This window comes from Enoplosus armatus, chromosome 5 (genome assembly GCF_043641665.1).
Source record: "Enoplosus armatus isolate fEnoArm2 chromosome 5, fEnoArm2.hap1, whole genome shotgun sequence".
NCBI lineage: Eukaryota > Metazoa > Chordata > Actinopteri > Centrarchiformes > Enoplosidae > Enoplosus > Enoplosus armatus.
In genome coordinates, this window is record NC_092184.1 from 15,059,687 (window position 1) to 15,203,865 (window position 144,179).

General features: G+C 40.7%; 8 protein-coding genes across 10 annotated transcripts; all 8 read left to right on the forward strand.

The window, feature by feature from the left end:
• The first annotated feature begins 1,082 nt into the window (after positions 1-1,082).
• LOC139285470 (uncharacterized) lies at positions 1,083-3,571 on the forward strand. The gene is made up of 8 exons (XM_070906037.1): positions 1,083-1,359; positions 1,495-1,548; positions 1,658-1,693; positions 1,805-1,921; positions 2,036-2,060; positions 2,175-2,209; positions 2,392-2,504; positions 3,309-3,571. Exons 1-8 carry the CDS (start codon positions 1,083-1,085, stop codon positions 3,438-3,440), a joined length of 789 nt encoding a protein of 262 aa, XP_070762138.1. The 3' UTR covers positions 3,441-3,571.
• Positions 3,572-5,522: 1,951 nt separating this feature from the next.
• Positions 5,523-7,339, forward strand: LOC139285471 (retinitis pigmentosa 1-like 1 protein). Its single transcript, XM_070906038.1, has 2 exons — positions 5,523-6,989; positions 7,268-7,339. Exons 1-2 carry the CDS (start codon positions 5,523-5,525, stop codon positions 7,337-7,339), a joined length of 1,539 nt encoding a protein of 512 aa, XP_070762139.1.
• Positions 7,340-9,096: 1,757 nt separating this feature from the next.
• Positions 9,097-12,538, forward strand: LOC139285733 (neurogranin-like). Of its 2 annotated transcripts, none has more exons than XM_070906371.1 (3): positions 9,097-9,227; positions 10,769-10,973; positions 12,449-12,538. In XM_070906371.1, exons 1-3 carry the CDS (start codon positions 9,213-9,215, stop codon positions 12,502-12,504), a joined length of 276 nt encoding a protein of 91 aa, XP_070762472.1. In that variant the 5' UTR covers positions 9,097-9,212; the 3' UTR covers positions 12,505-12,538. The 2 variants fall into 2 exon arrangements, with proteins under 2 accessions (XP_070762472.1, XP_070762474.1); XM_070906373.1 differs by having other exon boundaries at positions 9,213-9,227; positions 10,772-10,973.
• A 4,216-nt stretch (positions 12,539-16,754) lies between these two features.
• hepacama (hepatic and glial cell adhesion molecule a) lies at positions 16,755-23,602 on the forward strand. Its single transcript, XM_070906462.1, has 7 exons — positions 16,755-16,854; positions 19,307-19,654; positions 19,987-20,268; positions 21,858-21,948; positions 22,233-22,300; positions 22,453-22,523; positions 23,240-23,602. The coding sequence occupies exons 1-7, from the start codon at positions 16,755-16,757 to the stop codon at positions 23,600-23,602; spliced, it is 1,323 nt and encodes a 440-aa protein (XP_070762563.1).
• A 4,537-nt stretch (positions 23,603-28,139) lies between these two features.
• On the forward strand, positions 28,140-36,152 carry pde9ac (phosphodiesterase 9ac). Of its 2 annotated transcripts, none has more exons than XM_070905597.1 (18): positions 28,140-28,208; positions 29,803-29,873; positions 30,654-30,731; positions 31,039-31,082; positions 31,198-31,252; positions 31,515-31,585; positions 31,703-31,790; positions 31,908-31,989; positions 32,099-32,173; positions 32,270-32,356; positions 32,551-32,655; positions 32,864-32,946; positions 33,221-33,377; positions 33,551-33,664; positions 33,973-34,077; positions 34,237-34,365; positions 34,450-34,545; positions 36,102-36,152. In XM_070905597.1, exons 1-18 carry the CDS (start codon positions 28,140-28,142, stop codon positions 36,150-36,152), a joined length of 1,560 nt encoding a protein of 519 aa, XP_070761698.1. The 2 variants fall into 2 exon arrangements, with proteins under 2 accessions (XP_070761698.1, XP_070761699.1); XM_070905598.1 differs by having other exon boundaries at positions 31,703-31,780; positions 31,910-31,989.
• Positions 36,153-51,663: 15,511 nt separating this feature from the next.
• oafa (OAF homolog a (Drosophila)) lies at positions 51,664-65,873 on the forward strand. The gene is made up of 4 exons (XM_070905956.1): positions 51,664-52,250; positions 62,668-62,802; positions 62,941-63,121; positions 63,896-65,873. The coding sequence occupies exons 1-4, from the start codon at positions 52,020-52,022 to the stop codon at positions 64,168-64,170; spliced, it is 822 nt and encodes a 273-aa protein (XP_070762057.1). The 5' UTR covers positions 51,664-52,019; the 3' UTR covers positions 64,171-65,873.
• Positions 65,874-68,233: 2,360 nt separating this feature from the next.
• Positions 68,234-69,620, forward strand: tlcd5a (TLC domain containing 5a). The gene is made up of 2 exons (XM_070906039.1): positions 68,234-68,429; positions 69,085-69,620. The coding sequence occupies exons 1-2, from the start codon at positions 68,234-68,236 to the stop codon at positions 69,618-69,620; spliced, it is 732 nt and encodes a 243-aa protein (XP_070762140.1).
• Positions 69,621-74,473: 4,853 nt separating this feature from the next.
• On the forward strand, positions 74,474-108,660 carry arhgef12a (Rho guanine nucleotide exchange factor (GEF) 12a). Its single transcript, XM_070905297.1, has 41 exons — positions 74,474-74,591; positions 87,225-87,245; positions 88,014-88,105; positions 90,145-90,210; positions 93,101-93,199; positions 94,345-94,394; positions 94,629-94,686; positions 94,780-94,952; positions 95,270-95,347; positions 95,701-95,820; positions 96,294-96,401; positions 96,758-96,892; positions 97,030-97,131; positions 97,328-97,438; positions 97,527-97,625; positions 98,155-98,197; positions 98,520-98,625; positions 98,736-98,873; positions 98,996-99,028; positions 99,638-99,752; positions 99,843-99,948; positions 100,030-100,233; positions 100,320-100,458; positions 100,554-100,586; positions 100,699-100,850; positions 101,051-101,197; positions 101,538-101,623; positions 102,425-102,550; positions 102,834-102,948; positions 104,505-104,605; positions 104,818-104,895; positions 105,075-105,150; positions 105,280-105,447; positions 105,666-105,753; positions 105,847-105,924; positions 106,018-106,112; positions 106,255-106,458; positions 106,562-106,798; positions 106,917-107,146; positions 107,252-107,327; positions 107,438-108,660. Exons 1-41 carry the CDS (start codon positions 74,560-74,562, stop codon positions 107,446-107,448), a joined length of 4,329 nt encoding a protein of 1,442 aa, XP_070761398.1. The 5' UTR covers positions 74,474-74,559; the 3' UTR covers positions 107,449-108,660.
• The last annotated feature ends 35,519 nt before the right edge of the window (positions 108,661-144,179 follow it).

The window sequence follows — 144,179 nt, forward strand, 5'->3', positions numbered from 1 at the left end:
CTGTTTAAAGGCATGAAAGTGAGAGGCCCTCCATGGCTGAAAGTGAAACAAGAGCACGAAATGTGATTCCCTTGTGATTGCGCTAGCTGATAATGGTGTGCAATGATGTTCTGTAACTGTACCTTCCACTTCCATAATGCATGAGCTTGTGCTAAAGCTAACCTAGATATTGTCTCTGTTAGTGGATCACTTCAACTATTTATGTTACCTGTGTAATTCATTTAGGGGTTATATAGAGAATAAAATATGGGAAAGAAATGAAAAATCTGATGGATTTACTGGAACCAATTAAATTAATCCAGAGGCTAACCTTGAAAGCTTTATCACAAAAGACTGCTTTTGTCTTCAAAAGGGTGAGGATTTGAAAATAAATAATTCAGATTTAGTGGGAAATGAACCTCAAACACATCCTCTGTTCGAGCAGAGAGTAAGCTAATTTGTGAAAACCACTTTGTTGTGTGCTTCATCTTTTTTTCAAGCCAGGTGCAAAATGTATGTAAACATGCTTTGCACTAATAATGCATAAGTAAAATGTTGTTTATTTAATATGTTGGTATGTCATTTGTGTATCATCATGTTAGAGAATATTCTTTTATCCTACATTTTCAGCAGAACTTTACTTTGCAGGAAGTCAGGTGCAATAAATGGAAAGTTCTGAACTATTTTTACACAGCTCTGTTGTATACCACTTCCTGTTGCCTTACCCCAGGGTTGGAGCAAATGTGTGGGTATTTTGCATGCATTTTTCTGCAGGTGCAAGCATCACCAAACTACAAGAGCACAAGATATTTGATTGCATGTTTTGAGGCAGCACAAATCAGAAAAACAGGGGAACAGCAATGATGATCTCAGTCTACTTCACTTTGTTCTTTTTTGGGGTGACACAAGGTAAAGTATATATACAATACATATATTTGTCATTAGATTGGACTTTAGCAATTAAATGTGTCAAATACATGTGCATGTATTCAATATTAACTCATCTATTAAAAAAAAGTGCTCTGTGTTGAATGTAATATAATGTTTTTTCTGTAAAGTAAATCAAATTTCCGCTCTTTGCAGATTTCGTGAGCTGTGTTAATATGAAGATACCTATTGATTTCTTGACTGTAACGTTAGGGGAATCGCTTACATTAAACTGCACCTACAATTGCTCCATTGGATTTGTTCGTGGCTGTTGGAGTAAAGCATCAGACAACTCTGGCTGTTACGGGAAAGCCAACTTTTGCACCGTGTCTCTTCATCTATCAAATGTGTCCACGGAAGATATCAAGAAAAACTACACTTGCTACACACAACACACAGATGACACTCAACTTCCACAAAAAACAGAGCGTATTGTTTTACTGCAACTTCAAGGTGGATAAACATTATTACATGAAAGTCAATATAAGAGATACCTTGTCTTTGGCAATTCTTAAGTAAATAAATGTTACAAAGCCAGAAGCAGATTTAATTTCAATGTTTGTTTCTTTGTTTTCATTATTTTTTCAGCTTCAATAAGTGCCCCAAACTGGACAGTTACCCCAAAGACTGAAACTAAAAATGGTGAGGACCTTATATGTTCAAAAATGTATTAAAATGTCTGATATAAAATTGTAACTATTATTTTTATACATTAATTTTATCTATATATACTATGTTCTACATTTCTCAGCATCGCTTCCTGCTGAGCCAAAAGATTCAAGTGGAGGTGAGATGGCACTTTGAGGCAGTGCAGAATATGAAGTTTATTAATGTAAATAATGAAAAGTAACAGTTGCCTCTACAATCCAAGTTAATAATGTTGTTTCCATGTTAACAGGAGAATTTACTGGAATTAAGGTTTTAGCAACAGTTACTGTTGCTGTTGCCATAGTGCTTGCAGCATTGGCCCTTTACCTGTGTCTGAACCGGAGCAGACAGAGCTGGAATTGTAAAGGTGATTACAAAATGTTGACTATGAACATAAAAAAGTAACAATTTCTGAACACAAAAAGAAAATACACACATTTTCATCTCTATATCATTGTATTAATAATGTCACACATTCCAGGGGAGCCTGTTGTGTCCAGGTCAGGGTGAGTACAATTTAAGAATGACTATTTGGGTAAAAATGGGTTTAATTACCTTTAAAAATCTATGATTTTGCACAATTTGTTATCAGTTAATTTCTTTATCCATTACCATTTCAGCTCACCACTACCTCCTCACGCTGTCCTCTCACCAGGTAAATAGCTTAAAATATCTATCATCATTTGAAACTATCATCAGTTTCAAACATCATAAGAATTTTAGCAGGCCTGGCATTCATATCTGTCATGTTTCCCAGGGCCACTGTCAACACAGAGGGAAAGAGCGACTCTACAATACACACAATTACTGATATATTGAATTATTTCTTTGACCCAGATAATGAGAGTGACACTGAAGTTCCATATGCTGACATAATGATCACTGTCCGAGGCGTCAGTACACCAGAGCTCACTCAAGTCGGCTTCTTGACACCGGGAGATCAAAAAGAGGTGAGGGACGAGACTTCAGAGTCAACATGTTTGTCACTTTTATCTTACTGGATCCCAAATTCATAGGACAGCATATTCTCCTCTCTACTGTGAGCAAATCTTTGCAACCGGATATCAAGTGCATGAAGCTAAAGCTGATAAATGCCTATGTTATAGTGATCTCTTATAGTTTACTGCTGTACAGGCACAATGAATACCCAAATGAGCACTTACTTGGCGTGTTTTATAGACAGTAAGGAGCATCAGTCTACTATAGGGTTGCCTTTTTATCTTACTTGTTTATACAGTAATAATGAGTATGGAATTGTATAAACAAACACACATTCAGTTGACAGGTATTTATGTCAACTAGCATGGACTAAATATTAGAAACATCTCTCAGAATAATGCAATACAATTCCACAGCACCACAAACTAGAGCCTCTAAAATGACCAAAAACTTGAATCCATGCCTCTCTGAAACAGTTTAAAAGAAATGATTATAACCTTCATGAAGCTAGGATTTATTGCAGAGGTGGTGAATCCGATTGTATTAGTTTAGTTAGTTAGATGTGCTTGATGAATTGGCAACTGAATGGATATATTGTTATTATTGTAAGTTAGTTTACTTACTTATTGTCATTCTTTTCAACGTTGGTTTACACGTCTTCAGATTGCAAGGCTAATACGTAAACCTAATAACAAATGTTTTGTAGTAAAACAAGTAGTCACTTGGAACAAATGTGTTGCTGTCACTTTTAAATACACCACATGATACAAAATGCTTTCCCTTTAAGTATAACTTTTTCTCTGCTTGTCCTCCAGTGGTGGGGAGACGAACCAAGGTCTCACCTGCAGGCCTCACGTTCAGCTGACAGACTGCACGTCCCCCAGCCCAGAGAGATCAGCCGCAAGATGAGCACCAACTCTGAGTATGCGGTCATCACATATGCCTGACTGAGGTCGTTGCAGCCGGAAGATTATTGGGAGAAGAAAAATACACGTTTGTTTTTTGTTATACATGCTGATACACATTTTATGTAATGCTATTTTATATGTACTTATTATATTTTTTTGTTAGGTGTTGTTATGTTTGTAACGAGCCCGCATTTATATCCAATAAAGCCATTCTTTCTTGTGAGCTTTGTGACATTTGAGCCTTGTCAGTGTCCGTAGTTACAACCGTTGCCAGGAAACAGTTATTAACAAAACACAGATGCTACCAGTTGTTAGCTAACTAACTATAACATTCAAAACTAAAGGTGGATACGAATTGCAAGTAATTTCAGGTAACATATGTAGCTATAAGTAATAACTTAACGTTATCTTGCTGAATATGTAGTTAAGCAATTTAAGTGGTGTGTGACGACTAACGTTAGCTAGCTATTATATTTAACTACAAACGTTAACTTAGCGTTAGCTTAAGTTAGTGTTAGATAGCTTCTCTCCCTTTCTAGTTACGTTACACATCCATGGGAAAGTAAATTACTAAGAAAAGACTTCTCCTGGTCAGATAACCCTAGCTGTCACAGAAGTTACCGGCCCAGTGTGTCCTAAAAAAAATGTCAGTGCCTTTCTCCAACACTCACCTTCGGGTCCCGCGAGGATTTGGTACCATCCTGGAGGGGCTGGCCAGAGAAGTCCTACGAGACCAGCCTGAAGACATTCCTAAATACGCTGTACATTACTTCGACGCTCTTCTCAAGCAAAGAGAAGGTAAATGCAACTTTATATGTGGTCAAATTAGACAAATGGAATTTACTGTTGTCAAATAATTGTTTTGTTTTGGCTTATTTGCTTGTAGATAGTGGCATGGACCCGGCTGAGTGGGCTGCTAAACTGGAAGATAGATTCTACAACAACCATGCATTTAAGGCTACTGGGGTATTAAATCAGCCTACTGTATATAAGCCACGACTCTCACCATACCTATACATCTTTCCTCTGTTTATCAATGTGTCTCTGTTTATTTACCATTACACCTTTGTTGTTGTTTGTTTTTCCCAAAAAGGCTATTCCTGAAAATAAGCCTGCAACTGAGGTGGCCATTTCCAAGTGAGTCTCAACTTAATGTGCTATCAACAGCCACGTGGATCAACAGGAGAGGGAGAGGATGGGCGTGAGGGGAAAAATAACACATAGCAAAGAAGAAATGAGAATATATTAGATAGAAGATATTATATTTTTTACGTTTATTACTTAAAGGTTTACATCTGGAGTTGTTGTGTGAGGTACTCTGTAGACATGGTTGTTGTTTTTTGCCCTGATAAGGAAAAAAGTGCACAGTCTTAAGCTCATAACTGCAATTGTCATAGCCCTATCACTCAATGGCTGCATCTGCAGTGAGGTTTGGACATACATGCATTGTCCCGACCTCATGGAAGGTGTCGTTATTAAATGGTAGAAAAGAATCAGTATACTTTTGGTGAAATAATGTGTTATCAAGAATCTCTAAGGCAAAAGTACATTGTGGAATAGAGGCCTGGAATTAGCAGAGAACATCAGCTCAGCGTGCTTTCAGGTTTGAGGGTAAAAAGAAAGAGCAGGACTGAAAGACAAGAGCTACAGGAAGACAGTCGCAGGCTGCAGATGAGTGTAACAGACATTGTATTGTTTTGAATAAGCATCACTATTATCACGTACATTTTCTCCTTGTCATATTGAACATTTCTCATCTGAAGTCTTCCATTTTGATTGGTACTTTTTAGAGAAAAATCATATGAGTCCCAAACTGAAGATGAATCCAGTCATTCAGCAGAAGCCTCAAATCTTTCCACCACACAACCTTATGTCTCTGAAGAGGTTGATTTAACTGAAAGTACAGAAGAAGAAGAAGCAAAACATGATATTACAGAGAAACACATTATTTCAAACGAAAGGGGACTTTCAGAGGAATCAGTCAACAGGCTCCCAGCAGCAGATGTACAGCCAGATGAACTGAGTGGGGCAGAGGAGGAGAACGACCCAACAATAACTACATTTGATCAAGTTAACAGGGCAGCTAATGAAAAAGACAGAAGCTCTGTTCCAGACCAAGATATGTCTCAGTCTGAGGTGGAGCCCACTGACTTGTTATCTTTCAGAGGGGTTTCAAATGTAGATGTGTGTGCTCAGGAGTTAGGAACAGCAGAAGATGAGGAAGGTGATAAACAAGAGGCTGCATTTGTAGATGATGAGATTGTAGACTCAGAAGAAGAGGAAAAAACTGAAGCTGAAGAACCAGTGGAGGTCCGTCCGTACTCTGGGCTAGCGGATGTGGATGTGTGTGCTACAGAGCTCAGAGGAACAGAGAGGACAGTGGAAGGAGCCACTTCTGAAGATGATACACATGACATTGAAGAGAGAGAGAGCTCAAAAACCCAACCCAAGGAAACTGTTGTACAGTCATCATTGTCTCAACAAGAAGCTGAAGATCAGGCAGAAAAAACAAAGGAAGAGGAAGGAACAGAGGCTGGGGCTTCTTCTGTGGGAATGCATGAAAGTTTAGCTCATATAGAGGGTGGTTTAGACAGTAATGTGTTACCAAAGGAGGATTCCTTGGTTGAGATTAGCTTTGAAGATGTTCCAGAGGCTCAGCAGATTAAAGAGGAGAAACAGCCAGAGGAAGAGGATTCAGTAGAGGCCTTACAGACTAAGATATTAGAAATGCACCAGAAGGAAGAATCCAAAGGGGTTACTGCAGTGGCAACAGACCAACATATATCTGGTACACAAGACCACAATGAGCCTGAAATGGTGGGAGTTGGACAGGAAGTTAACTCTGAAGGCGAGGAAATGGAAAGTCAGCATGAGGCATTTGATATACTGAAGGAGAAGGTGGACACAAATTACTCTAATTTAAATGATAGTGACGATGATGATGAGAAGGAAGAGGGTGTTAAAAACATCAGATTATCACATCAACCCACCACCGAGGCAGACGAAGAGAACCCAGAGGATGAAACCGATCATAAACGTGAAGATAACGAGAAGAGAAGTGAAGGCGAACTTCACCAGAGAGAGTCAAACGACGAGCCTGACTTTAAAGAAGATGAGACAACAGACATGGTTGGAGGAGACAAAGAGGACATACATACAGAAGGTTACAGTGAGGTGGAGGACCACGAAATGAATGATATTGGGGCGGAAAATCATTCTTCAGAAGTAACCCAGTCAAATATATCAACTGCCGCAACGGAGGCAGAGGGTGAAACTTTAGAGGCAAGTGCACAACATCTTCCAGAGGAGAACGAGGAGAGTGAGAGAACACTTGTGGAGTCACAGCCCGAGGATACAGAGGTGGAAAACGAGGTCACATCAAAGGAGAGAACATCAGAAGCAGAGGAACTTGTAGAAGAAGGAGAGATTGATTCGGAAATGCAAGAGAAGAGTGATGCAATATGTGGAGGGGGCAGCATCAGCCCCATTCAAAGTGCAGATCGGCCAGCTGCTGACCACCAAGGAGAGGAAAGGCCACTTGGGTCTGAAAAGGACTTCACAGAACCTGAAGGAAGCAGAGGTGACAAGGTAAAGTTTGATGCTTCTTCTTAATACAGAGTATACTGAATATATCAGTAACTCACATTTTTATATGCCATAACAATATTTTATTGTTTGCAATGAGAAAACAGCCCTGATAGTTGACCATTTATGGGCATAACTTGTATGAATTATTTGAAAATAATAGAGGCTGTTGCAACCACATCTCCTCCACTTTCATCAGCAGGCTGAGGATGTATGTTCAGTTTCAGACAGAGGTGTCTTTCGCTGAGCTACAGTCTGCTCTGCTCCCATTCCTGTCCCAGGTAGCCTATATAAATAAACCCTTCAAGGACGAGTGTGAGTCCCCCCCAGACTCTCTGGCAGAAGGTGATTGAAAATATCTCCAAAATTGTTCATTTTGACGTATGGTGGTTACTCTGATAAACTTTTGAGTGTCATCATGAAGGTCATAATCAAAATCTTCTTAACTGAAATGTGCAGAGTTTGTAGTTTCAGTCTCATTTCACCATAATCTATGCCTTTTTTCATATGCGGCTGCGTTCAAGATGCTGTTTGAGGACTTTTCTCTGCCGCAAGCTCATAAAACTGTAATACTGTGGCTTTGTTAGTGCCAGATTCACTCTCCTCTTAGGAGCCACCACAGCCTCCACAGATTGAAACTTGATTCAGTAATGTGTCATCATAAAAGACAGACTGAACAATTTGTCTTGTGAATTAGGCCTTGAACATTTTACTGCTGTCACAGTTAGCCCCGTCTGATTTGTCTGGACCAACAGGGCTCCAAACACAGGGAGGGAGTGTAGGAAGGGGTACTAAGAATGTTACCATGGTAACCCCTCACCATCCGGCTCTCTCTTGGTGTCGTCATGGAATTAATAGGAGATGGTGATGCTGATAGTTGCTATGCACCATCTGTGTCAGTAATCTACCTTTAATAGCAGTTTCTAACTGACTGATTAAACAGTAAAACAGCACTTTCTGTACTTTTACGTACAGAAAGTGCTGTATACTCTTGCTTTGTGGCAGCTGAAACAAAGCTACCACAAAACTATACAATATATAGGCCATCTATTCTAACAGTGACCTAGCTGCAGTATCTCCAGATGCCTTCTGTCTTTATGTTTTGTGCCCACAATGATTCCTACATTCTAATCATTTTAGTAGAATAAATACCGTGTTAGATACACTAATGATTAGGTTAATGTGAGCAGACTAACTATATCATGATTGATTACAGTAAATGTAATTATACATTGGTTATCATTCCTGCAAACTAGCAAAGTAAATTGATTGATAAAGCAAGTCAGCTTTGAAATTTTAAAATTAGGCGTGAGGCTAACTTAACATATTGGTGAATGGTTGGTAAACCAGCAGGAGAGCGTTAATGTCAGAGATATAACTCAGATAAATGGAGGCTTTCTGTTTCTCTCCCTCTCCGTCTTGTCTCTGAGGCTGGCAGAGGAGTGTGGGCGGCCATACCAGCTGGGATCAGAGGGATGGAGAGGGCTGTTAGCTCACTCTGCCTCTAATAAATTTATAACACCTCCTAGTGTAAAACAGTCCAAGATGCTTACACTGTTTTATTTTCACACTATTAGTAGAATTTGAAAGTCAGCAATTATTGTTTTATGGCCATCTGGCTTTTACATAGTATTTCTATGTTAGTCATCTGTTTTTATTTGTGGAGTTTATTATTGTAACACTGCAACTTGTGAAGTTTAATGATGCTCAGTGCATGGTGTAGTCACTGACTTCCCAATTTATATCCGGACTGCATAGTTCATCATTTTCACTTGTGTCAAAACTTTCAAACTTCAAATCTCTGAAATAGTCTACACATTCAGCCTATTTCGGTTACTTTTCTTAAGTCTTTAGGCTGTGCTCGGTGCGTGTTGAGGTAAAGGTCTGTAACAGTAATGTGAACACAGTAGGTCAGCAGCCTTAATGAGACTGAAAAGATGGAACACATGCTGTCATGTTTGTAGGAGGTCTCTCTTTCCCTTCCTCCCTCCCTCCCTCCCTCCCTCTTTATCTCTTCCTCTCTTTCTGACTGTATGTCTCTCTCTCACTCTGTGCGTGAGCGGGTGTTACTGAACATACAGTGATTGCTAGTAAGAGCCAGTGAGGCATCTGTATTAAACCGGAGACTCATTTAAAGAGAGCTTTGCTTGGTCCATATAGAAATCGAGGCATACAAGTCATACTAGGTCAGCTCACCTAAAGACTGAAGTCATCTCTGAGTAAGACATGGACTGTCACAATGTAAGTAGAAGCTTCATATTAACTTTTTTAATAGGTTTTCTTTTCATTTTTAACCACTGATCAGTTTGGCAGGTCAATGCTGCACGTACAGTTAATGGGGTAATACGGTTTGTTAGTTACTAATGGTATTTAATAGTGTTTGGTTGCCTTCAAACTGCTTACTGCCATGTGTGTGTTGTTGTTTTTGTCGTTTTACTAGAGTGAAATATATTATGTTAAACATTTGAATAAAAATTCTATAAATGGTATATTTTTAAGAAAATTGACCACGTAAAGTCCTATTTTACACAGTATTAAAGCTATATTCATCATGAGTGGATAATATTACATGAGACTTGCATCAGAATATTTCAAATCAATTTGAGTCAGATCAAGTCTAAGGACCTTGAGGTAATAAAAACAATAAGAAAAGGTGTGTAGCCAGCAAAATCCAGTGCATCAGTCCTGCATCTCTGCTGCTGCAAAAGAGCTGGATTCTGGCTGCTCAGTGAGCAGTCAGACAGAGAGGCTAATGAATGCTGGCTGAACAGGTGGGTGGTCACACTCCTACACTGGAGGGGTTTCACTGGAGACATGATGCACTGCTTCACCAAGGTAGTGGGATGACAGTGGGCTCATTCTGTGGGCTGCCTTTGTGTGAAATGTCAGTCTGTTTCCATAAGCAAAGCACGGGGTGTAGCCGATATGTGTTCGCAACAGAATTTGAATTGGTGTTTACATAACTCGTCGACAGCCTTGGCACTCTTCCACTGACACTTCATGACAAGCCAGAATTTCTCTTCCACCCACCCCATGTTTCCTTTGGGACACTGGATGCTGTACTTTCAGTCACTGAATGAGCTGCTGGCGTTGACTACAGCAGCATTTTCGCTGGGTCACCCTTTTCGGCCCCAGGTTGCAGAGCAAGAAGTTATTTTTTTTCCTTGAAATACATTTTTAGCCTAACAATTGTTTTAACCATACCATAGTTTACATGAAATAAGAATAATTAGTTACAAATCGATTATCAAACATGAAGCAGTCTTTTTACACCAACCTTGTTTCTTACCAGAAAAAGCAGATTGTTTTATTTTGTGTAATGAACAAGGATCAATAATCTTATACTTATTGACCGCAGCTCAGTTTGGGAATCCACGTGTGGGAAATGTGCAGTTTTATGGCTTTTCCTTGGTAAAAAAACACAGCAGACTGATAATTCATTACAAAATAGTCTGATTCAGACATGTTTTTTCCAGCAGTGTGTTATACAGTATATGACAAGAGGAGAAGGGGAGAGAAAAAAGGAGGCAATGTGGGTTATTGACCTCCTGAGAGCCTCATTGAAGTCATGTAATGAGGGTGAGCCACTCGGCAACAAGCACACATTCCTTGCTGTCTAAAAGATGGTGTTGTAGCGTAGGCCTATATAGTTAACAAAATATGGTGGGGCAATCTGTTGAGGATTAGATTCTCTCGCCAATGTTCCAGGAAAAAAACAGCATCGTATGATCATGTAATATGCTACCCTTCTGCAATAAACTACTACTTTTTGATCCTCTCAGCAGGAGGACTGCAGCCGGCCCCAGGAGGAGGAGGACATCATGGACATCCCCCTGGATGACCCCGAGGCCAACAGGGCTGCTGCCAAGATCCAGGCTGGCTTCCGTGGCCACATGACCCGTAAGAAGATGAAGCCGGAGGACAAAGCAGAAGGGGAGGAGGTGAGCAGCACTGGGGATGTGCTCAACGGCAGCCAGGGGGACACAGGTCAGTTGTGTAGGACCATGGGGTAAGCCTAGGTCACATAATGCTGTCAAAGAGGGCATTATGGCGAGTGACTGTAAGGATTGTAACAGAGGCTCCCATCTGGAGCTGTAAGTACAGTAGGTAACCAAAGGTAAGTGATGGAGTTACAGTGGAAGTTTCTTATTTGAGTTTAAACAGTCTTGTGAGACTTGGAGGTAAAGCAAAAGAAAAAGATTCTATATACTGTGAGCAAGCACATGTCAAGCATGCAATTAAATACGTTAGCATAGTTTGATGTTTTTAAGGATGTTCTGCTTGTTGTAGGTTGAGCATTAGTCTTCTTTGGTTCTACAGGTGTCCCATTTTAAGATGTGAGAGGGAACATTTTGTGACCTTTTCTCAGAGCCGAAACACAATGTAGGAACATGAACTGATTTACCATTTTACATGCTAGGAAAAGAAACCATTAAAAGCTATACATAATTAAATACACCTATTAGAGCCCCTTATGGGTTATCCCAAGTGTGATTAATGCAGTACATAACTGACTCATTTAATTACCCCATAGCGTCTCCTGCAACACATGATTGAATCTTCCAATTATATCTTGGGGTTATAAATGAATCTGCTTGTAGATGTGCTGTTACATCGCTAGAGAGGAAAGATGTTTGCCAGAGTTCAGTTTAGCTGGAAAATGTCAAGTTACATTCTCAAAATGGTAAACATGTTTTCCTATTTTTTTCATACAACTGTGGACGAGGAAATGGTTTTGAAACTCAGTTATTAGTCCAAAAGTGTTTTTGCTGCATAAAGAAAAGTCATCATGGTATAAAATGGTATGAAATGTAACTTTACATCATATTTAAATTTACATCAGACATTCACTTAAATCAGAACATGTTAACCAGATCTTCTTTTGAGAAATAAGACAAGGTTTTAAATTCACAGCCCTTAAAATTTCACCTTTCCCTATAAGAAAAGCAGGGGGGGATGCGGCTGACACAAGGGATTCTCGTCAATGATTCTTCTTAACCCAGTTGCTGGCTGCGTTGCATCCTCATGCAGGAGATGTATTTATAGCTCCAGGTGCATTAGGTACAGTATATGCTTCAGAGGGCCAAGCAGAATTAATGGACCTGTCAGACTGGAACAGAGCATTACAAGCACCTCCCGTTGGGGGACACCCCCGTTTTCACAAAAGAATTGGGTTTTTGAGGTCATCAGGCAAGTACTCAGCATTGCAAAATACATTCAAACTTAGTAAACAGACATTTGCATCATGGAAAGTTTCACCTCCTTTGAAAAAGAATTATCCTTAAGTAGTCAATACCAAGTTTTCTTCAAGTGTGTTTTTATAATAGATCCACCCACAAGTAACCTCGCAGTTTGTGGCTATGTATTGGAGCCTTTAACCTTGGCGACAAGAGTGTATAAAGAAAAACGTTCTTTTCAGCCTCTGCAGTGCTTAACTACGCCTTGCCTATTTCTGTTTTTAGAGACAGGAGGATCGGGGGCAGTAGAGGGAGACGACACATCTGTGCCAGAGCAGTGACGCCCCTGTCCTGACCTGGATGAAGAGAAAGAGGGGAAGAAAGGTAGCGAGAGATGGCTGGCGTAAGCTGGCTGGGCTGGCTTTCAGGCACACCTTTTTACCCCAGGAGTCATTTTCTTTTTCAACAAAAATTAGCAGTAGAAAATGAACCGACAGTTTTGAGGGTGTGTTGTGTGAATTTTGTGAACTTTAACACTCCGTCTCTGCTTCTCCAGCAGTACGAATGTCTTTGACCCAGAATTTGCAACTCACTGCATGTACTTGTGAAACTTCTGGTAGTGTGCTAGTTTTTAGATGATGATCTGTGAATGTGAAAATGAATGTCCTCTAAATGCTAAACAGGGCTTATTTTGGATGGATCAGTTCATACCATCTGTGTATAAACCTTGTATGCATCAGCATTTGACTTTGCGTAATTAGTGGCTTCAATTATTTGTTATTTTGCATTGTTTTTTCTGACGTGCTTGTATCTTGACTATTATTTACCTTTTTGACTTGCTTACAAAAATGATTAAAACATCAAATATATCAAAAGAGAAGTAGCTATGTATGTTCTATTTATTCTAAGTTACTTCATTCAGATTGCAATTGCCTTGGTTTTCTTTTTGATCACATGATAAGTAAGTTCTCTTCTCACCTTTTCAGGCATTTTCTATAAATCTGATCTTCCAGAACAGTAAGCATGCAGTAATTACACTTTTTGTTTTCCAGATGCATTTGGTACAGCTTTACCTTATGAGACATTCGTTCAATATGCTCTGTTGTTGTGTTAGTGGGTTTGACTTGTTTGACTTGTTAAATCAGGTGTGTGAAATCCCATTGTCAGAGTTTGCAGAGCCTTCATGCTTTAAAACGAACTGAATAGTACATTGCTGAACTTTGCTGTAGAGTCATGACATTACGCTAATAAATCCACCTTAAATATACGGTGAAATGTCTGTTTTAAACTTCATTAATTCAAGTTAAGTATGTTTGTTTCAAACAGAACCTTTTATGGCAGCTGTCACCTCCCATTTCTATTCTTCACTTGAATGGTAAAGTTGAGGGGTTTTTTTACAGCAGCCAAAGCTGCTCATTTTTCTTTTGTCACTGCAACATAAGCAGGGCTGCTAATTGGAGAGAGCACTTTCCATGAAGCTGAAACAATGTTTTGTCTCCTGTGTGGCGCTCTTGTATAAGGAAGCTCATGAATAATTCATCACATTAAACTGCATTTCTCATATTTACAACTACCAGTTACACTCCACAAATTAATTTAGTTTTTACCAAAATTAATAAAGGCTATTAGATAGGGCCATTTAAATAATTACATTGTACTCAGTTACAGAGCGTGGATGCATTAAGCTATAAAATGTTTTCATCCTATCAAGAGGTGCATTGTCATAAACACCTACCCCACTGAATAATGTGTGTACCTGTTGGGTATTTTGCAATACATGGCCCACCTTTATTGCAATAAGACTGTTCACGAAGGAATAACCTAATTTTTGCTTCATTTGCCCAGGCAGTCTTGTTCACTTTATGAGAAACAGGCTAGAGCATCTTCAGTCTCCCAGTGCTCCCACTCAGCCCACCTACACACATCTGAGCCATACAGCACTCTGCACAAACTCAAACTGCACATGCATTCTCACACAGGAAAAACACAACCCATACTTTAGTACACAGATCCCACACAAGTCACTCATTCTCACTGTCGTGCACACACACACACTCACACACACGGGTTGCTGGCTGTGTCACCAGCTGCAGAGATAGGACAGCCATCATGAGTCTTGCTCTCTGTGGTTTTGCAAAGCCAGAGAGCAAAGCACTTCCTTCTCAGGCTGACATTCCTCCTCCGCCACGCTCTCATAAATATCCTCTATGGGTTTTATATGGACCTATTCTCTCTTTTCTCCTACTCAGTCCCAGAGGTGCCATGGCCACGTTCTCCTGTCTCTTTAATGACTGTGGGTGAACAATCAATAATCTGCACACCTCCAAACATAGAAAAACACCCACTTGGTGCTGTAGATTGAATTCTGAGAGTAGGGGAAAAGACAGGTTTTCAAAAAAGAAAAAAAAAAGTGAAAAGTGTTTTGGTTAGGGTCTTAATAGATCCTCATGTGAGTCATGTAAAGCACATAAATACAAACTTTCCAAACTGAAGCAGAGATTAATAGCCCTGTCCCTTCCTTTTACAACTTGTTAAGCTGGATGTGGACTATCTTAGGAGTAGATCATATGAAAGATCTGCTTGGTTGGTTTGTTCTCTTTCTCGGATAGCTTGTCAGTGAGAAAAGAAAAATCTTTGTGGTCTCCTGGGTGATAATTAGAGATGAAAAAGCCAGGACAAACAGCAGGGGGCGCAATTATCTGCTTACCAGTGGTTATACCACTGGCCTCGCCATCTTAGAAGATGCAGTATCTTTAATACTAAGTAGGTTACACAACTTAGCAGTAATGAAGGGATGTAAATGAGTGGCCTTTATTGCCACAGCTGCATATACAACTAATGGATCAAAGATGTGAAAAATAAAGATGTGATCGTAAAGACACACTTTGTCACATCTGTATGCCTGAGTCACGCAGGATGACATCAGTTTTGTTGTGGGCTAAACGTGACAATGGTTTCTGTCACTGCACATGCACCCAAACTGACTGAGACACACACAGTGCTGTGTCTGTGCTCCCTCTCTCTTCCTCTATTGACTGGAAAGAGTCTCCCTTGATTTAGAGTGTTTTAGAAGATGAGAGGAAGAGGGAGGTGCTGCTTTTAGCGAGGCCAGAGGTGGAGGGGAGAGGTTCGGCTTTGATGGCCGACTACACGGGAGTCTGAGGCCTGGGAGAGTGGTGGTGAACAGCAGCTGGGCCCACATTCCTGGTGCTTTCTATAAACCATGCCTTCCTCCTCTGCATAAAACCTCCCTTTGTTGTCAAACAAAATGCTCTAAAAAGCTCTAAACAAAAGACTGCTTACCAGAAAGTGGGAGAGATTACTTATAATGCAACTGACTCATCAATGCATACAAGCTAATGCCTTAATCTCCAAAACACAGTCAAATGACTGATGTAACATATGGGCAATTTTACACAAGGCCTCATGTCTGATTTAATAAAAAGTGACAGGCCAGCTTACAAGACGCTCATTGGTAGACAGGAGAAAGGTCCAAAGCACTAAAATCCTTGTTCTCAGATGTTGTTTTTTTTTGTTGTCAGGCTTCCTGTCTTTTTCCTGAAGAGTACCTGGTGTTTCCCTTTTGTTTTACTTACACCTTTTGACAGATTTGTTTTTTCACATGCATATTGGATATTTAAATGACAGGAGAAAAAGAAAATGAGCAAACAACTTTAACATCAATACATGGCCAACACAGTTGTTGGCAGCTTCTCTTAAAGCATTGCCTCCTCCAACGGTCCATCAGTTCACTGCCTTCATGTAGCTTCTGCACCACCTAGAGTACAAAGCAGGTACAAACACTTTCTTTTTATTTTGTTTTCTTTATTTGTTGCTCATCAGTATGACGCTCTCAGTCAGGTACAGTACCAGGGATCATGTACCTGAACGGTACCGTGGAAAAATGCTCCAAGGCTTTGTGTGTTTTGTGAATGGGTCAGCAGCAGGGTTGGTTGCCAAGTGACAAATTGTGAGTTTATTGTGAGGCTCCAGTCCAGAGAGGAGTTTGCACAATGTGACAAAAGTGGGCCAGTGAGGGGGGAAGTGAGTTGTTTTTCAAACTCGGACATTTCAGAGCTTTAAGTGGGCTCCTCTTAGAGCGGCTGTTTTGGCTGAAGTACAGTAGTTCTTCCCAGCAGGAATTCTTGTAAAGTAGCTCAACTTGATATTGATATCAAATCTTTAATGGTTTACTTAGAGTGTAAAAAAAAAAGACAGCTCTTATTTTCTTTTTACAGGAATCTTTGACAAATAACAGACACTTTAAGATAAATAACCCGCCTAAAAAAGCAAACACTATTTTCTTTGAGCTCCTTTCTGAAAGGGCAATGTGGAGTGGAAGAGAGAAGCTCATCTACACTATGTCTCTGTCTCTCTCTCTCACACACACACACACACACACACACACACACAGTTGGCTGTTGTTGGTTGTGACTGGGGTGCTGTGAGGAGAGTGGGGCTCAGTGTGACCAGGCAGAGGCCAGTGTTGCAGGCAGGCAGTGGAGAGACAGAGTGTTGAGCCACAGAGACGTGCCCAGGGTGGTTAAACCATGCTCACTAAGTGGGAGAAAGACTCTGCCCAGGACACAAGATGAAGGTGGAGAGGAAGACCTCCTCTACAGGCGACAGTTTTACAGACATTCCTCCACTACTGACGCTCTTCGGCCTCCTCCTCCTCCTTCTCTTCACAGGTAAGTCCAAACATTTGTTAGTGCCATCCAGAGATTAGAGGATGAAGAATCACCCTGAGATTGTGGTGTCTTTCAGATGACGACAAAACAACTGGATTTATCTTTAATTGTGAAATTCCGACTGATTATTAACAAGCAAAGAGAAACCTGACTGGGGCCATTATCATTTCAATTAACATCCTTTTACAGTGTTTTACAGTCTTTGGGTTATTTTATTTATGTTAATTCTTTGTCAGATCAAAACTCAAATTCTTACTCTTTTTGAAGTGAAGTTAATCCAGGTTAAGTTAGTCGCAGATGTTTTTTCTTGTCCTTGTGTTCCTCGGGCTAGCGGCACAATGGATTCGTTCATGGGTGGTGGGGTCTGTACTGGGCCCCCATCACCAGCTCAAAGGAGCCTGGAATGGCCATTGTAGGTGTGTAAGAAGGGGATGTGTAGGTTAAGTGTGACGATATCAGGTTTTTTAGAGAGCCGGTGAATAGGGCAGGGCCTGCTTTTATTTTTTGAGTGTGGGAAGCTTTAGATGACTTCATTTGAGGGGTAAAGTGATGTCAAAAGTTTAGTAAGAGGTGAATTTGGTTAAAAAACATGTGATTTAATTTCATGACCGTACCATGGGCCCAGTTTACCCAATCAGGCCAGTTTTGGTAGAATCACTGGATCCTGTGTCAATCTCCAACTTCACCAGTGACAAAGAGTTTCTCTCTCCCTCTCTCTCTCTTTCTCTCCCTCTCTAACCCTCTCTCACTCTTTTTCGAGGGAAGAAACTAGTTCCAACAATCATGCCCTTTGTTTTATTGCCTTGGCAACCTCTGTCAGGCGGACCAAATGGTTACCACGGTAATGAGGCGATGCCCTGCTAACTGCCTCACTGCAAAGAATGGTGAACAGTGCAGACTCTCTCTCTCCTCCCTCTCTTCTAGGTTGATCTTTCCATCACTGAGGCCTAACAGTAGGATGCCCCTCACAGGCATGAAGCCAATGTTTAGACCTCCATGTGTCCAGCTACAGCTGAGTTATAGGAACCTCCGCTGCGAACATAATAGCTTTGCTGTGTTTGGTTTCCAAGACAGGGGTCTTCTATAAAGGATGAAATGTGGTTCACACTGTAATACCTTATCCCTATATCCCTGTGGGAGGTGGAGGATAATTTGGGAACACAAATCAAAATTAGTGTGTTACTTGTTCACTCTAGGGGTCATGAGGAATTCCTGGGGGACGTTTCTGAGAAACAGATTAGTGATCAAGACGTGATTAGACATCATGGGCCAGAGTAAGAGCAACATATTTGCATGTGTAGCTTACAGTAAACGGACTAATGGCTGTTTTAAGGCAAAAATGCATTGAATTTCTATTCATCAAGTCTGCAACCAAGAAAAAATATCTTGAACAAAGAATTTTATTGTGTTTTATTGCTTACATTCAAAATGAGTGCATTTCTTTGAGTTGGATCCATGAAAACACAATATATACCTATGAAATCAATTGTTTCATTCAAATTGTTTGTGAAAAGTCATTTTCACTCAATCTAAACTATTCAAAGTCAGTGGGATAGAATAATATAGAATATATAACTGTGTCTCATATTGTAGCACAAAGTTCTTCAGCAGTGGTGGGAAAAGTACTGGAAAAGCAGTGTTGGCATTATGGGAAAATATTAAAAATTTTCTGTTTCAACTCCCAACAAAGTGTGGGCAATGGCAGCCTCTGCACAATTAGGTTGAATACAAGTATTCATTTTGAATTAGATTTCAAAATTAGATACTTTGATTACGCAGAGTCTTGCTTACACATTTGCTGTTTAAAGCCCTGTTGCATCTTTGCATTGTGTTGTTAACGTAGTGATCATAACCTGTGGAATAAAAATCACCAATTAGAAATTAAATGAAATGTACTAGAATATAACATTATGGATGCATCAACATGTAAGATGCATTTTAACGTTTTATAGTTAAAACCAATGATGCAAATGAACAAGCGGCTACGGGAATCAAATAAATGGAGAAACAAGAAGTATATATTCATACACAGTCTGACAGTGATGGAAACTAGTAAGTCTCACAAATAGGAATATTCAAGTAATATGAAAGTACCTTAATACTGTACTCACACTGTGCCTGTGTAGATGTACTTGTATTAAATGTACTGCACTGTTATTGTATAGGGTCATTGTATCCATGCCCCTTTGCGGCTCTGATTTTTATGCCTGCTCTTGTAGTAATAGTAGTAATTAGTGTTGCAGTAATTAGTGTGTTTTTGCATGAGCCCTCTATTATTTCAATGTGTGTGAATAGTTGATTCCTCTGATCTCTGCTCACTGGCAGAGCATCAAAGGCTGCGAAGAGACTGTTCTTTGTTTATTCTGTGTCCCCAAACAACCCCGTGCTATCCTTAGTATTCACCTGTTCCTCCGTCCAAGACCTCACCACAGTCTCTTTGCGTTTTTTCCAGGTGAGGTGTCAGGGGTGAATGTGACCAGCCAAACCCAGGTGGTGAGGGGCACGGTGGGCAGAGAGGCCCTCTTGTCAGTCAGCTACTCCAGCAGCAGCTCCGACAAGCCTGTGATCAAGTGGCAGCTAAAGAGGGACAAAGAGAAACCCATCACTGTCGTGCAGTCCATAGGAACAGACATAATAGGGAACCTGAGGCCAGAGTACCGCAACCGCATCCTGGTGTTTGAGAATGGGTCACTGCTGCTTCACAACCTGCAGCTGTCAGACGAAGGGGCGTACGAAGTGGAGATCTCCATCACGGACGACACCTTCACTGGAGAGCGCTACATCAAGCTCACTGTGGATGGTGTGTGGAATTACTTTCCTTTTAAAGAGCCGCGCTCTCTCATATTTCAAAGCATCTGAGCAATCAGAGCAAGACACTGAAGAGGAGTTATGAGCTAAAAGAAAATCAATATTGGTTGAAAATACATTATCTCGCCCTAGACAGTGTAATTGTAATACTGGAGTTTAGTTTTGTCAGAACATGATACAGAGTGATTCACAGTGTTGGTGGTGTTCTTTTTAACACACTGAACGATAACAACTTCCAGAGCTATGGGATTCAACTCATCAGTTGTTCTTATGTAACTAGAGGTCAACCGCCCTCTCATGTCTTTGTCCTGTCCTCCTCCTCAGTGCCTGTGTCCAAACCTTACGTCCAGATGATGGCCTCGTCTGTCCTCGAGTACAGCGAGCACTTTAACCTCCACTGTTCCCACGATAACGGCACAAAGCCCGTCTACGGATGGCTGAAGGGAGGCAAGGTGCTGACCAATGACTCACGTCTGCTGCTTTCACATGACCAAAAGGTGCTGACCATCTTGCGCGTGCTGATGTCAGATGATGACATTTACGCCTGCACACTGGAGAATCCCATCAGCAGCATGAAGAGCATACCTGTCAAGCTCACTGTCTACAGTAGGTGGCATGTTACACCGGTAGGATCTCAAGTTATACAAGTTTACACTAAGGATGAAGAGGTGATGGTATAGTAACAGATGGGTTTCTAGCAGAGATGGAAGAAGTTTTCAGATCCTTTACTTAAGTAAAAGTAACAATACCACAGTGTAAAAATACTTCACTACAAGTAAATGTTCTGCTTTCAAGATTTTACCTAAGTAAATGTACAGAGGTATTATCAGCAAAATGTTCTTTAGGTGTCAAATGTGAAAGTACTCTTATGCAGAATGACTCTGTTCAGTGTTGTTCTACAGTATATTATAATATTAGATCATTATTACCTGTGCAATAATGTGTAAGCAGAATTTTAATGTTGTAGCTGCTTGGTGGATTTAATGTAAACTATTTTACATACGGTTGGGAAGTTGAATCTATAAAAATGCATCATATTTAATGAGATGATAATATGTTTTGTCTCAATCTGCGAACTAACTTGTAAGTATAGTGGTCACATAAATACAGTGGAGTGAAAAGTACAATATTACAATAAGTATAAAGTAGCATAAAATAGAAATTGTGAAAGTACCTCAAAATTGTACTTAATTACTTGAGTAAATGTACATTCCAGTGCTGGTTTCTAGGTCTAATAAATTTGAAGAATCTAATTATGAAAACTGTACATGTTTTAGCTCATTGTTCAACAACCATCCATTTTCAGTAGCTAGCAGGAGCAATTATCATCTCATGCTGACCCCATACACAAGCATGCCTGCCGCTCTAACAATGTTGTTTACAACAAGTGCAAATCCAGGCTGAGTGCAGCAGAGTTGGCCCACAGCGGCTGTTACTGGGCGCCAGTATAGAGCCACATGTCAGGCTGAGAGAGAGAGAGAGAGAGGGAGAGAGAGAGAGAGAGAGAGGGAGAGAGAGAGAGAGAGAGAGAGAGAGAGAGGGAGAGAGAGAGAGGGAGAGGCAGTCTAATCCAATGAATGGACAGTTATTTATGAGGAGGGGGCCGAAAAAGAAGTCAGTTGGGGAGGACGCTTTGCCTCAGTGGACCTCAGTAATCCCGACTTCATTATTGCTGTACTGTGATGTGCTGCATGAAGAGACAGCTACAGGCCCTCAAACTGCTCTCTATTCCCTCTTGCATGCGTAGCAGCATGGCACAAAGTCTCAAAGTGACTACCCTAATGTGTTACTTCACTGCACCTCATTCATGCCAGCATACTCAAAAGACTTGGCAAGCAATGTGAAAAAGACAATAAAAATCTAATTTTCTGCATGCTCCATATCCTGGCCATGTTTCCTTATGAGCTTACAGTCTGAAAGAAGAAAGGATGTTCCAAATTAACAAATGTTCCCTTGAAGACACAACTAATCCTGAAAACTTTACTTTTCCACCGTCAAAGAGAAAAATAGGAATAGATTGATGGAGGTTTTGCATGCAATATATCTGTAAAGCAGGTCAAGCTTTGAAGTTACATGTGAAGCAAAGGTACAAGTCAGTGGTTCAGAGTGAGGGAAATTGCATTGCCCTGCTTTTATAGACACAAACTTTTCTTTCTTTCTTTCTTTGTGTTCTTGTCTGTATCACTCTGGTTTAGGACGGAGCTCGCTATACATCATCCTGTCCACCGGTGGCATATTCCTCCTAATCACCCTGGTGACAGTGTGCGCCTGTTGGAAACCATCCAAGTGAGAGCTACTCTTTCTTCTCGCTCCTCTTCTCTCTCTTCTCTCTCTCTCTCTCTCCCTCTCTCTTTCTTCCTCTCTCTCCCCCTCTCTCTCTCCCCTTCTCTCTCACTGGCTTTGATATTGCACTTGAGGATGTGACCAGAATCTAAAGTAGCTCGACGGAGTCACCATACTCTGAACATTTGGTGAAAAAGCAATAAACACAGTGACCTGTAGCTTGTATGAGCTCCCATTTAGCAGCAAGGTTTGGAAGTGTTTTAAGCTGTTTATTTTTCCTGCTGTAGAAAGAAGCATCGACCTGTCCCCCAAAGAGCTCCCATATATGTGGAGCAGAGTGAAAATGGCCATGATGGTGAGCAACGGTTACATTAGATCATCTTAAAATGTGTTCAACACCTTTATATTTTGTATTATTTCGTAATTAATCTTTAAAACATATCACATTACTAACAATACTAAAAGAAATATTATATGAATAGATATTATATACTATATCTTTTGCAGTTGATGTTGTTCCCAAACCAACTACACTTGGTCGAAGGAGTCCCATGCCTCTTTATGTTCTCAATGAAGATGTAAGTCACTCATTTATTTCCAACATTTCCATTTAGCATCTATGTGAGCCATTGACAGCTTTACAATGACACAAGACTAACAGTCTATACGTCCATGCTAGCACCTATGCTAACATGCTGATGTTTAGTAGGTATAATTTACATCATGTTCACCATGTTAGTTTAGCATGTTACCAGCTAACATTCGCTAAACACACACACTGAACACAAAGTACAACTGTGACAGATGAGAATGTCATTAGTTTTGGAAGTAATTAGGCATGAACAAAAGTTTTGCAAACATTTACATTTTGACCAGATGATGGTGCTAAATGAAAAGTTAAACAATCATTGAAGTTGTTGCAATTCATCCTGAGAGGGAACACGAATGTCTGTACCAAATTTCATGGCAATCCACCCAATGGTTGTTTAGATATTTCACTATAAACGACAAATGTCAACCTGCTGGTAGTGCTACAGGTAAACGATAGGATTCATCCTCTGGGCACCATGAATGTCTGTACAAAATGTCATGGTTGTTGTTGTTGATATTTCAGTCTGGACCATAGTGGTGGACGGACCAACATTGCCATCCATAGAGCCATGCTGCTATCATGGATAAAAACATGCCCCAGTTGATGTTTTGGTACAAATTATAGCTTCATTAAAATGAGGATCTCAGATAAAACACCACAGCTGATAGTGATTGTAACACATGCATCTCCATCTTGGTTCAGGAGACTCTGGAGCGTTTGGAAGAATGCTCTGGCAATGCTGTCAGCCAATCAGAAATGAGCATTCCTGCTACCTACGCTCCAGTCCTTCCGCCCGCCTCCAACAGAACTGAGCGGCCCATCTGGTCTGCCCCACGCAGATACCCCCGCAGCCCCTCACCACTGGCACAGCCTCTCCCACAACCCCTTCCAGGTCCTCCCCTACGCCCTGTTCGCTCTCCTGCTCACTCCCCCGGTTCATCTCCACGCAGTTTCAGCCCGATAAGAAAAGTCCGTCCTCCAGTGGGCATCCCAACCAGCCACCTGCCTGTAGAGGCAGAGTGTCTAGACCCTTGTGATCAGACTCACTGTCCATCACAGCAGTGACAACGGCCTGGATGTATGTTTTCATTCTGTGATATGTAAAGTACATGTATAGTTTGTTGCATCCTGCTACGAGGATCATGGATTTGATGCACTAGGATAAGAGATGAGTTCACTTTCAGCTAACTCTTTGTCTTTATATTCCACTATTTATCACCTATTTCCCTGTGGTTATGCAAAATATTTCTCTATACTCTAAAAAGTATATATTCTGTCCACCAGCATGTACTATATCACGTATATGATGCTGAGACAGTAAAGAATTTCCAGCTCTGGTATATATTTTGCTTCTTGAGGAATTATGAATATTACTGGGAACTTTTGATAAGTACCTGTACATATGTAAGTTAATAGTTTTGGGTCGGGTGTTTTGTTTTGTTTTGTTTTTTTTATTTTATTTTTTTCTTTTAATCAATTAAACCACAAAGTGTATTCTTGTTCAACATTAGGTCATCATATAACCTAAGGAAATAAAAACAGTTCAAATAGTTTGTAGATTGTCATTAATTTGGTAACATTCTCCACCACAACCCTGCTAAAAAAAAAACATTAATTTTAGGTTATTACGCTCTAGTGAAATTTGATTACTTTATTGCATTGTTGTCAGTGTCTCACAGACCATACAGCAAAGTAATACCAAGTAGAAATGCTTTACCTACTTTTTTCTTGCCACGGAGCTGTGGTCTGCAGTATGGTTGTAATTCCTTTCTGGTCCATTAGGTGTCGCCCACACATTTCTTCAAATATTGTATTTCGATGCACACTTGAGTTCCAAAGAGAAAGATTTACTTATAAATTCATTTTTTATTTAAGTTTTTTTTTTTTACTTTCTTTAAAATGTGAAGTGTAGCCGTTGACATTTTGTCACAACTGTTTTGCCCTTTCGCTTTAAAGACGGTATCCACAAGCAACTGGTTGACTCATGACGTGCCTCTGACTCTTGACATTCAAAGGTAAGTGAGGATCAAGCTGTGCTTGAACCTACAGTTGTATCTAAAAATAATAATGAATATAGAAACTGTGAGCTAATTAACTTCAAGAGGCTTTAGGTCAATGTTGATGTGGTTGATCAGTTTATATTTTCTGATTTTAATAATGTCCATGCAATAATTTAGACTACAGTTGATTTTCCATAAATAGACTCTTCTTGATTATGGACAATGGACAGAACAAATGGCTTTACAATATATGGCAATCCTTGTATATCCTTGTATAAGAGTAATAATTTATTGGTATGGAGTTTTTATCATCAGTATACTGTTTCCTTTTTTATCCTACTGACGCACACTGAGAGGAAGCATGGAATAAAAAGACCTAAAAGATTAAAGACTAAAGGATGTGCTGAACTGTATTCAGTTGTAAAAGCTTGTGACACACTCACACACACACACACACACACACACACACACACACACACTCACACAAAGTGGCCCGGTCCATCACTATTATCAGGATAATGTGTTCTCCCTTCAGACGTCCAGCTGGACGTCTTTTGTCATGAAAATCTGCATTATTTCATTTATTGCTTTTATCCTGAAATGTATCTTCCATTACTGAAGGTGTGATGAGTCTTGCGGTTACATAAGCAAATCAGATCCGCCTGTTTTGATCTGGGCTTTGCGGTCTTTGTTCTATTTGAGACACAATTTATTCCTTGGCACACAGACTCATGAATACACATACAGCATCATGAACACAGACGAGCAGGCACACCAACATGTGCATAATCACTTGTGGCTTACAGTAAGTGGAAAATTAAATGTCCTTCGATAATGAAAGTGGGCCATTCTTTTTGGGCTTGGAAATTGCTTTTAATCTATTTTGATAACACACTTTTATTGGTCACACAGTCTGTCCCATCGTGCTCCACCTCTCCTCCAGCGTGGCAGAGGAGCTTGGAAGCAAAGGCACTAATTAGACTCTGGGGAGCAGATCACATTTGTGCGCATGCAGTTCGTGTGTGTGTGTGTGTGTGTGTGTGTGTGTGTGGGGAGTAGGTGTCTTGTGAGTGGAACTGAGGTGATGTATGATGCTCTCCATCTCTAATTAATTACCTCCTCCTCCTGCCTGGTCGAGTCTTCTCACTAATGTCCTTGTTCACACCAGCCTGTTGATGTGAAATTCCCAGTAGACGAGGGTGACTTTATTGTTGGAGGGCTTTTATCCAACCTTTTTTTGTGTCTAGGCCAGGACCTGCAGTAGTCCATAACAGGTAGTCTCGTTGCAGAGCACTGACTTTGGTCTTTATTTAGGTCAATGGACAAAAGAAATAGAGAATAGAATCCTACCAGCTCTTGGTGGCAAGTGGAAGTTGCTTGACATCTTCTCTGACCCACAATATAACTCTTAATATTTACTGAATATTATATGTTATGTGCTCAATTTACTTAATATTGTCATTCTGTTTGTCCACATTACAAAGCTACTGTTGCTACTACTGTCTACACGTATTGCATGTCTGTTGCAACATCACATTTACTGCATTTCTGTACTGAAGTACAATTTCAAGTTAGTTGTACCTGAGTATTTCAATTTTAGGCTACTTTATACTTAAACTCCACTACATGCTTCTTACACAGTGATGCATCCATATTACAGATTAATTATTGTAATAAATAGTAATATATCAGTTACAGGACAGGACAGTTCTGCATAACAAGTACTTTTTCTTCTGATACTTGAAATACATTTTGAGAATACTAATGCACTCTATTTAAGTAGGATTTTGAATGCAGGTCTTTTACTTGCAGTGGAGTATTTTTATATAAATGTTTTGGTACTTTGACTTCCACCACTGCTGTTGTGGAAGAGGGGTCACTCCGCTGTTTCTCCCTTTTTTCTCCTTAACATATATTTTATATATATATTAAAGTTTTCCTCATCCAAATTGAGGGTCTAAAGATAAACAACACTGTATGTGTATATTTGAGATTTTGGGCAATAACAGTAAACATGATGTGAAATTAAATGCATCAACACAAGCCTGACCTTTAGCAAATGTTTTACATGGTCTGAAGTATTTTACAAAATGTTACCAGTTTATTTTGCTATATAATTATTTTATCCTCCACTTGATCAGTTGTAAATTGTTGCTAAAAATAAAATGCACTTTGAAATGTTCTCAAGTGCTCTACTGAACTCATCTGACCAAACCATCTGCTAGACCTGTTCTCAACAATGAAGTGGATGAGTGGACCGGGGAGGGTAACACACACACACACACACACACACAAACACACACACACACACACACACACACACACACACACACACATTGAAAATAGAAAAAAAAACACAAATGCATATCAAATGAACATAACACACATATGTACATACAAATGCAGCACTTGTACAGCTCAGTGGCTGACAGAAAGTACAAAGCCACACTTGAAATTAGGGCCCCCCTTGGTTAGAAGTGGAGTCCCCCAGATAAGATATAATTTTCCATGCACCGTTGAGTGCTCTAATCAGTGTTTCGGAAGAGCACTGCATGCCCTTTAGGCTAATAATAATTGCAATCAGGTATGTGTGTCTGTGTAGTAAACAATTTATGTTCAGTATTTGATAAAGCAATGTGTTTTTTATCCCTGTGATATACAGTGAATCAGACTATGCAGACAAGACATTTGCACAGGTGAAAGACCTGCACCACTCAAGACATTAGGGTTGTCTTTTCTTTTTTCCTCCATAGTAACAGTCCCCCAGCAACCAGTGAGAGTGCCAGTTATATTCATAGTACTCCAAGCCCCTCCGGCTCCCTCACACATACCCTTCCTCACCTTCTCCATCACTCACATCCTCTCTCTCTCTCTCTCTCTCTCTCTCTCTCTCTCTCTCTCTCTCTCTCTTCACCTCTAGCTCTCCCTTTGCGTATGTGCGGTTGTATTTGAGCGTGTCTGCATGTGAGTCAGCTGCATCCTCAGCACCTGGGATCTCCAGTCTCCACAGGGGAAGCGGCATTGCTGACACCGTGAGTTTAACAGATCGGCTTTTGCTTTTCGTCAATTAATTTGATTTTTTTTAACTGTACTATCTGTGTATAATTATGTTTTCTGATTTATTGAAAGTGAGTGTTTTACCATCCAATAGCATTGTGGAAACTGGCTGTATATTATGGAAAATAACACATGAAAATGGCCAGTTTAGTTATCATGTTTTACACATTTACATTTACCATGGTAATGTTTTGTATTTGTATTTCTTGATGTTTTTATCAGTTCTTTTCTTCTTTTTAACTTGAGATTGGCAACAGCAAAAACTTGAAAATGATGTAATTTCACACTTGTTGACAGTTAAACTGAGCATGCTCACCTGATGCTGATGTTTTATTCTCTCCTTGTGTCATGATTCATTGCTTTTATCAGGCATTAGTCTAAACTCAGCTGTATCTGCATGAATGTACTGAGTGTGTGTTCTCCCCTTTTTTGTTTCTGTAGTGGCTCCTTGTGAAAAGACCCTTGTTGTCAGCTCTTCAGGTTTGCGGATCAGGGCTCCGAGCCAGAATCTCTGCGGGTGTGAAAGAGAGGAGAGGGAGGTCAACATGGGCTCCAGCTCCTCCTCATATGCCCCCAAAACCATTTACCTGGATGTGGATGGGAAAGTGCAAAAGGTGGGTCCAATTCCAGTGGATCTTTTTTACCATTTACATTGTAAAAATCTGTTCAGTGTCCCCGATTTATTAGAAATGTACTGTGAATAAACATTAAGCTTTTTTTATTTTTTTGCCAGCAAACTGTGCCATATACTGTAAATATGATTGGCAATAAACGGAAGCACATACAGATTTAATATTTTCAATGGCTCAAAAAATGTTAAAGGTTGTTGCAAAATTGTATCTCCAGTATAAGAAAATTGTGGATTAGGTATCTAACTGTAGACAAAATCAATTAAGTCGTTTTGGCATCACAAACATTTGAAAATATGTTTAAAATCATCACAGTTCGGGCTCATCCAGTAAATTAAAATTCGTATTGATTGCTTTCATTTTAAGACATTAAGGTTTAATGATGGGTTTAATTATAAAACCAACCTTAATAAACTTTAACTATGGCAATTAAATAATTCCATTTTTTAATTCACCTTCTTGGCACTTGGAAGGTATCCCCAGCAGACTAACCTCACCTGAGGAGGAGCTATAATTAGAAGGTGATGCAGTGCAGTTTGGCTTACAGGTGTTACTGACAGAACCAAACACCTGCTGCTAACAGCTTACACACCAGCAATCATTTCTGCTGCCTTACAGTTCTGCTGCATATGAGCGAAAATGTGAATTTACATCTATTTCTTTCCTCACGCTTAAGTTTCCAGAAGCAGAAATTAAGCTATTAATCAGTGGTGATACAGGAAAGACAAAATGTGAATAACACTGACTTCTTTCAGCTTTTTAATCATAACAGCAGCAGAGCAACAGCTCAGTGATCATTTTAAACAGTCGTGACAAATGGTTCAAGGCTTGGGTTTCATGTTTCAGCGTTCCAAACATACTGAGGTGCAGATAAATGCAACACTGATCTGGTGATGTAGAGTGCTTCAAGTAGAGAGCTGGCGATGACACATGTCTGTTCAAGAGCCCCGAGCCCTCGGCCTGAGGCTGAATGTATGTCTGCTACACCTGCTCACCTCAAGATGTAAGATCACAGTTTTTGCACGCGGTATATGCACCCACGCAGTACTCTCTATACATGTACTGTACTCAGGATTGTGGCTTGGCTGATTGCATGACAGGCGTGGATAATGTTGCTATCTTCACAAGCTCCATGAACTCCAGCTGTCCTTTTCATTCTCTCATCGGCCTCTCTGCTGACTTGACCGTATTCAACCATAAAAGCGAACCGACCCTTACTTTACATTCCCATGTGGCTCGGTTGTCTAAAGAACACATGAAATTTGACACGCTGTCCTACGCTGTCAGAACACTGAGGCCTTATATCAAAACCAGAGCAGCTGTTTGTGTGCAGGTGTGCCTTTGGAAACCATGTAGACACAGATTGCTCTGTGTTGGATCTGAGGGCCACAGAAGAGGTTTTCTCACAAACATGTGACATGATAATAATTAATACTACCACTTCTGTGTGACCATATTCCCAATTACCAATTCATTCAATGTAAATCCGCAGCCTCCTGCCATCATTTCCATCATATGTGTATGAATTAAATTAAATGTGGATTAAGAAACCAATAAAAGAAGTGTGTTTACATCACAGGTGGTGTTCAGTCGGCACTGCAGCCCGTGTGACATCAAGGAGCTTCTGTGTTCCTCATCTAACATTCCCAGGTGTATTGTTTTGTTTCTCCATTTGTTTGCTTTTTTTATTTATTCACTTTATCACTTCCCATTTGTGTCTCTGGGCATAACTGAAAACTGCTCTTAACAATTAAAAAGTATCACATAAAGCTGCGCAAAAGTATCATACAACGCAGCAAGGTTATCATGCAGTACAGCAGCCAATGACATACAACAAACACTTGCACGTAATAATCAGACAGACAGGCTGCATTAGCCATGCACATCAAAGCAGATAATGAGAAATGAGAAAAGCAAGAAGAAGTCGTCATCTGACTTTAGTTCTGTTCTGCTTTTATTGAGGAAAATAAACTTTTTATAGACAGTTGGCTCTCTTCCCTCTTTCTTTCAGCAAGCCAAAGTCTTTCTGACTCTACTTTATAATATAGGAGATAATATATTCTATAGTTACATGAAACAATACGACAACAAATATTTCTCAAGATTATTTTTTGGGGCATTTTGCCTTTAATTGATAGTGATAGAGAAGAAAGGTGGGAGATAGAGAGAGAGGGGGTGACATGCAGCAAAGGGCCCTGGGCTGGAATCAAATCCCTTTGTAAAAGGGACACCTGCTCTACCAGGTGAGCTACAGGGCACCCAAAACCATTGTTTTTGTTGTAGATAATTTCTGTTTAACTCTAATATGATATTTAACAAAATAGTCCAAATATCTAAATTCTCAAAAGACTTTATAGTTTGAGAAATAGTGTAAAACTAATGAGTGTATTTCTACTTTTCACACTTTTCCTCTCGTCCTCTCCCTTGCAGGAACACTGCCATCATGATGGTGGACCCAGAAGGTGCCCTGGTCTCCATAGATCCCACCATGCCCACCAACTCTCCAAAGTAAGATACCAACACTATGATATTGTATTTGTATAAAAATCGAATAATTACATTTCACAGGCTTTTTTTTCCTTCTTTTTTTTTCTTTTTTTACAAATTGTGATTGAGATTTTATTTGTTACCTTTGAAATTGTAGCTGACAAAACAATCTTACGCCAAGGTTCTTTTAGTAGCTGCTCCAGAGCCTTCAACCATATCTACTCAACAGCTACTAAATTAACCTTGGGGTGACATTCTTCTGTCAATATAAAGACATTGCTGATGTCAAGAAATAGGAATAATAACTGCCCTTTTGACTTCCTCACAGCTCCTTGTACAAAGTTGTCCCTCTGTCTACTGGTCAACTTGGAGGTAAACTGTCAATCAGAATCTTTATTATCCTTCACTGTACTGCTGTGAATGTAATGAGCTTGAAAACCACGTTGCTGTTCACACTGATTTATCAGGAGTGTGTTTATGTCTGCAGAGAAGGAGGACATGTTTCAGAACGTGTTGTCCCAGGTGGCTGAGCAGTTCAGCAGGTACCGCCTCAGTTGTTTATGTTATGTTATGGCTGAGGCCTGCCCTTCCCCACCCTCACACATACCTCACACACATACCTGACACCAGTGGTTTTCAATGATCATACATGCTACAACCCATAGAGGTTAGAGATTAAATCAGACAACAGGTTCTTTCACCTTTGTCACTTATTTTGTAGGCCCCATTCCAGTTACATTTTGTCATTATGACCAATGAACCATGTGAAATAAATGTCATTCTTGTCATTCACTTTCCTCTCAGAGCCTTTCGCATCAACGAGTTGAAGACTGAGGTCACCAACAGGCTAGCAATGCTGGAGAAGAGAGTGGAACGTAAGTGGTACATTTTACTGCACGTAGTTCAAACAGAAATAGTCCCCTTAGAAAATCCCTTTCTGATGCAATACAACTTGAAGCCAAACCGTGATACTTCCTGTCATCTTGTTTCAGTGGAGGGCTTGAAGGTGGTGGAGATTGAGAAGTGTAAAAATGATCTGAAGAAGCTACGGGATGAGATGACTTCAAGAGGTGGTGGCAGGTGAAATGAAGAATAAAGTTAGACATTAGACACCAGATATCAACAGAAACCAAATCATGTAAAATTGATGTCAAATAAACCTATAATCTTTTTGGACTTCTTTCCTTTTAAATTCAGAGTAAACTGTCCATGCAAGTACAACTTCTCAGACGATGGGAAGAAGGTCACTCCTAGACGAGATGTCCCCAATTACCCAAAGGTATGTCCACTGGGGCTAATATCTTCATTACTATTAGACAAGGCTAACTCTCTGGACCTCTGCAGCATCTTTTGGAGTTCTGATGGCCTTGTTTATTTGGCATACACAGTACACACTGTCTCAGGAGACTGTTGAGGCGCTCAAGAAGCCAACATTCGATGTCTGGCACTGGGAACACAATGAGGTTTGTTGATATTGCCTCTCCATAACTCAGTTAGCTATTCCATGTTATCCAAGTGACTGATGTCTGAATGTCTTTTCTCTTCCTTTGTGGCTGCAGATGCTAAGTTGTTTGGAGTATATGTACCATGACTTGGGACTGGTGAAGGAATTCAACATGAACCCCATCACACTCAAACGCTGGCTGGTAAAGTTAAAGGACATCTGAACATGAGGATATACTGTACACTGCAAAGCACATGGTGCAGATTTCAAACATGCCTTTAATTGAGAGTAGCATCAGCGCTCTGACATAGATTACACAATACTTATCAAAGGCCGGAAATACTTGATTTAAGATTCTGCCATCAGTCACTTAATGAATAATTCTCTGCCTTCCAGCTGGCAATTCAGGAGAACTACCGTAACAACCCTTTCCACAACTTTCGTCACTGCTTCTGCGTTAGTCAGATGATGTACGGCATGATTCACCTCTGCAACCTACAGGTATGGCGTGTGTTTGTGGGTATGTGTGTGTTCATGCATGTCAAGGGTATTATTCAAGTGAATTATCAACCATTTAACATGCATCTTTACAAAATAATGTCTGTCGCAAAAACCCACCATTTCTTACAAGATATGTTTAAGGATGCCAACTAAAAAATGTCAAGACTGAACATTTGTAGTAACACCTTTCATTTACACTGTTGTCCAGGAGAAGCTGACTCTCACAGATATGGGAATCCTAATGACAGCTGCAGTGTGTCATGACCTGGACCACCCTGGCTACAACAACACGTAAGACTCACTATTCTGTCTGTAGGGGTGTTGACATGTAGAGCAATGCAGATGCCCATTGACCCCAGTATGTTTTGACATCCTCAACACACCACTGTTGTCAATGAACTGTGAAAGTAGTTCAGCTCGGAGAGAGTTCAGGTATGAAAACACGCCGATTCAGATCATCATGTTGTTTTTGAAGTTTCGAGCAGACATGGACCTCTCTTATCAGGGAAGCTTCATGGGAATATACTGCCAGTCCATCCATTCACCTGTGTCATCCATCCATCAGGTACCAAATCAATGCCCGCACAGAGCTGGCAGTGCGCTACAACGATATATCTCCGCTGGAGAACCATCACTGTGCTGTAGCCTTCCAGATCATTTCTCTTCCTGAGTGCAACATTTTTGCAAATGTGGACCCTGAGGCATTCAAACAGATCCGACAGGTGAGATGTGACAGTGAAACTCGCACTAGTCTATTTATGGCAAGCATGCTGAGTTTTATCTTAATCCTATACAGTCTTGTCACATATTTACGTATCAAACTGAAGACGATTTTTTAATCTTAGGACTTAAATGTCAGCAAACATCTCAAGCTGTTTCGCTCTTATATTTCCAGGCAATTATCACCCTCATTCTGGCCACCGACATGGCCAGACACGGGGAGATACTGGATTCCTTTAAACAAAAAGTGGACAACTTTGACTTCACCAACGAGGAGCATGTGACATGTGTATGTATTCATTATGCCTTACTAGATCACGTTGCATCTCCACCTGACATCAGCTGTTTACCGTACTGTACATGCAAGATGTGACCTCAACACAAGCAGACCTTTATCTGTTGAGTGTGCTGTAATCTGCAGAAGCCGAATGGATTGTATTAGCGTAATTGGGAAAGCAGTCACATCAACACAGTAGATGGTCTTCGACATGGTTGTGTGTGTTGATGATGAATAGGCTTCTTTATTCTGTGTTTTTGTGTCCGGGGGGGTGGGTGTTGCGTGGATGTTTGTACATGTGCGTGTGTTTGTGTTTCCAGCTGAAGATGGTTTTGATCAAGTGCTGTGATATTTCCAACGAAGTGAGGCCAACTGAGGTAGCCGAGCCATGGGTGGACTGCCTATTGGAGGAGTACTTCATGCAGGTGACCTCAACCAAAGCTTTCGCATCACTCGGAAATCCATTATCTAAATCTATCATGTCAACTCAGATGAAGGAAAAAGCGCACTGTGAGCACTAGCTACTCATGATAACTTAAGTTCACTACATCAATTGACAATACTTCCACTTGTGTGCTTCCCAGAGCGACAGGGAGAAGTCTGAGGGTCTCCCCGTGGCTCCCTTCATGGACAGAGATAAAGTCACCAAGCCCACCGCTCAGATCGGATTCATCAAGTTTGTCCTCATCCCAATGTTTGAGACGGTCATGAAGGTAGGGCAATGTGTGTACAGATGTGTCCCTTTACAAATACACACACTGATTAACAGTTAATGATCTTACTGTGGTGTCCAGCAGCTGTTCCCTCAGATTGAGGAGATCATGGTTCAACCTTTGAGAGACTCTCGTGACCACTATGAGGAGTTGAAACAGATTGATGATGCCATGACAGAGGTAGAACCTATTCTATTCTATTCTATCTATCTATCTATCTATCTATCTATCTATCTATCAGTCAAGCTTTGTTCAGAACCAAACATTGTTATGTTAAACCCTGTTAAACTATTTTCAAAAGATGACAGACTAAATCACCTGTTTCTAGTCACCTGACACTCTGTAACATACCACCAGTTTATGTTCACATAGACACATGCCATCCCAATGTTCACACATGCATACTCTACATACACTTTCACTTTCACTTACACTTTACCAGCCAGCTTCTGTGGCTGTTACTGTAATTGTCTGGACATTTAAAGCTGTCAATAGTTTGTAGCACTAGGGAGAGTTGAACTTTGCTGAGAGTTAGGTGAGAGTATCGATGCCACTCTCATATCTGTCTGTTACATATAAGACTACAGCCAGCCGCTGGTTAGCTTAGCTTAGCACAAAAACTGGAAACAGGGGGAAACAGCTAACCTAAAACCAACATGTAAAAAGGATGGGCTATGTGCCAGATTATTTCTTGGCATTGACTAGTTGCAGGCAGGTCGAATCAAGTCAACTTTATTTACATAGCCCAAAATTACAAATCACAAATGTGACTCAAACCCTTTACAATCTGTACAGCATGTGACGCCCTCTGTCCTTAGACTCCTAAAGCCACCAGCAGAGACTCCAGGAAGTTACTGGTCCTAGCCAAGAAATAGTAAACATGTCGTAATAAACAACATAAGAAATAAGTTTTAAATAAAATTCTTACTTTTTGGTTGTAGAGATATTTACGGAAGCCGAGAAGTCCATCCTTGCAATCATTTTGTCAAGTCATGTCGAGATCACAAGTTAATTACTTTGTTATCTCGAGATAACGAGATAATCAACCTGTTACCCGAGAAAACAAAAGGTTGTTTCCTTTTATTAGACTACTTATAATGTTAATCAGGCAGAAATTGCATTGTGTCTTTCTGTTGGAGATAACATTCAGATCAGTTTCTGTCATTTCATTTCAAGAGAAGGCTACAAGATCAATTAATCCATTATCACGAAAAAATTAGCTTTGTTATTAGCCGTTCTCAGCTTCCGTAGAATCACAATTATAATCGTAGATCACAATTATCTCAATATCAGAATATTATTGTTATTTTTTGTCATACAATCATACAGTGACAAGTTCAAATTGTGACCTCAGGGGATGCAGTGAAAAAGACTGGGAATGTGACCAGTTTGAGCAAAAGTGACACTTGATGTCGCTGTGCCTGTGTGGACATATTAAATAAAATTTAGTTTGGAGCACACTGCCAGTTTAGCCTTGAATCAGAGTGTAAGGGGTTAAAACAGCAGCAGTGATACAGGTTGTTGTTGTGAGAAGGAGGCATCTAGAGAGCAAATGCAAGTCAATCTGCACAGTGTAATTTAAGCTTTCCACCTGGAGCTACCAAACACTACAAATTATCAGTAATGCAATTTGTTTCACATGGGTGGGGTCACACACACACATACATGGGCACACATGCATACACACACCCATCCAACCACTTGCTAACATAAAGGTGTGTCTTTTGTTCAATGAGGCACAGAAGAAAAAAACTGAAAATATGTCATTAGGCGGGAAGAAGAAGTAAGCTCTGCAGTGAGTGAGTGCAGTGGTATCTGTGTAAGTAAAAGCAACTGACTCCTTGGTTGTGCTTTAGTGATTAGTGTTAGTGTCATGAGTGAACTCTGTCTCTGCCTCTCTCTCTCCACAGCAACTCTCCTCTGTACTGAACTCTATTTACAAAAGCCAGACCTTTATGAATGTGCAGCACTTTCATCACTTTGGATTCGCCTTTTAAGTTCTAACACCAAGGAGTTCATATCAATTTTTCTCACAAAAAGGAAAACCAACGGGGTAATCCCGTTCAGTCTGCTCAAGCTAAATTGGTTCAGCGTGAGGAATTCTTGGCAAGTGTGAGGGTCTCGGCTGAATAGAAGTGAAACAGCCTGCAAAGAAAACAGGAAGAAAGAAACAAAGAAATTCAAAAGGAAGAAAGGCCAGAACATTGTTACAGTTAATATAGAGACAAAATCAAGTAAAAATATTTAGAGTTTTGACATTTGAGCGCTTTTTGTTTTATACAAAATCATGCCAGAATATGACTTTTGCTGTTGTCACGGCTGAAAACAAAGTGGTGAAATTGTCGCTCATTTGTTTTCCTCTCAAACACCATGTTACCATTTTTATTTTACCACGACAAGATACAACATTTTCTGCACATGAATTTAAACTGTAACCTCTTCTCCGTCATTTTACATTGAACTTTTACCCAGAAATAGAATGAAGTTGCCACTGGACTCTTGAGTAAGTTTTGACTTCCCACATACAGAAGCCAATTCTCACTCACAGCTCTCACGGCAACTTCAGTCCAACAGCCTTTATCTGTGGTGGACGATAACCACCCAAATGTTTGGCGGTCAGGCATGGTTTGTGCTGATTTAGGCACAGCTCTCAGTCAGTGAGTTAGTCTTAGTTTGAGCTTTCCTCTTTAACATCCTACTGTTTCTCTCTGCCTAATCCAAGATCTTATTTTATTGCAGGGGTCTTCTTTTGTGATCAAATTACGGAAAGACTTTAAAAAACTCGACTGAGGCCTCAGTGAAGACGTTCTGCGCTGCGTTCTGAGGGTGACAGATGGATCAGGAGGGAGAGAAAAGAGACTACTTGGCTACATACTGACCTAAACTTAGGCGTCAAGGTGGCATATCTTGAACTTTGACTTAGACTTTTGCGCTGGATGTAACAGAGAGGGACTTGGTGACCTCTCTGTATATTTATGGGCTTCATGTTGTTCTCCCTACATTTTTAATTTCATAGTGCCTCAAGAGTTTGAAGGACCAGTTTCTCCAAATACATAACATCACTTAAAACCTTTTATTTTGAATATACAATGGCTGCAGAATAGGCCTCGTGGACCAAAGGTTCAGGAAAATATTTCCCACAAACAGTAAATGATCATTTCTTTCCAGTAGAAAAATAAAATGCACCAAATTGGGTTGTTTTCACCTCACTGTAGCAACACATTTTTGATTGATATTGAGTGTTTTCCAATGAATAATGCAGCTTTGCACCGTTACTTTTTTGTTCACACGCAGCGAGCACTTGATTAAACCATAAATACCATATAGGGGCATATGTTATCCGGGGTGTTACACAATTTGTCCTGTGAAAAAAGTTTTCATATCTCACAATACATGTAAAACTGTGCTTTGTATGTCTGGTCATCTGTCGCACCCTGTGAGTCTTTATGTATAAACGTCAGACAACACACATTTAAGAGTGTCTTCTATCTATGTTTCCACAGTGACTCAACTCCAGTCACTTAATGTAATAGAACAGATTTAAAAAAACAAATGTTGACCAAGGTTTCTGAGAGAAAAGTTACAAACACACTTGGATAATTTAAAGTGGGAAAATATGGAAAATGAAAACTGACCTGCTGAATGTGGACTTCAATAACATTCAATAATAATGAAAATATCTGTTGTTATTATTATATTATTACATATGTTGTCATAATAATTATAATATATATATATATGCTAATACAACTAATGGACATAAATTAACCCATCATTAGTGCTTTGTATATCTCCACATGACTTGTTACACATTATCTTCATCAGCAGATGGAGTTTGCTCAGTTGCTATGGAGATGGTTCTGTTTCCATGCCAGCTCAGTGGCTGTTATGATTTCATCCATTGCACTTTCAGGACTTTTCATCCGTTTTGAAATGCTCATAACAGCTACTGAGCTCGCTCATCAACAGATCCATTTCCATTGCAACTAAGTGAATTATAGTCGCTGGTGAAGATCATGTGATACCAAAGATCCATAAAAGTCTGGTAAATGAACCCAGAGTTGGGATTGTTTTGTCACATCACTGTTGATTACTGACACATACTGTCAATGCACAGAGATCAAAACACACCTTACGACTATAGGATTCAGCTAATAAAATCATCTTTTTATGTAAAAGTAAGCACTAAGTCAACCTAATTGAAAATCTTGATAATTGTTCCCACCTACTGTCGAACACTAAAAACATGAAAATGATTTTAAACAAGTTAACACTTCATGTCAATGGAAGATGTGTTTGTACCTCCGTATGCCTGAAAATGATTTCTGTTGTTTCACATAACAGTCAAACTTTGACAACAGACCGATGTTTGACTTGACCCCATGTTTGAGGCTGCTTGATCTTTACATCATGAATTGTTGTGCAGATATTCCAGCTATACTTGCCATCATTCTGAATGAGATTTTATTGCCACATTTTAGACTTGAGGGCTAGAAGACGTGTTGAAATATGACTAGTTATCCAGTTGTGTACCACCCAAAGGTGCCACTTATCTCAGAACGCACCACACCCCTTTCTCATTCTACAGCTTCCCTTTGAGTCATATCAGATCTGAGTGGTTTTCCTCCAGCTACTCCACAGTGTTTTTATTACTGTGTTTTCTTTTTGCAATATGTTGCCAATTACTCCAGAGCGATTTATCACCTCAGCTGTTGGCCTCACACACACACTCACCGAATAACACCTACAAAGCTCTGATGAAATCATATTAATAATACAGAGTAACGCACAGTATGAATCACCAAAGGCTCTATTGCATCTTTTTGTTTAGGTTTGTTTGTGCATTCCAAAATCAAGAGGGAGAATTAATAAACTTCAGTTTCACTCCTCAAGTCTGTAGCTTTCATCTGATGAATCTCACTGTGTATTCACATGTTCATGGTCTGATGGGTTCTTTTTGATTGATCTGATATTATGTGTGCATGCTACTGCAATCCTTCTTGTAAGATGATCTTCTCAAAGCAATAAAAAATAAAAACAGTGGACCGCATGTTGCAGTTGAGATGAGAGAAAGTGAGTAAACATTTTTGAGTGCAAGTGTTGTTTGAAAGAATAATTAGAGTAATTACCCGTCTCCTTCTCCACATAGCGTGACAGAGCGTATTGACATTAACCTGCAGGAATGCTCTGATTAAACAACATGCTGTCTTATCGTTGAAGGCTACTGCGCAGCACTCTGCTGCATGGGCAGTGATTGAAGCACTGCAACTCATAAATAAAAGGAGTTTCTTAGTGACAACTGCTCACTAACACAACTGCTTTTGTCATATCTTACTGCCTTGCTTGTTAATGAGAACTAAATGCAGAAGGTTTGTTAACATGCTTAATTCTATCTTCTCTGTAAGTGAGTGACAGCATGGTGGAGTGTTTCTTTTGAGTGCCTCCAGCGCTCAACATCTCTTCACATTTCAGTTCATACATCAAAAGACGAATCGCTCAGGTTGAGCATCCACCCAGCCGAGACTGTCAGATGTCTTCATGAGCGCGACGCTAATTAAAGTAACTGATATCTGAAACCCTGCAGTCGTTCCCTTCGCCTTGAGGCTGGGTGTCACGTCATGTTATACTGCCACAATACTTCAATGGGCCTGTTTGTTGATGTGAAAGTGAATACTGTATCTATTACAAAAGCACCTTGATGGTGGTTAAATGAGCAAGTGTTAATTGTGTCTTTCACTGGGCTTGCATGATATTGGACCTTAGCATGCAAAGGAAGGTGTGGCACTTTTACAGTGAAATTTGATCATCCTCACATTTTGTTGCTATCAGACGAGCCAGTTGCTAGTGCCACACATTGACATTATACTGTCACTTTCATTGGCTTATAGGAGACATAATGGCCACCCGTTTCGAATGTTATCACTCGATTGAATGGGCATCATAGACATGGGTTAGAAGGGGCCAGCAACACCTACTAGTAGGTTCAGAAGGCCGTTGTCATCTATTCACATGGTCGATCACCGATACGAATACGTGAAGACTTAAGATCTAATGGCTGCAAACCATCTGCCAAGGAAGCTCGTAGCAGTTCTTTGATGTTCCTTAAAGATCTGCTGGGTACTCCAGTGATTTAGTATTGCACTTCCATAATGTTGGGAGACTCCCAGGTCAGATCCATTTGGGTCTGTATTTGACCCTACCACTTGGGGTTGACAAAGTTAGGAATGTTACAATCCTACACATGGTGGCTTTAATTTTCATTATTTGTTAGAGTTGCATGGTGTTTGTTTGATTTAATGAATTATTAATACTGACAGTCTTTTGCAAATCCATGCACCCTTATTACTGCCTGTCATTTGCAGAGATGCACGTTCATTCACAACTGTGCAGCTACCACCCACAGCTTTTACTGATCTCCAAAACATGGATCACAGATCTGCACTGGTGGTCCAACAAATCCTGATTCTGAGCCAGGAGAAAGTTTAAAATACTTTGAGAAACCAAAAAGTAATGTGATCCAACTTAAGTCTGTCTATCTAGATTTATCGCAGCTTATCAGTTAAAAAGCTTGTGAGAAAGACGTATACAGGAATGTTGATCAAAACTGATAAAATATTCCTTTTGCAAAGCAGCACAAAGAGGAAAGAAAAAGCCTCCACTGTCTGTGTGTCTGCAGTGTTATTGCCCTGTGAATGTGCAATGAGCCTGTTTCGACTTGACCACAGTAAAGGCAGTCACATCTTAATGGGAATAGAAATGGATAATGCTAAATGCAAACTCTTTCTCTTGTTTGTTCTATCATTCAAAAGGCATCTTGGAACCATCTTTGAAAAGCTCTTTTACCTTCAAGTGTGTTCTGCAAAGTTATCATTAAAAGAGATGGATTTACAGGTGTAGTAAAGACTTTTGGCTATCACTAAGGAAAATGTCATTTTCTATTTCCTCCTTTCATCCCATTTTTTTCTCCTTTTCTTACTCAATACTTTCCCAGGTCACAACGCAACTGTGGAGAATTCCTCACAGCATGCGATCTGCCAGGGGTTAAGGTAAAAGAGCACAGTGTGTGTGTGTGTGTATGCTGGGGGGGGTGTTTCCAAAATTGCAGTCTTGCAGCAGGAAGCCGTGGATGATCCATGGCCTAGTTTCATGGGAAACTGAGTAAAATGCAAAACACATGGCGAGGAATAAATTCTGAGTTTAGTACTACCTAGCGGTTTTATTACCTTACTGTCCATTAATCTGTTCTTCATTATGCACTTCCAGCTTGTCTGGCAGTTTTTACAGTAATCTGAATGCGTAAGCTGTAGGATTCTCTGCCAAGTCAATGTAAACACATGCGACTCTCGTTTATCTTCAGTCAGACCACAGATTACACTGTGGCGTTGGTCAGGGGAATGAGTCAGCCACACAGGCTTTTCTCTCGCTGACCAGACAACAGCGAAGCCCAGACCTGTTTCATGTGAGCAAACACGCACATGCTGACAAAGCCATGTTTGTGGGAGAGGCAGTTAAATCATGATGGGATGTCTCATTCCCCTTGACTCCCACATTCAAGAATGCCCAGTTCCTTGTTGGAGCGCTGGACTGCTAGATTTACTGAAGACAGTTACATCCCTGACAAGAATGGCAAGAAGTCAAAGGTCAGAAGCCAGAGTTAACCCTAAATTCTGGTCCTGCATTTTTGTGTCAGCGAACAAAGAGCAGTGTCAGATGGTGTAAATCTGGGCACCAAAACAAAATTGTTTTTCTCTTCTTTCTCTCTTAGAAAAAAACATCCACTGTGGCAGACACTCTGCAAATAACTGTCTCTTTATCTCCCCTCTTACTTAAAATATCCTTGTCGATGTTTTTGGTCTAGTTATAAGAATAAGCCAATCAGAAAACTCACAAGTTGGGTTAACAGCTACTTTTTTACAAGGTAGGAAGACCTCACTCACTCTGCCACAGGGCTCTGAGACACCTGCGCTACAAACTGATAAAACAGGTCTTAAACTTAATGTTTCCATGAAGTGCTATCAGCAGAATATGTCTCATTTAGGGGAGACATGGAAAGCTCACTACACTTTTGAAAAATAGTCAATTCACTGCTACGCCATAATACAGTATTTCAAAATATTTTCAATATGTAAGTTTAGGTTTGTATGACGGAATTGGTCTCATTCTTTAAAGATGTGGGATTTCCATTGTAAATAAATATTGTTTACAATCAGCATTTCTCACCTGAACACACTGTGCTCATCCTTCAGGTAAAAGAATATGTTGAATGCATTTCCTACCTCATAAAAACTTTTTATGAGGTGGCTTTTTAATGTTTTGAACTTTTTTTTCCCAATGGCTGACTTCTTCTTGTACTGTCACTGGTACATTGCTTTCATTATGACACATGACGGCAACCACCGCTCTTCATCATGCATCAGACAGTGTATGACATCACCTTCCTGTCCCTCGTTGTGCATGTGCTGGTGAAACACAAGCTACAAACAACATGGGGACATGCTCGTGAAGCTCATCATGCTCATACAGCGCTAACAGTGAACAAATGAGTACCTTTCATCTGACTGAAGACATTTCTTTATACAATGTATTTTGTATTGCAGTGGTCTGCTTTCCCAAGATGTGTCATGACCAGTTTACTCAGCGACTATCGTCATCCATCATAATATCACATATCACCACCACTCCATGCAGGTCCCTGCAGTGTTTAGCTATCAAAGACAACATTGGCTTAAGTAAATATTGAACGATCTGATTTCCAAAGAGCTGCGCACATAGAGACTATCTCAGCTCAAGTATCCATTTCCTGAATACCAGCATCGTTTAGTTTGTATCCTTGGCTTTCTCAGCAGCCTCATGCAGGCCGGACCCCTACGTTAGTTACTTCTGCTATCTAAGCCCGCATGTTCAATTTGTCTGTGTTTTCTCTGAAATGTGTTGTTTTTGGTCAGTGTTATGTAAGAAGCTGACCTTTATGTGTTACAATTCATGGTTGCAAAGGTTATTCATGCTCTGTCAACAAAATAGACATAAAATATCCTAATTTTTATCAACCTATAATTTTCTATAACTTTCTGTCTGAGGTGGTGTTGCAATGAATTAGTTTAGATATATATTGCATGCTTATTTATTTTGTTTGTAGGGAAATAAGAACAGATTGCAGCTAACTGGTGAGAGGCAAATACTAGAAGCAGGCAAACAACAAAAATTGGGAAATAGAAAGATATTTGTTTTCCACAAGCTGTCAAGGCCATTGTGAAACTTTGGGACATATTTTCTTAGACTTTAACGCTGTACAACAAAATACCTCAAAATATTACAGTTACAGTCCCTGTGATTGTAACATTTTGTATGTCTTGAAACAGGAGCAATTATTTTACATTTGCTATTTACAGTGTTGTGTTTCTTTAGTTTAATCAAACGCTGCACACATGAAAACAAAAGCGTCACTGTCATAAAGGCCTTAATGTTTCCCCTCATTTACAATTTACAGCCTTCCCAAAACAGACATTTTACTGGTTTGCTGTTTCTCTGGGGGGGCGTGGGGGGGGCAGTTAAATTAATAGTTCCCCCAGTCAAACAGAGCACCAGAGGACCAGAAATGAAAGATGTGGATTCAACAGCAACATCAGATCAAGGAGGTAAAAATATTGTAAATAATCACAATTATGTTGATCATTTAATACTCTCACGGAGCGCTGATTGGCTAGGATTTGTATTTTTATTCATCTGACTCTTTTGTTTCAGACACATTTACTACGTCAAGAGAGAAGCCGAGTCTGGCAGCTGACAGTTGGAAATGCTAATCCCAGCGCATGAAAGAGGTCTGACAGTTTTCTGAGGGAGAGGCCCGCACCAGTTTGTTTACAGCGTGATAATCTGGAGCAGGCATCTTGATTGTGTGCTGGCAGAACATCAGCAGCCGTGCCGTGACTTCTGGGCCACATGGCAATTACACTGGCCTCTTATCTGTATGAATAGCAGGCCTAATGACAGATGGACATATGGAGTATGGTTACAAAGAAAGTCCACCAGTAATCCAGTGTGTGTAATAGCATGGGGCTGGAGGTTTAAATCATTATTAAAAAGATGATTTTTTGAGCTTTCCATTTTTATAAAAGCAGTGAAAACTGCTCTTTGATATTGTTCCCAAATATACTCTCCTTATTGAAAGGCACAGGGTACAATTCTCGCTTTGGAAATAACTGTACTGGTGGTCAATCCTTTTTTAATGGGCACAACAACACAAACCTGGAAGATGAACTTTACTTAAACTTGCAATAACTCATTTTTTGGCCACTTGGGGGCAGCAAAAACAAACTGTAAATATAACACTGACATATTATCACCTTTCACGCTGATATGGCAAACTTGTTAGCAAACAGTTGCTTATACATCCAGCAGATATGAGCAACAATAGCATTCATTTGGAGTCATCTTTCTGGCCATTTGACGAACGTAAGTTCATACTGACTTTCCATTTAGCTCTGTTTTGTTCTCCACCCTCTACTGCAGGGATTATCTGGCTGCTAAATGCTCCACTATGTTCACCAGCTTGTTGCTAACTTTGTCTGTCTGCCATGTGGTGCAAGGCAGGTAGCGTGAACTTGGTTTTTAGAGCTTCTTCGCTGGATGCAACTGCATGCTGTGACCGACAGCAACGCTATGAGTGCAGTGAGAACTGAGGGGAACTACCTTAGTAAACACTTACTCAGCAGTCAAATGCTCTCGTTTCTGTTGGCATTAGTTTTCTCTCAGTTTATGTTGGACAGTTTCAAGCCCATGTTGTGTCATGTTGGCAGTCAGAATTCCCTTTGCACTGTTGTTCACAAAAGACTCAGTGTCACTCACAGCCCACGTTGTAACTGTAATTCTGCTGGTTAGCAGCTCAAACTGGCTGCCTCTTTCTGTAACGTTTTGCCCTTTCTTCTCCCCAATTTGGAAGAACCAATTCCCCTGAACAGAGGTCGTTTTCATTGCTAACCTGTCCACTGATGCCCTGTGGAGGTTGTAGACAGCCATGTGGCTCCTTCAATACACATGAAGGCACTCCTTCTCACCTGAGAGCAAGGAGCTTCACCGGGAGGTTGGAATAAACAAACACTATCAACTAATCTTGAAAATATGAACTTATTGCATGCAGGGAAACGATGCTCTACCTTTTGTGGACAAGGCCTTGAGCAAGTAAGTGATACTGGCTCAGTATTTGTGTGATATTTGCATGATAATTGTGTTGGATGTCCCCCTCCACTTCTGGACAATGGTGGGATCACTCAAGGTTGTAACCTGTGACAACAGAATAGATACTAGTTAGTTAACAGTACAAATTCTTTGTAACTTTGTATCAGTACGTACTGTACTGGTACACCCTCAATACAAGAAACGACACTGCAAATTATTAAAAGTTATGCTGTATGTTGCGGGCCATAATCTAAAGGGTTATCCACCATTTTGAATTTTACTAGAGCTCTATTGAGTTCAATGGTTGACACACTGTTTTTTTAAGTAATTTCTTACTTGACAGAACATATATGACAGGACCTAAACATTGTATGTAAGGTAACATTGGTTCGTGTTTCAGGGGCATACATACAGTGAACATACTGTACACATACTGTCTTGTATATAAAAGGAGGTTTAATTGCTAGGGAAACTGTGTTTAGTGATTCACCTCTGAATGACTCTCAGCAACCTTATTAAATGCCCCCCACTGAGAATCATTTCTACTTTAACCCCAGCCGGCCAAGAGTTTGATTAATTAAATACCGAGGAGATCTTCCCTGTATCCTGAACAGATGTTTTTGAGTCATGTGCTTCCTCAGAACCAAGACTTTAATCAACACCATCTGATGAAGAGTTTGCTGGAGATTCTTGGCCAAGTATCATCTACCTTGAAGCTCCACATTTCCCCACCAACAACACACTCAGGCTATAGCTTTAATTTCCATTAAGGGGTCTTAAAGATGGATATATTCATGTTTGTAAAAAGGACATTAAAGTTTGCCAGATGTGTACACACATGAAGCATGAAACGGGCTTCTTGTGTTCTATAATTACCATGCATGCACACGGTAGATGCTCAAAGTATTTGTACATGAATTTTCTAGAAAGAAAAAGAGAGGTAGCTCCACCTCAGCGATTAGATCATAACAGCTTTGACCTCCCATAATGGGGAAAGATAAATGATACGTTCCTACACATGTGTTTAAAGTGGGATTGTCTTTCATCTCCTGCTGGGACGCTGCCAGGAAAGATTCTCACTGTGGGGTGTAATGCTCCGAGCTATGAGCCCAAACATGTTTATTTATTTTTACAATTCAAAAGACCTTTTTTTCCCTTCTGTATCTCCTACTCTCTCTCTCTCTGTCTCTGTCATTAACTTTATGGGAATTTCCATGGAATTCTTTTGTAATATAAGCAATTGTGTGGGATGGGGAGCCATTTGTGGGGGTGTGATGCTTTTCTTGGAGCGGCAGGGGTTAAATGATCCCTCCTCTTATTTATTATTGTTATATTATTGTTATAATTGTTATTATTATGTTATTTCACCATGTTTTTCCTTTGAACTGTGCCCCTGCTAGTGATGACACGGGAACATCTGGATGCCACTCTCGCAGTGAGTAAAACTAAATGATGTAGAATCACTAAACAGCACCCAAACATTTGTGTACTTGAGATTATGTAACATGATGATCAACCAATAAAACAAATTAACTTGCTGGCAACTCTCTTCTCTTCAATTTCAGTCTGTTTTTTTTATCCTCGGTGCTGGAATAGGACATGACATGTTCCCAGTCTCCAGTGATGGAGGAAGTATTCAAAGGCCTTACTTCAGTAAAACTGGCAATGTAAATATACCATTACAAGCAAAATTCCTTAAAATGTAAAAGTAAAAGTGCTCATAATGCAGAAAAATAGTGAGTGAGTGTTACAATAGTATATATTATAGGGCTATTATTTATACTGCATTAAGGTGTAAGTAGCATTTAGTTGGTCGAGGTGGAGCTAGTGTTAACTATTTTCTCCATAGTACTGTTGGTGAGTTTAATCTGTAACAGTGCATCATATTTGTTATATGTAAAATCTTAATCTGTAAAGTAACTAGTAACCAAACCCGTTAAGTAATTATGGTGGAGTAAAAAGTTCAATATTTACCTCTGAAATGTAGTGGAGTAAAAGTATGAAGTAATAATAATAATAATAATAATAACTTTATTTATATAGCACAGAGTTACAAAGTGCTGTACATACATAAAACAGAGCAAAGCAATGAAAGACATGGGAAAAAAGAGACAAAGTGTCAGTTAGCAAAGTAAGTATTACAATTACAAATGTGAATGTAAAAACAATCAAATGAATAAAACAAACAGACAAAAAATAAATTAATAAGTAAAGACAAAAATAAAAGAATCATGAATTAAAAGCAGCATTTTAAATGGGGCATCGATTCAGCCAACCTGATCTCAGGGCGCTTTAAAGTCTAATGTACAGTCACCTTTAGTTTTTAGTTGTAGTACAAGTACCTCCAGTTTGTACTTAAGTACAGTACTGGAGAAAAAGCTCTTAGTTACATTCCACCACTGCCACTCTCTTATTTCTTGTAAAAGCAGTCTTAAAACATTTCCTTTTTCTGTTTTGTTTCAATAACGTGCATCCTTTGTAATAATAATACTATTGTTACTGTTAGGATTATCTTTATGCTCTTCTTAAACTTAATGTAAAGCACACTAAGTTTTCAGCAGCAACTGTTCTCTTCCCTACTCTCTTTTCCTCCATGCGAGCCTGTGCTCCAAAAGGGTTACTGTGGCCCCAGAGCCCCTCATGTGTAAGGGGATATATCTCCTCGGTCAGCCTGCTGCAGGGAGCTCACCCCCCAACACACTGTAGGCAAAGCAGTTAGAGGGAAGAAAAGAAGGGGAGCAAAGATATGAAAATATCATCAGAGGACTGGAGAGCAGCTTGATTTCAGCTCCCGAAATCCTAATGTAAATAATGTACACATTCTCAAAGAGCACACACACACACACACACACACACACATACACACACAAACACTTCTGGCATCTGTCTGGAGGAGGGATCAACTAGATCAACCACAGAGCTTGGCTCTCCCCCACTGGCTGTCCTCGTTCTGCAGTGCTACAGAGGTGAAACAGCATCTGCTTGTTGGTTTTGGAGGCTTTCTGATTACCTCTGAATACTTTGTTCAAGCAAACCATTATGGAGGAAAATATTACGCCTTTTCAGGGAGTATTAGGGGTATTACTGCTTGGCTGCATGTGATGGCGATCAACCCACAATACAAATATTGTCTTTCTGTATCTGGAGTTTTCAATCCCTTCTATGAAAGCAACGTGCTCCAGTTGGGGAACATGCTCTTAATCATTTATTTAAAACACGACAAGCCTGATGAGATGCAGAAGAGTCAGGCTTTTTGTTAAGTTCACTGGCAAAAATTGCTGTTTTTGTGAAAAGCTCCATCTGGGTGGCACAAATCCCCTGTCCAACGCAACTGTTCTAAGCCACCTTTGTGCAAGTCCACGCACATGCACACACATAAACACACACACGACTGGAATGCAGTATTAGCGCCCGGGCTGTAGTCAAAGCTGAATACCTCACAAATAAGCACAGTTGTCCCCCATCAAAGAAACACTTCACATTTCAAACAGTAAAAGTGGAAGTGCATGTGTGTGTTTGCAGCAGTCGAGGGCTATTTTACAAACGTGTCACCCAGTGGTATGAGTTAAATATTTTATCCAACATTGTTGTTTTTCATGAATATTCTAATTTAATGCTGCTTTCTAATTCCACATGGTTTGCCTCCTTGAATATTACATAATCGGATGGCATTCTTGACTGTGTTTATTTTGATTAATTATTAGAGTAGGCTGATGTTTTACAGAGATGGAGCCACAATTGTTGTCCTCTGTAAGACAATCTAAATGGATAAAACAGACATAAAATACATATAAGTCTTTATCTACACTTTCAGTTCATTGCTTTTTTTAAGGAGTCAACGCATCACCTTCAACAACGTAAGTTGGTGCAGGAGGATGTCAAGATTACGTGTGTTCAGATAAGGAAACTTCTGCAGCTGTGTTGTTAAGACTGAAAAGGCAAACACATAGAAAGTCCACAGAAGACTGACCAGACAAGACAGAGGTGGTGTCTGTTTCACAGGTTTTTGCCTTTAGGAATGCAAACAGCTTCTCTGCGTTAGGGTTAGAGAATATTCCAGTACATATGAGCATTGCAAAATTGGGATGAAGACGGCACATAGGGAAATCAAGTGAACAGTGAAAGGAATAGGATTACATTTAAATGATGTTCTATCATCACTTAATGATGAGTAAGTGTAAAGCTGACGACATGATCCTCAGGGTGTTTGTATGATTTTCACTTTCTCCTCCTCTCAACACTCACTAAACAGGTTTTTCTCTTCTTTGGCCCACTTTGGTTTTATAAAAGTCCCGTGAGGTAAGACACTGACGTGGTTAACCATACACGTCCGTAATTACTGCAGGAAAACGCAATTGCCAGTTAATCATAAACACCCTCTGTACACTGTAGCTTGTGTCTGTCTTTGCTATCTGTCCTGAGTCACTGCAGGCCAACAGCCTGCACTTTGGACTGCTGCGCGTGTGTGTGTACGTGTGTGTAAAGTGAAGCAAGTGCAACAAGCAAGCACATGATTTTGAGCGAAGCTTCAAAAGAGTTGTTGCTCCTGATTATAAGATTGAACTGTGGAGTTAGATTTACATGTTTGCTGACAGTGTAGGAGGTATTAAATTGTTGACTTTGGAGAATCACATCCCATCACCTTTTCTTGGCCCAAACTTCAGTCTGCAGCTATTTCAGCGCTCTAACTAAGATGAAGCCTGAGAATACTTCAGATCTAACCTCCATCACAAAGGGGTGTGTTTGCCTGACCTCCAGTCTATCAGGGTCCTGGGCCCAGTTTGGTTTGCCAGGCCCAGCTAACAATGTTTGCTCTGCTTTATAGCCTCTCTGTTTGTTTTCCCCTTCACTGGAGCGACCACCTCTTGGTCTCAGCAGCACTCAAGTCCTGCCACATTTGGGGGTCACCAGCCTGGGGCTCGGCCCACCCAGAATTCAGTGCGTCAGGCGATAGAGATAACACAACTGCTCAGGTGGTATATGGAGGGATGTCACCCTCCCTTTTGCAACACACAGACAACACACAGTGGTAATCTACCATTTAATGTGGCTCTGAGATCTTCCTTCAGATAGGCAGCTCTTCCCTGTTTGGCAGCCCTCACCTCAGCTCTCCCTTGAGGACATCATAAAATTATATAACATACGTCAGGAGAATAAAGGAGTTACTGTGTTTTTTCCTTTTAGCTGGAACCTGTGAATCAACCATATGTTGTCATCAAGGGTAATAATTACCTGATGGATTTATTTCAGGTGGTATCGCAACCGAGTTCATAAATAAAAAGTAAGTCAGAGAGATTATATTAGATAAACAACTGAAAAACAAAAGAAAGTGCGCTCACAAAAAATGTAATTGTTCTTTATCTTAAATTTGTTTTTACAACTTTTGTTCTTAAAACTGGTTATTAGCCTGTAGGAGTTTTAATTAATGGAATATCCTACATCTTCCCTCATTAGGCTGTAGGCGGTAGACTGTAGTGTTGATTTTCACAGTAATAGTCTCAATTTCACACATATGTGATGCACATAAGCCACAATAATGTTTGATATGCCAAGAAGATGTATTAAAAGAATGTATCCAATCATCAGATGACATAGTTCAACAAATGTATGACATAAATTGATTGTATTTATCATATCATATATGTTGTAAACGTATATCTACTGTAAGATAAAAATCTTTAATGGTCTAAATGATTTCCAAAGTTATGTGTGTGTACCCTAACCCTTTCTTTTTGATCACCACCATCTGCAGGTTACATTATGCCCAGTCATTTATTTATCCCTAAATCCACAAAGCTATGATTTACAAATCCTAACAACACCTTTGTTAAAATTGTTGGGGGTGGTGGGGGGGTGTTATTAGTTCAGCCTTCTTGCTGGAGTGCAGGAGGATCACATGAGGCCTTTAGGGGGATGGGCAGAGTTTCCAGAGGGTGGTATGGCTTTAAGAGTTTACTACCATCACTGCACTCACTCACTCACACTCACACACAACAGAAAGTTTGGAGGCCAGGCGAGCAGTGGGATACCGACGGATAGGAAGTGACGGAGTGACAGAGAGAGAGAGAGAGAGAGAGAGAGAGAGAGAGAAGACGGGAGTATCAACACAAAGCAGAATGAGAAGCAACGTGCGATCATCGGACTGCTGGCTGTAGCGCGGGGCGAAACTGAAATGCGCATGATCTTATCAACAACGCCGGAGCGAGAGACTTTCAATGGAAGTGAACTAGGCTGCCAGGAGTGAGAAGCAGAGATTTTAGTGAGGGGGTTGTCGTCTGATTTCCATGACCGTGCTTGTAATTCTGGAAAGTGCTGGCGCACACTGGGACCGTATGGGACTAAACTACAACTAAACTTTGAATATGAAGGAAAAGACTTTACGCAAAATCCAAGAAACCAGTTAGGGGATATGAACGCAGATCTTCGGATTTCGCCTCGGTTTTTTTCCTCTGTCGGCTTCAGTTTTGCGTCTTTTGGGGATGTTTGCGAGTTGCGTCTCTGCGGCTTCAGTTCGGATACTGACCCGTCTCTGCGCCCTGGTGCTGGTCGTCGCTGTGGGACTCGGCTCGGAGCTGCGGGTCCGGGTCCGGCTCTCTGACGGACTGGTGACCGAGGAGGTGTTGGAGGCGGACAGCGAGAGAGACACGATATCGCTCGAATTCAAGCAGGGAGACGGGACACTCATCACTTTTGTGGCGGACTTCAAACAGGTGAGAGGTGGTCCTGTTTACCTCCGAAACTGAACGATGTTGAGCCTTGAGGGGACGTCTCTCCCCACCCCGCCTGACACCCTGGTGATATTAGAGTTAGAAGATGCTCTTAGAAAGTCTCAAATTACTGCATAACTGAACCAGAACTTGTTGCGACTGAGCCCACTTCTTGGGTCCCAAAATGAAGGCTGGGCCCCATCAGTGCTCCTTGAGTGGTCTCCACTAAGTGAAACCATTAATTGGGTCTTAAATAGTGTATTTAATCAAAGTTAAAATTTAAGTTAAAAGCCTTTCTTGGTCATCTTTAAATTTAGTCCAATTAAATCCAGTATGACCCTATTCCTTGTGTTACTGTGAGACCTCCTGCAGATCTCTCAGGGACTGTTAGTGGTCCCCAGCCTTTACTTTGGCAACCACTGATTTAATTTAAATCAATTAATAATTTCATCTAATTGAGGCTCCCAGGACAACATTTGAGTAAACAAGGGCGTGTGTATGTTTCACATGACCAGAAACTCCTGCTCTAACAACTCCAAGCCATGTCCCTGTAGGAGCGAGGTCTATAGCCCCAAAACAAGGTGTGACAGATCGGAGTACATGTCCTATTCCTTGATACATTTTTACCACTTTTTCAGTTTTGGCTTATCTCATGAGATCCGCCCCAAATCTACATCCCACCAAGGATGAAATCAAGTAACCACAATGTCCTCCTAGGTCAATCTGAGTGGTCGCCTCTAGGCTCACAAGTCAGAGGCTTCAAAGAAAAACATCCCAAAAGCTGAAATCCCCTGGAGCAGACACTGTAACGCGCACATAAAGTTAAGTAGGAAATGTAGTTCCACTCATCTTTTTCCATCTCAGCGGGGGTTTAACAGAGGTCAAGACAGCTGCTGCTCCTTAGATGTGGATGTCCACATCCTAGTGGCTTTAAAGCCCCTGCACAGCCGATTGATCATGAGCTGCCATATTTAGCATTCTTCTAAAAGTAGACGAGCAGATCAAGTGTCCCTCCCTGACCGGCACTCCATCCATGATTTTTTTTGGAAAGATGACACTGTTTCACATTTGACAATGACTACTCAGAGACACATTAATGTCAGTCCTGGAAGGAAAACTGCAACTGCTGTGCATTAAGTTGGGATGGCGGGGGGGGGGGTGGACTCAGAGAGGCGCACAGAGCAAAGGCATGTGTCTGTGATGGTTGCTGTCACACAGAAGCTGACAGGCTGGCGAGATGTGAAGGGGGAGATTTACCAGGATTAAGTGGGCATGTCTGACCTTTTTGATCTGCACGTCTGGTTCACTAACCAAAACAGCTAATTTAGAGTTGAAAGAGAAGAGGCCGTCACCCCCAATCACTGGTGACAAACCAATATAAAGAGACATACACTGATCTGTGAGCAGGGAGACTTCGCTCGGTTGTGCGGGCGCCCCGCGTTGCTGCGTCCCTTCATGCACACACACACATGCACATATGGTTTTGTTTATTTGAATAAAGCCAATAGAACCTCTTAGATCACTTTACTTTTCCGCTGCCTGATTTATCTGCTCCAGTTGTAGGTCGGCCTCCATGACCCCCCTCCCCTCCTCCTCCCCTCTTTCTGTGTCTCTTTCTCCCTCTGTCCCCCTCTCTGTCTCTTGCTCACTTCTTCCAGCTCTCTCCTCATTTCTCCTGCATGTGGTTTTCATTCAGCTCTTGTGCAGTATCTCCAAGATTTATGGAAAGTTGGATGAGCTGTCACTTGCAGCTGCCATGAATATACAGTCCAGATGAACGCGTGTGGGAAGAAGAGTGTTTTTACAGGGATGTTAAACACTGGAGATTTATAATGAACAACACAGCCAAAGGTGCATGGCCACAGTACAGGTTAAAGCACTCTTTGGAAGAATTATTCCTGTTACTCATCATTGAGTGAATGTAATTGGTCAAACAAGCATTTCTCTTTAATCTGAGGATTTTTTCTGCCCAATTAGAAAATTTGATTCATCCACGAAGGATCAGATCTTTGCTATAAATAGGACAATTTCAAAAGAACTCGCTCTTTTCTGCTCTGTGAATACGTGGCAAAGATGAGATGGTAAATGTTATAGCCATTAGACGCTGGCGGAGTGGTCTGCTGGATGTGAGAAGGAAGTTTAGTCAACCTTGTCCAAGCAATGAATCACTGTGAGAATCAGCCGTGCTGTGATTTCAGAAGGGTTGCGTTTGCTCCGGAGGCATGTGGACATATGGAAAAGATGATGTGGTTTAGCTTGCTCATGACACCTCTGTGTAAATCTAAACATGTAGATAACATCGTCTATGAAGTATCGTTTTTTTATAAAATACAGACATCATGGGAGGAAGTTGATCATCCAGTGTTTATTCTGTGATTTAATTTGTAGGTTGCTTAACTTGCTCAGTAGAGGGACGTTATGTTAAAAATATCATTCCTGTCTGGTATCACAGTGAAGTATTTACATGTGAATCTACTCTAAATGATGTAAAATTGCAGTAATCTGTCTGCAGTTCAGTAACATCCTGATGACATTGTATAATTTTGCAATACGAGTCAGACCTGTTGTGCTGTTGTAGCCTTGAATTGACAATTCCTCTTAAATCATTTGTGAGTTGCCGATTCGAATACAGCGGTGCTTCTTTTTTTTTTTTCCTTCAGCAACCACTGCAACAATTTATGGTCCAACACAGCCTCAGACCTTGAGTTGAACATAAACCATGTCTTGGAGTTTAATCCGAGGGAAATGTCTCACATATTTGAGAGGCTGTTTTTGGGTCTTTCCAGATGTAGAAACTTTGTCAGAGAAGCTAATCAGTTTGTACTCCGCGTGTCTCTCTTTCTTGTCCAACCAGTGGGTTTGATCAATGCAGGAATGTGAGTGACTTCACAGGCCCCTCGGCTGAGTTAGCACTCGAAGAAGGTTTCATTTCTGGGATGCAATGGTGCACATCCTTGTACATCTATAGTTACAGGCACCTTGGCTCTATAATAAAACATTTGAGAGGACATTTTTTTTAATCAGTTGTGATTTATTTAGAGAAAAATATGCCAATAAACATTTGGCCACGCTAATGCAGAATAATTTGAAAAGGATGTTTAAATTTGGAAAGACTTCCACCCACACTAGTGTTTTCAGATCAGAACAGTCTGCTGTCCTCACAGAAATGCCAAAATAGTGGCTTAAACGTTGCTTCTTGGGGATGCATAAGCCCCTTAAGTCATTAGCTTTATAAGTCAAGACTGAAGTTTTCAGTAAGCTTCATTATCGCCACCCATAATACAACATCAAACCATTTCAAGTGAACCACTTTGGAGAGCATTTTTCTGGGCTGGAAAGTTTCAAATCAGCGTAGATCATGATAGAGTGTCATGATTGACCCCTCGCTGTGCTGATGAGTTAAGGGAGCTACAGATGTTGGAGGCCACTTGACACTCACTCACTCACACGATCATGTTAAATGGGTCTGGATCTTGTAAACAATGGCACCGTGGTGAGAATGAGTTGGCTGCTTTATAGAGTGTCGTTTCATTTCGGCCTTTATAAACCGGATCGTGTTTCAGCCAGGGGCAGCTTTGCCCTCAGGTCAGTTCACTCTAGTGTATATTCTGATTGTCTTCAAAGCACAGAGGCTTTATGAATACGCCCAACAGTAAGCTTACTGTAAGAATGAATTGGAGAGTCTTCACACACCCTCGTGTGCTATGCCAAAAACAGAATGAGAGTCGGGGGTGGGGAGGCAGGTTTTGTGCCCTCTCTTTGGGATATACATTATAGTATCTGTGATCCATTTTGGCAGAAGCCCATTCCTACTTCTCTCACAGCCACATACTGTATCGCCCATTAACATTTCTCTAATGGATTTGGACTGTGGCCTTTATTAGCTGTTAACTCTCTTCTCTGTGTGGGAGGCTTGCTGGCAATCCATTTTGTTCTTCTTTTTTTTGGTTGTGGGAAATGCCGATCTTTGCCAAATGAAGCAACTGCCGGTTGTTTTGTACTGTACGTCACCACATTTTATGCCTTGCTGTTTTGTTTTTCTTCTTTTTTTCTTTTGGCCGCCACACCTTGCCTCTCACTCAACCCTGAAACACCATCCCACTTTGTCACTTGCACAAACTTGTAAAGAGTTTTTTTTTTTTTTCTTTTTACAGGTAAGTGTCACCTGTTCCCGGAAATGTTGTTGCATCAGACAATGTGAGTTTTCCTCTGTGCTATTGTGAAAGGCCATGACGAGTCATCATCCGTGTGATAAAATGAGTTGAAATCAACCAGAAATAGACAGTTTTTCTTCCTTAACCCCAGTGAATGCTCTGATATTCAAGCTTTTGTTTACGTTGAGCGGTACCTTAGAAGACCTCTACTCCTGCTCAGTTTCCCTTTTCATGCTATTGCTCCTTTCCATGTGGGAGAGATAAACTCCGCAGATAAGCTACTGCAAAGCAAAACAAGATGTGTGATTTAGGGGAACTGCACCACTCTCAGTTGTCTAGAAAGTTTTCATCATTACTTTTTCGACATGTTACTTGGAATGTGATTACATTAAGGCCCTGTTATGTTGCTCTGCAGGGAAACAACTAGCACAGATTACATTTACACAGTGTGCGCAGGCAGTGGCCCTTTTCAAAGATGAACCCATACACTTAAGTCTTTCTCCGAGCCACCCTTTGTTCCCCGCTGACTCTGAATCCCAGGAAAATAGCTTCCTCTGTGGCCTTGTTGTGGCCCTTCAAGGCCCCACATGGGCCCCCTTTGGCCTCTCGTGGCCTCTCTGCCCCTGTTGATGTCTTTATTCTCTATCCTCCTCCCACCAGCAGACCAGATGTTCGTCTGTAATGCTGCTGATAAAGAAAAAGCTTCCCATTCCCACCGAATAGAGAAGACATAGCAGAGAGAGACAGCTATCATCCACATTTTTCCAATGATCAGGGACAGTGGACTGCAGGGTGTGTAACAGCCTTTGAAGGACAACGCGACAGTAGTTGTGGCTTGCACTCTGCATAGTTGTGATCATTTCTAACTACCTCAGAGGTTTTAAGATTGCAGTTGGCAAGAAAAAAGCTAACAAAGGGTTTACTCTGCCAAAGCTTCTGTCCTGAAATGTCCTTTTGTCAGATTCATGGCTGTGTCCTGTTTGCTAGCTGGGCCTGCTTAGTTTCAAACTCATTTAGTTTGACTTCACTATGACCTTTGTGACAGTTCAGTCAGCTCTAGTGCTGAAGTTATAAGGGTACACACCTGTGGAGGTATTACATCACCCCTTTTTCTTGTCAAATAAACTGCTCTTGTGTCACGTTTCCAGCCATAAAACACAGTTTCTATTGTCAAAGTTCTGAAAAAGAGGATGGAAGATGAAAATAACAGTTTTTAAAAAAAACTACTGTAGAAACTAGCATCAAGATTCATAAAAGCAAAAATAAATGGCGTCTAGAAACCTTTTTTTTAACTGAGATGACACACTGCTTATATTCAAACTGTTAAAAAAACTGTTATATAAAATATAAGAATTTAATTTTGGTGTTTTAAATTCGGGTTGTTTAAGGATATTTGCATATAAGAAAAAAGACACCATTATTCAAATATCTGCCTTTATAAACATTACTAATGATATATAGTTTAAATTATACCATTATTTTTAAATGCTTTGTCATTAAATAGTTGTTTGTGTGTCCCCTGCAACAGGATATGAAAGCGGAGGGACAACAGTCAGAAGCTGAATGGGACTGTAGCCATCTCTATTGTTTATGCCTTATCTATCTGCCTCATTTCCTTCCCTGTTAGCACCCACTGTTTGTCTCCTACTCATTTCCTGTCTCCATAAACAGTTTGGGTGTCTAGATAATTGTATCCAGATTCTGTGTGAATGAATAGTTCCCTCATTGTGGCCTGCACACATTTTGCACAGGTTTGAGTACTTTTAAAGATTAAATTGGAGGCTGTTGGTGGAATTTGTGTGGCTACATTTATGAGTTCATGTGTACCTCTTAAATATTAACTTTCCAGCAGTTGGAAAAGTAACTTACCTTCCATTGTTGTCAGGAGAACAGCCAAGGGGAACACCTTTCTTTCCATGGCCTCCAGTGTTTATATTGTCCATTGGTTCGCTCTTTGGACAGCCAGGTGTGACCAGCCCCAAATGTGACTCCGCATTCCTGCCTTTGGAGCCTATGTAATTAGTTTCAACTCAAGCATTTCTCAGCACAGCGGCTTTTCTCCCGCTCCTTTTGTCTGTGTGAGTCTGTCTCACCCTCTCTCCCTCTGTCTCCCAACGTGATCTTTAATCCCTGCCTACACCTGTGCTTTTTGACTGGGCTCCCCTCATGCAACAAGGCAAATATCCTCCCCATCACCAAGCACGGTAAATCCATATGTTGTCTTTTAAGGGGAGTCGGAGCCATTTCGGTAGGTTGGGGGAATCCTAAAAGTAAATACAGCATGTCATCACTTATGTTTCTACAAATACAGGCCAAAAGGGATGAACTGGAAGCCTGTATGGTGCTGAAACTGTGAGCTTTTTTTTTTATTAGATCTGTAGATTTGTGCTTCTCTGCAAGCTCAGTAGCTGTTGACTGGGCTGTGGAAACTTTCTGGTTCCTTCTCTAATGGCTTGATTGAAAAAATAATTTCAGACAAACTCAAATACCCACACAGACACCACAGCGATCCCAAATGAGTCATCAGAGCGTGGCTGACCAGCAGTCCTCCCCAGCCAGCCATCAGCCTTATCAACAGACAGGGTCTTAGAGGGGATTGGAAAACAGGAAGAACCTCAACCACAGGGGATAGCCACTGACACACTGTTTGTGTTTGTGTGTGTCTGTGTGTGCCTGCATTTGTGTGTGTGTTTGCATGTCCATCCATGCATGCAAGTGTGAGTTGGCACAGTTAGTATGGTCTTGCAGTAGTGAGTTCAACTGCTCTTAGCTACAGAACCCCCATGGAAAATAACCGTATTTTTCTTTCGGTTTAGGGCTTCACACAGCTCTCATTTTCACCGTATATATATCTGTGAAGAGAATGTATTTGGCTAGCTGGGTTACAACTACAGTGACGGAGAATGTTCACTGTAAATGGCACCCTTTGAGGGTCTGAATCGGCTTTTGTGCACCTCTTAAATAACCTGGCCCACCAAAGGTAACCACCAATGAAACAGCCTCCCCAGGTCTTAGTATGACCCACTAGTCAGGTTGCATGAATACAGACTTGTGTTTGGCTGCTGGCCAGTGGTAGTTTGTCTGCAAATGGACTAAGTTCAGGGTGTCAGGGAGCAATGCTTAGGAATCTGTACTCTGTGGATTATTTATAGCCATGCTGACATTTACACTGCTCTGGCCGGGAAAAACTCAAGGCTACTCTGTCCTTTGATTATGGTATTACCCGTCGTTTTCAAGATGGGGAAATGCCACTCTTTTAATTCTTAATGTCCATACCTGCTGATTTTCTCTAAATGTTGGTCTGCAAACCTTTCATTTTCTGTAGGTCTGTGGAAATGCACTTTTAGGGGGTGACTCATTTTCCTGATATAGGCCTCACTCCTTTAAGGAGCAGTTGTGAAATAGAGTGGCCTTACTCTTCATTTTCATGCTCTAGCAGGCCCAGTTGACTGTGATGTCCTACACTCGAATCAGTGTTTTTCTATTCAGATATAGCCCCAGCATGAACTTTGTCTACTGTTTTGTAATCTGGGATGTTTGAGCAGCAGTTGACTTGATGAAGCAGGTTCTGCCACAACAGGAAACCGTATGCTACCCCCTATTGCTATCCCACAGGAGCTTGACACTTGCCTCCATCATATTTGTCTGATCTTCTGTCAAAGTCAGACTGTACCAGTATCTTCCCCCATCAGCAGTTTGCATAATTCCCTAACTTAAAAAGAACACCACCTACACACTTGGCAGATTTTAAAAGAGGTAGCTGTTGTTTGATCAGCTCAGTGCTGCCTCTCTCCTGGTGTGTGAATACTGCCTGTCATCAGAACAACAGGTGTAAGACCTCCTTTAATCATACCACTGCACATTTCATTCTTTCGCTGCATTTTCTTTTATCATACTTTGTCTGCACAAACGAGTAAGAGTGTGCATGTGCCAGTGCTGGCTGCAGGCAGGCAGAAGGGAGTCTAGTCTTGTCCAAACAAACAGTTGAATCCAACAGCTTCTGTCTGGATGGAGATGTGGAGATGATGTCATTGTTATTACTCCTTTTGCTTTTAGAAGCCATGCTGATTATTATCTCAGCAGCACCCCAAACCACTAAGATAGCACCACTGGTTTGTTATTGCCATTTAAAGGCCACGATTAAACTTAATTTAAAAAAATCTCTACTTTTATAGTGTCTTTTTATTCAGTGCTACCGGTATGATTAAATTAATTGTTTGATTTCTTCGGACAGAGCCAGGCCAGCTGTTTCCCCCTGTTTCCAATCTTAATGCTAAGCTTTGCTAATCGACTGCTGGTTGTAGCTTCATATTTAGCATACACGAGAGTGGTATCCATTTTCTCATCTAACTCTCCACAAGAAAGCAAATAAGTGCATTTCCAAGCATGTCAAGCTATTCCCCCAAGATTTTCTACTGTGTGCAGATGATGTCAACAGAAGACATTGCTGCAGTAAGCAATGCTACTCTCCCTTTGCCCTTTTTGGCCTCAATCCAAATGCAGGGCAGTAGAAGTAGACAATCATTAATCTGGACAGATAATGACACAAGAGGAAGAGGAGGAGGAGATCTCAGCGTCTACACTTTACCATTGAGTAAGTTCCAAAGAAGCAGAGTTGGTGGAGCTGCCCTGCTTCTTCTCTGTAATTACCCAGAGAGCCCTGGGGCAAATCTGTGGCTGACACGAATGCCTCCCCCCCCCCCCCCCCCCCCCTCTCTCTCTCTCTCTCTCTCTCTCTCTCTCTCTCTCTCTCTCTCTCTCTCTCTCTCTCTCTCTCTCTCTCGCTCTCTCTCTGCCAACACATGTACACACACAGTGTCCCAGCGTAGCACCATGTGTCTGCAATATGGGAGGTCTTCAAGTCGTGGTCTCTGCGTCTCCCGACACTTGAGGGGAAATGGCACTCTTGCCCGTCTCTCTGTCGGCATTGTACTCCCTCTTCCTTACATCTCACTCTGTTCAGTGTGATAAATTCGTGCCTCCTCTCGCCTTGACATTCTCTTTAATCACTCAGACTTTGTTCTTTTTGTAAAAAAAAAACAAAAAAAACAATAAAACAGTACTGTGTTATTATCACAGTAATGGAACATCTGAGGTTGATTTTGATTTTCTGTGTTTCGACAGTCCTTTGAGTCCATGTTTCCATACAACACTGAGCGGCTCATGGAGACATGTGAGGGATAAACATGAGGTTAATTTCACATAAAGCCTGTGAATCAATATTTGCTCAGTAATTTGCTTTCCAAAGGTCAAATAGTATCGCATGATTGTCTTGTGTAATTCCCATGCTTGTATTGTACGCCTGCCAGAAACTCTTTTCACAGACAAAAGTGGTTCTTAAAGTGAGGAACCAGTGATCATTCAAAGTAGTCTATAAAGAACTACACAGCGTAAACACTTCTAAGGCAGGTTGCATTGCTTTCCTGCCAGTGTGTACACTTTTGCATCCAGGAAGTGGGACCAAAGAGCTTAAGGGGAACTCAATGGGGTTATCTCTGGACTGTTTATCTGTCCCAGGGAGTGAAAGCCTTGACACTGCTACTCCTCTGCAGCCTGTTTGCTTCAGACGGGTGTGTGAAAAGCGGAGGAGGGGTGTTTGGGACTGTGTGTGTCTGTCTTGAAGCTGAAGCCGGGTGGGGAGGGGGTTATCTGATGAATAGGAAGACAGGTCTGCTGCTCTGCTTTCCCTGCTGCTGGAGCTTCCCATCATGCTTTGCATGCCCTCTCACAGAACTCTTTATGGCCTTGCGTTTGGCGCCAGATCTCTCACACACTTGCCAACAGCAACAAGTTTTTTTTGTGAATTCTCCACTATCACCATTTTCCTACTTCTACAGTTCCACATAAAACAGCGTGTTAAAATGTTCCTGACTTTTACGGCATGTGAGGATAAGTTGTCATGAAACAGGCCCAAAGCTTTAATTTGACAGTACAAATAACCAGAGCATGACTGGAGCAACATTGCGCAGGCCTACAGACAATAAAAAGTATCAACAAAGTGTCAGATGAGGCTCTATGGGTGTAGTGAACATAAACCCCTCTTTACTTTAAGCAGACAGTTGTTTGAACATCTTTGAACTCCACATATTGAATTACTTTGAGTGTCTGGAAAAGTACTACATCAAGTACCGAAATGGAAAGAATATTTGTTCTAATCTGTACGAACATAAACGGCAAGTTATTATAACCTTGCCTCATGCACCACTTCAATGTCTTCTGGGGATCGTCTGTTTATCCGTTCATCTCTCATCCCTTGTGTCTTGCAGGATGTGAAGATATTCCGAGCACTGATCCTGGGCGAGCTGGAACGAGGGCAGAACCAGTACCAGGCCCTGTGCTTCATCTCTCGCCTCAGCCGCAATGAGATCATCCCCAGCGAGTCAATGGCCCGTCTCAGACAGGTATGACACGACAGATCAAGGCGCCAAGCAGCATTTATATGGTGTATCGCATTACGTAACATTTTCAGATCCGAAAAATTAAACGTTTCTATTGCTCACAGCATCTGAGAAAAGTGATCATTTGTGTTGTCTGCTCAGAAAAATCCTCAGGCCATTCGCTTGGCAGAGGAGCGGAGAGGACTGGAGCAGCTGACGATGAGCGCAGCGGTTAATCTAAGTCGGGCCTCACAGCTCAGCTCCCACATTCACAACATGTGCAGCGAGGCCCAGGAGGCCATCTACACCAGGGAGGCCGATGTCAAACACTGGCTGGACAAAGGTCAGTGGTCGTCTTATCTTTGTTTGTCATTGAGTTCTGTTGGTGGTTTGAGCCAAATGTCTGTCCTTCTCCTATCTCTTTCTTTTCTCCATACACTCTATCTCTGTACTGACACTTTTTATCTCCCCAACACTCTCTATCTTCCCTGTTTCTATCTCCTAAACACCTCTGTCCACTTCAAGTTTGTAATATTATTCCAAGTATTATCTCCGGCTTCTTGTTGATAAGGCTCTATTACTGTTCCTGCTATCTATGTTTACCTTCCCCTTTATCTCTTTAGATTCCTGATAAATACTTCATTTTTTACCTTGAAAAATATCGTGTGACATTATCGTGCAATCCTCTCACTTACCTAGATTGAGAACATGTCATTATTTCTATTTATGTTTAAAGGCCTTTTTGCAGTGGGATCCAATATCTTTATAGTAATGAAGTCCAAATTATCCAGGCTGAGGAGAATCCATATGACAGCACTATTGTCCACTGACAGCACTGTTATAGAGGAAACAATGTTGATGGTCATGGTTCACCAAGCACTCCGCACCATTATCAGCGGAGGGAATCACAGTAGCATCTCCTTTGCATAACAAAGCTCCTCTTTTACTGCAGCATCTCCCCTCGTTTCAGCCACTTTGTTCACCCTCTCCAGTTCAATACAGTATTTAATTGAGTGAAAGCAGAAAGAGAATGATTCACACAACAACGTGATAACTTGCTTTTGTTTTCAATAGCACAAGCTCTGATAATAAAGTCCCTCTCCTGTCTGTGTTATAGGAGTGGATGGCTCCATATTTGAGGTCCTGCCCCAAACAACAGAGGCGCCCAGCTTCCAGGCCTGTCACTCTACTAAGGACTTGTGGCAGCCCTGTCTCTGCACATACAGCCTGCGTCTGGAGTGGTACCCATGTCTGCTGAAGTACTGCCGCAGCCGGGACACCACGGGCAAAGGCTCAAACTACAAGTGTGGCATAAAAAGCTGCAGCAAGGGCTACCATTTCACGTACTATGTTCCCCAAAAACAGCTCTGCCTATGGGACGAGGAGACCTAGCATTTTGTTCTGGATGGTTAAGAAAAGAGAAATACTTTTTTTTTCCCCCAGCCAAGCCAATGCTTCTCCACCCATGCTATTCAAAGTAAACACAGTAACACTGGACCTCAGTTTATATGATGTTAAGTGAAGCTGTCTCAGGTGGGGAGCGGTGAGATCCAGATGTTTCAAGAAATGAATTCAGGTTCCAAATGAGACCAAAACCTTTAAAAGGAGAGATGCAGCGTCATTGTATGAGGACCCACTAACTTTCAGCCTTTTCTGGGAAAATGACATATCGTTGTCAGCTATAATGTGACTTTGCCAAGAAGCTGTCACTTTTGTGCCTTTTTTTTTTATTGGGAGAAAATATTGGAGCAGATGACAGATGCCAACAACAATAACCTCTCAAACAAGCTACAGTATGCACAAAGCTGGACAGTGCATTTCTAGTCAATTAAACACCAGCAGAGGAACAATGGATTCCCACTCTAATCATACAAAAATAATCTTCCATTCTATTGAAGGAAATTTTGGATGGTGGATGTATTGTTCTTTTAGAGCTCTGTGAAAAACAGTTTATAGCCAGCGAAACGCCTGTTTACAACAATGTAAGCTGGCTCAAATGCTGGCTTTATTTATTTTGGTTGCAAAGTGAAATTATGGAGGACTATTTTTGTATCTTTTTGTTAAAAATAACCTCATCAGTTTTCTTTCCTTTTTTGTATTAAACAAGCTCTTAAAGTCACAAGTCTAAACCACAAATCTTCAGTCACAAGAAGAATTCAAACACATTTCAGAGTATTTTAACCTCTTAGGTTTTGTTTCTGTAGTTTCTAAGCTCATTCATACGTCATGCTACTTTGTTGCCGGGTTGTACAGAGAGTGTGGATAAACAGGCATATTATCTTATTTAATAGGACCGTTTTAGTTCTGTTTTGCCCCATCATTTCCCTTGGGGGGGACACTTCATGCTCACCAATCACAGTCACAGTTTGTTTAAAAGTCTCAAATAAACCAAAGTCAAAGGAAATACTGTCAAAAGAAGGGTGTAACGTTTCAACTTCAAGAAACAGGCTCTTCAGTATGGTGTTTTTCCATGTTAGGGTTCACTAAAACTGCAGTGTAGCCTTTTTAATTATCTATACTGCCATCTTCTGGTTAAACAGTGTTTCAGTTTCTTATGTTTCCTGTTGTATCCCAATGCTAGATTTCTGGTTTTTGGTTTCTGGTGTTTTGTGTGTTCATGTCAGCAGTTAAATGTTTATAATTTATGCATCTTATACCCCTTACAGTACCATTTACATGCGTAATTCAAGGAGCACTTCTTGAACTTGTGGGACCAAATTTAATTTTGTGTGTCTGTTCATTAAAGCAGCAGGTTGAAGTATAATTTTGGTTTGTCTTACCTCCATCTTCATTTCAGTCTTTACTGCCATATCAGATGTTAATTTTGTGTTTTGTGTGTTGGTATGTCCGGCTAACTAAAGAACCAAATGAGTGAAACATTTCTATTGGTGGCCTTTTCTGGTGATCAAGTGCCTTAACATTTCCTCTGATATCTTTGCTATGTAATTGTAGATTAAGTTTGTAAACATATTTTTTCTATGAAAGAGTTTTGAATATGCTGTAAAAAGTTGCCATAAGGAGAAAATGAAGCAATTAGGTAATGAACCATTTAAGAGTTGTGTTTTACATGAATTGTTTCAATAAAGTCTTTCTTTGCACTGCATATACAATTGTAAGTAATTCTTTTAATAATTGCAAGTATTTGGGGGACATTTTATTCTTTTATTGTACACTATACAGTTGAGAGCTGACAGGAAATAAGGAAAAAGCAAGAGAAGGAGTAACATTTGACAAAGGTCCCAGGCTGCCCCCCTAATATCCAATCCTATGTCAAGCACAGGTACAGCTGAAGGGCTTGGACTGAAAGCCTTGCTTGTGGACATTTCGGCAGGGTTTCCCACTAGAGTTTCAACCCAGGTCACGCAGGTAAGATGTTCTCTGCAAGTATAAAACTACTGTGCAGCCCCTTGTTACACATGTTAGAATATTAGTAGTATTATTACTATGTTTTTCTTCCATTTTGTCCCCCTGCTGGAGGAAAACGTGTTTGTAATTCCTGCTATTGGCCACAAGGTGTCGCCACTCTTCAAAAAACTATGAGGCAATCTCCCATCGCTTTGGGAAGACATCAAGAAGGATGGAGTCATGCTTCTTCTGTTAAATATTTGATAAACCTGCAGTAATCTCTGTATAACTACGGTATAGTATGGGTTAATACAACCAGGGCACAGTTCTACTAGCTAGTTTCTACATTTGCATGGTCAGCGAATAATAAGGTGGAAGGGAAATGAAGGGATGCTGAGGGAGGCTGTTGTTTCCACCGGCGGAGCTCACGTAAAGGACAACAAACAGCAGCCACTGTGTCTGCAAACACACATTTTACTGTCTCCTCCAGAAACATATCTTCACAGGACACAAAACACCCAGGATGTAAGCGAAGAGACAGCCACATGTGCACCATTAAGGTAACGATTAATTTTACTGCGTTTGTGAAGGCGTCACAATCCCATAGGAAAAAACGCTTTGTTAGCCCTTTAGCTTGCTACCGGTTAGTTTGCTATCTGAGCCCGCTAACTTGGTAGTTAGCCGGTGTGAGGGCATCTTCTTAAATGAGGGATAAACTCTGGCCCTCTTTGCCCTTTCAGTTTATGAACTAGGAACTCGTTAACGTAGTTTAGTAAGAGAATAAACATGAACGCTAACATGAATCCAGCTAGTTGCCAACTGCTTTTCCGGTGTTCCTCTTACAGGTTTCCATGGGAACGTAATTAAAGCGTTATATATGTAGCTACACCTGCCGTTTTGTGCATCTCAGAAACCTAAAAAATACTTGTTTATAAATAACTTTATTAACCAGGAAAGGTTAAAACATCTCTTTAACAGGAGTCTCCTGGCCCAGGATAGCAACACCAGAGTTTTAAAGAAAAACATAAAATCTAAAATATATCTGTTGTATGTGTATTTTGGAAATGTACCCAACCTGAGTGGTCCAGCCACTTGTTGTTAGCTTCAATTGTATGCATAATACCTTGTTTGTGTTAAATGCTATTCATAGTTTTTCAGTAATTTTAGTTATATTTCTTTTCATATTTTTTGACTTTGCACGTACAGATCTTATGTTGAATTTGGATCTGTGTCTTTTGTAGGTTGTTTATGACAGAATAAAACCAAACCAAACTTAACCACCATATATTCTCTTATTCAAAACAGGACTAGTATCTCACCTATCCATTGCAGCGGTTTAACATCACAGGTGAATCAATACATTGATTAGTCGATCAACAGATCAACTATTTTGATTAATAATTTGTTCAAGCAAAGTTCTAAACATTCACAGTTTCAAGCCTCTCCAATGTGAAAATCTTCTTGATGTATGATAGTAAATCTTTGGATTTGTAGTTTACACCTTATTTTGAAAAGGCACCCAATTTGAGTTGTATCCCTGCAGCTGTTTATTTTGCTGTGCATCACAACCAAGACACCAACACCAAAACATTTTGGATTGATTTTTAGTGTTTTGAAAGATCACGTCTGAAAGAATCTTTCTCTCTCATGAGAACTGTCTTAGGCCCAGCACCCAGTAACCTCTCATCTAGTTTTGAAACTAGCTTGAAGTCTTTGAGACTCAAGTGTACATCTTGTTCCAGTCCAGTGAGTGTGGGCCTGTGCATCTGCATGGTCTCACCTCCTAGTACAAACGTCACAGCCGAAGAAGAGACGTCCCCCTCACCCCACCAGACCCTCAGCCGGCCAACTATAGTGCTATTATAGTTCAAGCAAAGGCTAATTGTTGGTCATTTACAAAGGATTGCACAGTCCAAGTCTTTGGACGGTAATGCTGTCTCTTTCTACTGTAAGAGATATTACAGACCAAGATGTGTCTCTGTGCATTTTTCTCTTTCTGTGTAATGTGATTCAAAGTTGGCTTAATGACTGCTGACAGGCAAGTTTTTGAAAGAAACTGTAAGTTGGTTTTAACTGTTTTTCTTGCTTGTTTTTGTCTGTAGAAGAGAAGATGGCACTGCTTGTGGTTTGTGCGCTCCTGTGCCTGTCCTGTTGGGCCTCTCTCTACTTCGTCTTGTGTAATGTTAACGGGTCCAGGAGCTACGAGTGGAACTGTCGCCTTGTCACCCTGGTACACGGCATCCTGGCAGTCTGCGTCACGGCATACATCGGCTACGTGGATGGACCCTGGCCTTTCACTCATCCAGGTAGGGTTCTTACCCTTTGTGGATTCAAATGATCACAAAACAATGAGGGCTGTCGCAATGATACAAAGATATTAAGTAAACAGACTGAGGCTTCAGTCTTTCATGCTACTTCAGTAACAATGTCATGTAAATATGGAAACATTGCTTTAGGGCTGCAACTAACAAATTATTTTCATTTTCAATTATTTTCTTGATTAATTGGTTAGTTGCTCAATGTTGTCAAAATCCAAAGATATACAGTTAACTCACAAAGAACAAGCAACAAAGAAAAAGCAATACATCATCACAACTGCAGTGCTGGAACAAGGTGATATTTGGCATTTTAGCTTGAAAAATGACTTAAATGACTTAACAAATAATTTAGTCTTGATTGACTAATCATTCAGCAATACATTGCTTAGCATGTTGTTGAAAATTAATGTTGAAACAGTGCACAGTATTATTCTAACTACCAGCTGGTACAATTTTGAAGTGAGAATAAACCCTTCAGAAGTGAAAAATCATTTGCGCAAGTTCTTAATCAGAAGTTTGTTTCTACATGTTGATATTACACAATGATATGCTCCTGTCACAGTAATAACTGTGTTTTATCTCTGTGATTGTTTTAGCTTGTATTTAAAACTAAGAACTCTCTGTTGCTGTTTGTGGATGCCAGGTACCAAGAACACTCCTCTGCAGATGAGTGCCATGGTGCTGAGCCTGGGCTACTTTATTTTTGATATGGCCTGGTGTGTATACTTCCGCACAGAGGGACCCGTTATGCTGGCCCACCACACCATGAGCATCCTGGGAATCCTATTGACCCTGTGGTTGGGGGAGTCTGGCATCGAGGGCTGCGCGGTACTCTTTGGCAGTGAAATAACTAACCCCCTTCTGCAGGCACGCTGGTTCCTCAAACAGACGGGACATTACAGGACGCTGCTGGGGAACGTTGTGGACGTCCTGTTTGTGCTGCTGTTTGTGGTGATGCGAATCTTTGTGGGAGGCACAATGCTGTACTGTGAGCTGATCTCCCCAAGACCCAGATTCTTTATCAAGTGTGGGGGAGTGGCCATGTACGCTCTGTCCTGGGTGTTTATGGTGGACATTGTTCGATTTGCCATTAGGAAGAGCAAGAGCTGGCACAAACAGCAGAGAGACCAACAAGAGACAGTGGCAGCTAATGGCTGTGAGGGGAAGAAGAAGGACTGATCGTGCTTCTCTAAAGGAAATCAATTTTCACTTTATGTCTATGTTTTTCACTTTGGACTCGCAAAGGAAAAGTACAAAGAAAATCAACTTTTTGTATGTTAAACTGAAATTTACAAAGGGATATTTCAAAGACATACTTTTTTAGAAATATCCTGTGCCATCTATGTGTAACTTCCAACACCTGCAGATGAACACGTCAGATTATTGTGTAAAATGTGCAGTTAACAAACAACACAGATGTAGTTTATGTCACTGAAAACCAAAGCACTTTCTATAAACACATGAACAGATGTTGCTTTCAGTTGCAGTGAACTGTGGCCTAGTCATATGTGGTGGTGGTGGTGGTGGTGTTGCTCCAAAGGAAAGCTCAGTGTTGGGAAGGAAACTGTTTACATGGAATGCCTGTGGTCCTTGTGAAACATTTTTAGTCATATCAAAAAGTTTGGATTGGTTTCCTTGTAATCCTGGGTTGTTGTTTTTTTTTTGCCGTACGTGAAACTTTGAGCAGATGTGAAAGGTGTACTCAGGGAGATGAAGTCATACCGGAAAGTTGGAGTGAATTCCAGAGAAATGTGTGTGATCACTTTGTTTAATGTAGTTCATAGTAATTCTTCTAAGCTTTTGTCTGCTGTCTGAAATCCTATTCCAGACCCTGCCCAAAAAACATTTATTTCACTTCCCCACATGCACATGGAGAGGAACCTCCCAATTACATGGCTCTACACTCGTGATGCTATTTGATTATTTATGTAAACTATAAAAATCTTCAAATGTTTGGTGATATGTTGTCAGAATTTGTACTTTATATGGTATTTTAACTTATTTGAAGTGTCTCATTTCGCCAACTGTGTGAATATAGACCTGCATGTCGAAAGATCTGCACTCTGTTCTCATAGCTCCCAATTCATTTAATTTAATAGAGTCATGTTTCAGTCTCACAGAAATCTTGACAGGCTAGACTTGACAATTCAGTTAAATTTACTGTGAGCTGTCAGTGTGCTGTGCAGTGTGCTGATCTTTTGTCCGACCTCTGCATCAGTTAAGCTTTTTTGAGATGTACATGCTCAACACTCTGTTTGTCTTAATCTTTGAGGACAACCACATGCTACTGTCAGGACCAACCAGGTAGGCTCTGACTTGGGACAGGATGACGCAGGAGCATCTTTTGTTTCTAGCCACTAAAAGTTCTACATTTAGTCTTTACACAAGTCAGTGACACATACACAACTAGGGCTGGGCAATAGTTATCATTTATCAACTTTCAGTAAAATCATAATGAGTTGATATCATATTGGGTTCAAAAATTCAAATTCAAAACATACTAACATACAAAAAAAGTATAGATGTATAGTAATAGAGTTTTGTCTAATTTTGTTAATATTTTGCCTACATTTGCCATAATGTGATCATAATTGTCAGAAAAATATTAATCTTTATGATGTGATATTGATTTCAATCATATTGTCCCAACAGAACACACAAGTGCATCACGGGAAGAAAGCAGGTGACTTGTTACGTGTAGAGATTATTATGATTTAGTCCACTCTATGACTGGATTTGAAGTTAGCAAACTACCAGCTTTCATCTTTGTGCTCAGACTTTATGTCAGTGTTCTTATAATTATGGCCATATCTTGTTTGTTGTTGTAGTGCAAATGTATTCCTGCAGTAATGCACTAAAACACCTGGCATCCCTTTATTTTCCTATTTCTTTTTAATTGAAAGTTGATGTGCTGCTCTCATACAAGGACTGTTTACCTGGCTGCCACTGTTAAGATACATGTGAGCATCACCATTATATCCAAGAGAGTAAAAAAATCTAACTGGTGTGTGCCTTAGTTATCTGAATGTACTTTTCCTAATTTTTTGTTTGGTTTTTGTCTTGTGATGTACTGTAAACCCTCCAACATAAGTGTAGGAGTAATGAAGGACCATTTTCAGTTTGGGATTTCATGATTTGCCTTTGTAATCTCTTTGTGAAGTGAAATAAAGATATGATAGATTGTTTGTATGCTTTTTAATACATTTTAAACAACAAAATGTCAATAAAACTAAAGGCCAAGCTGCATTTGCATCATTAAATGCCACAGATACTTGTATCTGTTATTGGAATGAGACTGAAGTTACCTAAACTGTCCACATGGTGGTGTCATATCAACTATATATGAATGATCAGTGAGGAAACATTAGGACAGTCATTTGGTGTGACACATTAAACTATTAGTTAAACAAAAGTGGATAGTTTTAGTTTTTGTAGTTGTCCTTTTTTAATTCAACAGTTTTAAATAATTTAATATGGTGTATGATACTGTATGTAATACCCAGTGTATTTGTATTGTAGTATTGTACAGTATGTTGTCAGCTGCCAGAGACGTAAATAATGAAATAGGACAACAATGCACAACTCAATAAATATAATCATATACAGTGTATTACTTAATACATTTGGTATGCTAAATATGTGACAAACAAAATAGATCGAGAGAAAGTAAAGAAGAATAATTGCACATATGTACATGTAGAAAAACGTGACGTTGTGATCTTAAGTGCATTTTCTTTTCTCATTTTGGTTAAATTACAAAAACGCACATGTACAGTAATTAAAAAACTTAAGTCAATGAATATTGATTAATTGCTTTGCATAGATTGCTCTGAATATGGATCTCGGTCTTGAAATGTTATCTACATGGACTCTGCTGTAGTTTGCAGATGAATTTTAAACTAAACAAAAACAAAGACATGAATGAAAGCCTCCAGATAGACTTATGTATCTTTTGCATTTTCTGTCTCTTACACTCTATCACTCACAGACACACACACACATACTTGTGTCTCATGTCTTGACTCATGTCTTTCAAGATTTCTCTACAGATGAGTTAGGGAAGTTTCATCAGAAAAGGAGTGTCTTTTTGTGGATGCTGAACAAAAGACTGGACTGTAAGCTGTAAATAATGAACATAATGAGTGTTCTCCAAGTCCCAGACCAACCACAGACAGGCAGAGAGCCACGAAAACCATGAAATAACCATACAGCATACAAACATAATCATCAAGTTAATCAACCACCTAAAGGAAAGTGCCTCCTACTGGTTTCCCTGCCATGGAAAAGCAAACAATCCAGCAATATCTTTCTATGCAAGGCTGTAGCTAATGATTATTTTAATTTCTCTAATAATTCATAATTCACTAATAGTCTAACATACAACTATGCAGGCCTATGTTAGGGCTGCAACTAACAATTATTTTCATCATCGATTAATCTGCCTATTACTTTCTCGTTTGGTCTTTAAAATGTCAACAAAAGCTGATAACTGTTTTGTCGATCAATTGACTTATAAATCGACTAATCGTTGTAGGTCTGATATATACCATGTAAATGTCAGACTCTTTTTATTCATACCCTTTACATTGGACACTATAAAAATGAATATTATCTTACTAATACTAGTAGTAGTAGCAGTAGGCTAGTGGTATAGTTGTTGTTATTTTCGTGTTATTTTGCATTTTTATTATGCTGAAACAAAATGAGTTTTCCCATCTCCCGGCGGAAGTGGTTAGTGGAAGCGCTAGTGGACTCCAACAGCTAGCTGGCTAGGGCGTTGCTAGCGGCAGAAAGTGGGATTTTTGTGGTACCTTTCCGCAAGTTGTATTCTTGTACAAATAACGGCTTGCGTCGGGAAAAAACGGCGTTTAGTGTTCGCTAAAAGTTTTAATCGCCTCAGTGGTTTTTCGTCGTTGTTTACAGAGGACTGGTGTTACTTTCTGTCCCGTTAGCTGGCCACATAGCTAGCCTGCTCTCATCCACGGGAATTCTGCCGAGAAACGACTGAATTCTGGAAACATGGAGTCAAGGAACGTCGCGCTGTGCTAACCGACTTCACTGGATTTTCTTTCCTCAAGGAGACTTTTTGAAGGACATAACACGGAGACACATCGCAAGCCAGTCAACATTCATGCCGTGTTGTATATATATTTTTCAGTCGTTGGCCGGCTCATTGTTGTGAACGGGAGTTTGCTTAGTTTGCACTCGAAACAAGAGCATACGAAGCAAAGTTTTTTTTGCTGAAAGAGCTCGTCTGTTTTGTTAGCTGGTAGCTGGCGAGATTCAGCAGCCAGCTTGCCGTGAGAAAAGATTTTCAATAACAAATGTGTTTTTTTAAATCGACTATCTAACCAATTTTGTTTTTGAATCCGACGTCTTACACCGGTAAAACATTAGCTGCGGTTGTTTTGCTAGTGTGTAACACGGGTCGCTTAAACTCGGTATTGAGCGATTCTCATGGTCACGGGAGAGACGTCCCCACAGCCACAGACAGGCATTTCTGGGAGCAGGGAATACCAAATGGGACTGGAGGAATTTCCAGCATCTTCAAAGATCATTTAGGAACCGAGGCCATTCAGCCGAGCAGGGGTGGTGGCAGACGGACTACATCGCTGGGCCAAGGTGTCTGTTACATTGGAATACAGATTGTTTACACATTTCATATCGGCGGAAAACTGGGATGTGAATGCAACGGATTCATACAAGGAGTTCATACATGCACGACAACTTGTGCCAGCTGGCGCAGTATATTTATTGTTGTTGCCAAAATATTCTTTACTGTCGGAGGAGGATATCATCTGACTGTACAGCTAATACGACAGAGGCCCCGATTAATTTTTGAGGTCTGCACTGTAGATCCCTTCCTGCTATTACATTTTGACAAGGAGTATTGGTTAAGAGATAGCGTATAGGCAGTGTTTTTGTTTCCTCTAGTGTTTGGACGTGCCACGCAACAGCCCAACAGTGTCCTACAATTAATTTATTCTCAACACCATTCTCAAAATCCTTGCCTACTAAACACGAATGCCAGAGAAGGACGCGCCAGGAAATCGCCTCATCACACTCTGGAAAATGTTAATAGGATATAATTTGCTGCAAATCTAGAACCGGAAGCCCAATGAGTGACACACAGTCCAGCTTCACTGACAGGTACAGTATACAACAATCTCTCATTTCTATTGATGCACTGTCTGCACTGCACATGCACAGATCGAGTGTTTAGAGCAATAAAACATAACGTTTTGTTAAAGTTTATTGATTTGGTTATGATGATATTAATCTGAAACACAACCCACAGTTGGGTGAAAATATGTGTTACATGCTCCGCGGAAAGCACTTCTTTGTGGTGATGTGCTCAGTAATAACTGTGTTATACAATCTAATTACTAAGGAAGGACATCAGATCCTGATGGAAACTCTGCTGATCTCAGCATGGGTAATGCAGTTCTGTGCAGACCGTAAAGTACTACTTGTCCAAGGAGTGAGAAGGCCTGCCTCTGTTTGTGTGCCAGGGACCAGTCGTCTCTGATCCCTGTACACCTTTCAACATCACTATTACCTCTAATCCTTTAAAGCTAACCTTCTCCTATACCTATTAAAACTATCTCTGGATTTAGACAAAACCTTAGCTCTGTCAAGTAATCACCTTATCTAAAGGCATCTGTCAACTTGAACATAAAGATCGGACGCTGTTGTTAAGACCAGTGGGCTAAATCATGTGTAATGGCCTGAGGAACACACTAAATGGTAAGAGAAGGATTGGGCTATACCATCCTAATCCACTCTGATATAAATTGTCAATATTATGTTATTGCATCATTGCAAGAATGAATTCCCCTATGTTTTTTGTATCTGGAGAATAGAGAGGTTTCTTTTCTCACTGTGATGCACTCTGGCAGTGAAACAGAGAAGTGAATCTGTTGCATTACGTCAAGAACTTCCCACCTGAATCCCACATACCTGCATGGAGAGCAGGCCAATACAGAGGAATGTGGTCGGTAGATTCAGAGCACAAGGAAGCTTCATTGCACAGGTTGGGATCTGAAATATCCTCATGGCTAGGGCATGAGCTAGGGGCTAAAGCCCAACCCCATTTTACATGACCCCCTCCCCCACTGCTATGATGGCCCCAGTGGCTGGCACAAACTGCTATTGTAGTGCTGTTTATTGTGTGTGTATTTTTTTTTTTATAGTATAAAATACTATAAAAAGTATACAACACTGTGCATGGCACTATTGACTAAACTGACCATCACATCTCAGATTTACTGCCGCATGTGAAGGCTTGACACAGCGCTACACAAATTTGTCTATTCACCTCCCCTGTAGTCAAAGTATGTGGGTTTGTTTATTTGTTTGTGTTGGTTTCATAAGGTCTGTGTCCTAATTGTTACTCTACCAGTGGAACAAGATGCAGGCCGTTTTGTTAATGCAAAACAAAAAAAAACGCAAAGCAGTGTGACAGCAGTCTGTAGACCATGCATGCAACTAGCTCTGTACCTCTGTTGCACAAAAATTAGAGTTGGCCTGAGATCTCTATTATTATTTAGACCGCAGCAGTTTTTGAGGATGTTTTCCACAGTGGTTGATGATAATGACTTTATTGATTAATGCTGTTGTCTGTCTCTCCCGCTCTCCTTAAGTACGTCTGTATTTCCCTGCCCCTGCTTTCTCTCCCTCTATGTGTGGTGTTATGCATTTTGTTTTCGCTCTGTTGACTATGGTGGGAGTGTGCATCCAACATCTATTGGGGATGGGCCGCCAGCCGATGGGTCAGTTTAGTGTGCTGTTAGCTCTTTGTCATAGAGTTCTGCTGATCTCCACGTTTTTCCCACCCCCCTATCCCCCCTCCTGAGGCCCTCCCGGGAAGTGGTGCTGGTGACATCACTAATAGTAAACAATAGCTTTCAGTGGGAGCAAGCTGGCTGTCTGCTGTACGCTCCTCTCCAGGTCCGTCAGTGTAGTCAGGTACATTCAGGGAGTCTGGTTGGAGGTTACCCTGCTGGAGGAAAAGTGTTAAGTTATGTCTGTGACTAGTTAATGGTAATAGAGTTGCACCTAACAAGTTTGTCATCGATTGATTCATTATCACTGATTCTAACGTAATTGTTGATTATGTGATTGGTTGGGTGATTACTCATTTAGTCAATATACTGACAATTATATTGCCAAAATGCCCATCACAAAAAAGGTGACATCTTCAGTTTGTTTTGTTCGGCCGACAGCCTAAAAACCTAAGAGTATTCAATATACAATAAAATGAAACAGAGAAAAGCAACACATGAAAATCTGCAACCAGCGCGCAGGGGGTCCCCACTTATTCTGTTTGAGTAAATTTGCCTTCACGTTATCCATCCGTGGTCTTACATGTGGCAATCTAATTTTACTGAAACATTACGGCCTATAGGCTACTCTTCTTCAGTTAAACAAAGTAAATCACCTTGAGATCTTTGCAAGCAATAAGCTGTTAAGACAGGCTGAACAGCTCTCCGACGCCATTTGAAAAGGAGTCCGATGGCGTCGGATGAAGGACGCCTCCGCTTGCAATAACATAACTATGCTATTACATGATCAGGGTGCACAACTGCACACACAGTTGGTCTAGATCTCAAATATTTAATTGTCATTTAGTCACTGCCATGTTTTGTGAAAGACAAGAACGTGCATAACATGGCCCAACTGCAACTGCCAGTTGCTATTCGCGCACACTTTGAATTTCGCTTTACAGGTTAATTATTTACCAAGTTGAATTCTCAAGGAGGCAGACTATTAAATTAGCTAAATAGAATGACAAAATGGACGATAGACTCGTCCAGTCGCCCAACCCTAATATAAACTGACTAATAAAATAATTATGTGAACACCAACTGATAATAACACAGCACTGGAGTTGATATTATTTTCACTGCAGTGGAATTTGTTTCCCCATGATAAATGTTTTCATGAGTAGTTCTGACAGCTCGGCCTGCTTGTATGTGTCTCCTGTATTTGGCATCTCTCCCTGATAACGCAGTATGCTTCTACTCCATCTAGTCAGCACTGATACTAGGGAAGCTGTGTCAGCTGCTCTGAACTGTGCATTAAAATGAGTGTCCAGAAGTCATTTAAAGCTTTGATCAGAAGTGCAAAGGCACAGGCTCAGCATGCAGCACTCAATATGTTTCCTGCAACTGAAAGCATAAGATAAAACATTTGCATGTTGCAAAAAAAAACCTCCGTTGCAGCCATAGTTCATTGCCTAGAGATTCTTAATACTTTATAATCTGCCCTATCCCACGGCTATGGAAAGAGAGTGATTTTCCCCAAAGGCAGTGATGTTTCAAGATTGTGAAGGAATTCACTTTTTCTCCCTTAAATTCAAGTCAAAAGCAGAGACAAAATCCTCTGAATAATTTCTAAACATACCTTCACCATAGTTATGTAGGCCCTTCTTTTTCATTCAAATCTTTGTCACAGCAAGCTCTTGTCAGCCGAAATATCACCAGGTCATTGCCAGCCAATGCATTTTGATTATTTAAAATTATTATTTTAAAATTGGAGGTGGTATCTCAATTTAACAGTAAAGAGTAAAATTAGAGAGTAAAAACTATAATTTAATATATTTGCTGCTTAGATATGTTTTAATTTAAATAATCAAGAGCCTCTGTAGTCAAACAATACATTTTACCCAGAAGAAAACCTTTACCGAACACCTCATCCGTAAAACAAATGCCACCCTAAGCAGATCTTCTTTACCGTATGGTGGTATACGAAAATACCAAAGAGGAACACTTGTGTAACACAGCAGCTCTGAGATAAATCCTATCTTTAGAAAGAGAATCATATTGATAATTGGTTCAGATTGTGTCAGAGAGGTGTTGATTCAATTCCATGGTTGTGGTTTGTGATGGCGCTGCGCTATACTGAAAGGTGTTCCTAGTACTTTCTTCTCAATGGGTAAAATGTTAGCGCATAGTTGTCAGTTTGATGGCGAACTGGAACTTTTTTTTTCTGCCATCACTACAACCACCCACTTACGCATTCGGGCATAGCCTAAGTCACGAGTTAAAAGGGAAACTAGTTGATCCATAACACTGGTACTTGGACTCCTTTATAATAATCATAATCATCCTGTGTTCTGTCTTAGGTCAGACCTGACACATTTACCCCATCTTCTTAGTAATGTGAATTAGGCCAGTAAAGGCCCGTATTTTATCTTACTATGTTGTGAATTCACCTTGTGCCACCCTGGAGTTATTCTACGGCTGCAATTACATTTGTCAGTGATGCATTTAACACATTTAACGCTTTGGAAATTGTTATTGATGACATAGTCATATTTTGGTGAAGATGGGCAACTTTATATTCTCTATGCAGCACAACTGCTGCAGTATTTAAGCGTTTTCCCTATGGTTGTGAGTAAACCTGAGCTCCATTTTTAAGTTCAAACCTAATAACTACTGAAAGTCAACGCCGAATGACTGGTACAATTCTTGGTTTTGTTTCTTTATAGAATGTAAATGAGGACCTTAGGAAGACTCTGATCACACCTGGATGTCACTTTGGCAGGCACACACCAACTCTCACCATACTCATTCATTCTTGCCAGGTCCCATTTCACTCTTTTTCACACACACACTCTCAATCGCATCCATCTTTTATTCCATTCTTTCCTCCAATCAGTCCTTTTCTCCCATCATGACCACATTTTTATTATGCCTTAAGGTCTGGAGTATTTTATTTACTGTTGCATCAAACTTGCCTTCACCAATTAGCCAAGTACAAATGAAAAGTGGACAGGTGGAAATGGTTAGCTTATTCTGTGGTTTAGCCCGGGTCCTTTGTGTGTTTGAGGGTATTAATAGTTTGTCTTTAGTTATCTTAGTCAAGTCAAGCTTGGCCGAAAGGAAAGAAATGTAAAAAGGGAGGGCGATGGCAGATAGGAAAAGAAATGGGTGATGCCCCAGGGGTAGTGATGTTGGAATGGATTGTGGGCATTAACTGGGGCTCTTGAGTGCTGGGGGAGTTGGGGGTCTATCACCCAGCTCTATGATGTTGATGCTTGTGGACACCCTCTACAATCCTTCCCTGTTAGCCAAGAAAGCTTCAGGGCCCAAACATTACTTTCACTTCACAAAAGACACGATCACTACAATAGAGAAAAAGGGGACAATGGTAGAGAGCTGTCATGCCCAAGTGTCATGTCCTCACATGTCCATGTAAGGGTTTTGTAGCAATGAACTAGGCTAGTGCCTTTAGGCTAACTGTGGCACTTGTGAAGCCATGATATTCTGCAGACTGCACAGTGGCCCCAATCTTAGATTTCTTGCTATTTAAATTTATTTCACGCTACATTGCTTATGTAAATACGCACAATACACGATTTTTCGTTTTGTTGAAGTGCACATGTATGTCTGCTCAATCGCCTGATATACGAGGAAATAGATGGTTCACATTAAAAAGCAGCATCTCTGCTGTAGTTGATTGGATGTGATTTATGTGGCTTGTTGAGACTCTGCTTCACTAGGTCTCAGAATGGGGATGCTCTAATTGAATGTTACCTCTTTGTGTCAGGAGAGGCTGTAGTGTAGAGAGAGAGAGAGCAGCAACCTGCTGCTGCTCTGTGATTAATCTTACACTGCCTGTTTCTGCTGATTCAGGGGTGACTAGACAGACTAACACACACCTACTGTTTCTCTACAAGAACCAGTGTCAGAGCACAGGATCTGATTTACTTCAGATCGCTTTGATAGCAGAAAGCCAGGATAGGAAGAAGAAAATTGAGGAAGAGAAAGTGCTATAAGAATCTTTGGTTAAGATATTCTTGTCCTAATATTTCCCTTAGTGATGAATCACTCAGTATCATCTTGGATTCACCAAGCTAGTTTTTTTTAGTAAGTAATGACTAATAGATGGAACATTTTATAGCTTTGGAGAGAATGAGGTGTGCTTTTACTACAGGTTGCATCAGCTTAAATGTCTTTTATAGGTCTGCCATTAATAAATCTTTCAGATCATTGCAAGATACCAAATCATACACAAAGTCTGTCATCCCTGGAAGACACTTAAACATACCCTTTAGTGTAGTGCTAAAGTTAACAGCTAAATTGATCAATAGGACACTCTTGTCCTGTAATACTTAAGTAATTTACTCAGTTCAAAGAAGTTACACATGGATTAGAAAAGTTCTCAGGTTTTGTTGCAAGGCTCTCGATCAGCAGCAGTGTGAACAGTGTAGCACCTTGAACCACCTCTTTTCCTTCCCCAGTTCTAGAGGACAGCAGACAGCATAGCGTGAAGAAATGTCTATCCCCCGGCCCTCATGTCAGGAATCCTGATGAGGTTTATTGGGGCAGAAAGGGCACTGTTTTCCCCCTGAGGCTGTAGCTTGAGCTCCAGAACTATTGCTCTTGTCTCTCTAACACACAGCACACCTCTCTCCCTTTCTCTGTCTGTCTCATACACTCACTTAATGCTCTCTATCTTTAAATCAATACTTCAATATACATCAGTGGTACACTGCTATGGTCACATGTTGAGTGACATCAGTGTATTAGACCAAATTGTAATACAGAAGTGGTTTGAAGACGTAGTATCACTGTGTGGGTGTAGACTACTTCTTTCTCAGTGGCAGGGAGTGGAAAGCAGTGACGTCATGCTGGCTGTGTATTTGTGTGTGCACCCACATTGTGTGACTCAGGTATATAGATTAGATAACAAGCAGTGTGTGTGTGTGTGTTCTCTCCCCTTGGCAGGCTGCAGGCATGAATCAGGCCGTTCAAGAGACTGTATCATTACACCATTGAGATAGAATCACAGAGCAGTTTTAAAGAGGTGGCATGAATGGCTGGCTGGCTGGAAAGGACATATTGCCAGTTCCATACGGTACTTGGCAAGCCTAGTGGCATGACTCGGCACAAAAAAACAGCTGAGGACATTGTGCTGTCACACTGTTACACTCTAGTTGTACCAAGTTTTCCGGTCTAATCTAACGTCTGAGGATGTTTTGCAGTGTGTAAACCAGGTTATGTTGTATGGAATGGAACACACTTCAGTCAGATCTCCGCAGCCTGCAGGCAACTCCCAAAACTGTCCAATCCTCTCCCAGTTTTAGACAGGCCCCACCTCTCCCAGCCCCAACAACACCTGTGCTGTGGGCTGTGTTGCTCTGCTTCTGGTAGCAGACTCCAGATTACTGCAGCAACTCCATATAGCACAAGTTACAACAGCAGCATTGTCTGACAGGAAAAGGTCAGGGTCAAGCTTACTTTATCAAGTGTCCACCTACTTTGTTTTGTAACTTGGGTACCTCGGCTGTATCCTTCCTCCTAACTCTTATTCTCATGATTAGTTTGACGTTTCTGTTTTTGTGTTGGCTTGTTTTAAACATTGAATGAAATGCTTATAATTAAACACAAAGTTAAACTTTATTAATCTGTTTATATCTGCTTTTACTGACGCTAAGAGGAACTGAGAATAACTTGAAGTGCTTCCTCTGAATCTTGCATGAGTTGTACTAGTTCCTTATTGTTCACTGTTTTCCTTCCTCTTCAGTGTGGGAGATCCTTTCACAGAAATGGCTGTGTGTCAGAGTCCTGCTCCTTCAGGGCTGTTTGTCCCTCCCTCCTTCTCTACTTTTTCTCTCTCTCCATGGTCTGGTCTGGTCCCAGCCTCTCTTGCTGCCACTGTTGCTGCAGTTGGCCTAGGTCTGCCACAGTTTTCCATCAAAACACCAAACCTCAATGGAGCATTCAAGCCCAGGCCCGCTCCAGTGCTGCCCCTCCCTCCCATCCCACCCTTTTCTGACTCTGCCTTCTTTCTCCCTTTCTCACTCCCTGCAAATTTAACGGCCCCGTCCAGAAAGAGGTCCTAGCTCAGACTTGAAGACTTTTTTTTAGCTGGATCTCAGGAATTGAATGAGCTGAGGAAAAATTATTATTCTGTAGGTTTAGAGTCTAGTTTCTCAAATCTACATATCATCTCTAGTCTAAAAATGGGTGACTTGAATCCACACTAGTAGAGCAGCTGCAATTGTTAGTGTTACACTAGTAGAAAGATTTACAATGTCCAGGTTTGTTTTGGTTTTTTATGTATTACCAAGAAAACATTTTTTAAAGTGCTACAGCAGGGCAAAGCTTCAATAGACTGTTTATTAATCTAGCTTGACTCAGTCATTTAGGCCTATAAATACTACCTTGCAGAGTGGTATTAATGATTAAATCACATGCTTGGGGAGGTTAAATTTTATTACCACTACTGTTCACATTGTATCTCACAATATAAGTGTCTACTTTCTGAGAGCAGTAGCACACATTCACAATTGAGAAGCTGGAATCAAATATCTTTTGGCATTTTTGCTTAAAAATTAAAATGATTACACAGAACATTAATCACCAACTATTTTGATTGATTAATTTTCGGTCAATCCCTTAGTCAATCAATCAACTAATAGCTCTATTATTTCCTCATTTATCGTATAAGTCATTTATTGTTGTGAGTGAGTTGAGTGTATAGTAGAGCGTTTAAAGTATCATTAGGACACAGAACAATAAACCACTGTTGTCTACTGAACAGAGAATTCACCACTCATGTGGAGCCATTGTGGTAGTTCACTAGAGATATACTGTGAAGTTATGTGAGCTATGACTGTGTGTCTGTGATACTTTTCAGTGAAAACTCAAGAGAAACGTTGCCCTGATAGTGAGACTTTTTTAAAATGACCATTCAGCTTTGCAGTGACTGTAGCCTGTATCCATCAAGATACAGGGCTATTGTAACAAACATGTCCTTTTCAGAAATATAGTATTCTGCTATGGAGGCATGTATGACTTATTACAAACCTCAGCGACAAGCCAGAGCTAAGGTAAAATAATGGAGCCTGTTAAGCTATTTAACTGCCCGCATAACTATGACAGTTACTTATTTTGGACAGTAAATCTGGGGTTAGGGTTGAGAGTGCATGCTGTCTTTAACATGTATTGCTCAAGTAACGAAGTTAAATGCATCAGAATAAAAACTGACACGTCAGGGTGAGGCCAACAGGTCTTTTACTTGCTCCTATTACATGTTTACTGGCCTATCACAAATGAAAAATAACTTTTCTTTTCAGAACATTAATATGTATTTTAGAGTTTAAGACGACAAAAATTATTAATCACGTTTAATCTAAAGTAATATGTTGAAAGTTTTCACACTCTTTAGTATTTATTTATAATCAACATGTTTTAACTTTGCAATGTGTTTCTTTCCAATCTCTATGTTTGCCATGAAATTCAGAAGGGCAGGACAGTGCAAAGCAATGTAAACATGGAAACACAATGGATGTAGTAATTGTGCTCTATTCTTTTTGAATTATCAGCATGACTTAACATGTCAACTTTTACAAGCCGACTATAAGTGTGTATTTTTTGCACTTGTAACAGAGGAGAAGGCAAAACAGAACAGGGATTCATGAGGCTTGTAACTCTTTCCGTTTATTTGTATTGCCACTACATAAATCAGGCATGATGACTTTAGTTGTCAGTTTGCTGCTTTGCTAACATACAGGACTAGGTGCTGCAGAGTCTTGTTGTAGGGACTGAGTTTGTGGTACTTGTCGGTGCCTTATTTGTACATTTCTCATTTTTCAACTAAAGGACACTTTTGCTTCCACATTGAAAGTAACTCCTTTTTTTTTTTATTTCACTTCGTCATTTCAAAATAGCTGTTACCATTTCTGTCTCAGACTACCCTCGCTGTAGCTCTGAGGAGGCATTCGATTTGATTGGGTAGAGAGAGCACAACAGAGAGGAGGTTTGTCAGTGGAGACTTATTGTTGAATAACTAAATGTAATAGTAAAACATTGTGTGTGTGTGTGTGTGTGTAATTATGAGGACAATACATACTCTACTGTGTATAGGGACACAGTTTAATTAAATGTTACAACTATCGCTACAAAGATGGATTACGTCAGGTAGCAGCTCCCTGTATACAAACTATATATCGAACTATATTGTTTGTCAGTTAATTTTGTTTTGATTGCGTAGTTTTGACAGTTCTTTGTTGATCCAATATGTCTGTAATTACTATGCAGTTTTTGAATCCCTTGGCTTCTTTGGAGTTCTGTTCAGTTTCATATATTGCTTTAAAAAGCTTTCATATCACATAACTGATTGCCAGGCAAAGTTTACATTCAACAGTTCTGGCCTGCAGTGACCCTCTCTCTCTACTTTTCTTTGCCTCCTAAGTTGTGATGAAGTTTCTGCATCTTTTTCATACAGGTTTGACCGTCTCACAATCAGTACTGCTGTGTTGTGTAGTTACACTGTGATGCTGGTGGGTCATCAAAATCATCAAAATCAATATGACAGCAGTACTCTCATCCACCCAGGCGGAAAGCTGTCCTTTGAGAGAGAGTTTTTATTTTATCCTTTTCTTTTATGTTAACGTAATTTGGTTGCCAGGGGCAACAAGGGAACTTATACGGTCAGGCCCTTGAGTGGTATGTTTGTATGTTTTCACCAACTTCTACCAGAGGCCTGGCAGTTTCAGGACAGGATATTTTTGGTTTGCCATTTAGAATTGCTACCTTTTTATTTAAGAAATGTCACAGTATTTTTATTATAATGCTGAAACTCATACTGTGTTTGATATCCTTGGACCTCACACAACAGCAAGCCCTATCACTTTAAGTACATGTATTTGTATGCAAAATAATTTCTTAATCCTGGCTTTTCACTTTCGTACACCCTTCAGTCTCAGTAATGTTGTTTTTCTCTCTGTTCCCTTGTTTCTGTCCCGTGCTGCGATCTCTCTTCATGACCTCTCCTAAGCCATTAAATGTGTCTCAGGCAGCTCATTTCATGGTCCCATGGTTTTATTTGGGATGTAGATATAATTCAAACAAAATTCCTTTTCACTTCTCTTTCAACTGTTTTAACATGTACAAAACACTATTGAAACATTTGGTAGGGGTGCAGCATTATTTCTGAAAGCATGATTCATAATTCCAGTTCAGCATAGACATTACAGACAGCCTGATGCATCATCCAGCCCCTTAAAACTTGGTTTGCCGGTCACGTTTTCATTTGTTCCTGTATAATCAACCAAAAACAACATCTGCCTACTCACATTTGCCATCCCTGTGCTTGTACGTACGCTTGTCCCAGTTCAGTGTGTGTGTGTGTGTGTGTGTGTATGTGTTTTTATGTGCTGACTTTTCCATCTCTCCAATTCAGAGGTTTCTTAGGGAGTGGGCTACTTAAAGCTAGTTTTTTTTCTGCTGGAGGCTCTGGAACTTATTACAGTTTGAGGCATTTTCATAAACGGGCCATTCAGCTGCCCCTGCATGGCTCTGAATGGGACACACTGTCGCCAGGAGAAAGAGAGTTAATGTGGGCTAGTTAGCCATGAGACCTCCGTATTACGGAAGACTAGTGTTATGAAATGTGTAGTTATTCATATTACTGTTTTGTAGTAAACTACATTGTGCATTTAGATTTTACCAAAGTTTTTAAAGCATTTTACAAAGCATACTGCATGGAGGCTTATTTTGAGTGTTTTCAGTGTCAAACCTTACTGGAAATGAACTGGTGTCCCGCCTAGCAAAGATGTCCTGAATAAAGAGATGCGGGCTTGACAATAAAGTATAAAAAGGTATTGGTTTTCATGGGGTTATTTCCTAGCTTGGACATCAATCTTTTCCAAGCTTTCCACTTCATCACAATAAAAAACTGAATCTAAATTTAGGCTTTATGGTAACTATGCAACAATATAACTTTTAACCCAGTTGAAGTGGTTTTTCTTACTACGTGAAGAAGAATGGCAAAACATGGCCCCCTCTGTCAGAAAATGAGCTATGCCCCGCAGCTCATGTCGAGGGGCTGAGGGGCCACACAGATAATTGGCACAAACTTCATGGGTGCTCAGGAGATTTTTCTGTCTGTGGGAAGTGTATTACAGATAAAATATGTGATTAATATTTCCTTTTAAATAGCTTTGGAATAGATTATCTTGGGGTTCCCCAATGCCTTACAGGGAACCTAGAACACGAAAGGGGATTTTGCCCATTTTAACATGTGACTTATGTCTTTATCCTTCATGGAGTACTGGAGTTGGTTCTTGTATAAGAATAGTCAGGTTTTGTTAGACGCCTACTCCCACAGATGCCAATTTGCACTCTTTGTAGAATTGATTTGAACTTTTTGTCTATGAAGATGTCACTCTGAGCTGCCTTTTATGTCCATAAGGCTGTATCCTAAAGATGAAATCAAACACCTACTGTGAGAATTAACAGTGCAGTATCTCCTTAGTCTAAGACTGCCAAACAGTAAGTCAGTAGACAAATCTCTAACTTCCTGGAAAACATCACCTTTTCCAACATGGTGCTGACAGCATCCCTAAATTATTTCATCACACTGTGGTAGGAATCAGTCTCAGGTGGCAGTAATCAGTCTCAGGGCAAGCTGCCTAGAAGGAAACAGGCCATGGATGCGATTCGGATATGATTATTACAGTCAGGTCGTGATGTCTGTGAGGAACTAAATCACAGCGCACACACACACATTTACACACAGCTGAGATCAGAGAGCCAGACGACATTTGACCTGGAAAAGGCTTTAATCTGCAGCTGAAGAACTCTGATGTTTGATCAGGATTATCATGTTTACTGCTATATGGGTCTCAGTAGAAGCCGTCAGCTTGGCATCTTGTTTTTCAGCCTCCATACAGCCATAAACAGCTCAGCTTTTGTTGACTTTGTTACATTAAGAGTCTGCCAGGTCATTTCTGTGAGATACTGATGGTCATTCTGTTTTATTTTGCAGGTTTCCCAAGAAAGCAAACAGGTAAGAATCTTTATTATCTCATATTATATTGCAAAGATATATGCATGCTTATGGGTAGGTAACACTGTGGCCACATGCACACCAATGGTTTACATGCACAGAGCTCCAGATGAGGGAAATGAGGCAGCTTTTACTAGCCCTCGTATGCTGCAACACAGAAGTCTTCACAGAATTTGGACCAAACATACCCCCCCCCCCCCCCCCCAAACCCATGTACACACACAGAGTGAGGGACAAAGGGGTCCCTCTTCTAAGGGCGGCCCATCACTGCCTTTCACTGTGAACAGAACAGTGGCCTTTCACAGTTGGGGCCAGTATAGGCAGAGGCAGCCATACATAGCCTCCCGAGGTTCAAGTCGGAGTCTGGCCTTGTAGCACCTCCTCTGAGGAGCGTCCTTTCTCTGGCCTTGCTCCCTGGGCGCTCAGCAGAGCGGCTCCACATCCTCTCTGGCTACCACATTATACAGTAGACACTCTCAGCATGAGGAGGTCCTCTTGCCACATTATTCTCAATGCTGAAGTGAACAATTGTTGGTTCTGTGTGCTAGTGTAACTTCTCCTTAGCCTTCACTTGCCCGTAGCTTGTGCATATACAGGGAAGTAGTACAGAAAGACACAATGACACTGCCTGTAAAAAATGCTACTTAAAAAAGACCAAAGTGTTGTATGTGACAGCACATACTGGATAACTGCCAACGTTTTGCACTGTTTAGCCACTTGTTTTTTGGTGGGATTACCTGTTTCTCATGGGTGTCCCTCTTTCTCCAGAACCAGCAGCATTCTCAGTAGAGACCACCCCCCGGACAAGAAACCCAAAAGTGACAAAACCTCACTTCCCTCCAATGAATTTGACCCCACAGGTAGCTTCCCACTTTTGGTTTCGTTCTCATACGCCTGTTCTGTTTTTCTTATTCACTCTCTTTCTTTTATTCTCTGTCACATACTCTTACATACTTTTTTCCCCATCCTGTCCCTCTATCTCTGTATGCATCACTTTATCTGACTGCCTTGTACTTTTCTGTCTGTCGCTCTCACCCTTTTTTCTCTCTCTCCCTCTAACACACACACACACACACACACACACACATACACACATACACACACACACACACACACACACACACACACACAGAAACACAGTCTCATAAAACAATTGTGATGGTTTGCTCGATGCACAAGGCATGCTGGGATGGTGAAAGGTGGTGTGTGTATCTTGCTCTATGCTTTGTGCTCTCTTTGAAAACTTAACTTTTGTTTTACTTGTGTGGTCTGATCTGAGATAATTGTTTGGGTCTTATCACTGGAGCCTAACAACTTATTTTGAACAAGAGTTGGAATTGTCTCTCTTTTTGAGTTAATTCAGCTAATGGACAGTATAATATGTCTTTATTACACTGCATTATACCAACAGTTTGGCAGAAGCTTATGTTGTGTTACATGTTTTAAGCTGATAAGCGCACAAAGGTTTGGTTATAGGACTCTGCAGCTGCATGTTTAATGTCCACAAGGTTCTTGTAGTTTTACATTAATCAGTGCACTGTGGGTTTTGACTGCTCAAAGTGGTTGGGTGGTCTCAATGTGTACTTGAAGGGCACAAAAGCCACTAAGCCTGTTATGCACTGCAGTTTCAAGTTTATTGCAGGGTGAGATTGTTAGGCTTCAGAAACAGACTAGTTTGATATGGTGACACTCCCTGTGGTATTTGTCAGCAATTGGGGCAGTATGATTTGAGATATGGCTGAAGCCTCTGTATTCAAAATAAAACCGAAAATCCTCTGACCACATGGTTATGGCTTATCTCTGTATGATGCAACAAAACATAGACACGATGTGTTCTCTCAGTGGTTACACAAGACATGCACTTTGTTGCCTGTCTGTGTATAGTGCCACACTAAAATCTTTTTCCATGTATTTCTCTGATGGTTTGGTCCATATTTGGAATGATGCAGTGATTGAAGTTGCCACAGACAAGCAAATTATTCTTTATTTAATTGAAACCTACATCTTTAGGTCATCCTTAGATTATTGTTTCTCGACATAATTCATATTTGAATTGACCCTTTGCCTGCATGTCGTTAGTCTATATTTCTGTTCATCCCTTTTAGTTATCTGCAAGTTGCATGAACTCTTTAACAATCTTTTCCCAGATGTTCTTCTAGTTGCTCCTTTTCTGTCATAATTTCAAAGTAGTTTGGGTTTATTAGGGATGGGCAGGAGTAGTCAGACACTCTGGTAATGGATGTTAACACTGGCTCATGAGATTCACATGTTTAATAATATGTGCAGTAAATACGTTATGTATTATCTTTAAAGGCTTAAAGTATACTGGACAAAAAGGCTACTTATTTCGATTTATTGGACCAAGACCTGTTCCTCCTGTAACTTTGTTTTGGATTTATTTTTATCATCAGCTCCTTTGCCACAACTTGTAAAACCACCTTCTGGTGTGCATTGAGTATAATTGCAATGTCAGCAGCCGTGCTTCATCGTACTATAATTGATTGCAATTTGAGGATACAGGAGTCCTAATATGAAGGCTCAGAAAATGGGCCCCCTGTCATTAAAGTCACAATGAATTGGTAGAGTGACACCTATAGGAGTGGAGGTATTTTAAAAAGAGTTCTTTCAACAAAGACCAAGCCAGTTTTTTTAGTGACTGCACTCCTGCCTATCCAAACCATTATGTTTTATTAAACTACCTATTTGTTCATTTAATTTTTCTTCTCCCATGATTGTTTCTCCCTCATGATTTTCTCTTTCCTGTTTTGTGTTTCCTTTCCTTGTGTTGGTTCTTGTTTTGTGTGTGTGTGTGTGTGTGTGTGTGTGTGTGTGTGTGTGTGTGCTGCTGTGCTGTCTGCGCTGTCTGCGCTGTGGTCTGCGTGGTGGGGGCTGTGAGCAGAAGCTCTGGTGGTGCAGAAGAGTGGCAGCAGCAGTGTGCTAGCAGAGGGGAAGCCTGAGTCCTGTGGTAAGATGCTCCTGCTGGAATGGCTGGTGTGACAGCTGCATCTATACATCCTGCAGATCCTGGTGTGAAGTTGCCACTAGATGTTTGTTTTAAGCAGAGTGATGACAAAAGAGTTTCATTTATTTTATTTATTTTTAATCATTAGAATATTTGACTGCATGGTCAGAGGAATGGCCCTCTGAGTTGGGCGCAGACTCAATTTTACCTGCTTTGCAAACATAACGGTTAAATTCATGCTTAAGAAAAATCAATACACAATTTATATTAGATGACGTTGCTGAAGCCAGCAGGAAGCATACTTTCCCATGGCTATGTGTATTCGACCTTCCTGTTTCCAATCACCGGGTTTTTGGTCTGTGTACTTGTTGTTGATCAGAACAACTGGCTCAGTGATTACTTTGCCAGGTTGTGAGATATTTGGCTTTTAATAATTTCAAAAGAAAACCACTTAAGGAAAGTTCTAGGCTAGAGCTAAATACACCACTTGCATCTCAACCCATTTTTAGTAACTTTTTCCACAGTGAATAATGGTCACCATTGGAATTCATTGTTGAAGGCCTTAGCAGCTGTGTACTACTTAAAAGATGAGTTTTGGATTACGAGGATGCAGTTACACAGTTTACATTAAACCATAATCCCACACTTGAGACAGGTCCTAATATTGATGTAAATTTTCAGTTAAGTGATCATCTAAATGTGATTTAGAAATTAAGCTCACACAAAAGATAATATTTACATGCTTACAAGGACTTACTTTCACTTAGAGTAAAGCCAAGCACTGAACAAAGGGTTTAGTGACGTGTTTTCAAAATCCACATGTTAGCAGGGTCATTATGGAGCCTCATTGGCCCTGTGGTGTGAGAGTGTCGTCATAACCCTGTTGCACTGCTCTCTCTTGCTTCTTACGTCATCAGGACACCTTTTCACAATTTCTTTAGACGGAGACAGCATTTCTGTCTTTAGAAGGAGATAGAAATTGTCAAGTAATTTAAGATTTCCAATAAACTGACTTCCAGTGGGTGCCTGACCTCACATGCAGTGAATTGACAAAACAAATTCTCAAGGCAGCTGTCAGAAATGCCAGTTTATGCTGATGTCCAGTCTCTGTCTAGGACACAGTTTATGAAGATTATCCACTACTATCAAATTCAACAAAGTATAGATGTGTACTTTCTGTTTGAATCAGTAATCTCCATTGTGTCTGGTCTTGCACCAATTTAAAATGGAAGAAATTCACTAATGAAAAGCCTTCATCACAGAGCAGCATCTGATTACTCAGACTTTTAGATTTAAGAAAAGTAGTCTGACCTTTATATGTGGTATTCTAATGACTTAGGTTCCTTCTTTTTGTGATTGTGTGGCTAAAGGTACGCTGTCAGTATTAAAGGTCAGTTTATTCTGTAGAGTACATTTTCTTGTGTTTCAGCAAAGGGTGCCGATTACGGCTCAGTTAAACCTCTGAATAATACATTAGCTTAGATGGATTAACCTGATCAGTGATCATGTCAGCACTCCCACTCCTCAGGGTTTGTAAAAACCAACCAAAGATCTCTAAAATACTGTCAAGCATAGAGCGCAGGCAAAAGATGAACATCTAGAGGCAAATTCACACCAGCTCTTTAAACCATATGGCTTCATCTATTTCCTTGACACCCCTGCCCTTTCCCCATTTCCCTCCCCCCTGCTCCATCAGCTTGACCTAACCCATGCCCCTCCCCTAACCTCTGTCCATGTATTAGCTCCTGTTCCTTCTACTCTACAACCCCCACCCCACCACTGCCCTTATCGATTGACTCTCCTCTCTGGTTGATGCTGTACTGACCAGGAAATCTCAGACACAACAAGAAACCCGTTCACGGGTCACCTCACTCAGTTGGGGTTACTTATAAAATCTGCTCTATAGAGATGTTTTCAGAAAGCTTGTTAGTATTGGAAAATCAACTCACTTCTCATGATAACATGAGATGACATTTTTTTCTCTATTTGAGCATTATGCATTCTTTGCATTGTGTTTTCTTTAGTGTGTACTGTCCTGTCAGTCTAGTCAGTGTCAGCCAGACATTAGATAAGCTCTAATCTCTTCTTGCTAATGAAACGCTGCATACAAAAACCTGAAAAGTAACATTCCTCCTTCTGGCCTGTGAGACTACAACCAAATGCGTCTGGGGTGTCAGATCTGTTTCAAACATCAGAAGGACTATAAAAAGTATTTACATTTACAAGAGGATTTATTATTATTTTTTGTTGTCTTGTCACCAAATGAGGTAGTAGGTAGTAAAACACTTTCTTTACTGTATATGCCTAGATTATAGGATGTTATCATGTTATCCTGGAGATGTGCTATGTTAAAGAATAGTTTCACATTTTTCTTAAAACAACCCACATGCCCATATGTACTGTACATTGAAGGCATTATTGGTCACTGTAATTGTTCCTCTTGTCCATGCTGCCTGCAAAGATATCCCTTCTTTCATGGTCAGTATGTAGTGAATACAGAGATCAATCATTTATAATGTACATGCAGTTATGTGAGTATTGTTTTAAGATACTTTGATACTTGATAGACTTTGAAATCTGTGAACCTATCCATCCCATCATCCTACCATTCCCTTATCCTTTGGCAAAACCCAATTGCCCCACACATACCAGGACTCACTCAAAAAATCAAGTGTAAAAAGCAACATACACTTCATCAACCGCAAAATGTATTCATGTTTCAACTTATTTGAAATATCTGCTTAACAATTTAGGATATGGTTTAGTTTTATTTTTCAGAAAGTTTGTAGTTGATGCACTGGCTTCTGTCAGTTAAGTACATTTCCTTTAGTGGCTTCCTGGTCCTTTTTAAAGACACTGTTATGTCTCTATGTCATGTCTGTTTCACTTGCAGGTCTGGTCCAGCGATGTGTGATCATCCAGAAAGATGAAAATGGCTTTGGGCTCACTGTCAGTGGTGACAACCCAGTGTTTGTGCAGCTTGTCAAAGAAGGTAAAGTGGAGTCTCAAACTTACACAGAAGAAGAGAAAGACTTCTGGTCTCAGCAATTGTAATAGAGATGTTGGCTCCTTTTTCATGCACTGACATCAAACTGTCATGGTAGTTTGCTCTGAGCTCACAGATATGAGGGGTAATTGGGTAACCACCACCACTCTTGCACTTACTTAGAGATGTGGAGCCATTGACTGTGTGTTTCCTCCTCAGTAGTTTCATAGTAGCTGCAGCTTCTGGATACTGATGTGGTCCCCTGCAGTCTTTCACTGTCTGCAGAGGATGATGTGAGCTGTTATCACGTCACAGAAAACATTACACGCTCTGTACAGTAGTGGAGAGAGATAGAAGAGGAAGGAACTGATCAAGGAGTTTTGTGCACTGTCATTAGTGCTTGGCAGCGTTTAACTATCCATGTATGGCTCCCCATTTGTGCTTTTGTTACTGACTCAACACAAAGAGCAGTCTACTTAGTTTCATCTGAATAATTTATACAACTTATTTTTTATTTTATTGTGAACTGAGACTGAGTAGTATCTTGTTGCAGGTTTTCCTTAAATTAAGTCTAATTAAGCTTTTGCTCATCAGCCTGCTGTGGTAAAACTTTTTGTTGCTCTGAAATTCTGAAATTCTAATAATTTACTGACAAATCATATAGTCACAAGTTATCAGTCATTCCTGTCCCTCTATTTTTAGCCCAACTGATCAGACAACGGTATGTCCTTAGTTCAGCGACACAAGTTAATATTTCTATACTAATACACAATTGAAGACTCAAAAATGCACATCATAAGTATATAAATACTTCAGCTGTATGCTGCCGACTATAGAGTCAGAAGTGGATCTCATAATAAATAACCTGTCTCGTGCCTAAATCCCTTTGTTTGGGGTGGAGCAGTGAAACAGGTCCTTCTCGTAATGTAACCACTGTTATGGTCTTTCAAAATAGCACTCAAATAGTCACTTTGCAACATCCGGTCTGTCAAGGCTGTATGTTGTATTCATTGTGCTGAAATATCAACAATTGCACCATGAAGCTGTATTTCTTTCGTGTTTTCCCGCCATCCTTTTCATTCTTCCATTTGTTCCATTTCTATCATCACCTCTTCTCTTGCTTTAACGCTCTTTTCCTCTGTGTTTGTCAGATGGGGCTGCAATGCGGGCAGGTGTTCAGACAGGAGACAGGATCATCAAGGTATTGTGCTCATCTGCCTCCATGTCTTTAAACTGCTCTCGTCATTGTTTTCTTGTCCAAGGCCAATAAAGAGGCTGTAGGCTGCCACCTTCTGGTCAGTCAGTATTCCTACTCTCTTTATGCTGTGTCTGAGAATGAGATGTAAAATTGTAAAGCTGGGCCTATAATGGGATGTTTTGGACTTGGTATCTGTTTTTATCATAGTCTCATCATAGTACCATTGTTGTCTTCCAGGTTAACGGGACCCTTGTTACACATTCTAATCACATTGAGGTGGTGAAGCTTATCAAATGTGAGTTCCTCTGTCTGTGCTCAAGCAAAAGCCACATTTTAATGATGAACCTTCAATTAAAACTGACATTTTGCTGCGATTTTTCCTTTCTAGCGGGGTCCTATGTGGCCCTCACAGTGTTGGGGCGTCCTCCAGGGCTCGCCCAGATCCCTTTGTCTGAAGCAGAGTCTGAAATGTTGGGCGTTAGTATTTCCTCTCCAAACTCCCCAGCAACAGAACGCCCCTACAGTCCTCAGGACCGCCTCTCCTCCACTCAACCACCATGGGTACTAAAGACCAGATCAGTTACTTCTGTTGCCCTCTTGGCTCCTATTCCTTGCATTCCTTCTTCATCCTCATTCCTCATCATCCAGGGGATTTCCACCTGGGTTATCTATGTCTTTCTCCTCCTTCTAAATGTGAAGGAGGTGGTGGCTATATCTCGTCCTTTCTTAGAAATGTGTATGCTTCAATATTTGTTAAATGTATGTGAATTACTGATACTATTATTATCTAATATTTACTTGAATGCTTCTCACCTGTGGTCTCATGCACAGCTCCTCCCTATGCTTTTTCAACTGCCCTTTTCGTTTTTTCACCACAGGATGAGAATAGCAGTATCTGCAACCAGAAGGTTGACATCTTGCAAAAGATGCTCTCAAGAGAGCAGCAGGAGCTGCAGGTTAGCAGAACACACATCACTTCCACTTACTGTCTTCTCTCTATTGTAACACTGTTTTCCTCGGTAGATGTTGGCATTGTATCTAAACCCTGTTAAGGATTGTGTTATTTTCTGTATTGGAAATGAAAGGATCAGCTCTAATTCATCTTTAAATAGAATATCACTTAGGATAGGAGGCTGGTACTATGTGTGCACTTGACAAGACTGCTGTTTTTCATGCAGCGATTTTGAGACACCCCACGCTTCATACCAGAGTCAACATATGACATGTTTTACTTGCCTGATTGTATACAAATAACAGGATACAACTAATGCTGATTCCTTGTTTTGATTTCACACCTCCTGCTGTACAGGCCATGAAGGAGGAGTACAGCAGGAACCCCTCCCCCAAACTACTGAAAGACATCCAGGAAGCTAAGAAACACATTCCTCAGCTGCAGGGTCAGCTCTTCAGGGCCACTGGGGCAACACAGGTAAAGCAAATAACCCCCCTCTAACTAACTAACTACCCCCATGTACTTGCATACAGAAAAGGGTATCTAGGGACACTGATCTACCAGCAATAACCAAACAACCTTTGTATAATTTTGTTTAGTGCGTTTAGGGATCGCTTCAGACAAACAATAATCCTAATCTTATCAGAGGATTAGGCTTTGTCTGTGGGAAGCCACTCTTTTGTGTCTGTGTGACAGCTTATTTTATATACCTCACTCACTGAACCTTGTGTTATGTATGTCAACATGTTAGGCTGCCCTCTCAATTTTATATTTTATGAGATTACACTCTTGAAATACTCATTAATTCATACATATATTAATACCAATGTAGCCTGTTAGGTTGTTCTTAGCTCTTGTCTGTGTTTCATTCTGGACTGTGTGAATCTTGTTGTTATATAATAAGGTTGTTCATAATTAGTAACTAATCTTGTGTTTGCATGAATCCGTAGGAGGCTGCTCCAGGTGGTGATGCAGGTGATGGTAGCATGTTTGAGACAGAGCACACTCCCGCCTCCAAGGGAGACAACAGTACAGACCTGTCCTGGAGCAGCACTCCTGTAAGTTGTCATCTATCAGCTCTGCTAACCAACACAATTTAAATTTCTCTGTGAACTTCATATTAAGCCTTGATTCCAAGGCTGGATAAGCTCTAGGACAATAGATTCATGGCATCATGCTCAATTAAATGAATCGTCTTAATTAGCCCTGCTTGGCTTGGGCTACTTTAGATCTCGACAACACCAGTGCAGGCACAAGAACTGTATGTATTGGTTCTGCATCAAACTACTGTTGATCATGTATGATAACTAATGAAATAAATTCTTTGGCAACAGTTGTTGAGTTTTTGGGGGATTCCTTTTTTAAAATGGAGATTGATTTGATAATGTAATGTTTCGTTCCATCCTACCTACAGATATCTCGCGTATTTGGGCCTGGATCTCCAGAGAGCCTGTGCCCAAGAGAGTCATCCTACCCCAGCCCAAAGAGCACACCCAGGAACAGCTTGAACTCCTGCCACTCTCCAGAGGTAGAGGACACCACTGACCTGGTAGCTATACTCTTTGTAAATTCTGCCCCTGAAATGTGCTTATTCACTCCCTTTCGTGGTGTAAACTTAGAAAAGAGTGCATTTTTGAAGTGTGTTTTATTGGAGAATTTTACAATGTACCACTGTCTTTTCCCCAGGACTCTCTGTCCCCTACCAGAGTCAGCAGTCCCTCTTCCTCCCGCCTCGTCTCACAAATCATTGGAGCTGAGGATGACTATTTTGATTCAGACCAGGAGCAGGTATTTTACCACAGGGCCATCTTGACATCCATGTCAATCATGATATCACTAAACACAGCTGTCACGTTCAAAATATTTGAATTTGATAATTATAAACATTTCTTTGTAAGCAAGGTCTAAATGATATCATTCATACTCATGTCACATGTGAAGTCTGCACAGATGACAAGACTGCAAATTGTGATGTTTGTTTCAGACAAATGGCCAGTGTAACAACTTTAACAGCATTGAGCAGCTCAAGTCTCGCCCTGCCCACCTCGCAGCCTTCCTTCACCACGTCATCTCTCAGTTTGACCCTGCCCCTGTGGTAAGACCCTCTTCCCTAACACCTTTTATGTATTCATTTCCTGTTTCCCTGTTTTCTTTTTCAATTAATTCTAATCTTATATCCACAGCTGTGCTACCTCTATGCTGACCTCTACAAGCAGACCAACTCCAAAGAGACCAGACGGGTGTTCATGGACCTCCACACCTTTTTCATTGACCGGGGAGCAGTAAGTACAGTTTTTTTTCCCCACAGTGAAATATGGCCAACACTACAGGTCAGACTCATCCAATGTTCATCTGTCTGTCTGTCACACAAGATGCACAGAGTATGTTACTGATTTTTTACAAAAAATGGTAAAATTTTGCATGTCCCCACACTTCCAGAGCATTTTCAAATGCCTAAACATTTGTTGTTGTTTAGTCTTTAAATCTTGTCAATAAATCTAAAACACCATGAGATTTTTGACAAAACATCCACATGACCAAAAAACTCATTTTCATAGTTAACACCAAATTGCATAGGACAGTCACATTTAGAGGTTGGAATAAGGTCATACATTACACAAATTGGCTCTTACATCATTCATAAGTGATGACATGTGATTATGAGTGCCTTGATTTATGATCTTCACTCACATTGACATTTAATATCATTTGAAAGTGTTTGGGGGACTTGAGTGTATTCACTTATTTCTTTTTTGTTCCAATTTGAAGTTGATTTGTTTCGTTTTTTTCTTCTTCTTTTTTCTTTTACAGAATTTGAAAGTTACTGTTCCTGAATCCATCTCTGCTGATCTCGGTAAGAATTTCATGCTGTGCTTTTGCTTCATTTGGTTGTCTGCCTAATGTAATTTTGAGTAGGGGATTTTCTTTTTGTTACGGTCACCTTTTTGGCTCACTGTAACCATTTGCCCATCCTCATTATACACTCCCTGTAAGTTGATCATTTACTCAGCCATGCACACTCTCTACTAAGGTGTTAAGAAATCAAATGGTCTGATGGTTTGGAAAGTATTGCTTAACCTCAACAGTGCATATTTCGTGTGCCCTTGCCACAATCATAATCATACAAACCACTTGGAGTACAGTATATGAGAGTGTGTATGTGCATGTGTTTGCAGACCGGCGGCGGACAGAACTGATCCCAGAGGAAATAAACAGACAACATGTTCAAACGCTGCAGGACTCTCTGCTCCCTGACATCCAGAAGAACCTTGAGGATTTCAGGTAAACTTGTCAACTCTGAATTTGGTTATTTCGTACATCGAGCAAGTGAAAAAACCTAAGTTATGTTATCAACCTAACCACGCTATGACTTGATATGTTGGTACATGTAGGCAGAAGCGCAGTATGGGCCTAACGGTGGCAGAAGTAGAGTTGGCCAGACTCGACCAAGAGAGAGTCAGAGATCGTGTCACTTTGGAGCGAGAGCGCTCCTATGCTGAAAACATCGTCGCCAAGATAGAGGATATCCTGTAAGTAGGACATGTGTCATATACAGACATTCGCTGCTCAGATGCACAAATACTCACAATCTCATGTTTCTAAACATTATTAGCCGCTCAGACTCAGTTTTTCTTCTTTGTGTTATTTATAGGTTAACTACTCAGACCGCAGAGGAAGAGAAATGGTAAGCAAACTTATATTGTGGAGCATTTGGTTGATTGATATGAAGGGTATTTCTCATAAGCATATGATGGGGATCAGTTAGGGCTTCAAGGGCTCTCATGGCCCCTCGAACCATCTGTGTATTTGTTGCATTTATAGTCTGTGATGTGTCTCTAATGATAATATAATTACCGTGTCACAGCTTATTTTAGACTTTTTTTTACTCCTTTAAATTAATTATAGTACTAAATTATTATCTGTCATTGGTAGTCATTTTTAAACTTTGATGTTTCGACTAAGAACATATAACATATTGGTGTCATCCAAGCCCCGCTCTACACCCCCCACACTTTACAAATGAAGCACTCGGGCAGTCTCTTAAAGATAACATGTAATTTATGCAGTATGTTTATATTAAATAATTCAAAAGTGTGACTGATTGAAACAGTCTTGTTTGAAATGCCATATGGTCGCAGCACAGCCCAGATGGTTTGTGTAGAAATTGTATGAGAAGGACTGGTATGACATATGGTACGAGTCACAATATGGACGCTTGTTCTCTTCAATTTTAGCGTTCTGTTGTTGTTTTATTGGTTTGAATTCAGGCGTTGTCACTTTTGTTTTCATTTAGCACTACAATGCAGTATGTCATCTATACATACATGAAGCACCTTGGTGTGAGGGTCAAGGAACCTCGCAGTCTGGAGTCCAAACGGGTCAGGATCAACTTTCTTCCCAAGATCAAGGTACTTTATGTTACTCTTTACGCTTTGGTCCTTCTCTCTCTCTCCCTTTGTCATCTACCTGACACTTCCCTTGTTTTTTATAAAATACAGAAAAGCATCAAGACAGAAAAGGAAGGAGAAGAGAAGGTGAAGAAACCCAGATTTCCCAGTATCCTTGGACCTCAGCGTCGCCCCAGCCGCATTGAAGCAGCATCAGGTGAGTTAGGACTTTTGAATAAGCCAAAATTATGACACTACTTCGAAAGCTTTTTCAAATCTACACCGCTTTTCTCTTCAGTGGGTAAAGCCTTGGATGGTCGCCCCCGGCCTCAGAAACAGTTGTCTCAGCCCACACTGGGGGCAAGTGAGCACATAGAAGGTGGACGTCTAAGAGGCAGCCAATCGAGCGAGGGCTCTGAACTCATACACTCCATGTCTGTCAACACCTCATCCCCAAACAGCGGCACCTATAGCTCAGACACTAGCCGAGACACTGACATGGGTGAGCCACTGAACAACTGAATTAACCATCAGTAGAAGAAAAAGACAGACAAAGCGTTCATTTCTAACTCATAACTTGTCTCTCAGGTGGGACTCCGACCTCAGGCCCCTCCAGGCTGAGTGACGGCCTTCAGTCCGACCCTCTGGATGGGTTGCCGTACCCTGCTTCGCATTTTGACCTTTACAGCCTGGACCAACTGCAAGAGGATGACAGAGAAAGCGACAGGTGCATTTACAGTCACAGTTGCAGTAACACTTTAGCTTACTTACATAGAGAAAATGTATTTTTAACATAAATATCTCTGTTAATATTTTTTATAGAGCTCACGAGGGAACACCAAAGGCCATAAGAAGGTGAGGATACCTGATCATTTTGACTTTTCTAACAAAAAAATAAATAAGGGGTGATATGCAGTGGTAAGTTTTTATTAACCAGACGAAAAGCTAACTTTCTGTCTTGCCCTAGGCTTGAGGGACTGGGCGCTGCTGATGTCCAGAGTGAGGACGACCAGGGAACAGACTCTGAGCATGACCCCCCGAACTGGCAGCAGCTGGTGGGACGAGAGGTCCTAGCGGGTCTCAGGCCTCAGGAAATCAAGAGACAGGAAGTCATCAATGGTGAGCACATGGCTTACCACTTCACATAATATTACAATTCATTGTGTTCACAGTGAGTAGACAGGAGAAGAGAGAGAGATGTGCAGCAGCAGAGCATTTTTTGGGATCCAACCCAAGTTGCTGTCAAATGTACAGTACATCATGTTGAGCCGCGCAAATGATCTGCCATCTTGAATTAACATCTCACATTGTGTCTGCAGAGCTGTTTTACACGGAGCGTGCACATGTGCGGATGCTGAGAGTTTTGGACCACGTTTTCTACCAGAAGCTCTCCAAAGAGGCCATCCTTCCTCCTGCTGACATCAAGAATATCTTTACCAACCTGGAGGAGATTCTACAGCTGCATGGTACACACACACACACACACACACACATAAAACACGCACATCCTGAAATCAATCAAAAGTTCTTAATCCATGCACGACTGCTCTAGAAGGCACTAAGACGCAGTGAAAACAACCTCCGAAGTGAGGCAGTGAGAATTAAGATTAAAGTAAACTAAACTACAACAGAAGGAAAAAATATAGAACTTAAACTGTGTATACACTCAGCACCCTCACATTATCATGTTGTATTCATCATCTTTGTTATTTTATGCACACACACACACACACACACACACACACACACACACACACACACACACACACACTGAGTGCCCATTGGTGTCTCTCCTTTGAATTTCAGTTTCAATACTGGAGCAAATGGCAGCCGTTCGGAAGAGAAATGAGTCGTCAGTAATTGATCAGATAGGAGACGACTTGCTCTCCTGGGTGAGTACAATTCTCAGGCTGAAATTGTATTTCCTCTTTCAAACATTTTCTTAGATTGAATCAATTTCAAGATGACTGATGCGGTTGGAAAAAAAAAACGTATTGTGCGTGAAGAAATTGAACTGTTGCCCGAAATTGCTTTATAGTGAGAGAAAAAAATGTTGATGTTGGCTTGAGATTTCTTTCCTCAGCCTCAATTCTGTTAATTTTGACAAGTCGTATGAACATGGAAATGGTTATGTACAGTTTATATATGCTATATATAGCTAAGGGGTTATTTGCAGTTATTTCACACTAAACATTAAATCCTTAAATCCTACACCAAAATCCTGAAAGACAAAACCTTAAACATGCCACAAAAGACTCTGCCCTCCTCAGTAACAAGAAATGTAATCAAAGTGGAAGCAAGCGAGTGAAATAGAAGCCTTTTCCTCAGTAAATGGTTATGTCAGACAGTGCCCTAGATTTGGCTGACATCTCCGCATCTTGATATCATGTGTGATACATTAGATGAGAGGTAGCCACATATCAGCTGGCAGCCTTGTCTAAAATGTCTCTATGGGGGATAAGTAGGGTAAACGGTCCCCTGAGGGTCTGAGCATTGATCTAGTCTACATTTAAACTTAAGCTGTCTCTGCTACTAGGACTTAAGCCTGGCCCCCTTCTGGGAGTTAGTGCTCATCGTAGTGGTTAAATACTAGACATTTCTATGGCAAGTACCCCTGACCCAGATCAACCGAGTGACTGATCGCCGTCTCTGTCCGTCTCTGCTCTGTCCCGTCTTGGGTTGGGTGGTTACAGTTCAGTGGTGGAGAGGAGGAGAAGATCAAGCAGGCGGTGGGGACGTTCTGCAGTAACCAGCCTTTTGCTCTGGAGATAATCAAGACCAAGCAGAAGAAAGACTCGCGGTTTACTTCGTTCATCCAGGTACTGACATTATGCTCACATATTGCAGACAAATTGTTACTCAACAGAAATAACATTTTATTGAACATTCGTAATGTGCAGAATGTGTCATACTGAGGAGTTAAACGAACAAGATGTAAATCTGTTTGATTCAGGGAATTCAACTAAAATGTCACATCTCTGAATAAAAACCTGCATTTAGTGTTGCTCAATCACCATTTATACTTCCTACAAGATGTGTTTTGGCTGTTTGGTGACCACTGAAGTTCACCCAACCTCTATATATTTTTTTATTGCTTTACAGGAGGCAGAGAGTAATAGACAGTGTCGCCGACTGCAGCTTAAGGACATCATTCCTGTAGAGATGCAGCGGCTCACCAAGTACCCCCTGCTACTAGAGAACATCGCCAAGTACACAGGTGCTGTATTGTTGCCTTACCCATCAGAGTTCCTTCACAACAGTTGGCAGTGATTTGTTCATGATGTAATCAGCTTATGTGCGCAAATTACTCCACGTACTAACTGTGTGTGTGTGTGTGTGTGTGTGTGTGTGTGTGTGTGTGGTCGTAGTGATTCAAAACAAAATGTTTGAATAAACCAAAAATGGGGCAAGTAGATATTTGTTGTATTGAATGATAATAGAATGATTCATTATAACGATTATTTTCATTTTCCGTTTGTGATGATCTGATCTTTTTTTTTTTTTGGTTAATCAATAAATTATTTGTTCTATTAAATATCAGAGTCTGAAAATTCCCATCACAAATTTCTAGAGCTTCAAATGTCCCAAAGAAGAATGGGAAAGCCAGCAAATCTTCACATTTGAGAAGTTGAAAGCAGTGAATTTTGGGCATTTCTGTTTTTTAAAAAAAAGACGTCGCTGCAGCTTTATAATAAAATATAGTGGCAAAATGACACTTGATATGATTAAATCATACAATGAAGCACCTGCCAGCCACTTGTTCTGGCTTTGGACATACATGAAACCTCTACGATGTCAACATGCCGGCAGGAAGAGCCACAGGACAGATTTGTGCATTCATACAAACCACTTACAGTTCATGCAGGTACAAAAACTGATCCCTCTCCTGCCGTCTTAGTCTGACACTTCAAAGTCTGTTTCACTCAGTCACGAATACTTCAGTTATTGACTTACAGTCAATCACTGACTTTGTCACAGGGAGAGACATTGTGAGAGACAGTTTCAAACCACTATTAATTCTCTCCTCAGTTCATCACACTGGCTGGATACCTCAATAGCTTTGCTGCACCAGTAAAGGTTTATAACATATCTGGTCTGATAGTTGTCGTTGTCATCTAGACAAGAAATGAATTCTTGCTCTAAGTTTGGCTGCACTGCTGCAACACCCTGCATGTGACCTCCATGAGTTCAATTATACATCCAGCCTTTCCCCCCTGTGATCCTCAAATCAATTAGATCCTATGAGGCAATTAATTCAAATATGGAAATTAATTTACTCCTGTTGAGAGTAACCATAGAAACACGTAATACTGGGATAATACCTACTTTGCATTTTATAATCTGAGTGTAATATAATACAATAGATAAAAATGGAAATCAACTCATAAGATAGAAGAAAGTGGATAAAAATGCAGCAAATGAAGTCTTAAGCAAGGTTCTGCGTGGCATCATGCCAACCATTAGTGAATTACAGACAAATGGAGAGATTATCATTTTAATGGTCCTGGAGGGGTAGTGCACATTTTGGGAAATGTCTCACCCATTATTTGGTCCATCATTTTAGTCTTGGCTGGGGTTTTGGTCTCACACAGAGAGAACGCGCTAACGATAAAGTATAACCAGCTATTATGGGATCATAATGCCCCCCTGCTTTATCATAATTTTTAAGAACGATGGTGTGTTAATGGACAGAGGAAATATCAATTTGCCGGACAGCCCCCCTGCAGAACTTAGGAGGCCTTACTTCTTATTTGATGTCATAATATCTTTCAGACAACGCAGTGGAGAAGGACAAAGTGAAGCAGGCGGCAGACTGCTGTAGAAAGATCCTCAATCACGTCAACCAGGCTGTGAAGGAATCTGAGGACAAGCAGGTGTGATGTTTTTTAAAATCTCCTTTCCATTTTATGCCATCCCCTAGACTTTTCTCCTCCTCTCTTTCAGCCTCATCTTAAGTCCTTTCTTTCTCCCTGCTCTACCACAATTTATTTTCTACCTCCTTTGCTCCCCAGGCAGTGGCTTCCATTTAAAGAGCGCTTACTTATCCCTTTTCCTCTGTCTCCATTTCTCTCCGTCCTTCCTCTAGAGGTTGGAGGACTATCAGAGAAGATTGGACCTCTCGTCTCTAAAGCAGACAGACAACCCCATGATCCTGGAGCTAAAGGTGAGATATCTACACGACCCTTTTAGCTTCAGCTAAAGCATGCTCACTTGTTGTACACCCACATACGCTGTTTGAAATATCTGCTGGATAGAAAGGTAGTGCTGTGTGGGAATGGCTGCCTAGACCAGTAGCAAGTACTTACAAGCTTTAAATGTTTTTTCCCGTTCTGCCTCCATTAGAACTTGGATCTAACCAAGAGAACAATGGTGCACGAGGGGCCGCTGTCATGGAAAGTGAACAAGGACAAGACTATTGGTTTGTAATCAGCACATTATAAGAGTTTGATTGTTATTTAAGCTTTAATATTGCTTCCAAAAACTCCAGTAGACCATCGCTCATGTTTGACAGGTAAAGACAAATATCTTCTCTCTCGTCTCCTTTCAGAGTTGTATACACTCCTCCTGGAGGACATCCTGGTTCTGCTACAGAAACAAGACGAGCGTCTGATCCTGAAGTGTCACAGTAAAAACCTGGCAGGCACCGCAGATACCAAACATATCTTCAGCCCCATCATCAAGCTCAACACTGTGCTGGTGCGCTCTGTGGCCACAGGTCAGTTAACACCCAATCTCTTGTCTGTTTATCTCTTCTACATTTTACAAAAATAGCAGAACAAATCAGGATCAGATCAAAACAAACGAACAAAAGAACCCCTCACGATACAACATCCAGGTATACGACCCAGGATAAGGTTATCAGGCTTCATGCATGTAGGGCAGAATTGAGATTAATCTCACCCCAAACCTTCTGTCCACACCCTCTCCTGCCAGACAACAAGTCCTTCTTCGTCCTATCCATGTCAGAAAACGGAGCCCAGATCTATGAGCTGATGGCGCCCACAGTCTCCGATCAGAGAACGTAAGTCCATATACCTTTTGATTGATTCATAAAATGCTCATTAAGTTAATTGTATTGTTAAATGGGCTAATAAACTTTTTTTCCGTGTACAAGGTGGCAGCGTCTAATCACTCAGAGAGCCGATGCCATGAAAGTCAAACCTCACAGCGTCATACCGTTACCTCAGACTGAGTATGTTGCTTTATCGTCTTTATTATTTGATCTGATCAGATGGGTCTCAGAGTTTGAGCTTGTCACTAACATAAGATGTTGCTTGTGCGGCAGTGGGGAGAGAGACGGCGTGGAGATCATTACAGCAGGTGTTTCCAGGCTGAGTAGAGACGCAGACCGCACATCCACCGGCAGCACCCAGTCCACAGGTAACTGGAGCCACTCACTTCCTCTGTTATTCTTAGAAACAAATTTTCTACCATATTAATTCAAATATTCTATCCTAATCAACTGTCGATAATCAGTTGATTGATTAGTGTCGATAATCCCTCTCTAATTACACCCCCTCAGATAAAGAGAGCAGTCCATCCTCCAGAAGTGTGATGCAGAGTTCTCTGCCAGGTAATAATCCGTTTGAGGGAGTAAAGGCAGAGGAAGAGGAGGAGGAGGAAGGATTTGTGGACCCAGAGCTTCCTTACCAAGTGGCTGAGGATGGCAAAGAAGGAGACTCATTTAACATGTTTCCCTCCAGAGCAGACGAAGCACTGAAAACCTGTAAGCACACAGAACAGATGGCTCAAAATCAAGTGCTGCATATGCAGATGTTGTATGTACATTTTTATACATCATTAACCCTTAACCCTCACCTGTCCCTCAGTGGCAGCATTAAAGCAGGTGTTGGTGACACAGCTGATGTCCCAGGAGGCTGCGGAGCAAAACAAGCGCTCCACAGGGGCCCGTCTCCTCAGGACCACCTCTCTGCGGACCCCCGTAGACAACCGTGCACGGGTGATGGTCCACAATGGCTCAGACAAGAACAGCTCCCAGACAGAAGACCCGACTCAGGACCTGGGCTCTGGGGACACGGGCTTCTTTGATTCTCCTGAAGATTATGGTGAGCCTGGGAAGTCTGAACAATGAATTTAAAAGGTGCAGCTTGCCCAGTGCTCTTCCCTGGTGCCGATGTATTTTTCATGGTAGTAGTTCTAAATGGCTCGTTTTGATTCTCTCAGCAGGATATTTAGTCCTGGAGGGTTACGGTGGTCCAGGGGAGAGCAGCACAGATGATGACATCTTGGCATCAACCACAGGCAAGCAGCTGCGCACCTCACAAGGCTGTGCTGCCGACTCTGGCATCAACTTGAGGTTCTCTTCAACGTCACAGGCCGGCAGCCTCTCCTCTTTCAGCAGACAGGTCTTGTCTCACCTTAGAAACCTTCAGGCCAACCTCAACTATCTGAAGGTAACAGTCATTGAGCTCACAAACAAATAAAAATAGCACAATATTTGCACATTGTGGTCATTTCTATTGCCTGATCTGACTGTGCGTTATTTGTTTCTCTTGCAGGAGGTTGAAGCCAAGTACAATAATCTAATACGCCAAAGGCCAGAGAGGTCAGCAGCAGACACAGATGGAAACAAAGGTATCTCAATTCACGTTCAGTGTCAACATATGAATCACTAGACCTTAATATATGAATCACTTCCTTTATGTGTCCTTTTTCTGATCCTACACCTCAATTCTTTCCCCCAGATAAGAGATAGTGGAAGTCCGTGCCTCTGCTTTTGGCTCTGGTCCCAAAGAGGAAGTACCGACTTGTAGTCTGTTCCTACTTCTTGTGTCCTGGACTTTCTGGACATCCTATAAGCTTGTCCTCTCACTGCTGAGCCCCCTTTCTTCTATTGCCGTCGCCCACGGTTGCCACAGAGAATGAGAGACTTGAGTGTGAGCAGGAACGTTTGAAGGGAGGAGTCATCTTTGTGATGCCGCGCCTCCCCCCTCCGTCAGCACAAGGCAATCAGGGAAGTGGGATCGCCCCAAAACCTCACCCCTCTACCATCTAACACCCATTTTCCCCGGAACTCCCTGCAAGAAAGAGAACTTATACCAAAATGTACAAAGATGTGTGTTTAGAATATATATATATGAAACACAAAACAAGAAAAGGAAAATTTTAAGATAATGTATTAAGATTTTTTTTATCCCAAGATGTATTTATTTTCTTTCCTTTCATTTTTTTTTTTAAAGTGTTTCCCACATTGCTTGCATGCTTTTGGCCATGGTGTTACCTTTTTGGCTGCTTTTCCTGCTTCAGTCATAAATGGTTAGTGTGAGTGTTGAGTGCACGCTAGCATACGAGCACGCTAGCCTAGCGTACCCTGGTGAAATGGCAGGAATGTATTCAGACTGATAGAGGCCAGAGTTGCACTGGTGATGGATAGATCCCATTGTGTTACAAACTCTGGAAAGTCTAGAATTTCAGATGATTCTAGGTGTGGTGTTAACTAGAATGAAGAGTCTGTAGGCTCTGATCTGGTCCTGTTGCATTTCTGTGCTGCCTCCTTCCTCCTCCTCACTGTGAGGGGTGTTTTGCCTCTCGTCTGCTCCTCTTCTCCTTTGCGTGTGATTCGCCCCCCTTCTTTTCCCTGTGAACACTTATGGGTGTCATCCTTCTCCTCTCCCTCATAGCCCAGTGGCTTTCATGCTTATTTATCCCCTCCCACTCTCTATATGTCATGCTTCCTCATCTGCCTTTGGGTGTCTTGCCCCCCCCCTACAAGGAGCGGTCATGCTCTTTCTGTATCAGCTCCTGACAGAAATGCTGCTTCTCTCTGCTGCTGTTGGCGATGCTGATCTGACTGCCTGATATTCTAATAATGTCATGAAGTTCAACATATACTGTACAATGATCAAGTTGGAAGGTTATGTAAAACTTTAATAAATAAATGGTGCCATGACACATTCAAAAAGGAAAACCTTGCCTGTTTTTGTTTTTTTTTATTAATATATATTTTTGAGTGTCATGAAAAGATGTAAAAGGACCACATTGTCAGGCTGCTACACTGACGGTACTTATTGAATGACAGTTTCTGTAATGGAGGAATGATTGACGATCATTTTTTCACTTAAAGGCTTATTAGAAAGATCAAGGACACCTGAGCATTAGTCATGATGGATCAGCCAAGTGACAACGAAACATTCGGTTATGCTATTAATCTCTAAACTTTAAATAACCAAGCCGTCAGATCAGAACTGCAGGCTGCTCACCCCATTTTTTCTCCTGGTTGAATTATAGTTCCTGTTAAAGAGAATCGTTGACATTTGTCAGTATATTTAAACCCACTATGTCCACTGGTCTTAATATATCTGTACTACATGTGCCGACCTCTTGTCCTTACGCTTGTCAGATGGTGTAAATTGTTCAGACGTCAGTATGTCATCATGTGCTTGTTATATTCCCCGATGATGGAATGTCACCTCCATTCATCTTAAAGTAAGATTTTCTCTTTCTGTGCAACATGATTCTCCATGTTCCTGGGGTTTTAATCTCTCCTAATGTAATCACATTTTACTGTGCGTCATATCCTAATCATAATTCATTAATTTAGCTAAAAATAACTTGACTCAATGCTTCATATTTAAACTTGCAGTAAGTGATATTTTTAGCCACTTTGGAGCAGCAGGAAGCAAGCTGAGAACACAACTATCACTGTTTAAGTTTAGGCGGCAACCTTGTTAGAAAACAGTTGCCTATTTAACATCTAGCAGACGCAGCAACATTATCATTCGTTTGGTGTTCTGTTTCTGGCCACCTGGCAAATAAAAGTTTAGCGTTAAAAGCTTTTACTGTCCTTTTAGCTCTTTTTATTTTGTCTCCATCAACGTTAACTATGAGGGGAACATCTGTTTCTGTTCACCAGCTAGCTAGCAGTTAGTATGCTGTTTGGTGCTCTGCACAGTATCAGAGCTTTTTCGCTGAAAACAGCTGCCAACTGCCACCACAAACCATGCTATGATTAAAAATATTGATTATGTGATCATAATTAGTATTTAAAGTCTCCTACGATAACTTTTTACTTAAGTCCTAATTCATTAATGTATCTAAAATTAACTCAGTTACTAAATATTGACCTTTTTAACAATGTTTTATATTTTAGTGAATTTTAAGTGTTTAACATAGTTTCAGAACTTGCTTTTTCTTTGTGCCCACAGTTCAACTCCAATTCCATGAAAGTATACTGTGTAAGTGAATGAGCTAGCTATTTAATAGTGTGCAGGAGCATTTTGACTTGCATTGCAGCTGGCAGGGATTCGGGGTTTGAACTTTGGACATTTGAAAGATGACCTCTTGTCTGTGGGAAAACCGAAAGTGAATGACACCTGAAATGTTAAGCATGTTCTCGCCTGAAGCCATTCTAAAAATTGAAAACGGGGTTGAAAATGTGGACATTTTGGAGCATTTTAATTTGACCCCTCATAGTTAAACGTCAAGAATTTCGCTTTTGACCTTAACAGAATGAAGTGCTTTTTGTAGACATTTGGCAGCACTAAATGTCAGGAGGGTCAGTATTTTTAAAGGACCCATCAGGGAGGTTTGATCAAGGACACCAGAGGAGGTGATGATCATTACCAGCAGGTGGCAAACTTTCCCCATTAAACATCAAGTCAAGAAGACCCACCCTGAAACCTGCAGTGACATCAGAGTTTTAAATAACCCAGGGTACCTATTGATTTTCCGGATGCATTTGACTCTAGTGTCTGACAAATAAATGGAGTAAGAAATGTACCCAGCTTGCCTCCCTAATGAGACAAAGCCTTGATCAGGAGGATCCCACAGAGGGCTGTGCGGCATTTATTGTGACTTTGTCGGGGTTTGCTGCTACCTATATTAGTGGAGTCAACATCAGTGTTATGCCTGGCAGTGATTTTTGCTTGGTGTGTCTGAATGGAAAGCAGGAGGACACCTCACAGTCTGAATGACATGTTCCCTCTTTTTCTCTCTCCGTCACCCTGACTGTAGGCATGCTGCAGTGAAACGGGGAGAGGAGAGGGAGGATGTGTTATGAGGAGACAATGAAGAAGCCAGACTAGGTATGCATGGGAAAATGGTAAGGAAGAGGATGGAAAGACGATAAATTAAGAGTAATAGAGGGGAAGGGGCAGAGTGTGATAAAGACACGGGAGATGAAGAGAGGACAAGAGGGAGAAGAGAGGGGACGATAATTGATTGTCTCATTTCTCCACATGCACCTGTCACCGAGCTAATTGGAGTGGCGAAGACAAAGAGGAGAGAGGTGTCAGTCACATCTGAGCCTTTCAGGAGGGCAGTTCGTGTCAAGCTCCGATGAGACAAGCCGTTCTTCTCCTCCTCCTCCTCCTCCTCTTCCCCCTCCCCCCGTCAGCTATGCAACAGTGCCGTGAGTCAGGCTGGAAAATGAAGCTTTATCCTTCTGGAGGAATCCGAAATTGGTCCCGTGCACAAGCAAAAGCCAAAGACCTGCAATTGTTGTTGGGTTTTTTTTTATTTCACCCACCAGGCCTTTCAAGTCGTGTCATCCTTTTAAATATAGTATAAAAACTGAACCGAAAACATTCACCCACATGTTTTCAGAGACTGATTTGCATAGATTTTGGATACATATTCAAGGCTGAAAATCAAGTTCAGGATTTGATTTGTTTACCTGATGCTGGAGGACTGTTGCAGATGATTATGGTGGAGCGCATCGTTTTGGTTGTTGCCATGGGGCTTAATTCCAAGATAAGGATGCTTGACTAAATAACTCACCTGTGACAGGAAACAAGGAGAATTGTTCCCCAGACTGCTTTGCAATCATCAAACTCTGAACATCAGTGCATATAAGTGAACTGAAGTTCCTAAACACACGTGCACATACACTGTATATGTGTCCTGTAGGAGTTTCTCATCAATATGCTAATGCATCTACAAGTGCATCTATTACCATTCTGATGTTTCAGGTGTTACATATTTACACAGCAGCTTGTCTGCCTGCAGCCACTGTTCATCTGCATCACTGTATGGAACTGAATCAAACTCTATTGTTGCTGCATGACTGGCTGCTACAGCCGGTGTTGTCACATGGAGAAGTATCCAGTGCCACTACTCATGTTCAAACTTGACGTTTCCACTCTGCAAATCATGCACAGAATGGGCCTCATTCTCTATTCTGCGCGCTTCATTTTTTTTCGGGGTTTGGTGGAGTGCGCTGTTCATCAATATTCATCCGTGTTTGCAGTGGGATGCTCCCACGCAGCCTTCCTGAGCTGCTCTTCTTACCAATATATATGGTCAATCAGCGGTGTGATCTGCAAGACTGCGAGAGGTCACACGTAAGATCAGTCAAGAAAATAATTGGTTGTATTCCTCCAGTACTTCTGCGCGGCTTTAGCAGAGTCACAGTGGGGTTGTTTTCCTGTGCAATAAATCACTGTCTAGTTGCATGCTGCTCATCAAAGACTATTATATTCAAACTGTGGAGGAAATAAATAAAGACGGAAATAACGTGGACTCCTCCTAAAAAGTTGGATTAAAGTAAATCAGCTATTCAGTGATTTATGGCTGTGGTTATTGTCTTTTTTTTGGGGGGGGGGGGGTTTGTAACAGCTTGTCACACTAGAAAAATTAGTTCACTCTTCTCTCCCCTCTGTAGGCTTTCAAATGTTTATTTTTATTGTAAATATTTACATTTAAGAAGAATTTTTGCCTGTTTGTAATCAGACTGTACTGCCAAATACATGTCATACTGAATCAAGGATGTTTGATGATTCCTTGTTATACGGTCACCTCAATTATAACCTGTGTCCCAAATGGGAACCCCTGACCTTATGGGAATGATTTTCATGCTGCACTTCTCCCCCCTCCATCGAGCAGAAGCCAATATCTGATGGATTGGAGTGAAGATCAATGTGCTCTCCACAGTCTGATTAATCCATAGCCTCTCTGGAGTAATCATTGTCCCAAGCACAACCAAGAGCCAGACGAAACGCGGTGAGGATGCATTAAGCCGATGCTGAGAGATGATGAACTGACTCCTTCAAATGGGCGGAATATGCTAAAATGTGTGCTGCTGAAAGCACAGAGTCACGTATGCCATCCAACAAAAAGGATACCTGAACCTATTCAGTTGCTGTTGCTGTGGGACACTTTATAATCAACCTATCCAATAATGAATAGGAACCTGTGGCATGGCTTGGCTTGGCGTTAACCCTGTCTAATTACCACACCGCACTTTGATGGAGTATCTGGGTAAAAAGCTCCAGGCGGGCCAGCTGGCATTGTGCTCCCCGGGTTCAGTCTGCTGTGAAAGAGAAACCAGAGAAAGCGCCGCACAGGCGTTGAGCTGTTGAGCTGTGACCTGGGACCGAGCTGAGCGTAGCTCAGAGCCGCAGCAGAAATCGATGGCAGTTTTGGCAGGCATGCGTCTGCTGATTTTGGTGACCAACACTGGCAAGATACACAGCTGCTGCTGCTGCTGCTTCTGTCCTGCCAGGTTGGTTGGACAGAGAGTGGCTGTCTGGTTTCGTGTCCAGTGCAAACATGCAAACGACGAGGAAAAAAAGAAGAAAAATTAAGTCAGAAATGAAAACAAAGTGAGATGTTTGAGGCTTAAGTGGGTTGCTCACATATGGCTTGATGTCAGCTGCTCTGTGTTGTCCCCTGGGCATGTGATGGGTCCTCAGTTGCATTAAATGACAGCGATGGATGGAGACTGCCTCGCTCCTCCTGATGCTGGATTTGGTTGAGAGGAGAAATTGATTAGCTAGTTAACATCCATAATATATGGCTGCCACCATCAAGACACATATGGAAGAAGAGTAATTCAAAACAGAACCCAACACAGTGGAATACATCTTTCATTTAACCATTAAAGGAGTAGTTCAACATTTATTCCCTTCCATGCTGAGACTTAGTTGAGAAGATCAATCACTCTCATGTTTGTAAATGTGTAGCTGGAGCGAGCAGCAAGTTAGCTTAGCTTAGCATAAAGACTAGAAACTGCTAGCCTGGCTCTGTCTACAGGTCACAAAATCCGCCTAACAGCACCTCTAAAGCTCACTAATTATCACCTCTTTAGATGTTGCAGTAACATGGTATGCACCTTAACTATCAGAATCAGAGTCAGAATCAGAAATACTTTATTGATCCCCGGGGGGCGCCCTTGAATTGTTGTTTTTACACTTGCAATGGTTTTTGTATGGATCAAACAAACAAGATGTAACATGTTGGTTGGTGAGCTTTAGAGATGCTAGTACACAGATTTTGTTACCTTTGGACGGAGCCAGGCCGTTTCCCCTGTTTCCAGTCTTTGTGCTAAACTAACCTAACCAGCTGCTGGCTCCAGCTGGACAAATGTGAGAGTGTTATCAATCTCCTCATCTAACTCTCAGCAACAAAATGTCAAACTATCCCCATTAAAATATGATTATGATGGTTTGAAGAGCCACACATGCTGTATAATATGAAACCTGATCTCACTTAGTTGCCTAGGGCACCTTGTACAACCACCGAGAGAGACATACACACATCCCAGTACAGTTTTAAGGAGCAGTTGATATATAACAGCTCGCATGGGATTAAAAAACATACCTGATGAAGATCCACGGCTGAAAGATTATATAATTGTTACATAATTCTGACAGTATTGAAAGCAGTGTGTGGCCCCATCCCTTTTTTTAATTCCTCCTAGTACAATATCCTGAGTCACTAAGCGTGAGTCATCCAGGAATCATGAGTCTTCCTTTCATGCATGGAGCGTGTAGAGCTTCCTTAACTGTGTGATCATTCTTAGTGAGCATGTACAGTAAAAATAGGCTTTTGCAGTATTCTTTAAAGCCCACATCCATAATTACAACATGCTGTCCTCTTACGAGTCGCTGATGCCCAGCCGCTGGCTCGGCTTATGTATTAAGCATGAGCATGAATTTTACATGAGCTTTGAAGCTGAACAGGTTTGTTTTACATTGACAGTATTTGTAAACAGTGAATTTAAAAAAAGAAAAAAAGGCTTCAATCTTGAAATGTAAGGGAGCAAAAAGTATATCCAGAATCTAATTTCTCAGGCAAAATTAGTTCAGCAAGGATGTTTCAAACAATGTTGTGCGTCCAGAGAGCTTCATCTGATCACAAAGTAATCCCATCTCTCTTACTCTGGTTGTCTTTCAGCTTTCAAAATAAATAAAAACAATTATCATGAACGCTGCTCACTCTCACTTTTTCAAAATAAAACTAGTGTTACAAAAAGTGATGAAACATTTGGCAGTTACATAAGATTTATCAATCATAGTTCATTTCAAGACGAGACTTGAGTGCCTGGTGCATTTGAGCTGTTGCAGCAGTGTGTCTGGTGTCCAGGGAGGGTTAGTGTCACCCCGCTTAGCTTTCATAGCTGCAGCTGCATCTCAGTATTAGATAAAGAGCGGTAATGCACACCTGTCTGAAAGTCCTGAATGGATGCTGAGAGACCAAGCTGGGGTCAGGTGATTTAATCTACCTGACATGCTCCTGCAGAGTGCTGATCAATAATGCTCCAATGCTAATGTCAACTTCAGGAAGGAATGAATCCACTTGAAGAAAGAAAAAGCCAAGAGTGAGCAAAGACGGAAAGCGAGTAACAATAAAACCTGACTGGAATTGAAAATGACTCTTTTGTTCGGTCGTCTGTTGCTATTCTCTCCACAGGCTGGAGGCCCAAAACTAGTCATTTGGAACAAGAGCGTCTCCTGCCGTCCGCTTTAACTCATCTGACAGCATCCTGCTGGCTTTTGAAAAGGGCACGAATTCAGTGGACGCTAATAATCCCTGGTAAGGCCTGAAGGTGAGCTGTCTCTCAAGACCTACTGGAGCAGAAGTTCACTTAGGGGTTCTGCAGAGAACGACTCCAGTCAAGGGCCCTGCTAATCCTGCTAAACTGGTTCACAAGGGCACTGTTTGGCGCAGGGGGGAAGTAATGGAAGGGCACCTATTAAGTGGTGACCCACAGAGAGCCTTCTACTTCCCTATATTAACATCTTCACCTTGAAAATTGGATAAAGGGTGCTTCTGCCTCTCAAAACAGTTTTTACAGCATATGGGCTTTTGTCAATTGTTAAGGTATTTTGACCTATCGAAATAATACTCTTCACTTCCTTCTTCTCTTTCCAAGCGAGAGCACCTGTTCTTGAGAGACAGTTTATTTAGGTAATAGCTGATCTGGAATGGTCTTTTCATTTCCCCCTGTTTATAGAGGTCATGCACTGACTGAGTCCCAGTGTGCCAGTGGCTATGATGTAGTTGACTGATTACAAAAATACACTCTGCCAATGTATAGTCAATTCTGGAGGGAGGTGAAATTGTGATCTGTGCTATTTAACCCCTAATGAAGTCAAGACTGGTGATTGACACCCAGAGCAGATTACTCCTTAGCTGTGGGAAATGAAGATAAGAGAGTGTGTGTGTGTGTGTGTGTGTGTGTGTGTGTGTGTGTGTGTTAGCCTGCAGGTGAATCTTCCCAAATTCAAACTGACTTTCTTTATTTGGGGTCAAAGACACACATACTTGAGTCATACGCCGACGGATGATTTATTCCTGAAAGGGCGGCTAAGGCGATGCATGCTACGTCTTACAGAAGGTGAACAGGAATGTGCACGATTCAATGGCTGCACTATTTTTTCCCAGAGATCAGTGTTTGATCTTTCTTATTCACAAGAACAGTTCTGAGAGTTTTTGTGTTTGCATACCAACTCAAGTACAGCCTCCTACTTGCCAGCCAGATGCCTCGCAAGCAGTGATTTGAGTCCTTCCTCAAACTATTACTGTCGCTTAAATGCTCCCACCTGTCCTCATTACTCATTTCTCCTGCCTTGGAATGAGTAGGAGAAACACTTAACTGCCCATTCTCTTTAGCTGAGTGCAATATAGCTCTACTGTGTGCCTTGGATAACGGTTTGCTACGAGTGACGAAATTGTCCAAACAAAGCACGTAATGCTGGGTTTCCCCATCAGGCACTCATCATGCTCAACGGCAGTTTTTTCGACATACAGCCACATCCACTGTAGCACATGCAATTCAGATCCAGGCGGCATCTAATTGAGTGATTGATTTCCAAACTGTCACATACAGTGTTTGGGTTGGCCTAGCTGCAACAGCAACATGAAAAAATAGTTCTTGCTTTGCTTCTCCAAATTCATGTCGCTCTACTCTTCTTCAGAGCTTCAGTCCTTATTACCCACCCTCTCTCCTTTTCTCTCATCCCTCATGTTATGTCTTCCCATCTCTGTCTGGCCACTGAAACAAAGCCAGAGCCATTAGCCCGCTGTCGGTCTGAGGGAGGACGGGGATCTATCCTGTTAGCCGATGCAAAATGAACGGCAGCACTTGGTCACACAATGCACAATACTGGAAGACCTTTGGGGATGCAAGGTGACGAGGTAGAGGCAGACAAAGAGAGTGTGTTGATGCCATGCCACACAACCTGACACATCGACACAGCAGTGCTGCACCAGTGCAGCAGTGGTCTGATTCATAGCTAATGAATATTTACCATCCGGCCATGCCGCATGTGAAACGGCTCCGGCTCACAGGGGAACCACAGGGAAGGTGTTGAACCACTAGTGGCTGAAAGTTGTAAATCAATCTCTAACACAAGCAGCTGTCAAGGTGAAGGGTTTACTCTCCATGCACGTGTGGACATGCATTGATGCGTATTGAGGGCTTTACATATATGTACATATAATTATGTGTGTGTGTCCATATGTATGTGGCATCAGATACATGTTGACTTTTATCCCTAATGGGCTCTGACAAGGTTCAGTGTGATTGAAAGCTGATCTGCCATCTGTGTTGTACAGTGCTACTTTTGCTTCAATCTCCATTATCGTTTGATCATACACCGAGATAATAATATAATAAACATGACATTTCACGTATTAACCCACTCATCTCTCCGGCAGCTGGAATGTAATCCCCTAGAAGTGGCTGTTCAATGTGTGCTGTGAATCTATATGTGAGTGTGGCACTTGCATTTCAGAATTGACATTTATTTGCACCAAAAAGGGTGGCAACTTTACAAACGGTATTAAAGCCTCTGAAAACATGGTTTCACATCAGTATTTCTCTACATCATTAAACATTCGTTACTAAATGTGCAACAGTCAGAGAAAAACATAGTTAGTTATTATTAGTTTACCAGTCAAAAACTCGTCTGCGTCATCAGGATTGTGTAGGTGTGTTTTGATCACACTGGCATAGCGCCATGAGCAAACAACCCCTCGACTGTCGTCACAGTTTGATTCAAATCTTTCTATGTCCTGATTGGTGCACAGACAAGTGTGACATCACTTTTTTTTCGACACAAAAGAGTATGGACAAAATGAAATCGAACTTTGGCAGAAAGTTGCGTGCATATTCATGACCCCGTCACTCACAGTAAAAAGCTAATTGGAGAATATTAAGAATAATTGGAGACCAGATTTACTCACGGTGACGAGTGATCTTTGATTCTGGTTTGCAAAGTTCAGCAGAGAGTTCACACCAGTCCTCTCGTAGAAAAGGAACCTCTCAGGTTGACAAGTGAATAAGGGAGTCAATGCCAAAACAGCTGTCGATGGAATAATGCTTTGAATGCTAATGAGGGAAATTGCTGACAATCCATGTTCTGATTTGTCAGTGAATCTTATTCCCTGTTGGTGCACCTTGCCAACCTCCTTCAATCAATAAGCCAGCAGGGATGCACCCACTCTCTGACTTCAGCATAAACGTGTCATCCATTGTGAGTTGCACCACGCACCCTTGCTCGCATCATAGTGAGGTCACTGTACCCTTGTCCTGCCATTTCAGCATCAGCAGCCTTATTCACATCCACCCCGCCCACGCATCGCTGTAGCTCATTGGGGATTTAAGACTTTGTCAATAGTACCTATTGCAGTGTCAGTGTGCTGCCTAATTACAAATTGGCTCTCGCTCAAATATGGTTTGTTTCCAGTCAGACGTGGTCGTGCAAACATAAATTAAGGCATACAGGGTTCACTCTTACTGATGGCAGACTCTCAGATGGTATGGCTTGATTGCAACACATTTACAAACCATCTATTTTTGTATGGCTGATCTTCCCATCTTGCCTCCTTGACCTGTTCCACAGTCCGACTGCAACTCAGTACTAGATGGCACTCAGTAAAGCATACACTGTGCTGTGCTTTGCTGTGCCCCAGCAAGTGCCATGCAGCTGTCAACGTGCCAGTTCCACAAGTCAGATTTTCAGCCACAGTTAAGAATTTTTTTTTCCATGCTCCATTAACAACCTATTTCACATCAGGCGATGCACACTTCTATGACTGTGCCTGAAATGGAACGTCAGATATGCCCGTTCATATTCCAGGTACTCTTAAGCTGCAACACTGCACAGCAAATCAGTGCTGTTCAGTGGTTACTTGGACAGCCCATCCACCACTGCACTGAGCTTTGGAAAAATTGACAGTACATTTATGTCTTCACTGTTTCAATAATGTAGGAATTGTTTCTTCTCACATCTGCTGATAGGGAGTGTGTGTAATGGTGTGAATATGTTCACAGGGTGTGTGATTGATTCAAGATATCCTGCTATCAGACAAACAAACACACAGAGCTAAATATTTAAATAAAGCATGGTCCTTTTAGCTGTTGAATATAGTGTTAAGGAATGCGCTTGGACCCCTGAGACCACCACACCACACACACACCATAAAAGAACAAACACCTGGTGAAATGAAACATCCTCAAAAGATTATGAACAAGCTTTTGCAAAATGTACTTTTGGTACAATTTGTTCACAGAGCAACTGGAGGGAGGAACTTCTATACATCAAGTAGTTGTGTAGACACACATTGCACTCAAAGGTAGAAAAGTTTTGTTTGGTATATTTGCACTTTTGGCATGCTATTCTGAGTGTTACAATTTAAATCTAATTCTGTATAAGCTACAACTTCACAGACACTTCATCAGCACTGGATTTGAAACCAATCAATTGTTATTAACACTAATGCATTTGATTTACAAAGAATTCTTTCTAACAGGGTTTTTAGTCATTAATAGAGACCATGAAAGAAAAGACGCAATACAAAAACAATATTAAAGTAAAAGGCAACCTTTTGTTTTCAGTGCAGTCCGAGGAAATTCAGCCCAAAGACGACAGGCTGACTCAGGTTCAAAGGTCTGAAATGTAGTGGGACCAGACCAAGCCATGCATTATAAGTGATCAATAATGTAATTAAATCAGTTCTGACAGCATGTGGATTTTACGGTTCAAAACGTACATCTGCTCACTTTCAGCTCCTTCTTTCAAAAGCGTTTGATTAGATGGGCAGCTCTCGAAAGGGCCTCCAGTTATATTTTTATGCATATTTTTGTTAACAATTCAACTTGTGTCTTGTAATTATTTTGTCATTTGTGGGAAACATCATGTGACTATTTCTTCTGTAAAACATACAATAACTCAGTTCTTATAACTTAAAACAACTTGGTTTTCAGCTTTACTTATTAAATTTACTTCTACTTAGGGACTGTATGGAAGTTATTAAGGGGGGATCAGAAAAGGGGAAGGATTGTGTAGTTTTTTGTTTTTGCTGAAGGGAAGATAGTTTGGGAAAAATTGGGAGAGCAGGGGAGGGTCTTTTAACTGTTTCTCATCCCGGTTTTATTTCATTATTTTCTTGTGAGATTTGTTGTAATTTGTCAGTTACATCAAAAACTTGCCTTTTATGTGCATCGCAAGTCATAAAGGTGTGTTTGACCACAATCCTGTCATCATTTTAGCAATTGGTGGCAGTGTGAAAATTATTGTACATATTACATATGTTAATGTGTTATTTTTCTCTCTATCAAGGGGAGGTCCAAATACTTTTTTTAATGCTGGGGAGGGTAATTTTCATACAGTCCCTTAAGCAACATTTCTTAGAAACTTAAAGGGGAACTCCACCAATGTTTCACATCAGTATCTGTTCACAGGTCTCTGGGAGTACCACATATAAAAAAAAGTTGTAGAAAGTATTTTGTGGCTCCAAAGTCAGCTGTGCAAAGTCTCATAAATTGCCTCAAGTGATGTAACATGAATCAGTTGGGGATGAAGACTACAGGTTTGGAAACAAAAACATTTGGGGGGTGTGGTGTTAAAAAGAAGTGAGCTTACCAGACCTCTGTAGCCCTCTCCTCATCTTTGGTTGAGGCTAACGGGTTATGGCTACATTAGCCACTACTAGCATAACACACCCAAATCTCTGACTGAAATGTCACTGATTTGCTGTGCAGTGTTGCAGCTTAAGAGTGCCTGGAATATGAACGGGCAAATCTGATGTTCCATTTCAGGCACAGTCATAGAAGTGTGCATCGCCTGATGTGAAATAGGTTGTTAATGGAGCATGGCAAAAAAAAATCTTGTGGCTGAAAATCTGACTTGTGGAACTGGCACACTGACAGCTGCATTGTGGGTGATGTGGGCAGCAGGTTTTGACGAAGAAAAAAATGCATGGAATAAACAAAGATATGTTTCTGCTGCATCTGTACATCTCTGAAGCACTTAGTGACTCCTCCTCCTTATTACTGAGTGACAGCATGCCAAATCTTAAACCTGCGATTTCATTTTGTGTCAGCAGAGACAAACTCCTCATATGCCACATAATGATAAAAATAATAATAATAATAATATAGTGATTTAGCCAATAAGTGTGGAGAATAGCAAATACCCAAATACATATGCAGCATGGCTTTGTTTGTCCCAGGGGGCTTATGAAACATTTATATAAATACTCGGCCTGCTAGACACAAGTATCCCAATACATTTTCATTCTGGCTGCATATAATGGAATGCTGATGATGGTACCACCTCATTGGGTCCCTCTTGATGCATGGTGATTTCATTTTTTATCAATAATGGATCATAAATTACTCAACACATAGCTGACGGTATGGTATGCAAATTGCATTAGTGATAATGCACTTCAGGATATGGCAAATCTGCTACTGCATTTGTGCATATTGCAGTATAAGTCATTCTTTCTCTGTTATTCCTGGGGCTGATATATTTAAACATGCCTGTGGATACGTTGCTACTGCAGGTGATTTCTATAAGGAATAAAGTCCTTGTGTTGTTGTGATCCAAAAGCAATGCAACAAGAAAACACCCCCAGTCTGCTATCAAGGGAAAATCATCCCTCAACTCTTCAGTATCTCTCTGCAGCCCTTCCACTGTAATGACACAGTGTGGTATGATTGGTGGGTGCATTGAGGGTGGGGTGGTGGACTGGGGTGAAAATGTCAAGATATTATTCTGTCCCCTCACAGCTCTCACGAGCTGTTACATCAACCTTCACCTTTTACTGAAGTGTTTGATGCTTAAACAGACATTTAAGTCCTCTGCTGCTGAGCGTGTGATTCATCTGTGTGTCACAGCATGGACATCCCTCTCTAGCTGCAGCTCACCAGCATCTCTCCCACTGCACAATGAGCTGGTGGCCTCCCCTGGAGTTTTGATGAGGGCAGGAAATGTGTGAAAGAAATGCTTAACCGAAAACCAGTCAAAGGGCAAGACGGAGCAGCAATATGACCTTATTGTTCACTCATTCAATCCCCACAGATCTTGACAGATGTAAAAGTGCAAAGGCTGTTTGTTGATTGCCGATAAGGTCAGTAGGAACTCCTCTGTAGGGGTTGTATTGTACTTTTGTTCAGGAGGGAGAACACCTTGTTGCTGCTCTGCCTGTGCCCTCCAAATGTTGCTGCTGCACTGCCAGTGGATTGGATTAAAGATATTGAAAAATGTGTTTACATTTTAACCTGCCTGGGGTGCAGTAAACAGGTAGGAACACATTTATTTATAGCAAGTTGCATCAAAGTGATGTGCTTTACATTTCACAATTCATCTTTTTATTTGGGTGATTTTAATGCCACATTTTTTTTACCACTACTGAACCTTCCAGTGTACAGCCACATTAAGGATGGACTTATTCCCGTTAAAATGTCCGTTTTTCTTTCATGTCAGATGAGCTTTTCCGTCGCTTGGATTGCCTGCTTCCACACGTTAAAGAAACACATCTCTGAGAAGCTCCGGACTTCTCAACGCTCCTATAAATGCACCAAGAGTCCGGAGCGTCTTCCTTTTCACGTCTGGTCAGCCGCGGTGTGAGGAAGGCACCACAAAAAAAAAATCCCCTCTGACTGTGAGTGTGTGCGCGCAAGAGGAAGGGACGAGACTTCGCCTGCACCTTCAGTCTGCTCTGCATCTTTCCACCGGACCGCAGTGGATTCAGCCGACCGTACGGGACTACATCCACAGCACAAGATGTGAAGGAGGTGTTTGGCTCAGCGCAGAGCGTGTTTCACAGGTCCGTTTGTTTGGAGGGGCACAGCACGAAGCGAAATCACTGCCACTGGCTTTTTCTTTGCGCTCTCCCCTCACTGGTAAGTGGGGTGCAGGATACGCAGCAGCACCGGCACCGCTAGAAGAAGCCTAATAGATAGACCTTCCAGTTCAGTAGGCCTATCACATTTCAAGGCAACGCAAGTGGAGAAGACTAAACAGGGGAAATAAAACTCTCCGCCGGTGTGAAAAGGACTGCTTTTCTTCGGGGGATAAAGTGAGGAGGGATATTTTTCCAACTATTTGGGATGTGGATGTTTTTTATTTACCGGCCGCGCTAATGCCCCATAAAACAGAAACTGCTTTGGTCATCTAAAGATCACATTTGACTGGACTGCTGTTGATCTTATCGGTAACGCGTTTAATCTGCCCATCTATCTGCCCAGCGAGTCTCGAGCGGCGGAGGGAGGCGCGGAACAAGATCCAGAGAACTACACAGGAGGGAATTGAGTTACACTGCAATTACGCTTTTCTTGCAAAACGACGTATTTCTGCGGGCAGCGGACACACACACACACACACACACACACACACACACATAAAACCCTGAGCCAAACTAACTGAGAATTTATTTTAAACCTGGACAAGAGGGAGCACACAAGATAACCAGGTAAGGCAATTAAGTTTTTAAAGTCAAAATGTGCATTACAGAGCATCAAATGCAAAACAGGAAGAATGCGTTAAAGGTTTAATGCCAATTTGATAAAGGTATAAGCTGCGTCAATGACTGACTAACCCTTTGTAATAGCAGGCTATTATTGGTCTATAATAGGCTGCTTCATTGTGCAGCAGAAGTTGAGACATTGATTCTCCATCATATGGTCGTAAATGAAATGATGTTTTAACCTGATCGGATTCTGACTCCAAATACTCCATCAGCCAGATTCCTCTCTGTGCACATTCATCCAGGTTCTGTGTGCCAGTCGCGTCGGTAAAGTCCTGCTGTAGCCTAATTGTTGCATGTTGGGCTGAATGGAAACAGCAGTGATGGGAGACCACGGATCAGAGTCTCAATGAGGGCTCACAGACCGTTAATTGGTAGGAGGCAGAGACCGAGGACGTTTCAGTCGTGACGGATCATAGGACGGTTCACTGTGATAAAGTATACACTTTAAGTGGAGCGATACAGATCAAGCGTAAATTCATGAAGGGGGTGATCGATTGCCGCTGTGTTTAAGTGTTGATTTAACGCTCCTTTCAGAGAGCTTGGAGTTTGGACTTTAACTCATAAGATGTTTTGTTTTATTTAAAGGAAACAAAGAAGGGATGATTGAACGTGATGTTGTAATGAGATTTAGTGAGAGTGGATGGTGGGGGAAACAAATGATCCCATTTTTTGGCACCACCTTGTGGTTCAATTTAGTTCCTCTCGTGGCATCCACAGGTTCTGCTGCTCTTTCCTTTGTAGCAGTGTAATGGAAAACCCTTTTTCGTTTATCGTCTCGAATAATTGATGTACTGTGAAGTGCCGCAGTGGTAAATTAAAATGAAGGTAGCTTTTGGCAGGCAGTAAATGGTTATAACCACAAATAAAAACGGAAACTATATTTTACCCAAATGCTTCTGTCCATTAAAGAGTTCATCTGCATAAAACTTCACAACTTTATAGCCTAATATAAATTAACAACAAATAACACCCCAAACTATTTTCTGTTTTCCAAATACAAATGTATGATGTTTTTATTTGGGTTTCCTCTGCACCCCTGGTTAAATGTTATTCCCACTGAGCAATATTTGATAAAATTTAGTCTTTTCTTGTGTAAAATAAATTGTCATCTGCTTATTCCCCATTTTCCAGCGAAATAGTTACAAAGAACTTTACTGGCAACTGCATGGTAACCACCTGTTTGTGCGACACTGGTGCCAGCTGATGCTAGCATTTCTGCAAGCTCAAGTACTTTGTGTTGATCCCAAAATGAATAAATGCTGCATCCATAAACACAAACTGCTTGGCTGGCTGTCTAGTTATAAGTCAGATATTTGCTCTCCAGAATCAATTTCATGTTCATAAGTTTATCTGCAGCTTGGCAATTCAAGTTCACACAGCATTTGATGCCAAGTGCTACAGCTGATGCCTCAAAGGAACACTTAAAGTTTGACAGCTCAGTAATTGGGAATGGTGATAATCTTGGATTGCCTATGCGCAATTATGAATTGGGTGCACATCAACAATTTATTGTCCTGCAAATACAGTTCTAGCAGAGCTTTTGTTCCAAAACAGAGAGAATTTTGGAAGCCAGAAAAACAGCATGTGGGGATTAGTCATTAGGATGATCAAATTAAGAATAATTCAGTGTTATAGGACAATCATTTAAACAAATTACAGATTTGTGCTGCCAGATAAAATAAAAAGCTCTTCGATCTAGTAGATCTGAGATGGCAACTGAGAGTATATCTCTATGACAACTGACCAGTAAATTGACCTTGAGTTAAGATTTTTTTTATGACACTACTATTTCCAAGGCCTTTACACTCTACATGTATAAGAGTCCATTTTGTCTTTTTATGCATTAGCTAACATGGAGCAAATAAAGGCAGCTTAAACCATTCTGAAATGAATCAAGACCACTTTAGCCATCATATTCCCGAATTTACTGAGACTGACAATGGATATAACATAATATATAACACGTATAATCAATACAAATATAATTATTTCTACAACTTACTGTAGTGTTTGTTGTTTGGGCTGGCAGAGTGAATTGTAGCAGGTCAGGTCCAGGACCCTCCATAATGAAGACACCCTTAATGACGTTTTTCCCCAGATTCATTGAACACAACATAAACGTGTGTGTTCCCACTGCTGCCAGTTCAGGAGAAAAAAAACGACTGTTTTGATAGCTACTGAAAGGTGTAACTAGTTAAGGTATGTTAGCATTAATTTGGTTTCCTGCTTGTGTTCAAGAATAATCCACTAAATTCCTTCCATTTAGGGTTAAAAGCATGTAACGTTATGTATTTCACTTCGTCACCTGCAGGCTGAAGGTTGTGCTTGTTGTTAACAGTTAGCTAGCTAATGTAGTAACGTTAGCCAGGCTAGAATGTCTGGCCAATTTCTGCATTGATGAGTAGCTACATTAGCTAACCTACATTTCAGACAGAACTAACATTAACTTGGTTAACGTAAGCACATATTTTATACGTTAGAAGACAAACTTTAAAAACCCCGTGAAGTTATTGCCAGATCTAGTTGGAACAACAAATATTATGTGGGCTTCGTTAATGTTACATTAGCTAGCTAACAACGTTCTTTGATGAATAACAGTGTTGACTTGACGGAGCTAGTTTGGTCTCAACCCGCCATAACATTAACGTTAGCTAGCTAAGCTACATTCCAGTCAGCTAATGCTAGTTAGCTATTTAACAGCATTCACTGAGGAATTAAAAAAAAGTCTTGACATGAGCCACTACCTAGCTAATTCTGTCTAGATAACTAGCTACATGAACTTGGTTAGATTAATTAGAATGAACTTAAAATAAAATCTCCAATAATAAAGGTATTATTATTTTAGTTGTCATTATTATTATTAGCTACACTTTGCTTGGAAACATTAATTTGAACAGCAGAAATTTGATCACATTTGATTGTACTATTTGATGATATGATTCAACTGAAAGGCAATGTACAATAATATTGAGTTATTGCCCAGCCATAAGTAGACCCAAAAAAACACTCCATATATTCTTATTGCTTTCTATTGAAAGCCCTTTGAGGCAAATTTGTGATTTGTGATTCTGAGCTGTATAAGTAAAATTTACTTGATTTGCTGCAGACAGGTTGTGCCTACAATTATATTTAAATTCATGCTGTTGATGTTACTTTAAACAAATCATCTGCCTTCAACAGATGTTAGAAAATGTGTCATTTCCTTTTAATAGAGTACTGTTAACGAGTGGAAGAAGCAGCAGCTCAGCATCAGGACAGCACAGACAGGGCTAGTCCCAGACCAACAGCAGACCAGTTCTCCAGCAAGAAGGGTTCAGTTAACAGAGGAGGAACCTGCAGGTAAAGTCTCTGTCACAGATGTTTAGGCCATGGGGATTTTCACGCAAAATAGCAGACTTCTATTTTTATTGCCACTGGTAAAGCTTTATGGCTGTGTTTTGTGCTGCACTTGGTGGAGCTGCAAAAGCTGGTAGATTACCCAATGTAATTTGGTGCAAATGTAATTTTTGTGTCCTCCTTTGACTGTTTGTGAATTTCATGGCTCTGTATCATGGCTTCATTTCTAAGATGGGTGGAGGAGTGGTGCTGCTCACTTCACTCATTGACTGCTATTTATTTGTTTGTGCGCTCCAGAGTTCACTCGTTTGCAATGCTGTATGTTATGAAACAGTTCCACTGTTTTAACTAGCACACTGGGGCATTGTTCACAGCTGGCGTACCTGGAGCAGTAGTTGGCAATTGGATTCAACCAAAGGCCAGTTTTTCAGCACATTACGGGCCAATGCTGGTTTATTGTTGCAGTGGAGATACAGATCTTTTTTTTTTTAATTGTTTTGTTCATTATTATTTTTAATTTACTTGGAAATAGCCCACACAAAAGCTTAGATGTGTAGTCCCTGTAATAGATTTACAGTTAGGTTGGGCCAGATTTGGCACACGGGCTGCTATTTGCTGACCTCTAGACTACATTAAATAAATGACTGGAAGTAGAACAGGCTATGAATACTGTATACTTTGTTTTATATTAAACTACATATATATACCAATCATTCAAAAATGCCTCGATCACCAGTACTGATATCGCAGATTGGCTCTGAATAGATAGTACACAGAATTTTATGAAAATGAATATTTATGACTATGGTAATTCAAATGCCTTCTACCACTACTATTTGTTAAATGTTTCATGATTACTAGCAAAACAAATAATGATAATTAAGGTAGTGGCACTTAAAAAACGAAGGGTGAACACCTCATTTGCAGAAACAGGAGCCTGATATTTATTCAAGTTGTCTAGCAGATAAACACATCCACACATCTCAACCACAGTTCTGTGAGAAATTATTATGATGGATGGATGAAAGGTCAGAAAGATGAAGCAAACATTACATCTAATGAGAGAATTGTTGTTCTCATAGCAATTTAATTGCCAGTGTATGTTGTCTCATTGTATTTCTGCTCTCACACACGTCGGAGTCAGTATGTACAGTGTTATATGGCACCATAAATTGTCTGCTTTAGTAAGAGTACAGCCTATGTGTTCTCTACCGTCAGTGAAACCTCACTGAACTCATTTCAATCAGGTGCACTAAACTAATTATGGCAGTTTGGCAAAGTCAGTTTGACGCTTGTTGAACAAGCTATGACGAGTAGGAGCTTTATTAAGCAGAAGAACATGTTAACCAAAATTAGGCAAATGTATCTTGTGCACTCAGATAACCCAAAATAAGAAGACAAGTTCAGTACCATCTTGTGCCTTTTATGTAGTAAGTCAGAAAACAGATTTTTTGTTCCTCCTGTACAGACCATATCAACTCATATACTGTATGTTCAAATACTTTTTCCTTTCCTGTAACAGCATTGGTTTAATTTTAGCCAGAGAAATGTTGGTATTACATCTCCCGTAATTTACAGGTGTGTTACATGAGTGAGTACATGGCCCAGCTCTCAGGGTTTATGTGACATTGCTTTCCGAAGTCTTGGCTGATTGTGTTGAAGGTTAATTGTCATCAGCTGCTCTCTGCCTCACAGTGAGGGACATAGTGACAATCACTAGTCCTTAACAAAGTCTCTTTTCCTGTGAGTGGGAAGGAACAGTGCTTTCGTGCTCTGCATCTGTCTTACTTCATTTAGCCAGCCGTCACTGCTGCATGCTCACACTCATGACTGAATGCTCACACACATTAAATATGGAATTTTTTAAAACTGAGGCTATTTTGTCTGCCTGAGCAGGCTTCCTGTATTCATTCTTGCTTCCATAGGTCACGTTTAACATATTCATTGTGCTAATATAGCTGACGGAGTTGTTTGGTCAAGGTTACACTAACTATGTCCTTCACATGATAAACACAGCATCCTAATGGCACTAAGGTATGCCTCTCCACCTTCCTGATTTCCACTCATACTTCAAATTACCGGACAGTCTTCAAGGTTGAATGTTTAGGCCACATCCTTGTAGGGCTGCAGTGAAGTGCTGGCAGGTGTTTACTAAAGTGTGAAAAAAGTCACTTGTACTTGTACTACTTGTATATGCACATGTTTTACCTGCACCCCCCCCCTTACCAAATTTTAAGAGGAGCTTTATCCTAGCCGTCATGTTCATGTGACCCGATTTCTGTTTTGAGGGTGGAGTATTTTGTTTTGTTTTGCCCTAACCTCATTGTCAGTTGACACAGAAGCTGTGGTGGCGGTTTCACAAAGCAATTAACTTAGTGTCTTTAACAACCGTCAATCTCATCCACCTTGTTGCCATTTTCACGGCCTTGTTGCCATTTTTGTTGCCACTGACACAGGAAGATGACACCATTCTTAACGAAAAGTAAAATGTAGGGTTTTTGCCTCCAATTACCTTTGAAATACACTTTAGGTTATAAATACTTATTTTGCTTTGTCTGTGAGTGAGTCACCGTAAAGAGAAAAGGTCATATTAGAAGCCATTAATTGATGATGTCATTGATCTCTGCTAGACAAATCATGCATCCAAAGTTGACCTGAATGTACAATTCTACAGTGGACCAAGAGCACTGATCTTGTGTCTGCACAACAAGCTTTCCAACTATGTTACTGTTTTTTTAAACCAAGCTTCAGACCTTCAGGTTCACTTTCCACTGTGGAACATATTGTTTGAGTTGTTATTTCATGCTGCCTCTGGCATTGTGTGTGCACAACACTCTGACTGAGATGAATGAGGAGATATTACTTTGTCATCCAAGCTCCCATAGGTCAGCATTGATTTAGTTACAGTAAAACAAAATCCAAAAAGTCAAAATTGACTCACATGCCGTCAAACTGAGTTGAGTTCACTGTTGCAATAACAATGCTAGCTGTTTTTTGCAAAAATAGGTTGACGCTGTAGGAAAGCCCAATTTGTAGGTACCTTTGCAGGGCTCAAAGTCGGTTCATACTGGGTTACTTTCTGCTAGCATGTACTGTAGTATTCCTCTGTATTCAATCTCAAACCGAAGAGGCATGCTGTGAACGGCTGTGTAGGGAGATTTTACAGCGAAACAAGAATGTCCATGATAGATGACATAAAAAAAGATGGAACAGTTTGTTAGTGTAAGTAAGCCTAGCACCTGCAATATCCTAGAATTTCAGATCACTCATCCAAGGCGTTAAATACCTATTATTATTCCTGAATTTTACTCTGTAGAACTATTTGTACTATTTGAAGAATCCCAACTTGGTTGTTCTCTATGCAGGCAGTAATGATCATGTTTTCTCCCATGTCCTTAGCTTCTTAATACTCAGTGGCCACTTTATTAGGTACATCTGTAAATGTATTGCAATCCAATACAACAGCTCAGCCATAAATTCTACCTACACATAATATTAATGTTCAGTTTTGATTGACTCTGTCAGAAAGGTATTAATTTAATTATATAACCATGTTTATTATTGAGGTTATAGTTTGCAGTGTTGTTGAACTAAACCAAATTATATTGAGAGGTATTTCTAATGTTTTGCCCATCCCATTTTATGACATGAGGAGGAAGAATATCAGAAACACATTTCAATATAATGCAGTCCAGTACAACACGAACTGCACCTTCAGTAATAAACATTGAAACAAAAATGGCCTTTATAAGCTTCGTAAAGGTAGAATCTGTAGCGGAGCTGTTATATTGGATTGCATTAGATTGTATATGTGTTCCTAATAAAGTAGCCAGGGAGTGTATTTTCTGAACTACATTTTAAACACACATAGCAAAAGATTCAAGTAAATAATCATCAATAGTTTGCCCATCCTTCTGTTGGTCGGTTTGTCTGCATCTATCAATAGGAAGTTTGCTAGAATGTCAGACCTAAGAGTAAATAAAGTCCACTGAAAAAAGTTATAGAAGTGGAAAGCCAAATAGTGTTTTCTCTCTCTATTTTGAATAAATGCCAGGCTGAGCAAACATGATATTACGTCTGCAAGGGCCATTTGCAATGTGCTGACAAGAAAAGTGAAGTAAGATTCATGGTCTCATTGCGCTCTTGATCAATTGATGGATTGGACATGGGAGCCCAACTCCCCAAAGTTGTGAAGGTTAACCAGCTACCGCACACATCCATCCTTTAGCCTTTGAAGCATGCTCGCAGCAACTAACGACAATGCAAGGCAAAGACATATAATTTACCCGGATGCTGGTGTACTTCAGGGGGCATTTTCACAAGACATTTGACAACCCAAGAGTACACACAGACAAATCCTCTTTCAGATACACTTTAGTACTTTTCAAAATGTAACAGAAGGAAAGAGAGTGACTACAGGGGCCCCATTCTAAAAACGTACAGTGTATCCTTGGAGATGAGAGCTGAACAGCCGGCACAGAGATGTAGTTTTTGCGGAAGTTGTCTATTTTTGTCACATAACAGCTTTGCAGCCACAGCTGTTGCAAGCACAGCGCAGACCAGTACCAGGTCATGACCTGGTCGTTGAGAATCACTGACCCACAGTATGTATGAGATTCCTTTTGGGCTTATTTTTTTCCTCATTTTTTTTATGACAGTATGCCTCTGTATGTGTGCACAGTGTGCCTTTGGGAGTAGTTCATCTGACTGTCTAAGATGATCCATATCCACTGCACTACTTGTCAACTGTTTAGACAGTGATGAACGAGAGGGAGAATATGTGCAAGGCAGGCTGCCATAGATAAAGCACCTGCAGGGATTCTGACCTACCTGTGGTCAAGAGAAAAGAGAAAATCTAGATGGACACACCGTGGATAGTTGTGTTTCTTCCCTACACTGCCAGCGAAAAAGTGCCACTTAAGTCTCAGTTTCTCTTGGTATAAAAATGCTAATAGACACATAGCAAGCTAACTTAAATTCATTGTATGGTAGGGATGATATTAATACTTTGAAAATCAACATTTTGATTTAAAAGAGTGTAGCTTTCAAATCACAAGAGCCAGGAAATTAATTAGACTATAACTCTCAATGTCTTAAGTTAAATGAGGTGAAAAAATTATTCAGCGACTATTGATTTCATGATCTATAGTTAATGACAGCTGTTGGGAACAAATTCAGTCAGTTGTAGCTATCTAGTAAATTCCGTCAATTGGCCAAACTACAGATTGAAAATCTTGGCTGTGCTATTATTGATAAATATACTAATTACTAAATATAATGCTAAATTAAAAATGCTGAAAATTATTATGTGTAATTAATGGAATATATTTTTAAATGTAAGCTAAATTGGTCGGTCTATAGGAAACAATGCAAATTTACTAGACGGTAGAACACTAATACAGGCCTGGAGCTAATATAGAAAATAATTGTAATTCCTTAGTTGCCTTACTTTATTGTCACTTTTGTACACATTATGTGTTTTGAAGAGATTTAAGTGGTATTAAAGTAATGCTGTTTTCTATATCTTAAGTTAAATGTTTGTATATACAGTTACTTGGCCTATATATTTTAAATATAATACGATTAAGCAGTGCAATAAGGTGCAGTATTAAGCATGTCATTAATATGCATGTAACACATACAGTAAATACTTTGAATTACCTTAAGGACATGAACTTAAGTTTAGGTCATAAGAAAAGTTCTCTCCTCGGCCTCCTCCTTGTGTGCCACTTAGTGGCATGCAGTGTACAAATGAGAGGACATATTGATCGTTTTCTTCGAAGGTAAACTAAAGCTGGTTCCTTGAGTCAGGAAGTTGGCAGCCATTCATTCACGTAGACACACAAAGAACTTTAGGTCAGCCTACATCAGGGTCTGCCTCTATAATGGACTCTGAAATGGCCTGAGTCTCAGGCTAAAGCATAAGCAAGGGAGAGACGTGTAATTTCCCTTTGCTCTATGTTGACACAGATAAATGGTCTCCTTGCTGTAGCCTCGTCCTCATTATTATGCTACAAGGGAGGTTAGATTTTCACCACTGCAAACCAATAACACATTAAAGTTGTAAACTAATAAAGGATATGCAAGCGGACTGGACAGATCTTGCCCACTTTTTTTTGAGGTAATCATCCATGATTAACCTCTAATTTCACAGATGGCTTGAGCTGCCAGGGATTTGTTTTTGAGATCAATACAGTGTGGTATCATTTGCATGATGGTGCTCTGCTTTTTGATATCACGCTGTCTCCCAAGAAGCTGCGTTTGGACCACACTTTGGGAGTGTAATTTAGTGTGCACAGGAAAGAACTTTCTATAGCTTTTATCCAGCACTATCCTGGCTGCACGATACTTGTTGCCATAGCACCCAGTTCCTATCTACCATTTTGTGTCATTCTGGTGATGAGCCATAAAATGTAAGTAAATGTACAAACCCATCAATACAGGAACAGAGTGCAATTAGGCCCTGTCATGTTGTCAGACTGTGGCTATTGTTTAGTTAGTTCAGGAAGTAGTGCAAAAGGGAAGAAATATACTGACATGATGTGCCAAAAACAAATTACAACTTTTACTACATGATTCTTTTTTCTTCACTGAAAAGAGTCAGTTATTTAAATGAGTTCATAGTCCTTTGTAAAACATTATCTTCCTTCCAGGAGCATTATGCCAGGGCAGGATTTTCTTTAAAATATGGTGCCATGAATTTAGTCAGTTGGAGAAAGACAGCAGAACTTTTTATAATGAGGCTCCAGTGGCTCCAAGATAATATAAAATAAAGCAGGAGCAGCAGCAGCAGCAGCAGTAGTACAGGCTGTGTATGGTCAGCCACTGTGAAATCAGACAATTTTTAAAGAACCTGCAGCAAGTCACAGCATACAGATATTTTCATTGCTGATTTTACAGCCACAAACAAATAGTGCAAAGAGCTAGATAAACAGGCTCAAAACACACTTCCAGCATGGCAGGGTTTCAGGGCATGTTTGGGACCAGACCACAAAGTGATCGAGTCTACTGATCTTTCAGGCCTGGTCACCAAAAAGTATTACAAGGTGTCACTGAATATTTTGGGTATTAGGATGATGTGAATGAGCGTTGCAGTGGCCTTGGCAGATATCAACCCAGTTGAACACCTGAGGGAGATTTTAGACTGATTGTGTTAGACAGCATTCTCCACCACCATCATTAAATCACCAAATGAGGGAGTATCTTTTGGACGAATCCCTCTAGCAGAGTTTCTGAGACTTGAATAAGCTACACCAAGTAGTGATGGGCCAACACCTTACTGAGACTCTTTATGTTGGTTTTTCCTTTTAATTTGTCACCCATATATATGTCAACATGTGTGTATCTAGCTGATTAAGAAAATACATACATTTTCTTCTGTGTTACATGTAATAAGTTCTATCTGCTGATAACAAAGTCACTATACAGATATGATGTGACATGCATATGGTCAGAAAAATGGTGAAATTCTGCATTACATGAATATGTACTCAGCTAAAACTCAGGCATCCCACTCCAGGTCTCAGCCCTGAAGACTATCATATTAATCTGTCTCTGTTTGGCTACTTCTCCCATTGGTGCATGCAGAAAATGAACATTGTTAGCAGTGATCCTGGTACACCAATCCCAAAGCTCCCCATCTTGTGAACCAGCCCTCCGTGCCTTCCCAATTTTGATTCGTGAATGTGATTTTTTTTAAATGTTATATAAGATTATTTTTATTGAGTAGTGACAGGAAAGACAGGAGAGAGAGAGAGGATTGCATTGAGCAAAGGGCCAGAATTGAACCTGGGCCACTGCGGTAAGGACTTATTGGTCCGCGCTCTACCAGGTGAGCTACCGGGGCACCCCCTGTGAGTGTGAATTTGATCAAAGATCAATATTATCTTTTGAATCACATCCAAATGGGCATTTTATGGTGCTGCAGACAAGAAACAAACTCTCTGCTCAATATTGTGCCTTTCCTAGCATTGCTCGACCCGCTCTTATTCCTTCTCCAGTTCTTTAAGGTGGAGATTCTCTGCTCATAGAACTCTGCTCGCCTTCACGTGGCCACGACAAGACAATCTGTGAGTAGTAGACTTTCTATGGATTATGGTTCTTAAGTGCAACCTGTATGCCTAAGATCAGAACCTTCTGTCATTGTCTTGAGAGCAGTTCTCAATAGAGAAGGATGTTTCATACTGACTGAGGGAGACTTGTGTTGCACAATAAAGTCTTCAGCCCCCAGAGTGTAATCCATAGCAGAAAAATTGCTCTCATTCCTCATGTAGGTTTTAACAACTGCTGGGATTTGTCTTATGGTGACAAAAGACGGGTCAGGTCCCAAGGTGCTGGAGCTAAATATGGTGGTCTTTAAGTGCATCGTCTTCCTTTACTTCCTCTTTTTTCTGCAATGTCTTTTTCTCCAGCCATTCTTGCTTTCCATTTTAGTTATCTTCTTAAAGCTCCCATTCCCTTTTTCCGTTTTCCTTTCTGCTCTTCTGCATGCTCACTCCTTGCCATGCTCCCCTCTCTCTCTCTCTCTCTCTCTCTCTCTCATTTCACTTCTTCTTTCTGATTAGCCATGGGAACCAACTTGTTTTCATCCATTTTCAATCTGGGACAGTTTCAGTGTCTGTATTCCCACTTATCTCTCAGGAGAAACCCTCAGTGACTATGCTTTCCAGGTCCCTAGGCTTAGATTTATCTGCTTGAATGGTAGAGTCCGCTGCACCTAGCTTTTTTCTTCCTGTAGCCTACTCCCAGGTCCTTCTAGCCTGCTTCTTCCACCTTTTGCTTTTCTTCTTTCTGCTTTTCTTCTTTCCACTCTCTTGCCTGATATGTCTCTCTTTATGGGAGATTTGAGTGTTAGTGGTTTGCCCCAGACTGCTAGAGATCAGCTGCCACTGACTTATCCTTTCTCCTTGTCATAAGTAAGTCTTTTAGACCTGCAGAGCTGTCTCTCTCCCCATAGTCCTCATCAGAATACACTTGTAGCTCTATGAGACCCCACTATTTCTGCCTAGACCCCTTAATGTACGGCATATGCTATGTGGCTTTCCAGTCATTCTAATTGGCTAGTGGGGGTCATGAGTTAGTGCACATCTGCACCTTTCAGCTTGATTGACATGCGGCAGAGGGGACTAGTCATATCCCAGGTGCAGAGGCAGTATGTCCTGGCCACTTTTTAATCATGTTCTCGAGGCTGGGGCTGATAAGAGATGTAAGGGTGATTATGGTTCAAGGAGGACGTCCTTGCGCAGGAGCCTTGGGATTATGGCTCTTCACTGTGTTCTGACTGGGAGAATGAATACATCAGTATTCAGATGGTTGCCTCCTTAGGGGTTACAGAGTTACTGGAGAGATTTGGAACGGAGAAGAGAGACTCGAACTCGAATTGAACGCCCTAGGATTGTGTGTAATCTGTGAACTCATTCCATTCTGATGAGCACAGCAGATGACAGTATGGGTGTTAATAGCATTTTAGATATGACGAGCTCGGTTGACCTCAAAACTCTGTTCTCGCTTCATTTTCAATATATGAATAGCACAAATATGAACTGAGGCAAAGCTCCTGTGTAAAAGGTGTGAAGAGAAGTCACTGTATGCCCTCCTCTGATAGGTTCTAGGCTATCAGATTTCCAGAAAAATTGTATTAAATAGAGTGAGATCAAAAAGGCCCAAAAATAGCACAGCCATTTTTGCATGTCAAGCCATGCAAAAACGTACAGGCTGGAAAGGCAGAACTAGGAGTCGGTTGACTTACAAACTAACGTATTTGAAAACATACATTTTGCTCTGATCGTGCCACAGCTTAAAAACATTATACCTAATCTAATCAGATACCTTTTATTGGTCTTATGTAGAAAAAAATGATAGCGTTGCAGTTAAACTTATTAGCATCAAAGTGTTTCTTTGTTAGTGCTTCAACACACCAAACTGGACAGATGCATCGGCTCAGGTCACCTCATGTCTTCTGTTGCACACGAACAGTTGCACACGAACACACTGCAAACACTACAGCTGACTGTCAGCTAACCACAAACTTGCACAAATGTTCTGTGCAGTATGTGACAGCAAAGAAATAGATCGTCTGTATTTGAACTCAATGTGAAGAGATGAACAAAACAAACCAGCCAACCATTCTCATGCCACTGTGAATCTTATTAAACAGTCTGATCATATGCTTGGAATACAAATGAAAATAGACTATGTTTGAGAAAAAACTGGCATGGGTGCTGCAAAATTTAGCTTTGCTGTGCTGTGGCGTTGTGAGCCTGTGTGCGTTTTGCTTGTGGAAGAAGAACGGAAGATGCAGGGGTGAAAATTAAGGAGACTAAATGGTTGAAATCACTGATTCACTGGACCAAAGAGCCAGTAAATCAAGCAATGGTCAGCCACATTTGGCTTAATGGTGCACAATGGCTGACTGACCCATTTATTTATGAGTGTAAGCTTCTTTGCATCTATTTTCCTATAAAGATGCTACAAGGGAGGTTATATTGCTACTGTAGATTGCACTAGATTTGATTGCTTTGCATACATTTCCTAGCTGATATATAGTGACATTAAACTATCCATAAAGTGTAAATGTATTTATGTTTTATGTAGTAGCAGCTAAGTCTGTCAATTCATATCCGACTGATGTATGTACTTCACAATTGGATGTTGCATGCGCCTGAAATTGCTTGTGTTTTATGAACACAATGACGGGAAGAGGCAGTTTCTCCAGCTGTTGAGACTGTCGTCTATCCTCTGTGGTCATTCAGTTCATAACAAGAGAAAACAAAGTGATTGGAGGTGGGTAAGATCATTAAAATCTGTAATCCACAAAATCTATGTCTTAATGTGTCAACACATTCGGAGAGACACTTAAATTCTGTTTAGCCATACGACTGAAAGAACTCACACCTACGTACATCTATGAATGCACCTCCATTCAAAAGACTTCTGTTTTGAATTGCCCTTTATGCACTACCTGTCTAGATTGGTACAGCTCTGTCTTTCATGCATGTCAGAGATGTGGGGAGAGATAAAAAGGTGCAGAACAGATTGCTTATAATTACCTGTATGCTCACGCTGATCACAGTATGTGACCTGCAAGGGGAGGAGACTGGAAAATTGGAGTCTTGCTGCCTGAAGCTTCTCATTTAGCCCACAGTATGTGTGCCCAGTCTACACCTCCAACCCAACCCACACCCCTGCACACACATGCACACTCTCTTTCCTCCTCTGCTGCATGACATCCTTCATCATTACAGAACCATCTTTTCTGCCCTTTTCAAGCATGATATTCATGAATGCATGGATAATTTTTATCTATAGCCTACATTAAGTTGTCTCTGTTATATTAAGGATAGTGTAGTGTTGCAAAAAGGGATTCCACACTGTGTACGTGTCTGCTCAATAGGTAATTGGGCTCTCATTCATTTCAAAGTAATTTTCAAAATGACATGAAGATAACATTACAGTGGAAAATATGGCTAACATGGTTATATATGATTACACAGTCAATGACTTAACTGTTTGGTGCGTCATTTGTTTGGGGGCAGAACGTCAAGGTTGTCAGTCGTTGTAACTAACGTCTGTTCTACTCGGCTAGTTATGTCTTACTCAGAACTAAGCAATAACAGTGTTGAGCGATGTTAGTAGCGCCGAGCCTAGCAGAGAGGAAGGGAGGAATCTTCTTTGTTTTTTAGGTGCATTACCGCCACCTTCTGGATTGGAGTGTGAAGGGAGGACTCAAGACGCGGAATCGCTGTGATTGGCTAGTATCGTGCTAGCTATTCCTGATTGGTTGTTTGATTCAGACCGGGTCCAGTTTTTTTAAAGGAACCGTAATTTAGATATTGTTAGTTACATGCAATGGTCAAAATTAGTTATTTCAACCCAAATTATAATAAAATAATATTTCCTACTGTAGCTTTAACAGTAAACTGTGTCCACTAACAGTCAGTACTGCAGCATATCACAGACACCACAACATACACAACATGGATACTAAAGCTGCTTTAATCAGTAATGAGTAAGAATTGTATCTTCTTAGCGAACTGAAAGAATGGGCCCCATCTTTTCAACAAAAATGTCAGATTTTTTCCAATCTAAAAAAATAAAGGATGTCTCTTATCTAGTGATTATGAGAGGGAGATACCGTTAATTTCAATTTGGACATGATTTTAATATAGGCATAAATGTAGATGATTAAACCAAATTATTTTTGTGTTTTATGTCAGTAGACTGCATTGTCTCATTTACAGCCAACACAAACAAAAAGTAATATATACTTAAGTCATGTGGTGATGTAAGCTGTATGATCTGTATGATTTCTTTGTGTTATCTCGAAAGACTGAATAAACTGCAATAAGTACCTGCAGGGCTTCATTAAAGCACTTAAATTGTGTACCAAAATGTGGTGCAGATGTAGATTTTGTGGTGGCACCCCTTTTATTTTACGGCTGTAGCTATTTATTTTATGGTTGTAGCTATTGGCTGTTGGATTTGGCAGAGGACTGACTGAAAAAAGAAAAAGAGCTGTGAACAGGTAGATGTAATTGCCCACATGAAAGAAACAGCTATAGAGGACCAAAGTTGCCAACTCTTCCTGTCAGTTACGAGTTTTGTTTTGAGTTTTGTGCACGTCTTGTAGGGCTGCACAATTAATTGAAATATGATCACAATCTCGATTTTGGCCAAAACAAAAACTTACACTGCATAAAAGTTGTGAACCAGACTCCAAGACGACGATGACAGTCGGAAGCATCTTATTACTTTGCAAGCAAAAGTCACAAAAAGGTCGGAAAAAGCTTCAGTGGAAAATTTCCTTGTCCCCTGACACTATAAAAAGCGCTGTGTATTAATTGCACTACAAAACATTTTTCAAAAGTGTTCTAAAAGGTAGACAACAGAATTTTGTGTTTTATGGGGTTGCATTTGTGCTATTTGTTTTTTAAAAAATAAAATAAAACAGCTAATGATTGTATTGCTTGTACTACTGTCTGCAAGAAGACAATATGGACTGCACTAAACATTTTTTCTTCAAAAAATGGTTTCCTTGAGAATTGTGGGAGAAAATCTAAAAATGGACTGCTAACAAAGGACTACTAGTTCTGGCCAGCGTGAAATGCCAGGCTTGGCCAGTAGTTGGGCCAGTTGACTGACAGGAAAGTGAGGGAGACAAGTTCATGCCGAGTTGCACTACCGAGGTAAGCCTGTTCCCTTTACCAATCCATCAGCCTATCCCATTCTCAGTTAAATCCTGCCAACTTAATTTAACGTATCTCCAACTCCATGCTTCCTGCTTCACACTCATATAATCAATTGTCTTTGTTGGAAGGTTTTTACTGAAAAGCACCTGCACCGGCCTCCTGTCCACTCCAGTGAGTTGGTTCTCTTGTCTTGTACAAATCCTGATGACACAATTTAGTAGTTCTCTCATCTGTTTGGAGACCCAGAGGACCCTTTTGTAGGTAGTAATAACTAATGTAAGCGGCTCAGCATTCAGTGATAGGCTTGCACATGTGGGCAGAACTAAATAACAGAAGTCTACAACACATTTTAGGTTTGTGTGAAAGTAGTTTAATTTAATATGTAGGGGCCCAGCTGGCCCTTAAAATCAGGTCTCAGCCCCCAAAGACAATATTTAAACTGAGGTCATTAATATTAAGGGTTTAGTTCATAATATGTAATTTGCAAATGACTCATCATGTTTCTCCTTTAGAAGTTACGTTGTGATAAATTAGTAAAAAAACACCAACAGTTTGACAAAAGCTTCACATATTTTCCTGTGCCAAATGCCTGTGGGAATTTCAAAGCTGCTGACTGATGACAGATTTTTAGGTTAGTCTAAGCCATGTGCAGGACTTGAAAGGAAGTGTAGAGGAGAGAAAGAGAATCTTGTAAAAAATTCAGGCAAATTATCATACCAAGACACAACATCCTTATCTGAGCACACAGTTGGCAGGAGTTGTAGGAGCAGTGACTGAGTAAAAGGTGTTTTTTTAAATTCCTAAGTGAACAAAAAAGAAGACGAGTGGATGAGAAGATTCAGATACAGTTCAAAGCCTAATCTTTTCCCAAACCACTAATTTCACCTAAGAACTTCAGCAACTCTTCTTACTGGGCTTCACACCTTGTTGACCTCCTTATACACATTTCCATTGTCAGTCAAATAATTGTCCTAAGACCCAGTGACAAGACGTCCAGCCTCATCCAGATGTAGACTGATTCAAGTACTGGACAATTTAATGTGAGAGGCACTTCATGGAGATGCCTGAAAAAATACACTGTTCACTGACTATCCTTCATTTTAAGTGATGAGGGTGAAAAAGTCGCAAAGTTGCCCCTGTAGTTATCATTTTCATTTCATTTTAGCAATTTAGTTTTCCTCTGTGTAATGAGCATTACAGCCACGCATGAGCGTTTGGCATGTATACAGAATTTTACACCATTTTCACATTGCATTTGTTTAAGTCAAGTCCTGAGTTTGGCTCTGGTCTGCTTTGTGATATGTATATCTTTACCACCATTGCCAGGAAGCAATGTTGGCGCCCATTTTGACGTATCCAGGGGAAAGAGAAAGTAATATACAGTTGGCCGGAGCCATATGAGAATGACCCAAGGGAGCTCACCTCCTCACAAAGGTCAACTAGTTAAGTTATGCTTCGCTCATACATCAGTGATGCATTTTATCTCTTCAGTTTGTCTTGCCAACAATGCATAAATGAGAGAAATTTTGTAATCACACCAAGAGCCTGATGGATCAAGTTCTTTTGGCCTGATCATGATCAGAGTTTTTTATCTGCTGATACCGATACTTATATTTACTGAAATAACACAGCTGACATTGTACACTATTTTTAGGTAAATCCCTTCCAAATTTGTTTTAAACTGCCAGTGTGAAAGCACCTTCAGTCTTAGTTGTTCAACCCAGTTAACCCCCCCCCCCCCCCGTCACTGCCTTCCCTGTCTCTCTTCACTCTTCAATGAGTCATTTGTGAAAAGTGGGCAGACGCAGGGTAGCAAGTGCAGAATTACATCTTGTTTTAGCTTGGTTATATGGGTGTTTAGAGAGATCTCTTTACTCTTGCTGATCGACTAGTTATACCACTCCTCCCTGTCACAGCTTGGCCTTGCTCCATTCACATCTGCTTTGAGCAATACTCAGGTTTGACACCTGCCTTGTATACAATTTTCAAGGCTACATATTGTACTGTGCTATCTAGGGATGCCAATTTAGATTTTTTTTTTCTGACAGATAGAGGATAACATCCCTAGTGCTATCTTTGTCACCCACTGAAAACACCTGCATTTTCTCTTGTTGCTGCTACATTTTATAATTTCATACTTTCACGAGAGAAAGCCTAGCTCCCCCGCTGAGCACAAGCATTAGGTTTACCATCTGAAACACCTGTTGTGATTAAGCCGGGCGTGGAGGAGGCCTGGGTAACAGAGGAGAAACCTAGGTAGCTGAGAGGAAAAGACACGAGAGAGTGGCAGATTGGAGGCTGAAGGTTGTCAGAGAAAGATACTTCAACAAATGGTGTCTGGTGGCATTTTATCTGGTCTTTCGTGGGCTCAGCGTAGCTGCTCGGTTTAGTTTCAATAGACTTAGCAGGTTTCCTCAGATCTTCTCTTCTCCCTATTACCATCTTAATTAGCCTAATGAGTTGAGCTGGTAGAAAAAAGTGTTGAAAGCTGACGAATTTGTTGCAGGCAATTATTGTACTGTCCTTCCTGTACCGGCCTTATCTGCTGAAGGGCGGAGATTGGGATCAGTGGACTAGCAGCCTCTTCGAACCTGGTGTGTGCTGTGAAGTCTGGTATTGATTAGGAGCGCAGAGGAAGGAGAGGAGGAGGATGCTGTAGACGGAGATTAGTGAACCCTGATGGTCTGTGCTTGCGGGATGCTTGCAGCCACTGCTGTTGTGGTTGCTACACCAGGTGATTGCTATTATACAGGCAGTGGACTGTATATATTAAAGGCCACATCACTGTTAGTCTGTCTGACAGTGTAACAACCCTTCCATCCTCCTTTTCTGTCACCTCTTGTGCCTCTGCTATTTTTGAATGACTGAATTGTGTAAATGCAGGCATTATCTTTTTTATTGTTGCAAATTACCACGGTTACATCTTACATACCACTTTGATGTCAATGTACATCACCAAAGCTTGTTGTTCTGTTTTTTTAAAATCTTAATTAATGTGTGGCAGTTGATTTAATGCCAGTCCTTGGCTCTTGCACCGCGCTTCCATTTACTCTGTTTCTTTCTCACACCCACCACTTACCCGCAGGCTCCAACCCAACCCTACGCCCACACCATGTTGGCAATTTTTATAATAGAAATACAGCTTATAAATAGACATTCCCATTCACAGCAACAGTTCTGCTTCGATGTCAGAGATGAAATATAAAGTAAACAAACAATAGAGGCCTTCATGATTGATGCAAATTTGTCACTCAGGTGCCTGCACCTCATTACGACCACTGATTGTACACAGCTTAGATACATATATACTGGCTAATTGAAGCTAACGTCACCTACACAAATGTAATTCCACTGCAGCTGCCTGCTGCATTTTCCACAGCACCGCTAATGAGACAGATGACAAGTGCTAACACTTTCACACTCACCAGTGGCAAGTGAATCTTGCTGTTGAATATTTTAACTTTGTATCCTACTTGCCGGATGTTGGAAGATGTAATTTGAAGAAAACTTCTTGACACACAAGTATTGACAATTATTTATCACTAAACACTTAGTGCTCTTCCCAATGAACTATCCACAGATTTGTTCAATGTTCCAGGCTACTGTGAGTCTTGTTGTGTTGTGTTGTTGTGTGGTTTGCTTGTGATGTGTTCCATTATCTAAGACTTGGCAATTTAATGCTAACCAGCATTGCATTTAGGAGTTTTAGTATGCTATAAGAAAATTAAACATGGACAACAAACAATAAATTAATACAGATGCTTGCTCTTGCCGCATGTTGCCTGTTAATGATACTAATTACTTTTTCCAGCAATTTCCATTTGGTCATTTGATATTTTCTTACAACTACCGGATGCACTGATACGATACCTTGGATCAGTACTGGCGCCAACACTAACCTTATTAAGGAGCTTGTTTATCG

Bases quoted from the DNA above. Each gene is read 5' to 3' on its own strand.
- LOC139285470 (XM_070906037.1), top strand. From the start codon at position 1,083: ATGAAGATACCTATTGATTTCTTGACTGTAACGTTAGGGGAATCGCTT. The intron at 1,922-2,035 runs GTGATTACAAAA...CACACATTCCAG, and splicing joins ACAGAGCTGGAATTGTAAAG to GGGAGCCTGTTGTGTCCAGG. The intron at 2,505-3,308 runs GTGAGGGACGAG...CTTGTCCTCCAG, and splicing joins CACCGGGAGATCAAAAAGAG to TGGTGGGGAGACGAACCAAG.
- LOC139285471 (XM_070906038.1), top strand. From the start codon at position 5,523: ATGTCTCAGTCTGAGGTGGAGCCCACTGACTTGTTATCTTTCAGAGGG. The intron at 6,990-7,267 runs GTAAAGTTTGAT...TTCCTGTCCCAG, and splicing joins AAGGAAGCAGAGGTGACAAG to GTAGCCTATATAAATAAACC.
- LOC139285733 (XM_070906371.1), top strand. The intron at 10,974-12,448 runs GTCAGTTGTGTA...TTCTGTTTTTAG, and splicing joins CGGCAGCCAGGGGGACACAG to AGACAGGAGGATCGGGGGCA.
- hepacama (XM_070906462.1), top strand. From the start codon at position 16,755: ATGAAGGTGGAGAGGAAGACCTCCTCTACAGGCGACAGTTTTACAGAC. The intron at 20,269-21,857 runs GTAGGTGGCATG...ACTCTGGTTTAG, and splicing joins TGTCAAGCTCACTGTCTACA to GACGGAGCTCGCTATACATC. The intron at 21,949-22,232 runs GTGAGAGCTACT...TTCCTGCTGTAG, and splicing joins GCCTGTTGGAAACCATCCAA to AAAGAAGCATCGACCTGTCC.
- pde9ac (XM_070905597.1), top strand. From the start codon at position 28,140: ATGGGCTCCAGCTCCTCCTCATATGCCCCCAAAACCATTTACCTGGAT. The intron at 28,209-29,802 runs GTGGGTCCAATT...TTTACATCACAG, and splicing joins TGGATGGGAAAGTGCAAAAG to GTGGTGTTCAGTCGGCACTG. The intron at 34,366-34,449 runs GTAGGGCAATGT...GGTGTCCAGCAG, and splicing joins TGTTTGAGACGGTCATGAAG to CTGTTCCCTCAGATTGAGGA.
- oafa (XM_070905956.1), top strand. From the start codon at position 52,020: ATGTTTGCGAGTTGCGTCTCTGCGGCTTCAGTTCGGATACTGACCCGT. The intron at 52,251-62,667 runs GTGAGAGGTGGT...TGTGTCTTGCAG, and splicing joins TTGTGGCGGACTTCAAACAG to GATGTGAAGATATTCCGAGC. The intron at 62,803-62,940 runs GTATGACACGAC...TTGTCTGCTCAG, and splicing joins CAATGGCCCGTCTCAGACAG to AAAAATCCTCAGGCCATTCG.
- tlcd5a (XM_070906039.1), top strand. From the start codon at position 68,234: ATGGCACTGCTTGTGGTTTGTGCGCTCCTGTGCCTGTCCTGTTGGGCC. The intron at 68,430-69,084 runs GTAGGGTTCTTA...TGTGGATGCCAG, and splicing joins CTGGCCTTTCACTCATCCAG to GTACCAAGAACACTCCTCTG.
- arhgef12a (XM_070905297.1), top strand. From the start codon at position 74,560: ATGAGTGACACACAGTCCAGCTTCACTGACAG. The intron at 96,402-96,757 runs GTAAGTTGTCAT...TCCTACCTACAG, and splicing joins TGTCCTGGAGCAGCACTCCT to ATATCTCGCGTATTTGGGCC. The intron at 102,551-102,833 runs GTACTGACATTA...ATTGCTTTACAG, and splicing joins GGTTTACTTCGTTCATCCAG to GAGGCAGAGAGTAATAGACA.